Source organism: Lepisma saccharinum, chromosome 22 (genome assembly GCF_977018435.1).
Source record: "Lepisma saccharinum chromosome 22, izLepSacc3.1, whole genome shotgun sequence".
Taxonomy (NCBI): domain Eukaryota; kingdom Metazoa; phylum Arthropoda; class Insecta; order Zygentoma; family Lepismatidae; genus Lepisma; species Lepisma saccharinum.
In genome coordinates this window covers 58,126,739-58,270,917 of record NC_139250.1, presented here as the reverse complement: position 1 = coordinate 58,270,917, position 144,179 = coordinate 58,126,739, and the positions used below count along the sequence as shown (strand labels likewise).

The window sequence follows — 144,179 nt, the reverse complement described above, 5'->3', positions numbered from 1 at the left end:
ATAGTAGGTCGAGGCGTAGCCATTTCCCACTTTAAACTGTGGCCCAATCAAATTAGCCTTTTTGTGGTACTTAAAAAGTGGAATTAAAACAAATTCAACAAGAACCACCACATAATATTGTTTGTTACTGAGACACTTTTAACTGATTGTTGAAAATGTTCCCGTTTTTCTTACTTGATTTGGTTATGCATAGTTCAGGGCACGGTCTCTCATAATGCACCACCTCCAACATTTCGGTAGAAGTTCTTCAACTGAATGAAAAAAGATCCCTAATCGAGTCCTTACCTACACCACTGCAAATCGGTGGCTCGTCTGGTTTGTCATCCATGGCGGTCATTTTCAGTACAGACCCTACTTTCACTCGAGATAGCAGAAGCACCACACGAAAGAACAGAATGACACAGAACGATGGCCACAGTAAAGAAAACACGTGTCCGCAGCAGCCACGCTACGCTACCAAATAGCACCCTCTTCCTCACCCTATTTGCAATGTTACATACGCTCTATATTTCGGAGTTACTGATCACATGCAGGATATGCCCAAGTATTGGTTGGTGAATTTACTTATAATAATATACCATACGGCCATTGATCATTGACTAACTTTATAAGGTAATGTGTTGATTACTGAAAAGTTTCACACACGCGTAATCGTACCGAGTTAGATGGTTCCACGGATGCATGTAAAATGCTGGAATTTAGAACAATTTTGGGCAGCGTAGACGAGTTCTTTCCAACACCCTTGCCAAGGACAAACGCGGGCCTGGAATCGCTTGCTTTCGACTTTTTATTTAGCGTGAAGGGGGACGGACAGTGACCATGTAAGTACTGCATAAAGCATGACGTCCACTGAGACGCGGAGAAACTCAGCAAATGAACACGACAGACCCGTTTCCGGCGTCTCAGTGGGCGATAATCTGTAACATAACCTGCCAAAATTTTCGTGCTTCGGTTTCGCGCGTTTCACTGTAGTGGGCGTTACACCATTTGATTTAAGTAGAAGCAGACAGCAGATCTGTTGCCGGAAATTTCCATGTTTCGCCGCGTCTCAGTGGGCGTCAAGCTTCAGTCTCTTCCTTCTAACGCGATCAGCTAACCCGCGTGGCTGAGCGAGCCGGTTTATGTTTGCAGGCAATACCACTGCAAATAGGAGAACTGAAAGGTCTGCACATGTAAATATGTTGTAGAAATTAATTCCATTCTAAGGTGTTAAATGCATTGAAAGACATGAACTTAAGATACAAAAATGTTAAAAAAAGCAAACGCAAGTGGTGCTTGCTCCGTTTCCTTTACCGCACGCTTCTGAAAAAAAGGGGGGGGATGTTTTCCCACTGCGTCTCGGTCATCAGCTGTGGCTCTTTCTACACAACTCAATCGCCCTTCTGCTAGCTCGCTGCCTGTTGGGGCAAAGAATATATACAAACCATAATAATATTAATAGTGATAATAATAAAATCGTCTTTACTAAAGCGGGCGTTTTTCATCCGTTTCTAGCCCGACCCTATGGCCGAGTGGTTAGCATATCGCGCTGCGACGCCAAGGGTCCCGGGTTCGAATCCCGGTCGGGCTTGGTTGTTTGTGAATGTCCATTCATCAATTTCATCATTTCATCACTCATCCCCATCTTCGCAAATTAGCCAAGAGGCACAAAACGCGAAGTAAAGTAAACTAAATCAACTAAAATCAAATCAAATCAAATCATCCGTTTCTATCATAAATATAACAATGAGTCGAAGTGGTTGGTAGATGAGAGCAAATAAATTCAGACGCGCACAAATATTCTCGTAGGGCCTAACGTTAGTGCCTCTACTCTTCAACCTTACAAGATATAAATGAATGTCACCATTAAAGAGAGTACTTTATGTTGGTTACCGAAGATACCGAAAATGTCGGTTCTCAGTATATCGATATTTAGAGGTCATATTTTCGAGTACAGATAACGGATATCGATGGTTTCAGAAACCGGCCTCCGTGGCGGAGTGGCTAGCACAGCGCGCTACGAAGCCAGGGATCCCTGGTTCGAACCCTGGCCAGAAATTGGCTGTTTGTGCGAGTCTCTTCATCAATTTCATTAGGTTATATGATCACTCGTCTTCAACTCAATTATCCGTAGGTGGCAGAAAGCGAAGTAAAATAAACCAAATCAATCAATAGTTTTAACAGCACTAAATATACCCCGTTATGTGACCATTTCAGGATATTTTCTTTAACTTTGCCTGCTTTACGGTGCACTATATACACCAGCAAGTTAAAAACAAGGAAATGAAGTAATTAGCTCGAAGCGGATTACATAAAAAATAACTCCATCGTAGATTCCAGCCGAGGCCACTCCCTAAATATCGTGCCACAGTAACCATCAGCCATGGAATCACTTCTTGGTGAACAAGGGCAATTACATTAACATATTATTATTAATAATATTAACTAGAATATGATTATACACAGTGGCAGCGATTATGGGGGCGTGGGGGTAGTTGCCTCCCCTCAAATTTTGGCACTTCTCAACTGCGTCCTCTAGCGAAATTTCCTGACACTCCACTCATCTCCACTTCAAAAGCAATGGAAAAAAGAAATAAGTAAGTTAAGAATGGATGACCATAATTAGAGGCAAACCAAAAGAGTGATCAGCTGAGAAGTCGACCCCATCCTTGAAATAATTTGATTTCGATCAGTCAAGTATGAGTTTTTAAACATTTAACAACGTTTTATATGAAAATCTTTATATTACATGAATGCGTGCGTTTCGTTGGTTCTCTTCCTACCGCGCCCATTTGCCATTGCTTTCTCTGCAACGTAAAGGTTGGGGGGACGTTCATTACTAGGGCTAAAAGGGGCTAGAACATCACCCTAGTTGTTGCCATCAATGGCAGAATTGGGATCCAGTCCCATGTCTTCATCTTTGATTATGGGTGCGAGAAATCCCCCCCCCCTTTACTTTCCCTTCTCATTTCAAGTGCTGGAGAGTAAACTTATGCCTTGGAAGAGTCAGTCTCAGAATATTTCGAGTATAGAGTGAGTTTTAGATACCCTGGTTCAATATGTCGAACTACCGGTTACATCAAAGATGCAGAAAGTACCGGAAAATAACGAAGGTACCGTTTCGATATATCGATATTTCGTTGTTGCCAATACCTGAGATTCTGGTATTTTCAAGTAACGGTAAATCAATAACTCCACCATCTTTAAAAAGTATCACGTTTCTTATCATTCATATTTATTTTCTAATCACACATTTATACATATGCACACATGTGGAGGCTGTGTGCCTGTGCAGTGCTTCTTTCGGAAGAAAGTATTCAGGTACCGTTTCTAAATTCGTAAGCAACACAAAAGGAAAATCCGAAGTTAATAAACAACTATTTACACTCGGTTATTTAAAGCGCGTTTAATTTAAAATTGTACCGCAGTCCGCCCATTTACGAATACCTAACGCAATGCATGTCTTTTGTTTGTAATGGTAACACGACGGCTGAATAGTCACGTAGCTTGGTGTGGAACGAAGAGGCAAGGAAATTAATACTTACTCTCATGATGCTTTTCCGGTGGGTTCAATTTTAAATTGAACGCACTGTATACTTTACGTGGCTTTTCTTCCTGTTTTCTTAATCGCGACGATTTTACATTTTGATACTCCTAAGCAATAATTTTGTATATTCACACGTCAACCTGCTATTATCCTTCACATTTATATGTTTTTACTTTATCAGTAACAAACTGGTAATTGCCATATTGCACAGTCGAACATCTAAGGAAAAGAAGGGCGGAAGAAAATATTATCGCATTGCATCTCGGTTCTATTTAGGGGTGAAACAGTTCCACATTACTCAATCGCGTCTGAACTGAATCTCCTACCTGCCCCAAAGGAACGATTGATTGATTATATTGCTTTACTTTACTTCGCTTCTTGTGTCACTCTTGACTAATTTTCGAAGATGAGGATGAGTGATCATATGATGAAATTGATGAATGCACACTCACAAACTTCCGTGCCCAGGTCAGGATTCGAACCCGGGACCCCTGGCGTCGTACCGCGATGTGCTAACCACTCTGCCTTCTGGTGCCGGTCCAGAGGAACGAGTAGAAGTGGATAGTTATCTAATTAACTTACATAAGTTTGTTGGACGAATAAATTGGTCGCTGCAGAAAATATACATTGCTTTGCGTTGATTAAAATGAGTCTCAAAATATTTTATCATATATACTTGCTTCAAATTAGCAATCTCGTTACATAATTTTGTACAAGCTTCATGCTTTTAGCGTCTTTAAATATGTTGGCTAAAGAAGAGTAGTTGGATAGCCTCAGGCTGAATTTTTTTAAAAAGAAAATACGAATTGATCTAAAGTTATAGTATTTTCTGATCATTTTATAAATGTATTTAATAGTTCTGCTGTACACTCAGCGGCGAAAGAAACAGTAGTCGAATTGTCCACCACCATTTTCATTCGGTCTGTATTACACAATGTGATGAAACTGAATTGAAATAATGACGTCAATATGAAGAGGGCAATGCCTGCTTCGAACCAACATAGTGTCATTCCTTAAAACAGCACAGGATATAGAATAAAAAGTAATGAAGATAGCAATAGACAATTTGCCTACCATTACTTTGCTGTTGACTGTACAAAGTAAAAAGAAAACACTCTTTGGTGAGTTCCTTTATTTTCCACAGTGGGCTTTCAGAACGCCACAAGCGATAGCTAATTCTGTGCAACTTGCTTCGTGCCCTCCCTTGCTGGCAGCGTCTGCGGAGTAAAGAATAGCGCCAGGAAGTCTCATCCCCCGGTCGGAAAAGCTACAGACGCAAAATTGCGTTTGCATTAGCTGCTAGTCACTACGTACTTCGTTTTTGCCATCGTTGGTAATATCTGTACATCAAACTTGGTCCATCATCCACTTAAGTATGATATAATTCAAGTCAATACATGCGAACTACAAAGCAAAACGGATGAGTGAAGGGAGGGGGGTTCAATGTTGTTTCATCGTTTAATATAGCGTACGTGTCAAAGCAAAACTTTGGTCAAACCACATTCACCTGTGGTTTAACTTTGTTTTGAGTCCACGTTTTGCATGATAGGCTAATCGGGAAGGACCTACAGTTTAAAGTGGGATTCGAGCCTCTGATCAATCTACCCCAAGCAAACATGAAAGTTCGATCTCGGAATCCTTTGATTACAAAGCGACAGCGTTGGGCATGAAACAATTACGGAGGCCCTTATCTTTGAAACGGTAGGCAGAATATGGGTGTAACATCATCATATTGACTCTTCGTCGTCGCCTTGTAATAAAGGGGTAACGGGTTCGATGCCCGGTGGAGGCACATAGTGGTTTGGATCCGACTTTCAACTATAGGTCCAGTTCCGATTAGGCTTACTGTGCATAAAGTGGACTTAGAACACCAACTCAATCAATCAATACTGACTCTTCTTCTTTTTGCTTCGTGTATATGGTGTGAAATCACTGTTTGAGGGGGGAAAGATCTTAATCTACACGCACGTGCGCGCTAATATGTATACGCAATTAAATACAACATTACTAATTACTAAATCCCTAAATATTTAGAAATAACTTTATTAAATACATTTAAAGAATTATTTTTTACTTTCATAAATATCAGATTTGCATAAAGTAGCAAACTGATTTCTTTACTAAGTGGTTAAAGATGTCAATTAATTTCAAAATTAATGAAATTGTTTTATTATGGTACAGCTGAAAGATTGATTGATTGAATTGGTTTATTTTACTTCGCTTTTCTGCCACTTTTGGCTAATCGTGAAGATGGAAATGCTGGTGTACAATGAAACCGATGAAGGGACACTCACAAATAACCATGCCCAGGCCGGGATTCGAACCCGGGACCTCAGGCGTCGTAGCACGCTATGCTAACCACTCCTCCACGGATGTCGGCGTAACACTTGAAACATTGTGTTTAGTTTTTCTATTAATATAAATCAATTAGGTTTCATTCTTATATTTATTGTCCTTTCTTGTTTCACTTTAATTGTGAATACGTTGCTATTGCTGTAGATCTGTTAATGATCTTTTGAAAGAGAGATTGTTGTGGAAATGCCCCCGTTGCACCTTGCCCTTGGACCTCTTAGCTCCCAATAGTTCTCATGCACTATCATCCGCTGAGAGGAGATCGTTTCGAGGGATATTGAGCAATCCAGTGTTACGGTGAAAAACCTTCCTTCGTTTCACTTCAGGTGACAAGAGAATCGCAAAAAATTAAGTATAAAGAACAGATTGAACTGTTTGTGACATTTTGATCATTTTTGTAAGATGGTACGTGTAAGATGTACATGGTAAGATGTCACTTACCATGTTTTATACCAGAGCCCTTCATTTAATGAATTTATTTTGCCTTAACGTCTCAGCCCGGACCTTGGGGTGCACGAGTTTGGGGTGGCAAAATGCCTTATCTTATTTAAATCTTCTTTTCGTCAACATTCGTGAATTGTAGTGATAGCGAGTTGCATGTTATTGAGTAGGAAAGCAAGCAGAGAACAGCAATTGCAGTAAATCAGGCTGTGATTCCGCCCTTTGGAATTATTTCTCACTTATTGCAGACGATTATTTGACCAGAACCTTAGATAACTTGCAGGAAACATTCCGTTTCTTCCGTTCTGCACGTCCTCTCATATCCGCGTCGTAGTTAACCAGACGGTACAAATTAGTTACCTTCACCTCGTACTAATCCACACAATCCACAATACATTCACAAAAAAAAAATACTTGGAACGGTAGCCATATTATTGGTATTATAACCTGAGCATTGCATTGGTTTGGTTTAGAGTACGAGGTCGTTGTATTAAGAAGTTTATCTAATTTTGTGTGGTGTCGCCAGTGTAACATGTTGGTACGTACAATGCTGAGGATTTCGGTTTTCTCTTTAGTTGACTTATATTCAATGACAGCTTAAGGAAAGCTAAGCACTTGTTTATCGCAGAAGAAAATTGTTATAACAATGTAAAATGTGACAAATCCACAACAAAATTATATGTAAGGTAATTTCGTACTTTGTAAGTCACGCGTATATAACCTATACAGAATTAATGAATAAATACTGCATTTAAATTTCTTTGAATATTGCTAATGTATTAGGGGAGTCTACAGACCCCACCCCCGGTACGCTCTCAGACAAAAAAAAAAGTAGAGTAAAAAGTAAAGTTGTTGCGTGAAAATATGGCCATTCTATTCAATTGCTATTGCCTTCGGTTTGTAGACCTATTGATTATAAAAAAAGGTGTTTTCTAAACTTTTTTTCGAAGAGCTTGCATTTTCTGCAGCTTGCGTTAGCAACGTTGCAACCAGGAGACAGGACAACCTTACTGTCAAGCAGGCGATCTTGTTTCTCTTCTATCGGTATCTAAGGTTGCCAGACACTCATCTTTTTTGATTAACTTCGCTGCTTTTAAATAACGTTATTTTTTCAACATTAAAGCATAAATTTGGTTTACAAAGTTTAAATTGAAAATATTTCTGTTATACGTTTCGTGAAGCAATGCTGAGAGAACACGGGAGTGAGCGTTCTTAGTTCTCTCTCTTCCCACACGGCCTGAATGTGTTTCTGAAGCAGTGGCAACCATGCCCACTAAGCCCCTCGCAGATAAGGGATAGGGGGGAAACAACTCGGTGTTGCTTTTAGATGTTATATGTAGAAGCACTTCCCAGGTTTCTCTCGCTCTTCCTGTGTAACTTGCGATAAATGCAGAATTCCTGTGTTGTGCGCCCAATCGAAGGCAAATGTAATAATAGAGAAATTGCTCATCATTATGATAATTAAGTCTGTGTTCCTCAATGTGATTTTCAAGGATCGGAATCGTCATACAGCTTCTTAAAAAAAGCCCTGTCTGGGAAAGTAAATAATGGAGGAAAATTATTGATATCTTGCCAGCTATAATTTTTGCCGTTGACTGTATACAGCAAAAGGACGTTTTGCTCTGGTCTTGGAAAACGATAGCGTCGCCTTGTAATCAAGGGGTCGCGTCAAAGGTTTGATACCGGTGGGGACACGTGGTACAGTGTTTCGGATTCCACTTTAGACTGTAGGTTCAGTCTCGAATAGCCTTTCTGTGCAAAAAGTAGCAATTGAATTCTTCGAAAAGGAGCACACATTTCAAATCTTGGTCGTCTAATACACGAACGAATGTTTGTGGTTACAGTTGCCATGCATTGCCAATACAACACTAAACTAAGGGTTTCAGTGTATTTCTATTTTACGCCCATTTTCTACCTATCTGGTTAATCGCGACGAAGAGGATAAATGACGAACCGATGAAATGGTGATGGATCACACAATGATACATCCACGCCTGACCAGGTACGTAGGAACCTGAGGCTTCACAGCGTGTTACGCCGTTTACTCCGCAACGGAAATCGACTAAGGGTTTCAGATGTCAAATGACAGAATGTAGATAACATCACCAACGGTTCAAGGTTGAACCCCTTGAGTTTATTTCTGCTTTCTATCTTTCTTTTTTTAGTTTTTGTTTTAATTTTAAGGCCACTTTATTCACATAAAGCATACACCCCTTGTTTGGGAATGACTGTTTTATTTTTGTGTAGTGTATCGTGCAGTGGGTAACACAGTTGCCTTGTAATCAAGGGGTTCTAGGTTCTATTCCCTGCGGAGGCACATTGTGGAGTCCGATCTTTGCAAGAAGTTGACTTAAAACAAATTTTTAAATATTTTTTTGTCATTTCTTGTCTTCATCATTCGTTCTCATCGTCGGAATCAATCAAAATTATCAGAGAGGAGGCGTAAAATTAGGAAAGTTCTAATACGACAAAGACGCTTTTCTGATGTCTTGGCTGATAGTCAACAATTTATTACAAGAATAATTCAATCTAGAGTTTGGTATCCAATGCAAATTACGCTAACCAAAGCACTTAACGAAAAGTTCTTTCAGTAGGGGGAAAAGGAAAGAGAGAATGTATGAAGTTGATGTAATCTTAGACGTTATTGTTTCAGAATGTATACAACCAGTATACAGTACTTACAAAAATGTGTACATTTTTACTATTTTATCGCTTGTCGCCACTGTGTTGCATGTTGCGGGGAAATCTCAAATCATTATTATCTTTTCTGGAAGTCGCACATATTTTTCGCTCGTAAGTCTTATTGACCGAGATAAATAATTTGTAAACACATGTCATAAGTTATCGTGAGAATTTGTTTTTAATCACTTTCTGCATTTCTAAGTAAAAATTCTTTAATCTTGAATTCTGAGAATTCTTGAGATGCTCAAAGTTAATAACTTCTGCATTTGTTTTCTTATATCCCTACAAAACAGCTACTTAAGTTGACCGGACAAGGTTTTCAGTGAACTCCGTCGTGAAACAAACTGGAGGCAGGGGTGTCCGGAGGGAGGGGGTTGTGACACGATGCTTGATGGGAATTATTGGAGGGGAAAACAATAATTGAGCTTTGATAATATAATACCAAAACGTTTAAACATATGTTTATACTATTTCTACGACTTCTACCTGACTTCACACAAATCTATGAATGTGTGGTTGATTTGAATTGTTAATAAAGTGCACTTTATGCACAGATAGGCAAATCGGAACTGGACCTACAGTTTATAGTGTGATCCGAACCACTGTACTGTGTGCCAGGACCTCTTGGCAAAACGACAACGTTGCCACTACGCCATCGGAGAGGCCCCACGTGCTTGTGTGGTGTGTTGGAGCAGAGGATTACTTGCAAAATCAAACTAACAAATAACCAAGAGTACGGTTCGATACGATAAATGAAAGTGCAAAATTTGTTTTCTTTATTTTTATGTTTCAAAACATAAAGTGTCCTTACATTCCCTTCGACGATCTTTTAATTTCAACTTCGACAATGGAGATTTGAAAGATGCGCGGATCCAGAAACTGCCTTTTTTCTTTTCTTCAGCTTTGGTTTCAAGTTTGGTCCTGAAAAATGGTTCACTCAGATTTGCGACCAGCCAATGGGATGGTCTGATTTCTCCGGCCCATTTCTTTCAAGAACTGTTAAGAAATAGTCGGGCTGTTTTTTTGCTTTATATCCAGTGTAAACTCACTTTTCTCGGTGGCCACAAATCTTCGCTTACCTACAAACATTTGAATCATTTATTAAATCTGTTTGTAATTTTAAATTTCCTCTCCTTGCCTTCTTTCGTTTATTTTCGAATTAAACTTCCAATTTAACTTCCAGGTTATTAGTTCTTACTAGTGTTGCGCAACATATCGTCAATAAATTTTAGAACATCTATCGTGTCAGCGATATAACGTCACGATATATGGCGACATATAAGGTGTCAGCGATATATAGTCACGACATTTGGCGATATTTATCATGAAGGCGATATATCGTCGCGGCAGGCCCCCGTGGAGGACTGGTTAGCACATGGCGCTACGACACTAGGGGTACCGGACAAGGTACGGAGAATGCAATACGTATATGTATGTTAATGAGTTTCCTTGTATTATACCCCGCCCAAAACAAAGTTAAAGTACCTACACGTGTGATTGCAAGTACGTTTAGTTCCACGCCTACGCGCATTTGCGTATTATTAATGTAAGAAATGGTCGAACAGTTAACAATGTTTCCCAGTTTTCTTTGTTCAACAAATGTAAAAGAAAAATCATGCTAAAACGCTTTTGCAAGTCAGTTGAAATACAGATGTCTGAAAGATAATGCAATCAAACCATGGCCAGTATTAATGGAAGGACTATTATGCCTACTCATTTTATACAGGCACACTTTGTTCTTGGGGGAAGTGGGTGGTCAGACGAGACATTTCCTACATCTCCCAAATAAATCAAGATTACATTCTGACCTCCCAGCAGCCACTTACGGTTAACAACTTTTTACTTTAGTAGAAATTTTAGACTAAATATTTGGTCAAAATTGCCGGTTTTCCCCTCAATTTTGCAAAATAATATTTCTTGCTTGCTTCGATTGTAATATAAACGTTTCTACACGTCACATTATTTAGAAAGAATTAGCGACCTATTCAATTAAAATGTTCCCTACATAGCTATTTCTATTTTGTTTATTTTTCGCCGCTGGTCTATTTCGTGGATAAATCGAGACAATGAGGTGGAATGACAAAATTATGAAGGTACAAACACGATGTCCATGTTCAGTTAACATGCATTTATTATTATTATTATTAGACGTATAACATATAGCGAATACATTACATTCAGTTAGAGAAGTTGTACAGTGAATATTGTTTAAAATTTGTGCATTCAGAGAGCCGTAGGTTGAGAATTGTGTGCCAAAGAGAACAACACAATTCGACACACCCTTTACGCTTCATTAAACTTTTGCTTCTGTCGAAAGTATTATTTTAGAACATATATACTCTATATGAAGAAAAGCTCTCATTGTGAGCCGAGCGAGGAAATTTTCTTTACTCAATTTAGGGTTAAAATGGACAATTTAGACCGGTTTATTAGTGTAAAAAAATAAGTACGTGAAATTATCCAATATTTGAAGGCATAGAGAACATTTCCAGCTCCCTAGCCTCCCCCTTCCCTGCATTGAGGGAGCTGCTTCTATGCTACTGGTCACCGGTGAAACCTACTTTGTTCTATTTTATGTCTTATATTTGTACAGTTATAAGCCCACGAAATGATCCCCTGTTTAAAAGGGAAGTGGGGGGGGGGGAGGGTGATGGACTGCGAAATTCATTTGTGGAGTTTATGGACAATACGAAGCTTTGTCGTCTTCCAGGCCAGTGTTGTTTAGAAGCCATTTGTATTTCATATTTATTTTATGTCGCTTTTCTTCCACTTTTGACTATTCACGACGATGGATCATGATTATGCTAAATGGATGAAGAGACACTCACAAAACAGCCTCGTCCAGGCTGACGGGACTCGAACTCGGAGTGTACGGTCACTCAACGCACTCGTCCACAGAGTCGAACCTTTAGAAGTGGGGAAATTAATCTTTTCACACCATATTTCTCAGGAAATTACGTTACGACTATGCGTCAATCAATGATTGAAAATATGAATATATTTTAACTGACATTAAAAGTGTTGTTGAAAAGCCGTAATTTATTTCTATAAAAATATGTTTCAAAATATGGATATTGGTGTAAGAATATAATTTAATCGGTAGGTTTTTATAACTACAATTCGTATATAGTTTAAAACTTTGTTGAAGAGTTTCTTTCATTTTCTAAGATTAATCTTTCATATTAATATGATACTTTTGGAGGTTAAGGCTTTAATTTTCAAACCTAAAATTCCCAATCGGTTGTTCGGCGTAAAAAACAGAACACTGAGCGGCGCATAATATGTTGACGTATTACGGTAACGTTGCGCCATTTGGGACGCACTACTGTACTTTCTGGGACGTCACCTGTGCTGTTTGGGTCCGTGACATCGATACAAAGAGATAACAGCCAAAGAAATTCAAGGCGGTAGAAAAACAAAATCACCAAGAAGAGCTTGAAATGTAATGCATGCACATAAAACAGCACATAAAAATTCGGAAGGAAAAATTTAAATACTTTATTTTTGTTTTCAGCCACTGCCAACTGCCATACATAATCCTCTGTGGGGTTTGCGTTATATGTTTCTGATCGTCCCTTCTCCACTTCTAACATTCATTTGCATCCTCGCAATTAGCCAGAAATGGTAGAAATCCGACGCTAAATAAACTAAATGAACTAACAATAAAATGCTCTCAGTGTAGCATAAACTGCATAAAATATATGTGACGCTTCGAAAGGTGGTAGTTTAAATTTAGTAATCCCCCTCCCATGTCTTGCATTGCCTCGAATGCAAGTATTCCTTACGTTGCTCAAGTAACATTTTCCCCTAGGATAGTGAAATGATCAACATTAATGAAGCGACAGTAAAAATTAAACGTATAGCCTATTAATGTTAATCTGAGTCGCTTTTCTTTAGTTAATCGTTAATGACCATTAATGCTGGAATGCAGATATAAATGATAGAAGGAACACAATGGCATACCTTACTCATGATTCTAAATTAGAACTTCTGGCTTCGTAGCCACTCCTTCCTGAATGCAGCAAGTTAAAAAAATGAACAAAATAAAGTGGATTTGATTAGATTATTATTATGTAGCTTCGCTTTTCTTACCCATTTTGGCTAGTCGAAACTATGGGGATGAGTAATGATACGATGAAATTTATGAAAAGCATCCACAAAGGAACACCGAAGTAGCGTCGTAATGCGATGTGCTAACCTTTCCGCCACGAAGGTTAGCTGCAATAGATTGACGGATTGATTTACTTTATTTTACTTCACTTTGTGTGTCACTTTGGCTAATTTTCGACAATGGGAATGATGATGATATGATAAAATTGATGACTGGACACTCACAAACATCTATGCTCAGGCCGAGATTCGAACCCTGAACCCCTGCCGACGTAGCACGATGTGCTAACCACTCAGCCATGGGGGCCGTTAGCAATAGAGTCGAATTTACTGAATGATTGATTGATTGATTTAGTTTATTTTACTTCGCGTTTTGTGCCTCTTGGCTAATTTGCGAAGATGGAGATGAGGGATGAAATGATGAAATTGATGAATGGGCATTTACAAACAACCAAGCCCGAGCGGGATTCGAACCCGGGACCCCTAGACAGCGGAACTAAGGAAGATGGAAGACATACAACTGGATTTTAGTCACCATCCAGGTTTATATTCCCCCCAACTCCCTCCATGTGTTTAGTGCTTCAGTGTGTTCATTGATTAGTGTGTTTAGTGTTGAGTATATTTACTAAGCGCGCTAAGGAAGTTAACGCCTGGAGTGATGAAATTAAAAATATATAGTAACAATAAAATAATAAATAAATAACGACAGGGTAGGTAGTTTCTTGCCATGTGTAGTAGGCAACATTGGTTACAACAAGAAAAAATAAATTTCTGTACGGTACAAAGAGTTATTGAAAAAAATCGTATTGTATCTCAACAAATCTATTCTGGAAGCTGGCCCTCAACGTATTCCGGAAAACGTTTATAAACCGTTGATGTCAGATACCTGGGCCTGGATGTATAAATATTGTATGTTGAAACCTCACCTATAAAGCACAGTTCTATTAATTATATATATATATATATATATATATATATATATATATATATATATATATATATATATATATATATATAATCCACTGTCGGTTTTATTTACTGTTTTGCTTTTGACGTCAGTCCACAAAAAAATTCATCTTCGAATCAATTTTGTATAACGCTACATGTTGCCTTGTACCGGGAGTTCCTTCTGATTATTTTTTGAGATAATACATTTAACTTAAGAAATCTTGTTAATAATAAGTTGAGATAGGATTATTTGTGTGTAAGATATTTGTGTCCTGCGTAAGAAAGTGAAAAAAAGCTGTACAGTTTGATCGGGTGAGCAGGCTCTTTCGTTGCAGCTGTACAGGATTAAGGGATTAGGGAGCTAGCGATAAGTAGGTCAGTGGTGCAAACATGGTTCGAACGTCGATCTCTCAGTCTCAGGACGAAGCAGCCGAAATAGGCTGGAATAAAATACTTGAATGCTGCGTCAAGGAACTTTGTTATGAGGGGGCAATAGAATGTAGTTTTTGTAAAAAGTGGTACCATAAATCTTGCACGGGAATGAGCGAAGAAGAATTTACGAAATTTGAGTTGCATTTAGAAGAATTTTTTCCTTGAAGATATGCTGCGCACTGTCAGAAAAGCAAAATATCAAGGAGGAAAAGTAAAATTACACAGGCTGTTCAAAAATTAACTGACGAAAATGAAGAGAGCGTTAGCCTCACGACACGTTTGTAATTTATGAAGCAGAGTAGAGAAGAGGATAGGCAAGAGCAGTTTAAATTTAGAGAAGAGGATATCTTTGGCTGCAAGTCGTTTCACTCTTCTGGCTTTAACTTTAGAAAGGTCCGACCATTAAATTCAAATCTCGAGACAGCAGGGGAGACATTATTTTCATTATTATAATGGTTGTCTCTACATTCTTAATTTTTTGAGGACGCATTTGGAGGTGTTCATGCTCCACTGGCAACCCACGTGCGCACTCCTATGCCCCCACAAATCAGTTTTAATTTGCTTCATATGTAAAAGATGTTTTTTGAAATTGTTTTAATATCGGGTGTTTTATAGATCAAAAGAAAGTAAATTTATATATCTAGGCTATTTGTGCCTGGAGAAGTTAAAGGACGTCGCGATTGTTAAATGTCGGTCGACTCATTATCTGAACACAATAAATTCTAGGTTCGAATTCCTATGTCAGTTTCATCTGTCTTACGTGGCAAATATATAATTAATTAGAGGCAGAGATATATATATATAAGGAGACAGTAAACATATCATTTTGGGGGCAGGGGTACTGACTGCATTTACGCACAGTATCGGCAGTATTAAAAAAAAGGTCGGTAATTGCTTTGGTAATATATCAAAAGGTAAATAAAAGCAAGGGCTGTTATTCACTTTGTTGATTTCTGGTTAAATATTTTTTTTTACTATTTCGTCATTAATTTTATCGGAAGAAAACTTTCTTACACTCTGCAGAAGAGAAATCGTCTATTAATTTCCGAATAATAATTAATCACCATTTTATATCATATGTATATCATTAACATTCTTCTGTTAAGTCTTGCATGTATCCTGCAACGAAATACGGACACCTGTCAAAATACTTCAACGCAACCAAAGCAGTGGGACGCCACGACTGTATAAATGCATGTTCCAACGAACGTCAGTGGCTCAACCGTTATCTGTTTCACGGCGCCTGGAGTTGTCTCGCTGAGAGCTCGAGTTTCGGTTTCGCTTGTAAGTGAGTGAACACTTATATACACAAGCAACAGTGGCGTCTGCATGGGGGCAACTAGTTGGGAATGCAGTACTCCCAATATGGTTTAAGTTTGCTGTACACCATCAGAGCCTCAGCGGATGTTACCATTGGATGATATTCAGCCAACAACTTCCCCCACAATTGTTTGCGCGAAATCACACCCATTGCAATGATTCCGGCAAACGTTTCGGAGCGTGTTGTAAACACACTTTATAGGCATTACATCTACACTGATTGTGGCAGTGATTGAAGGTGCAAATATAACGATTATATTCTAAATGTAGTCCTGCATTTTGTTTAGTCTCTTAACAATGACCAGACTATCTAACAGAATATATAAAACGATGTGTAGGGCCTCACACACCCTTCAATCACTGATAATTTGTAGGTGATGTGATGTGAACAAGAAAAAGCATTGATTCAATATTAACATATTATTTTGAGGTTTAGATAATAATAAAAAAAGTATTTCAGGTCGGCTCTGTGGCTGAATGGTTGGCGTACCGTGTTACAAAACTCGGGGTCCTAGGTTCGCATTCTGGAAAACCTTGACATGAAATTGTGTTTGTTCCAACAATCTGTTTCATCATTCATACTATCCTTCATGTTATATTATATATTTGCGATAGGAATCTTCAATTTGAGGAAGGCACAGCTATTTTCTGCTGTTATCTACAGATTGATTTAACTAATTTCACTTCTCGCTTCTGATTCATTTGGTCAATCGCTAAGATTAGGATGGAATTGATGTGAGGGCAATGACAAAAATGTTTGGACAGTACGCAACAAACAGACTGAATGTGAGTCTAGACGTCAATGCCCAAATTGTCTGCAAAATGCAGCCAATGCAGAGCGGGATAGTAATAGAATTTGGGCCCCTAGGCTATCTTTTCTTTCGGGCACTGTAGACATTTTTATTAATAATTTTGATATCATGGTACTTTATTTTCACTAACTGCATGCTCTGTACTAATAAAACTTGTAAAGTTTAAAACATTGATACAATATCGGTACATATTGTTTGTATGATCTAGGTGACGTTTGAAAATAGGTCATTGTGTAAGAACTTATTTAAGCGCTAGATAGTCCTTCGTTCACGAAATAAGCAAGTAATAGGATTTGGCATGTTTTAATTTGCCATTATCACAACATTAAGAAATGTTAATAGTCCATGATCTTCACTTCTGTCCCTTCAGTGTCTCATTTTTGTGTGGCCCTAGGTTATAGCCTAGGATAACCTAATGGCAACCTCCCCCCCCCCCCTGAGTCCAGGACGTGGAAGAGAGGTTGACATTTAGGCTCTTGCAGGAAAGCCATTCATTACACCTCGCTCCTGTTATCGTTATGTAAGGAACCCTCTCCATTTGCAGCAGTATTCCCCACGCTTCCAGTGGCGTACTCACAAATGCAGTAAAGGGATTATGAGTTACTTCTTACCACTCCTAGATCATGCCATCTTTTCCTAAATTTGACGTTTTTTTTAGGAAAGTTGAGCAAAAATAAGACTACCTAGCTCTAAAACTCCTTCTAAATACGCCACTGTTCTTAACTTTACAGCTGACATATCATAACACCCATCTATCACCCAGTAACAGAATTCACCTCCGATTAGCGTGAAACACAATAATAGCATGTTTTGTTAATATTTTCTCGACAATCTTATATAAAATTAATCATCTCCATAACAGTTACGATGAAAAAACTCCGTGGCGAAACGGCCTTGAATAACAAAGGCCTGTTAAGTGGCTTTCTTATAAGTTGACACGTGGTCAGCACATCGAATCCCTTTGCCCCTGTAATCTTTATCCTCTACTTCACGTAGCTCCCCAATTGCCTTCAAGAAACCGAAATGTTCGGTAATGGAACCTGTGATCACGCTAAATTGAGTTCTAAGTCTACTTTATGCAAAGATGGGCTAATCGGTGCTGACCTATAATTAAAAGTGGTATGCGAACCACAACGTGCATAAGTCCAACAGTAAGGGAGCGGTCGGAGCGTGAGTGACGCAAGCAGCTCTTTACAATAGAATCCTTTCCTTGCGTTGTCAAAATGTTAAGCATTCTTGAACAGATGGTCGTCGCCTTTATTCAATGCTAAGCATTTGTATCATCATGAACCTTAGACATCGAAAGTAGAGATGTAATATTTATCGCTTTTGAAGCTTTTGACAACGAAGCACTGAAGGAAACTGGCAACACGGCGGTTCTCGGGTAAAAGCAATGCGGAGGAAGAGAGAGGAGAAAACAAATGACTGTCATTGACGGATCTACATATCTTGGGCCCATCTCAAAGCATTATTGAAGTTACCTTCAATGTAAAACACACATACTTGTGATAAGAAATGTCAAAACATTTCCTACTATTCAGTCTCTTCAGTGTATGTATGTTGTTTGTGTGTGTGTGTGTGTGTCTGGAATGATTCGATTTTGTTATTTAGCGTCGCTTTTCTATCACTCTGGCTAATCGCGACGATGAGGATGAGTGATGATAGGAAGAAATTAGGAAGTTGATGCAGGAACACTTACAAAGGACACCCATGTCCAGGGGCAGATGCGAACCGTAACCATTGGCTTCGTAAACTCTCTGCTAAGCACTCCGTGCGGAGATCGGAATATCTCTCGAGTTTTTTAATGTATAGTTTTAAGTTCACTTTTATGCACAGATCGGTTAAATGGGACACGACCTATAGTTTTAAAGTGAGATCCGAACCACTATGTGCCTCCACCGGGAATCGAACATGGTATACCTCTGGAGAAGAAAGTAGAATTGGAGAGGTAGAGTTTTGCAAAATCATGTGGAGATGAAACTTTTGATAAGTCACTTGTGAGAGATGTCTGGGGATACAATTCAGCTGGGAATGATGGACCAATATCTATTGCATAATATTTCTACATTTGCTCGCTTTTACTTTTAATTTGTCGAGATTTGGGTTGGCTATGCAGTGGTTGTTAGGTAACTACATCACGTTTGATGGTTCCCAATGTAAATAGTAATTTCGTTCTATCCACGGGATTTTCGCCCCTTGCTCCGCCTGTCTGTCACAATTATTAATCATTCATTGGACAAACCATTCGTTAAATTAATATTACGCACGTTCTCTCCAAGAACCAAGTACGAAAGTTAACTGTTGCATTTCGAAGTCCCTCCCATCCTTTGTTTCACGCTACGGGTTAAGAATTTCAAATAAGACGTCCTTATGTTTATTTTTTTTTAATTTTCTTTGTAGATACAAGATTTAAATAATAATAATAATAATAATAATAATAAAATAATGAATTTAAATAACTGGGAACAAAATATTGGATCACTGGTCAGTTTCCTGAGTAAACCGTCAAAGAAAAGCAAACGCTGTTATTAATTTCGTTGATTCATAGTTCATTGTTTGCTATCTTGTTGATGTTAATTTTAACGAATAATTAATCTGTAACAATCCCCACTTGAGGTGGGGTGTAAGGGGTGGCCTTCAACGTAGTACACCCAATTGTCAAGTAGTACACCCTACACTACATTTTGCAGACGAACGAGGCTCTGGCGACTGGCACTATGGCTAGTATAATTTTGTGTGTCTTGTCCTGTTTTTTGTCCTTGTGTGTGCTGAGTTCCACTTTGCAGCCTCAGCTTTTAACGAAAGCCAGAAAATTTTTGTAATTTAGTAACAAGACAGTGCAATAATGCTATTTTAGTTACGGTAAGGAGCTGGACCCCGTATATTGTGACGGGTGCAAAATAGCCTAAGTGCTGACGCACCCAAAATTTTTAAATTCAAATTCAATATCACATGAGGTATGATTTTGTTACACCTTGCTTGTAGCCAGCAGCGAAAATTGCATACCAGTCAAAATAATTGAAAGCACTACTCTCGCAGCCTGGCAGGTGGAACACGGGAGTATAGATTACTGAAGCAGATAACATCCACTCCTGCAAGCAGCAGAACAGTTCTGCCGTCGAATTCTGTCGAGCTGAGACATTTGTACATCTTATCATGATGCAAGAAAGGACAAGTGCAAAAACATGCTTTTCTGGGATTCAAACCCTGAAACTTTAACCTTGCGTGCTACACGTAAACAATGACGGACTGCAAATAGAGAAACGCTCGTGTTTTACTTTTTAGTTGATGTTTGTTATGAGGGAAAGGGTATATGCAGCAGATCTTTGGAAACACTCATATAGTCTGCGGGTAATGATAATTCCATGTTAAAGAAAGGATCATATTAGTATTATATTCTGTGAAGTAAGGTAATTTTTTTTTCGGATTAGTGTAGTATTGTTTTTATTTGTCACCAAGTAACTTGGAGTTCTAAATTATTTGACTGGTAAAGTCCGTTCAAGGGAAACGAAACTAGCTGGAAAGTACGATTCCAAACGCGAGAGGGGAAGCAGGTAGAACACTCACCAAACCACCCTGTGCCTTTTGCTTGCTAAGGTTCGCTTGCTGTGTTTATTACTGCTTTCTGTGTTGTGTTTGTGATATCTCTTACAATTCGTAACAAACCGTTTCGAAGTGGAACAAATAAAACTGTGACGCTTTGGTCCCTGTTGCACATTCTACAAAGGCCCTCGATAGAATACAGAATGCCAAAAAACATTCAGTTACTACATTTTCTTTATTGTGAACACTATTACTAGTGAATATTATCCTGATTACTGCTGTGTGCATTTGTGCTGATTATTCGATTTACTAAGGAGACCAATTTAAGTGAATGATCCAAAATAAAGTTCCTGGTTTACAAGCAAGTTTATCTACTAATGTGACGTAATGAATACTTTCCTGATATGTTCCGTTTGCGTATATAGTAGTATATGGATGGTTATTTTTTTTCATTCTGTACCCTTACATAATTCGTAAACATCTCTCCGTATTTTGGTGGTGATGTTACTACGTTTGAAATTTCATTGTTGTTTCCACAGCAGACAATTTTCACGAAACTCACTTCCTGAACATAGTTCCGTCACCCCTATTTTGCCAATGAACACGTCCAGTTGCGACTTGCACACGTCGCGAAAATTGGTTGCTATTGATAAGAACCTTAAATCTGTGATTGTCCCTTCATTAATTTCTGACATTCGTTTGCATCCTCGCAATTAGCCAGAAGTGGTAGAAATGCGACGTCAAATAAATTAAATCAACTAACAATAAGTACTTGTATAAAAACTAGTGCACAAAACATGTATGACGCTTCGAAAGATGGAATTTTGAATTTAGTAATCCTCTCTCAACAGTGGCGTAGCAACATATAGCGACGCCCTGGAAGAGATTAGAATGCGAGGCCCCCATCCAGTGGCGGCAATTAAGGGGAAATGGGGGGCGAGTAGTCTCTCCCCTCTTTTTTTCCACCTTTGCGCCAGCACTATGCTAAACCTTATCTACCAAGGGAAAGTAAACTGTCCTTGTAATTTTTGTTTTATAATCATTGATGCCTGTTTACAAGACATTTAATTTAGTCGAGACAGTCCATTCTTCCAAATCCCTGTCCCAATTTATTTCAAACTTAAGTCGTATTTACGAAAATGTTTCGAGTTTTATTTGTGGGGGTGGGGGGTTAACCCACATTTAGACATGTTCTTCATTTTAATAATGATTGCTAATGTATATCATTTCATTTACAAATGTATTATTTTCTAACCATAGAATTTTCACGGCTGTTCAATGGTGCTGGTACAAGAACATTTCTAAAAAAATAAAATATTGTTAGTTTGCGGAAGACAGAAATATTCGAATACTTCTGAGAATTGAACGTAAACAATAAGCACCAAGCTGTACGCCTTGTGACAACTTTAGTCTGTAAGCGATTGCGTTGCTGAATGCTGATTGTCGGATAGGGGGGAGGGGGTTATCAGTGAGTTGATTTTTCCCGATACTTTGGACCGTAACATTGCAACTCTACAATTCTACAACTAGGAAAGATAATAGTAGGCAATTTGTTCACCACCATTTTCATTCTCTCTTTACTCTACAACTTGCGTTGTTCTACGGTGGTCATTAATTCTTTTCATGCGAAGTTTATGTTGACATCTGCGTTTCTATTTCAACCCATTATCATGACACTGTGGAAAACAGACTGAATGACAATTCAAAGCAGATGGACATATTGCTTTAACCGTTGGGTGTACACTTAGCATTGTATCTACGAGCTAGCACTAGCTCGTACAATAATACTACCATAACATTGGTGGTCACATCCTATACTCCCAACAGCATTTCGCCGACCAGGGTCGACCAACTGGACGGAGTGGTTAGCACAGCGCACTACGAAGCCGTGGGTTACGGGTTCGAATCCAGGTTTGAGCATGGATGTTCTTTGCGAGTGTTCCTTGATCAATTTCATCATATCGTTACTCATCCTCATCATCGCGATCAGCCAAAAGTGTCAGAAAATCGACGTAAAATAGCCTAATTCAACAAATCCAACAGCATTTCGGATGTTCTCTTTTGTTCCACATTTTCGGATTTGTCTCCAACCACTTCAAAAATATCTTGGGTACAGGCCTGTTCTAGGAAGGAATGAAAAAACGCGAGCATTTAAATGCCTCATGCTTGCTTCGTGGCAGTTGGAGGTGTTTGTTGTTAACTTATTAAATTCGGGAGTGAAAGGTAAAGAGAAAGAAGAGAATACAAGACAACGGGCTTTTTATTCAATGAAAGAATAAATGGGTAAAAATGTCTAAGCAAGTTATCGTGAATTTTTGCTAACTGTTTCACGTGAGAAATACGACGATCATTTTTTACTTCTTTCGTGCCCCTTAGGCTTAAGACCTGCCTGCCTGTATGTTATGCTTCTGATTTGACGTATTCATTCAAATTATAACGTTTAATTAGAATTTAAAACCAGATAAATAATAAATAAATGTTTTAATATTATTTCCCGCAAAAATAGCATTTTCCATGTCCCCCCCACTTCTGTTTATAACATTTTTCGTTTCAAGCTCATTCGACGCGAGGCACCTTTACGCGCGAGGAGCCATGCGGTCGGGCACTTCCCTCACCCCTTGCTACACCACTGCCTCTTAATCCCTTGGGTTGCCTCCAAAGCGAATATTCTTCACGTTGCTAAACTAACATTTTCCCCCTAGGACAGAGAAATGATCCACATTAATGAAGCGACAGAAGAATGCGACGTATATTTACGTTAATTTTAAGCGTTTTTCTACGTCGTAGGTTAATCGTTAATAAGAATTAATGGTGGAATTAGAACGAACACGATGATATATACATTCCTCACCCAGAATTCAAAAGTAGGGCTTCTGGCTTCGTAGCTACTTCTTCATGGAGGCCAGAAGGTAACAAATGAATACATTGGATTAGATTATTTTTAGCGTCGGTTTTTTTCATTTTTGGCTAATCCAAACGACGAGGATGAGTAAGAATATGATGAAATTGATGAAGGGCACCGTCAAAGGAACACCCATGAGCAGGCCGGGATTCGAACCTGAAACCACGTATCGTCGTAACGCACTGTGTTAACCTTTCCTTCACGAAGGTGAGCTGCAATAGAGTCGAATCTACTGAATATGTTCGTTTTAAGGAGACTTCCCTTTATAATGCTTCATCAGAGCGTGGTTTTTGATCGATTGATTGATTGGAATTTTAAGTCCACTTTATGCACAGTAAGGCTAATCGGGACTGGGCCTACAGTTTAAAGTGGGATCCGAACCACTGTGCCATGTGCCTCCACCGCGTGTCGAACCCGCCACCCCTAGATTACATCAGAGCGTGGTGTTGATCATTCATGTCTCTTTCACTACGGCAGAGATCGAGAATGTGTGGAGCCATATCATTTGCTCGAATGGTGTCACGGCACGCTGCCATACACAGGGGAGAACACAGGCAGTCGCCACATATATTTTGATGGCATAAAATCTTTGCTGTCCCTTCAAGTACATTTGCTTCTGTAACTTTGTAAATATTGTTATATAAAGACCACACTGAGGGAAGGAATACGCTATCGTTCACTAAACCTGAATACTTTGTGACCATTTACTTAATTTCATTATTAATTATAAAGTGCAATCAAATACACGGCTATAAATTGTCAGGTTTAGAAACGGGAAGAGTATTTATGTCGTATACATTTTATTTTGCCATCTAGAAAGTAATGTTTACTACAGTGGATTTAATATTTTCGTTAAGGTCATAGAAGGCAAATATGTTGTTTCCAGGCATTATATAAAAAATTGAATCGATGTCTTCAACTCGAGCTTTTTCCCTTAAAGTTTTCTGGTGGGGAACATTATCAAATGTACATGTCATTGTTCTCTCGGTTGTTTTATGCATAAGATGGCGCAGTGGTAGCGTCGTTGCCTTGTAATCAAGGGATCCCGGGTTCGATAACCGGTGGAAGCTCATAGTGGTTCGGATCCCACTTTAAACTGTAGGTCCAGTCCCGATTAGCCTTATTGTGCATAAAGTGGACTTAAAACACCAAATCAATCAATCAATTATGTATAAGCAAATGCGTTATACGCATATAATAATGCGAATATCTCTGCGTAAGCATTTGTATGTTATCTTTTTACATTTGAACTATGAAGAAACACACGCAAACCGAAGTGACGAGCAGGACACAGTTCCTACTTTGTGAAAATAACGCAATGGAGAGATCAAGCGTAAGATACCGTGACAACAGAGACAGGGGGAAAATGCGCGGTTAACTTACTACAAGCAAGGAAGCGATTGTTTTGCCCCTGCGACGTTGTCGGGTGAAGACTTTCCCCTCTCGTTTAGTCGCACGTTAAACAGAGCGAGCGAGTACAGAAGACGTCAAATACGTGTAGCATGCAACGTCGCAAAAAGACATCCACAGCTCTCTGTCCACGGTTTCGGCGCGGCTGCAGAGGCGAGAGTGAAAACTTCGCTTCACTTATCAGTGTTGCCAAACACGACTGTTAAAAAAAGAACTGCATTGAAATTAAATGTAGTTAAGGATTGCAATCAAGCCGTTAACTTTGAGAAGTATAAACGTTTGTGTTCGTGTTCTACGAATAGGGATCCTATGTTCGAATACCGTACGAGTCTTGGGATGCTTTCAGACCGAAGCGAGACACGACACGTGTCACTTGGAAACAAACACTCAATAATATATGCTATGCTGCACGGGTAGTGTTACTTCAGTGAGAAACCCCTCGTTGCTCGTCGCTTCGTCCCAATGGAACTTTCGTACCGAAGCGATAAATGGCTTTGGAAACAAAAATTCTTAAATAAATAAAACTTTCTAACAAATGTGATATGACAAACTACACGTGCCACTTGCATGTTTCACGCACTAGGGACGTTATCGTGTTGCTTCGGTCTGGTGGTCATGCCTACGCATTGAATGCTTTCTTGCCGAGATATTTTAAACCGAAACGACAGGCAACAAGTAGCAAACGACGGCTGCAAATGACACTGAAGTTCATACCGAAGTGACAAGCGAAAAGAAAGACAAGCCACTTCAGTCTTCAAGTAAGCATTCACTGTTAAAGCCCGAACACCAGACCTAGGCGACCCAATTCAGGATATTGACAAACGGAAGTAACAGGCGAGACTTGCTTCTTCGTTTCGAAACGTTTCGCTTCTCGGCTTCCGCTTCTGAAAGTCATGGATGTCATGCAGCGTGTCGCCTTGGTCTGTTAGAGCATTTGAGAAAAACGCTTGCTTGTAGACAGAGGTATCGTGTCACTTGTCACTTCGATATGAACCCCCCCCCCCCCCTTTGCCGGATCGCTTGTCGCCTTGGTCAGAAATCTCCATTCTTATCCTCATCATGGCCGAAAGGAGACAAGTAACGAGTTTCTACTGATAACATCTGATAACTCTACTCTTTGTTTCCTGGTAATGGAAGAAAATGAGCTTTACAAATGGATTTCTGTTTACCAGTATTATAGTAAAACCCAACTAATAATTTGTTATAGGCACATATAGAACGGTCACATTTGGAGGAATAAATTCTATTGTAGCATTTTGTTTGATTGCAGGATTAAAGCCGACCCCCGTAGTGGAGTGGTTAACACATCGCGCTACGACACCAGGGTTCCCGAGTTCGAATCCCGGTCTGGGCATGGATGTTGTGGGAGTCGATTCATCAATTTCATGATATCATCACTCATCCCCATCTTGGCAAATTAGCCAACAGCGGTACAAAAAGCGAAGTAAAACAAAACAAATCAATTACAATTACACTTGGAGGGTTAGAAGATAATAGAAAAACAGATCTGGTTCCAAAGTTTTAAGTTGGCAACATTGACAGCTCGGAAGCAACAAGACGGCCAGGCGAGAGGGGAACCCCGTCGGCATTTGCACGTACCTTTCCTCGCCTCTCATCCCCCTGGGATGTTCGGTACCAATACATGCGAAATAGATCCAAGATTTTACACACCCACACTTCACGGTACCAAGGGATGCGATTAAACACCACAGTTTTACACAGCCTTGAAGGTACCAGCTTTCACCAGCAGGTGGCAAAGTGTAACACAGCGACATAAACACTAATCCAACAAATATGAACTTTTTGGTACCTTCGAAATACTTCGCGTACAGGTCGCAAGGGCTCTCAGGAGTCTCGAAATGCCTTTTCCTTATTGGGACCGGCAAAAAGTCCCAACATTTTTTTTGGTCCCATTAAGAAAGGTGTTTAAAGATACGCCGGTCCTAAGAAGAATATATTTGCGTACCCACACATACACACACACATACACCCACAGCCACCCACATATATTTACTTCCGGTCCACTTGTGGCCTATTTCTGCTTTATTTCTGTTGCATTATGTTTTGCAACAAATTATTACCCAATAAATTATTAGACACGTGTTGTTTTCTGATTGGTTGCTTATGACATAATGTGATGACGTGTTAAATTCTGATTGGCCTATTGTTTCAGATGCTTTCAATGCGGTCCGTGCTTAGGGTATATTAAGAGATTTTGCATTGCATATCAGCCAGTATTGAAAAAGTTGTTGAAGAGTACAGATGTGTTGTTGCAGTGCTGCTCATATTTTTTAAACACAAAAAAATTGCAGATTTGTATAAATTGAATTACAAATCTATTTGATTTAATATACAGAATTTTTGACAACCTGTCATAGGTTTATTAAGTATAAAGTTTTGATTTGGACCCCAAGAAATTTTATATAAATACCAAAGCCAAAAATATTAACACACATACACACATACACACACACAAAATATACAAATCACACTGCTGAACCCAACTGATATTTTTTATTAAGCATATAATTTTGATTTGGACCCCAGGAAATTGTATATAATAAACAACAACAAAAATGCCAAATCAAAAATATTTGTAATCAATGCAAAAAGAATATATCCAGCCCCAATTGGGCTAAGCATCAAAGGAATTGTAATCCAGACAAATGCAGAACTCCCACAAAAATTTGCCCTAAATGCCATAAAAAATATAATCTGCAATACTTCACATATACACATAAAAATACTTGCTCTGCACAGTTATCAACATTGCCCCCTCAACCATTTACATCTGGTCTGAAAAGGAAGCATGAAACACCTGTTAATGCTTCACCGGCAAAGCAGCCACGCTATGAACCCATCCATAGCAGTTTTAATGGCCAATTAAGGGATTATCGGTTTGTATCAGAGCCAAGATGTGGTATTAAGAAATTTTTGAACAGTGTAAATCCTGATGTGCAGGCAATTCTAAATGCACAAAATGGCTCTTATAAGCTGTCCCTCAAATTGTTTACACAATATAAGAAGCCAAATGGCACAAAATTTACACAGCCCCACATAACAGAAACTGTACCGGTATATTCAAATGCAAATTCAGACAAAATAATAAGCAGTTTGATAGATCTATTGAATATTAAACACTCTGAATTTGCTGCAAAAGAGTCTGGATGGAGCCTATGCGGATCTCCACACAAGTTATATGTTAATATTTCTGAATTCAACCCATTACAAGGTTCCACTTATGTGCCATTACCTGCCAATATCAAAAACAAAACAGCCGTGGTTAACATAAAAAATAATGATGATAAATGCTTTTTGTGGTGTATTTTAGCTGCTTTGTATCCAGTTTCAAGGAATCCTGAGAGAATAACTTATTATAAACAACATGAAAATGATTTTGATGAGGCAATGGAGGGTTTAGAATATCCAATGTCCGTCCAGAATATTGATAAATTTGAAAAAAAGGCCAGGAATATCAATGGAAAACAATTATCTATTAATGTATTTATTTGTTCCACTGGCCGTGACAATTGCTTGATAGATCCTCTCAGAATCAGTACACTTGATGATGAATCTGCTATTCCGATTGATCTGCTCTTAATTAAAGGGGATGGCACAAATCATTACACTCTGATACATAATCTTGAAGCTTTAGTGAGAACACAACTAGACAAATCCAATACAATATTCAAGTTGTGTAGAAGATGTTTAAGTGTATTTGATGGTCAAAAAATAATAAATGGGGTTCGGGAAGTGAATGCAGAAATTGCTAAAAACAAGTTAATTGAGCATCTGAAATACTGTGGCAATTATAAACCTGTTCATATGCTTATGCCTAATCCAAGCGAAAAAGCAAAATTCAAAAAGTTTGAAGCCTTGTTGGAACACCCAGCATATATTGTCTGTGATTTTGAATCAAACCTCAAACCTCTTGCATTCTGCAATCCAGATCCTGAAGAATCTTCAATTACACCATACCAGCTACATGAACCTTCCAGCTTTTATTATGTGGTTGTACAGGATGGTGTTGTTAGTAAAGAAAATTTATACATGGGAGCAGAAGCCATCAAAGAATTTGCACTTAGAATAGAAAATGAGTGCCATGACATAGCATCTAATATTTTATTAAAATCAAAACCCATGTTGCCTTTAACAGAGAAACAGATTGAAGATTTCAACAATGCAGAAAAATGCCCGGTATGTGATTCTGAATTTTCAGATGCAAATATCAAGTTTCATCACCATTCTCATACAGATGGTAAATTCTTAATAGCCCTGTGTAATAGTTGTAATATTAAGATCAAGAGACCAAAATTTATCCCTATATTTTGCCATGGAGCATCCAATTATGATTTCCATCATTTGATCAGGTACGAGGGGTTTGAGAAGCATAATTTAAATATTTTAGCTGAAAATGATGAAAAATATATTGCCATTAACAAAATAATTAAAGTTAATGGTGTTCCTATTCACATAAGATTTCTTGATTCTTACAGAATTTTAACGGCTAGCCTGGCTACACTGGCTACTCAATTATCTGATGATCAATTCAAAATCACATGTGCTTTGTTTCCAAATCAGGAGCTGAAATTAATTAGGCGGAAGGGTGTATATCCATATGATTATGTTACAGATTTTTCTAAATTTGATGAGTGTTCTCTGCCACCACAACAAGAGTTTTACAGCAAAATCAGAGCATCTGGAATCACTGATGAAGATTATCACCATGCCCAGTTGATGTGGAACAATTTAAAATGCAAGACATTTGGTGATTATCACATGGCATATTTAAAACTTGATGTGACCCTCTTAGCTGATATACTGCAGGCATTCAGAAAATCTTCTATGCAAAATTATGAACTAGATCCAATATATTTTTACAGTGCCCCGGGCCTAGCATGTTCTGCAATCTTTTTAAACACTAAAATGCAATTGGATCTGATCCAAGATCAAGATATGTATCTGTTTATGGAACAATGTATAAGAGGAGGCATGGTGCAATGTTCTCAGAGATATGCCAGAGCAAATAACAAATATATTCCTGATTATGATCCAGCACTGCCATCAAATTATATACTGTATGTAGATGCAAACAGCCTGTATGGTTATGCCATGATGGATAAACTGCCATATTCAGGGCTTGAATGGGTTGAAGATTTTAATATTGAGAATCTTAAGGATTTTGATGACAGTGACTATGGCCTGTTCTTAGAGGTTGATCTGACAATTCCTGATGATTTACACAACACATTTTCTGATCTGCCCCAATTCCCGAGGTTCAGTGCTCACCTGGCTCTAAACAGAAGAAGCTCATGATGACACTGGAGCCAAAACAGGGTTATGTTATATATTACAAAAACCTCCAGTTCCTGATGCATCATGGTGTTCAAGTGACCAAAGTTGGAAAAGTTTTGAGGTTCAGGCACTTAAAATGGTTGAAGCCAAATATTAATACAAATACAGAGCTTCGAACATCTGCAATGAGCCAATTTGATAAGGCCTTGTTTAAATTGATGGTCAATTCTGTATATGGCAAAACTATTGAAAATGTCAGAAAACATACCCATGTTAAAATAATTACTGACCCCAGCCTGAGCAAAAAATTGGTTGCAAAGCCTAATTTCAATTATAGAAGAATTTATGATGAAAATATGGCACTTTTCAACATGAAAAAATCAAAAATTAAGTTTGATAAACCTATTTATGTAGGGGCTGTAATATTGGAATTGGCCAAATTACACATGTTAAAATTGTATTATGATGTGTTGAAACCTTTTTATGGTGATTGTGTAAAATTGTTGTACATGGACACAGATAGTTTTGTTCTTGATATTCAAACAGAAGATGTTTATAAAGATATGGCACAGCCTGCATTGCTTGAATATTTTGATAACAGTGAACATACAGAGATTCAACAACACAACAAAAAGGTGCCTGGCAAGTTAAAAGATGAGACACTTGGTGATGTTATTGTGGCATTTGCTGGGTTAAGAGCCAAGATGTACAGTTTTGAAACATGTAGTGGTGCTGTTGCCAAAAAAGCCAAGGGCATTGGCAGAGTAACTGTTGAAAAAGAGCTCCAATTTGAAGATTATAAAAATTGTCTCAAATCATGTAGCACAATCAAAACATCAGAATCCAGAATTCAGAGTGTGGATCACTTATTGACTAGCAATATTGTAAGAAAAGTGGCTCTGGACCCACATGATGATAAGAGATGCATTTTATCAAGTGGCATACATACTCTACCATGGGGGCATTGTGATTTGAAAAATGGCAATCAATGCCCAAACACAGAGCATGATTTGAAATAAATAAACATGCCTATGAACTTATTTGGGTTCAAAAAACAATTTATTATGGACCTGCCGACACCACAACCCTCTTCTGATATGATATCTAAACTGAGTGGTTTCTTAATTAATCATCTCAACAGCTTACTTACAGATGTTGATGATGAAACAGGCAAAATATTGTACATATTTAACAATAATTTAAATCATTACCAATTACCTGTAGGTGGGCAATTGCAATTTATTACAACCCCTGAGGGCAATGTCAAATAAATAGGGAGAAATATTTATAGAATCAAGCACTCAAACATGATTTCTGGCACTGTTTATACTGTTTCTGCTGGTGACTGCTTTTATATTGAGGTCCCTGGATTTAATGACAAGCTTATACCTTTTTTATAGAATTAAAAATCAGATACTCAATAATAAATAACCACTAAAACAAAAAATGCCTAATGATATATTTGGCCATACAAGGCATGAAGATCACAGTGGTGAGATTCTGATGCTTGATGTCAGAGTCAAGAAATTAAGAAGTGATTTACAAGCTTTACAAACCACACTCAATGCCAATCTTCAATTAGAAATTACAAATTTACAATCACAATGCATGGACCCTCTTCTTAAAATTGATTCTGAACTCAAATTGTTGCTTCAAAAATATACTGATTTGGCCACATTGGATAATTTTCAAAGTTTAGAAGAAGCTGTAGCAGCTCTTCCAGCCAAATTTAAGACCCAGGCCACCAATTCTGAGCAATTGAAGCAACAATTGGAAGAGCAAATAAATAATGTCCAGGCACAGCTCCAAACAATTGTCAAAAGCTTAAAATCACAAGAAGATTTTGATCTAGTGATTTCCACTCTAAAGAACAGATTCAATCACTCCAAATACCTAATCTGGACCCTCTGAATAAAGCCATAGCCGAGGTTAAAGAAAAAATTGAGACACTTGAAAATTTTTTGAACAATTTGCCATCTTCTGATGCTTTGAGTGCAATAACTCGGAGTGTTGCCAACATTAAGCTGCAACTTGAAACATATGAAGATTTTGGAAAAATTCAAAGTACCATAACCTATCTTGAAGGTACAATAGCAGCAGTGCAAAGTGATTTGGCAAATGTACAAGAAACTCTAGAATCTCGCCTGCCCGGTATTGTAGATACTCTTGTTAGTGTCCAGCACCAGATCACAAAGCTTGAAAACCTCAACATTGAATCTGAGCTATCTCATTTTCATCATTTGATTGATGATATTCAAACAAAACTTGAAATTTTACAACAATCCACACCCACTCAGGCAGATATAACCCTGCTCCAAAATGCTATGCAAAATGTGGCTGATGCTTCTGAATTAAACAATGTAAAATTGGCACTTGAATCTTTGCAAAATACAGTATCAAATCTTCCTGCATCACAGGAACCTAAAAATATTAAGAGGGCAGTGAATAGGATATTGAAATCAGAAGATATCAAAAATATCCAAGCAGAGATCAAACATCTCACTCAGACAGTGGCCACTCTACCAACCAATCAACATATTAATGAACTGCATGCCCTGTTTGAGGATATCAGAAGACAGGTCCATGATCTTACTGCTCAAAATTCAAAATTGGCAGTTGTTGAAAATTTGCAACAAATTGTAGCTAATATCAAGCAACAGCTAGGGACCATGGAATCCAATCAAGCAAATGCTTTGTCTGTTTTTGCCACCCAGCTTCAAGAAATTGTGCAACAATACAAGAAACTTATTGTGGACATAAAAATCAAGCCAGGCCATGATGATGTTGTTAGGACCATCAATGAGCACCTTGAATCTGTAACAAGCAGATTGCTTACAGCAGAAAAAGAAATAACAGGCATAATCGAGAATCCAAAACATACAGTAATTCTTGAATTGTACAGCATCCCCAACAAAGAATATGATTCACCACTTACACCAGGTGGCAAAATATATATGCTATCCCCTGCACAATTTTATTATCAATTTTTCGTTGGGGGCACATTGAAACCAATCAAGATCAAATATTGGCTTCAACCACAGGCACACCACTACCCCACTTTATCAATAACAAATGCTGATAACAAAGCAAAAATCACCAGTGTAGAATTGGAGGATTTTACAGATCCCAATACATTAGAAACAGCATATGTTGAAGATGATGGCTCTCTGGAATTTAAAATACAAATAGGAGACAAATTATATTTAGAAAATCCTCCAGTATCAGCTGCTGAACACCCCATGGTTGCAATATTCTTGTTTACATATTATGTCTAGAAAAAATATTGTTGATGAATTACACAGACAGGCCAGACATAATTTTAAGAGACTCCCAGTAGTCACAAAGGGCATAGATGATTTATGGCAGAGCGACTTGATTGAAATGTCAAGTGGACAGTTGAAAAATTTAGACAAAATCAACAAGGGCTACAAGTATCTACTCACTGTAATAGATACCTTTTCAAAATTTGCCTGGGCTGTGCCACTCAAATCCAAGACTGGAAAATGTGTTACAGAAGCCATCAGGACAATCATCAATCAGAGTGGAAGATCACCGCGCTATTTGCAAACAGATAATGGCAAAGAATTTTATAATTCTATGTTTCAACAATTTATTAATGAATAGCCAGTCAATAAAACATTATTCGAGTTACAGTGATCTCAAAGCCTCAATTGTAGAGAGATTCAACAAAACCCTAAAAAATCTTATGTATAAACAATTTACACTTCAAGGTAATTATAAATGGCTTAATATTCTTCCAGAACTTCTACATAAATATAACAACTCGGTCCATTCCACAATCAACATGAAACCCTCTGAAGTAACTTCATCTGATGAGCAAAAATTGATCAGGACTGTTTATTATCCTAGATACCAGCCAACAACAAGAAAGGCCAAATACAAGGTTGGTGATCAAGTAAGAATCAGCAAATATAAGCACTTATTCAAAAGAGGCTTTACAAGAAACTGGAGCACTGAATTATTTACAGTGGTTCAAATTAAACCTGGGACCTTTAACACATATATAATAAAAGATCACCGAGGAGAAATTCTCAAAGGCAGATTCTATGAAGAAGAACTCAACAAAACTAAACAGCCTGACACATATCTCATAGAAAAAATCATCCGCAGAAAAGGCAACAAGTTATTTGTCAAATTGCTAGGACTTCCAGAACACAGCTGGATCGATGCAGACAAAGTGATAATATGAGCACCTGGGATGTTATAAAAAGGCTGCCAGAACCTGAACAACAGAATAAGAGAAATGGCAACTTGCTGCCTGATAATATTAGGTGTCTTATTGTTGGGCCATCTGCTTGTGGTAAAACTACACTAATGGTTGATAATTTTTTATTGGCACCCAAATGGTTAGACTGGAAAAACAGGCACTTGTATGTCTTCTCTAAGAGCTTGGAACAATTAAAATATCAGCAGCTGATGAAGCTATATGATGGATTGGATATAGCCACTTTTGAACCAGATGTTAAGCCACTCCATGAATGTCTCGATAATTCTGTTGTTGTGTTTGATGACATTATACTGGATAATCAAAACAAGGTTAGAAATTTCTTTACACAGGGCCGACACAAAAACATTGATTGTTTCTACCTGGCAAACACTTTTTCAAAAATACCGAAGCAACTGATCCGAGACAACAGCAATTTTATATGTGTGTTTCATCAAGATCATACCAACCTCAAACACATACATGATGAATATGTAGGTGGGGACTTGAGCTACAATAATTTTTCCAAGTTTTGCAGTAGGTGCTGGAACCAGGACAGTTATGGGTTTGTCACAATTGATATGACAAGAAATCCCAATGGTGGCAAATACAGAAATAAAATCAACAATTTTCTAGACATTGAAACATATATAAATAACCATGAAAAGGCCATTCATTGATGATCTTAAATTAAGAGATTATCTTGTAAAAAGATTTAAGGGATGGAAATCAGAGAACCGAGGAATTTATGAACAACACAAACAAACAGAACAGCCTATTATTGATGCTATTAGTGAATTAGGTAAAAATATCAAAACTGTTACAGAGCAAAATCAAAATTTGATCACAGAGCTTGTACCTGTAGCTGCAAGGAACATATTAGATTATCCAATCACCCCACTTTCCAGTATTCATACACCTAGTCCTATTGCTCCTCGAAGAATTGAAGCTACTCAGGATCCTATTGAATTGGGTCTTCTTGCTCAAAAATATTTAAGCACACCTAAAGACAACAAAGATGAGGTTTTTGGCTTATATGCTGACACAGAGCGTGATGGTAGCATCATACATAGAATTGGCAATTTCAGAGTAACATTTATGGGAGATGATATAATTGTTTATTCAGAATCTCATCTTGGACAAAGAGGTGGTTTTGTTAAATATGCCGGCACACCTGGATTGTGGGAACTGATGACTAGGAAGAGGCCTGGCAGCTATACAGATCAAGATTATGAACATTACAAAGAAATATTAATAAAATCAGATGCTCTATACCAGAACAATGATCCCACACAAAAAAGAGTCAAGTCTAGCAGTGGAGCAAAATACAACAATTTAATCAAGCCCATATGGTCACAAATTAAGACTGGCAGTGGAATCAAACAATACAACACCCTGCCTAAAGAATTTGTGTGGGTTGATGATGTCAGGAAACTTGTAGATAGGTTATTGGTGATAGCTGGGGAGGAAAATCCTGGCAACCACTATTTTTACAATGAAAAGGTTGGAATTATGGACATGATAAGCACAAAATTTTCTAATTTTATAGTGAATGACACTAAGGGGATTGGATATCTTATAAAAATTATTAATACCCTACCACCTAAATTTTGGAATATTTCAGAGATTGTCGGGGCCTGGTTAATGACATTATAAACAAGCTGCCATTTGAACTACATATTCCAGGCTATCAGTATTGTGGTCCAGGCACAAAACTGGATCATAGATTAAACAGAGGTGATCCTGGTGTTAATCCTCTAGATGCTGCTTGTAGAGACCATGACATAGCATACAACACACATTCTGATCTTGACAAGAGACATGTTGCAGACAAGAAATTAGAAGATGCTGCATTTGGTAGATTTGTAAGCAAAGATGCTTCTTTAAGTGAAAAAGTAGCAGCATTGGGAACCACCATAGCTATGAGCACCAAACAAAAACTGGGGACGGGGTTGTGAATATGTATATAATAAACCTACAATGAAGGCCAAGGGTGTTATGTATCAAATACCTTATGCAGGTCTCAAATCTCTTGGGCCTATTGATAGCCTTTTGACCAAAAAGCAGCGCAAGAAAAAATATTCTTGTATTGCCAAGGGCCATGGTATGAAATTGTTGCTTAGTACACCCCAATTAAAAAAATTACAACAATCCAGGAAAAAATCACATGTGGGGGGTTTCATATTTACTATCCCGGCCATCTTAGCAGCACTTGGGGCTGTTGGGAGCTTGGCTGGGGGATCAGCTGCCACAGCAAAAACAGTAATAGATGCCAAGAAAAATAAGGCAGAATTAGATGAGCAGAGGCGCCATAACCTGGCCATGGAGAAAAAAGGCAAAGGTGTTAAGAGAGCCATGAATAAGTTTAAAAAAAACAAGAGCCGCTTACAAACCAAGATATTGAAGCTTTAATCAAGCCACTGGGGATCAAAAATTTTAGAGGTGTGTACATGTCTGATTCTTTACCAGAACAACCACTCAACAAAGAGTGTGGCATTGTTAATTTGGATAAGTACAAAAATCAGGGCACTCACTGGATTTGTTATCTTAAATATTTAAAAAATGATGCATTTGTGTTTGATTCATTTGGAGGTGTTCCACCTGAAAATTTAATATAATATTTAAAATCAGCTAATCTTTATTACAATAATGCCCGTGTTCAAAACTTCAAAGATGTTAATTGTGGACATTTGTGTTTATTTGTTCTCAGATATATGTATCAAATAAATAAACCATCAATTGAAAATTTTCAAAAAGCCTTGTGGTATTTAAAACATCATGGGGGTATTCCATCTCACCAGCCAAAATTCAATATTGAAACTCAAATTGCATGATGACATAGTGTATCCCAAAACAATAGTTCTCAGAGCATTTTCTGGCATGTACTTAATCCCTAATATTACACACCACAACAACAAAATTGCAGTAGGGGATCAAAAAATTGTCATCACTCCAGGGCAATATAACCTGTCCACTCTAAATGCTCAATTACCCAGAGGTGTAGTGTTAAGTCAAAATTCTGTCACTCACAGAGTAGAGATTGTATCTGCTACAGAAACAGTGGATCTGGGTACTATAGGAGAGCTGTTAGGCTTTGACAACAACACAAAACTTGAAGCGGCCATTAAACACACTGCTATTAATATACCTAAATTCTTAGCCATAGAGACTCTGAATATTCACTGTAATGTGGCTGAGGGTATGATCACCAAATCAAATGGCATAGGCACTCACAAACAAACTGGCATCATTGCAACATTCAAACCTAATTCTGAATTTATGGAGCCAATCATCTACACTCCATCCCCAACATTATATTTTCCTGTGTGCCATAATAGAATAGATAATATTGAATTGATGGTCACTAATGAAAAAGAAGAATTAGTTGATTTTGCTGGAGCCACAACAACTGCAATCATAGAGATTAATATTTAAATAAAAATACATACAAAAAAATGGAAAATATTGAGAGTTATGAGCTACAATCATTCCCCCCAAACAGGAGGACATTTGCAAATTTAAATCAACCCAACACAGAGATTGAGGTTGATCTTGATGTAGGGGATGGCTTTATACACCCCCACAGAGCAGATCTATACATCAAATTTGATGTTGTAAAGCTCGATGGAACAGATTATCCGGCAAATTCAAATATAAGATTGGTGGATAATTTTGTGCCGCATCTGTTCTCTGAAATTGAGATCAGAAAGCATGGTGTTGTTATAAACAGAGTGGATTATCCCGGCATTACCTCCACAGCTTTGGCCACACTAAAATTATCCAAAACCGAGGCTTCTTACTACAAAATAGGTGGATTTGAGGCTGGTGATAAAATATTATCTAAGAGCCACACAGTGCTGTTCCCTATGCGCCTGTTGCCAGGATTCTTCTCAGATTACAAAGATATTATGTGGAAGGGTGGTTTAAGAATTACATTTAGAAGAGCTGCCAATGATAATAATGCTTTGATGAGGTACAATACATTAAACTCTACAGGGGAAGCTCTGCCCAATACCCTACCTGATGAAGACAAATGCATTATTCAGACTATGGAGCTAAGAATCCCAGTTGTTGAATATGAAGCCAGTTATGCTCTTAAATACAAAGCAGATATAATAAAAAATCAACATATTCCTTTGCAATTTTATACGTATCAATGTGTACTGAAGCCCACAACTGGTACTTATTATGAGTTTGATGCTACAAATTCATTCTCCAGTATACAATACGACATGCCGGATTTTGTGGTGGTATTGTTTCAGAATGGAAGACACAATAATCAGGAAAAAAATTCAAGTAGATTTGATAACTGCAACATCAAGAACATATATCTTAAAAATGGCAGAAATGAGGTATTTCCTAGAGAAAATTATAATTTAGACATTTCCAAGGATGATTTTCTTAAATTATATGAAGCATTTACAGCATACAAAAGGGTCACTACTGGCAATACTGACATGTATTACACACCAGATGAATTCAAAGCACAGAGACCCATGTTTGTCATCAACACTTCAAAAAGGAAACAAGTTGTGGTGAATGACAGGACAAACATCAAAATTATCTGTGAATTCCATGAGGCATTACCTGATGACACTATATGTAGTGTTATTCTCATAGGTGAAAAATCATATGTTTATGATGTAAGAAATGAGAGAGTCACAGAACAATTCTAGAAAAATTATATTATCTTAATACTAGATATACAAGTTGAGCCTGGTGCCCAATTGAATTTAAACCGAAAGTAAATATGTGTGTGTGTGTGTGTGTGTGTGTGTGTGTGTGTGTGTGGGTGGGTGTGGGTGTATGTGTGTGTGTGTGTGTGTGTGTGTGTGTGTGTTAATACGTTTGCGTAGTTTTAGGTGTGGGCAAAATAAATATCAAAAGGGGCATATTTTTGACAGGATTATGGACAAAAATCTCACAGAATTTCCTTTTATAAGTGTAGGCAAATCAATCTGAGGGGGGTCATACTTTCTCAGGAAATTCCCTAGGGCATTTTTACAAAAATCTTGGATTAGACGGGGTTCCACACTTGAGCAAAAAGCTCATATGGGCATGTTGAGCAAGTTTTAAGTGTGGCCAAATCTGCCAGAGGGGGGTTCATACTTTCTGGCACTGGTTATATTGTATTTTACACTACTTCCGTGGGACATATGTTTGCCGGGGCTCACCAGGGATCTCACAGCCACTGCGCTCACCTGGCACAGAACTAGGTTCTTGGGCTGTACACTCTTTTCTCATCTGTACTCCCGGCAGAAGAGTACGAGATACAAAGAGAAAAGGGCAATATATATATATATATGGGGGTTCCACCACTTAACTTCTAAGAGTTAAAAATTTAAAGCAATTGACATTCACCATTTCCACTTCCGTAGAGATTTAACACTATTTCTACAACCATGACTGTTGGAAAGGAACTTGTATGCATTACCTTCTGAAATCAAGATAAATAAAAGAGAAACACAAAGATAAACTTAATAAACATATATTCTTTGGTTAATTATCGATTACAATATGATCGTATACATGTACGCTGAACGCATATTCAAGCGTGTTTGCTGGTACTGTAGTATAGACATTTCTAAATGAATCTTCCTTCTATTCCTTTGAAGGTTAGAGTCTTTCGGTTACATGGGCTCTCTGGCCTACTGTTACATGAAAATATACAAAAACACATACATTACCTTGCAGCTATGCTTCTAGTGAAGTTGGCTTCATAACTCAGGCTTTGGACCGGAGTTCGAACTAAAGACTCTGAATCTCTCTTGAGAACTGAACTGACTGTCTCACTCTCTGCCCACCTCTGACTCTGACTGAATGACTGAATGACTGACTTTTGAGGCAAAACCTAAGCTTTTATACAATTGAAAAGGCTTGGCACTGTGTGGGGTTACCTACTGGCGCCCTCTGGCTGACGTGTTATTCTTTGAACTCTGACTTATGTTAAATCCTAAGAAATAACAAGTTTCTAAAGAATTGGGAAAATTCCTATTACCATATATTAAAGGTTAATGTTTTTGGCTTGGAAGGTTGGATAAGGAAATCATGGTAATTGATCATTCACTCGGGCATATGAGTGGCGTGATCTTATCAACTCTACAAGCAAAAAGGAAGCTCATTATTCCTTTCTGCGGCTTGGCTGGGATAACCCTTGACAAAGCGTGCTTCCCTTCGGAAGACAAACAATGCAGATTACCAAACCAAAGCGGGCAGACCTCTGACATATGCAATAAACTGTATCCTCTTGTGGCTTCTTGCCAAGTTGATAAACAAGTATTTTCCTTGTCGAAAGAGCTCTTGTAAGCCTCTTAAAAACTTACCATTGCTGAGCAATGAATAACATAAAGGAAAGTTATGGTCAAAGGAATATGGTAGTCGGAATAAAGTTACTGAGTTCGATTCTGGTGGGTGACTAAAATTCTAGGTGTGACAATACCCTCCACCTGAGATTGAAATATCTCCCGATGTTTCATTTTCTCTGGTGCTTCCGTGTTAACTTTTGGTGAAATAAAATCTGTCTCGTTGACATTCACAAGGCTTTATGCTGCGCTAGCTTCTATATTTGTTCCTGGAGTTTCTTTCAGACTTTATCACAAACAAATGGGTAATTAATATCATTACTTATGCAGATTGTATTGGAGTAAATTGTCGAAGATACACTATGTGCTGGTGTTTCTTTGATTCAAAACTAATCAGCTATTGGTTCAACACGTGAGAAGCTAACTTCACTTGAGCTTACAAATAGAGTGCTGCATAAAAAGTATTGACAGTTATATGTATATAAAAAAAACAAAGGAAAAATAAAATAAAATTATATAGTCAGTCCAACTTATAGGTTGGAATGATGATTACATATATATATGGAATTTTTTTTCCCTTTTTTTTGTAATAATACTTAAACCTAATATATGTAACTAATGATACTAATGAAAAAAATGAAATTGATTAAAATGCTAGACATTGTAATTAATCATATTCAGGAATATAACCTGACCAAAAAGCTAAGTGATACTAATTCCATAGCATCATACATATTTTTCCGTGAATGAAACGGATCAAAGGGATCTAATGAGATCCTTACACTATTGTCAGTAAGAAGAGCTCTAAGCAGACTGGGCTTAGACTCTATTTCTGATACATGAGAATAGGCTATCAATGTAGGGAAGGGTTTTTCTTCCGTACATAACAAAGTAAAGGTGGTAAACACACTAGATTCTTTTGGTACAATAATTTCATGGTACTCTTCTATTACTCTGAATATACATTTGAGAACATGTTGGTGTAACAAATTCCGTCGCTCGTGTCCTTTTACATTTACTTAAGGCAAAACACATAAACTCTTTTAAGTTTGTCTTAAAAGGTTGACAAATTGGTTCGATTTCTCCATATCGATAGAAAATATTTGCTCTATCGTAGGCATATCGAATAAATTTGTCCAATACTAAGATTGGATTTTGCATTATATATGCTGTGAACAATTTGTGTTCTCTTCGATTCTTAGCATTTCTTACTTGTTTATTTATATGCCACTGGACATATGGATCATTTTCAGCTAACATGAGCTTTATGAGAGCTTAGGAATCTATGCCTGGAATACTCATGATTTCGTTATTTCTTTTTCTCTTGACGAGAAATAACTATCATCTCACAACCTTACCAATTGCATAATTGCACAAAAAAAAATTACTTAAAAGTATATGACAACATAACATACTGTTTGTTAGCAATAGAAAGATAACATATATATAATATGATATAACTAGTTGAGTAGTATGTAGTTAAATGATTATACTGGTTATATTGGATGACATGAATGTGTAAGTATGTATATATATATCTTTTTTTTTTGTTAATTTGCTTGATATAATAAGTAAGATATTTGTATCATTAGTTTCATATCAGGTAAGTTCATAGGTAAAAAATAATGTTTACACTATTTTCTGTCTTTATAACACAGGTGAGATTTCACTATATTTTCACTGTAAGTTTGCTTATGTCTGTAGTTAACACTTTGAGAAATTGTTTGTGTTATAACGATTAAATCGTAGCACTACACTGCGTAACATAAACTGTGCAGAGTCCTTGTGAGATTTCACTAGTTAATTAATATAGTGACATGTCCCATTCCTATACAAAGGAATATACACACAATATATTAGTATATAACTATACTTTATAACATGTTGTTGTACTGTTACACAATTGACAACCTAATGTCCTTAAGATTTACACGTTATGTAGCCTATTGGCTTGTTCAATAGTTATATACTCTGATTCGTTTAGATCTATTTGATTTACTACATGAATTGGTTCTTCGTAATTTCTGTTAGATTCATAGCGAATGACAGGAGGGGAAGGTAATGGTCTGGAAATATTCATATTTCTTACTCTTAACCTTCTATTATGATACCGTGGTCTCTTACACTCACATGTGTTTATATACACTTTCCATATTATATAAAATATGAGTAGATACGTTTGTAAAGTTAGTATTGTTAACCATAAAATAATAGATATCTCATATCTGGTATCTTTTAAGTTTATGTGACATTCTTCTTTATGACATAAGTAGGGTATGGTTAAATTCTTGTTATTTATATCTATCCATGTTAATGGAATTAAACGACTTATACTAGCGGTAGTATCTGTAGGTAATATACAAGGAAAAGTACTTCTAATATGAAGTCTTTCGTCATACTTAATATAACATGAGCAACCTAAATGTATTAAAGTAACACCATATTGAAATTCTACTTGAAAATTGATTTCGATATCTTTGCATACAATGCGTAAAGTACGATTATATTCTTTGTTTCCAACAAAAGCTTGGGTAGAAACGTTAAATTTGTAGAACTCTAAATCGTTGTTATTCGAAGTGCAGGTCATATTACAGTAATTATACATCCCATGCACATTCTTTGTTATAGTAGCTATAGTACATCTCTCGAAGTTACTCAAAAATCCATGTTTCGAGTGAACGAAACATAAAGTATCTTTAACAATATCACATTCAGTTGTTAATAAATTCTTAGATTTTTCATCGTAAGCTATGTTTATATCTTCATTGTACACACTACAAATTTCTGTTTGTTTCCTGAAGTAGATTTGTTTTATAGAAAAACTACGTAAACGTTTCTGGTTTGAAATAATTGGAACTTTTATAGCAAACAATACTTTGCTTTTTGATATTACACATTCAACTAAAGGTACATTGTAGAATTGTTCTAAATTCGTAACGTCTATACTGATAGAATGATTAGTCTTCACAAACTTTTGTTGTACATCTAACAAATCTTGCTTAAGCTTAGCAAATGGTATTAACTTTGGATTAATGACTTTTTGTTGACAAGAATTTATTAATAACATCAAATTTTCATTCGTACATACTGATAATGTTTTAAAGTTTAACCATGATAAAGCTGGTGAATCATAAATTTTACTTCTTATAATGTCATAACCTTTTCTATCTACAAAAAGTGTTTTAACATGCACCTTTTCAATTCTAAAATACTGCCAACCATATGTAAGAGGATCAGCGTTAAAGGTATGATTACCAACGCGTGAAATTATATTTTCCCAATCAATTACATGTGGTTGTGGTACGGAAATGGTTATTTCATATATAATAGGCAAAGATGTTTCATAATATATAGGAGAGCTTAACTCTTCTATTTGCAATCCTGAATTTATATAATTAGGTATTTGAAAAGCTGACAATAATGAAAAATTTATAAGAAGTACAAATGTAAATAGTCAGTATGAAGGTGTTCTATTTAATGTAGCATATTGTGGTTCCATCGTAGAATTAGCACCAGTTTCAAATGATACACAACTAGGTCTTCCTTGAAAATTTGGACTATGAAATCTTATTTTTGTTTCATCGAGACTTGATCTTACATTTGCTCTTCGTAATGTGCTATCCCTGAATTCTCTAATCTCTTTACAAGTTGTCATCCATATCAAATAAACTGTAACTACGATGACTAAAAATGCTATCACAACACATATGTAAACAGCGATTTCTTCGATAGTGGTTAATTCACAAGCATGAGCTTCTACTTGACTTACTGGTATAGCACTCATAGGTATAGCAACATTTTGTACTAATCGATTAGTGCGATTTAATTTAAAAATACACGATAATAATAAAATGCTAATTATTCCATTCCAAAGATAAAATACTAAATTATCTGTGGTATCTGAAGGTATTAATTCACTTCCTATATCTGTGACCATATTTTCAATTTCATCTAACAATTCTTTTCTATCGTTAACAGATTGATTTTCAGTTGTGGGTTTAATATAGATATGAGGTAGTTTCTGTGTCCAATTACTATCTAAACAATCTTGAAATGATTTAAACTCTAACATTTCTTGTTTCGTCATCATATCTGTGACTTTTAATGTAGGTATGTGAGACCAACTGGCGGGGATAACTCTAGATATCTGAAAGTTCGTTTCAGCATTGTCTGAACATGGAAAAGTTTGAGGGATGAATACATCATCACTAGTCTTAGCAGAACATGTACAAAGCAAATTTAACTCACTAGCTCCTTGCTGATTGCCATGAGTAGGAAATTTACGCTTGTTTCCATTACATGCTACTTCAATTTCATCTAGAGCGTTGGTTATTACATACTTGTCTGGTGATATTTCAGTGATAACTATAGGATTTCCTTGAGTACATTGAAATGTACAAACTTTGGCTAACTCTTCTATAGTAGCTCCTTCTCTTATCTTCTGTGGGCAACCGGTGCCTATTACAGCATCGTGTCCATAGCGTGGTAAGTAACATAACTTATCTGTGTGAGGATTACATGTTGAAAGAAAGGTTCCTGACAACATTCTAACACTCGTACTTGTAGTGGCTGCATAACTTGTGGAATGTAATAATATACATGTCGAATTATGCCATCTAAATGGTACTGTCTGAAATCGTTCTAGTAACACTCTTTCTCCTATCCTGATTATAGGGATTTTAACATGAAAAACTACGTTTATATCTGAGAAAATACACTGCGTTATTGGTAAACTATAATATTGAGTTAGTTTATTAAGTGGAATGGCTAATGTAAAACCTTTCTCAGAAATTTTCTCTATTATATTCATCAAATCGTCTCTTAAAGTTGGCGGTCTAATAGAAGTCATGGGTAAAGTATTATGAAAACATGCATTCTGGATTTCTTTATATTCCTATTCTATTACCTGATTTAACACTATCTTATGAAATAACATGATTCGCATTTGTTCCAATAATCCTTTATACTGTAAATTCTGGGACATATTCTTTAATTCAGCGAAATGAAAGTTCTCTAATGATCGAATTTGTTCAAATTTTCCTTCTACTGCATCAAGTGATTTGTTTATCTGTTTAGCCATATCTTTTAATCCATATCTAATGGTGACTATATCTCTATCAAAATGTTTTAAGCTTCTGGTGATCTTTAAAATTGCTTGTTTCAATTTACGATTTTCTACTTTAGAACTTTGAACTTCTTTATCTATTGCTACTGAGCAACACCATCCAAGGAAGTCTCCTAAAAATGGTAGAAGTCCTCTTTTCTTTATAGTTGGTTCATACTCAAAATATTCCTCTGTAGGAAATTCTAATGATGATTTATTCAAATGTGCAAGAAAAGCTTCTTGTAACTGTCCTATGGCTTCATCTATAAAACAAAATAGTGAATTAGTTTCCTCAAGTTCATTACATAAATGACTTCTTTCTGAATTTGAAATTTGCCATAAACTAGGTTCTATAACTGGTGGTTTGACTAAAACATTTTCATATATTAATGGGATTGTGGCTTCATACATTGTTAATCCACTAATGATATTCCAGTATCCTCTGGATACTAAACGTATGGGTGTTAATGGGTTTCCATAAACCTGAAAAGAGATAGTTACCAGTATACCGAAGTAGATTTCCAGAAATAGTTGGCGAGTCATCTTCTGGCTCGGTTTCCTCTGGATCTATCCGGTTGATTGGTACCTTTTGGAAATAGGTTTGGAACTTATACCAATTTGTTCACTGAGATTTCTGAAACTGGTTAGAAAACTAAAAATACAATTTATTAGTTATTACAAGGTTAGAAATTTAGTACATCATGTATGAAATTCAGTTACTCTTAAGAATCAACGAATACCTTGACTAGAGTGTGGTTCTACAGGCAGGCTAACAAGTCTTAGCCTAGCTATGGTTGGATCAAAGTGGCAACTAAATTTCCACTGATCACCGTACATCCATATGCTACGTTGTACATAGGCGTCTAGTTGATAGGCATTTTGCTTAAGCCATATCTCTCTATCTACCTTATTTGGTCTCAAACTTAAACCAAAACGAATATAATTCGTATAATGTCTTTCAATTGTAGATTTTCCTTGAATCGGATTAGGTGCTACTAAAGGTAAAACATTGGTTCCACACGGAATATGTTTATTTTCTTTAGCTATGAAACACTTCTTAAAAGGACCTTTCATAAACTTATGTGCAAGGCTAGCTATTTCTAGCATATCCTTTATCTTTATGGTTTGGGTTGTTGATAAATTTGGGTTTTCTACTACTTTTGAAGTATTGTTATCTTTACTTGTACTTGCTCCTTCATTTACCTTGTTAACATTCTCCTGGACTACATGGATTTCGTCCTCATGTCGTAAATTTCGCAATTCATAAACATACAGATTTTTATGTGGATTTTCCCCATACTCTTGTATGACCTTCGTTGCTCTAATTAGAGGTTCATAGGGGAAAGTGAAATGTCTCCTCGAAGTATAAATTATTGTTTGATGATCTGGTGGGTAACAAAAATATGGCAGAGAAAATCTACCTACGTGGGCTATTAAAGTACTGCATTTATTCGTCCAATATCGAGGAGGTACTATGTTCCTCATAACTTCAATCATATTGCTGGGTACAGAGTTATTCATTTTTCAAAACCACAAGGTCTTTCTTCATAAAACCTTAGGCAAGTTGTATGTTGCTGGACACTTTTATGACAAAATTCTTTACAAAATCTGCAAAAATAGCTTCTAGGTAGTCTTAATGTGTATGGTGCTTTAAACAAGTACTCCTTTTCTTGTCTTAAGACATAATATCTATAATATCGACAAAGCATATTGATGCAATACAGCCTATTATATCCAAAATCGTGGAATTCGGCTAATTCTTGTCTCTCACAATGAGGACAATATATCTTACTTCTATCGTGTACAATAGCTAGAGGTTGAAGACTCGTTGTTTAATTTTCTTTTCTTAAATGGTTTAGACAAAATATCTAACTGGTTTGGTTCTGTTCCCTGTACTGTCTGTATAGATACTAACGGTGGTGGGCCGTATGGCGTACACAATTCAAACAATCTTCTTATTAGTACATAATATACATCTGCGAAGTTTATTACGGTAACCTTGGCAAGTATATCGTTTAACACATACTCGAATCTAGCAATGCTCTGGTTTTCTAAGACTTGATCTACTGTATACCGTTTTGTATCAAAGAAATAGGGTAAGAATTCTTTATACTTAATCTTCCTATCTTCCAATTCCAATGGAATATGAGGATATTTCTTTGTGTAATGCAATGACATTGACTTTCAATGGCCTGAGCTTTTCTTAACGGGATGTGGTATTCGTGCAAGTTTTATATGTCCTGTTGAATCGGTGGTAACCTTTAATTTCCAATTCAATCCGTATTTATTTCTCCACTCGGATAAAGCTGTTACTGTATTTCTCTTAATGTTAAACAATAATATACTCCACTCTAAATATGGAATTTCCTGAACTCCTCCACAAATCTCGGGGTTTACTTGATAGTTAGCAAATGGTACATAATATGAGCAAAGGCTCTGTGCGAAAAAGACAAGAGCACTTGGTCCTATACTCTTCTTAACTTCAATTAAAGAACAACCAATGAACGTTTCGATTAGAATTTCGTCTATCGTCTCTTGCACTCGTTTTCGGACTGCGTCTGGTATTAATAACACTTCAAAAATATCTAATTTGCTTAACTCTCCTTCAGATTTAGACATTTAATCACAAAACACTTAATTGGTGACACAACTCATAAGGTTTCTTAACTCACCTAACTTCTTATTGCTCTTCGTGAGAAGAAACAGGATGTAGATCCTAAATTGTCTCAGATGAAATATCAGCTGGGTCAATCTTTAAGTAGAACCTGTTAAAGATAAATCCTGATATAGACGAAGATATACGTATGATTTGCAATAAATAGCAAATATATATTTTCGTTGTTATATTAGTCGACAAAGTAAATAAATGAAAAAGATGATAATGGAATGATTGTCTTTAAATGAATGGCCAGTTCATTCAATTGACGAAAGTGAGAGGATGAAAATGAGGTACACAATGAAAGATGTACATACAATTCTTCCATTTATGTATCGTATCGTATTAGACCTTTTCGGATTATCTTCCATTTCAATGCTAGTTTGCACTTCGTTTAAAAAAGGTGCAAATGTATGCGTGTTAAGGATGAGTACCTTCCATTTTTGAGTCGTTGTGATTTTAGTCTTTACTGATTTATATTTCAAAAACAAAAATGTAATTACCATTGATTCGGCGAATAATATCTCTTCAAACGTCTAACATTGACGTTCATTTCCTTTTGTCCTACTAACTTTCTTACATGGAATACATTATTTCCCAAATATCTTATGATTTCCCATGGTCCATTCCATTTTCGTCTTAGCTTTTCTGTTAATCCAATTTTGTGTGCAGGTTGGTATACCAACACCAAATCTCCTGCGACAAATTGTACGTCTTTCACTTTTTCATCATGTCTTTTCTTATCATATACCTGTCTCTGTTCATGTCTTTTTCTTGCTATTTGGCGTATGTCTTCCAAATGTTGATATAGATGTGTCGTATGCGTGTTGGGATCTTGTGTCTTAAGTGATTCTATTCCCATTGTCTCCAAAGGGAATACCGGTTTTCTACCGTACACTAGTTCAAAAGGCGAGAAACCAATCTGATCTACCTTTGAACAGTTGTACGCAAAAACACACAATCTCAAATAATCACACCAATCCTTTTGATGATGTTCTACGTATTTGCTTAGCATTTGTGCTAACGTAGCGTTGAATCTCTCCACCTTACCATTCGTCTGAGGGTGGTAAGCGGTCGTACATACATGTTTCACTTTCATGAGTTCCAGTAATTCTTCTGTTACCTTTGCCATATATACAGATCCTCTGTCGGAAAGTATCTCTCGAGGACATCCGTGTCTACATATTACATCTTCTAGAAGAAATTTAGCTACTGTTTTTGCGGTTGTTGTTCTTAGACATCTTGCTTCTATCCAATTTGTAAGATAGCATGTTGCAGTAATGACATACTGAAAACCTTTGGAATTTGGCAACGGTCCTAATATATCCGTGGATACACGAGCGAATGGTTCTCCAATAGGTATCGGGTGTAATAAACCTTGAGGTTTACCAACATTACGGTTTCTTTGCTGGCAAGTCGGGCATCCTTGGACATATGAAATAATTTCGTTTTTCATATTAGGCCAATAATAACGTTCCGTGATTTTTCCACGAGTTTTACTTATTCCTAAGTGTGCTCCGGTGAGAGGAGAATCGTGAGCTTCTCTCAAAATTTCTCCTTTCAATTCTTCGGGTACGACTAACACGTATTGGTCTCCAAACTTTCTATACAATATGCCATCTTTAATTTCAAAGTATCGTACATTTAGTTGATCGGGGTCGGTTTCTTTATCTGTTATTAATTGTGTTACCACTGGATCTTCTCTCTGCAATTTTCCGATATCCTTTCTTTTCTCAGAGTCATCTGCCTCCTTGCTAACCTGGGCGACTGCGACAAAGGCTCCTTCTTCTATGATTTCTCTTTCTTGAGCTGATAATGAAGTAGATGGAATACGGCTAAGACAATCTGGTGCGCAATGCAATTTTCCTGATTTGTGAACAATATCGTAGCTGTATTCTTGCAATCTTATCGCCCATCGAGCTAATCTTCCTACAAGATCTTTACATCGTTTTATCCAACATAAGGCATGACTGTCAGTCACTACTGTGAACTTTTGATCTTATAAGTACGTTCGGAAGTGTGTGATTCCACACACTACAGCTAATGCTTCTTTTTCCGCAATGGAATAATTTTTCTCTGACCCATTCATGGTCCTACTAGCATAAGCTATCGGATTTACAATCTTCTTCTTTGATAACGGATCCTTTGGATTCGGTCTACTCTGGCATAATACTACACCTATACCGAACTCTGAGGCGTCGGTGTGCAGTTCTATAGGGATACCTGGTTCAAAATGTCGTAATACAGGAGCATTCATCAAACATTCTTTTAACTTTTCAAAAGATTTTCTTTGCTCTTCTCGAAAAATAAATTCTTGGTCTTTTCTGGTTAGCTTTGTAAGCGGTTGTGCAAGCTGACTGAAATCTTTGACGAATCGTCGGTAATATCCGCACATTCCTAAAAATCTGCGAATCTCTGTGACATTCCGAGTTTCCGGAATTTCTCTGATTGCTTGTACTTTCTTGGGGTCGGTTTTAACTCCGTCTCTCCCTATTATGAATCCTAATACTTCTGTTTCAAAGTATCCAAAATGGCATTTAGTTGGCGATAATCTTAAATTAGCACTTCTTAGTCGTTTTAAAACTTCTGACAAGCGACATACCATTGTGTCCCAGTCTTCTGCGAAGACTATTAAATCATCTAGATAAACTGCAAGGCTGTTCCATTTCATAGAAGCGAAAATTTGGTCCATGCATCGCTGATACGCTGCTGGAGCTCTGTGTAAACCAAACGGCATTATTTTCCAATGATACAAACCATCTCCCGTGATAAACGCGGTTTTGGGTCGATCTTCTTCCTTAATTGGAATTGACCAATATCCTGATCGACAATCTAAAGATGTTATATATTTGATATTTCCCAAAAAATGTATGATATCATCTATGCGTGGTAAAGGATAACAATCTTCTTCTGCGATAGCATTCAGTTTTCGGAAATCCACGCAGAAGCGTATCTCGTTATTCTTCTTCGGTACTAACACTACAGGTGAAGCGTAAGGTGATTTACTAGGTTCTATGACTCCTATGTCAAGCATCTGTTGAACTTCTTGTTTTATAAACTCACGCTGCTTCGGACTCGTCCTATAAGGCGGTTGACTTACAGGAGTTTCCGTCTTCAATGGCAGGGTAAATTCATAAACGTCTGTTTCTCCTAGCTGATCGGCAGTCCATGCTAAACAGTCTTTATAACTTGTCACTAAATCAAGAACTTCGTTCCTTTGTGCTGGTGTTAATCTGGGATTGATTCAGGGAATAGGATTAAATCTCTTTTGCTAGGTCATGTTCATCTTGTTTCCCTGGAGTGGTTCCACTGTGTAACACTTCTAGATCCAATGCGTAACAACATTTCACTCGGGGTTGCCTTAGAAGTGAAAGACATTCCAATTTTCCTATCACTGTTCCGGATGGGATATTAATACTGGTATAACCTATATTAATTATCGGCACAGCTTTTAGATCGGAAGGTGTCACTAGCATTCGTGGCACTAAACATCTAAACTGATTGTATAGACCATCAGAAGGTTCCAGTAAATATTCACGATCACTTTCCTTTAACGTTGTACACGGATAAGTTACGGCGATTTGCGTATGCTGACGAGATGGAAGAAACGTATTGACCATCACTTTAAACACTTTCTTTTCCTTTCTCCTCTTTCTTTTCTCTTTTCTGGCTTCTAAACTGGTTTCAAAATTATCATCAAAACCTGAACATTTCAAAGAAGTTATATTTACCTGATCATCTGGTAAAGAAGTTGGATGATTCAAAATCTCTGTAGCTGGTGGCTTTCCAATAGGTGCTGGATCACGATCACAACGTGAAGACTCACTAAGTTCAGACTCACTGTTGATTTGTGTTGATTTACTCGAAACTTTATGTTCGGTGCTATCTTGCGTTACTGTTTGCGTACGCACTTGGGTGCGGTCGGCGTTCCTTGAGATAGCCTCTGGTTGGCTGACTCGATCATGTGTTCCCTCTTGGCGACATGATGGCGTCATATGCGCGCGCAACTGGGTGCGGTCGCAAGACTCGACGGTGTTCCCTGAGTGGTTAAGTCCTGATTGCTGATGTGGCGTCACTGCGTTGCTACCGGACGTTATCACGTGTTTGCTGCCTAGTGGCGTGATATTTTGGCGTCGCTTCGACATCACGTGGGCATCAAAAGTTGGCGTTAGGACGCTTTGATTGATACGGAAAGCGTTGGCTTGCTTCAGCTTCTTGATAATATTAATGAGCTTAGTTAAGATTATCTTACTGGGCGTCTCTTTATTTTGAAAGTCACTATCAATCCTCATTAGGGATCCGCGCTCTTTATCTACGCACGGTGATTCTTGCTTAGAACTTGTTTCTTGTCTTTCTTTTACTTGTGAATGAAAACTGACAACTTTTATAAGACTAGAGTATGAAGGAAATTTGCCATTACTGTCCATTTTTACCAACGGAATTATTCTTTCCATTTGCTGGAATTCTCCTGGGCGTTTTAAGCATATTTCCTTTGGACTGATCCATTTCACATACTTATTAAATAAATCACTACCAAGTAATACAGGGGAGAACTTTTCTCCTCTTTTTGGTTCCATAAAAACAAAGTTTATCCACATTTTTAAGCCGTTTGCTCTAAAATATACTCCATGGACTGGATACAAATCTGAATCTGTGTCAAGCAAGGTTCGAATACTCACTAAACCTATCTTTTTACTGTTGCTGACGAATTTCTCTGGCAATAATGCTGGATTAATTATACTAATTTCCGATCCTGTTTCTAATAAATCTAATTCCTTTTTCCCAAATAAATGTACATATAGGTGTGGTCTCGGATAACGGTGAGACTCATATATCACAGACTTTAACGGTTCCTCTAATGGTTTTAGGGGTTTTACATAGTTCGCCTCATTTACGAAGCGATCCCCATCTCGCTCCGTCCTTACTCGTTTGGGGTTCGAACGGCATGGGCAGGTACGTCATTACCCTCCGTCAAACGCGTTTTTCCAAGCAGTTCTGACACCAGCATCTCGGCTAACATTTCGTTGAATTGATGTTCTACTGGTTTCTGACCTAACCCTTGTACACCTTTTTGATTTCTGAAGGAAGCTTGATTACCTGCTGGTGTTCGGTTATCGAAGTCGGACCTTCTTCTTTGTGGGCATTCTCTTGCATAATGACCGAAATTTCGACAAGAGAAGCACTGAATGTTACTCTTATCGTTGTTTCTAAAATTCTGATTTGAATTTATACCCCTTTCATTACGACTATACTGATTAGAAGTACCTCGGTAATTGTTACCTCTATAAGTATTCCCTCTAAAATCATTGCCTCTATACTCGTTTCTAGGTGGCGTGGCTACTTCTGCTGTGAAAGTACGCTTGGGAAAATCATTTCTAGCTGGATTCCTAAATGTCCTACCTGTTCCTCTCTGATACTGATTTTCTTGTCTTTCTGGCCGTGGGCCTAAGATTATACCTGGTTTGAAAGAATTTATTCTGTGATACCTGTTGGTTCTGGGGTCGATGCAATATTTGGTTTTGTGGTCGATTCTGTGTTTGATTAGACCCTTGATTTGCCTTAGTAAAAGAAGTATTGTGTCCTTTATTTTCAAAAGATGAAAGAACGTCTTTCTCTTTTTGTTCAGTTACCTTTTTCTTTGATAATGCACTATTAGTTAACGAAGCCTGTTTTTAGCTCTTTCCATTAATCGAAGGTTGTTGAGCAAATCACTTAACGATTCTGGTCTCATAGGGACTAGTTTCTCAACTTGGTCCTCACTGAGTCCTCTATAAATATAGTTCATTTTACTTTCAGTATTCATATGTGGGTCAGCTCTCTGACACAATTTCAACATAGAGTAGTAATACTGCTCTATTGTTTCATCATCACCCTTCTTTCGTGCACTAAGTTCGATTAAGGCGTCGCCCTCTGGATAGACAGGTGAAAAGGCTTCTTCTAGTTTTGCTTTTAGTTCAGAAAACAAATTTAATGCCTCTAAGGTAATCTTACGCAATTCCCAAAAATCAGATGCGCTGTTCTTTAAATATGCGGGAAGGTACTTTATTTTATCCCTTTCAGACCATCCCAAAATAGTTGCTACCCTCTCATAGGTTTGAATAAACTGTCGGACGTTTTCACCTTTATTTCCTGAAAACGTGTCGGGCTGCACGGACGGTACTCGCCCGTGACATGGAACTGATGTTGTCGTTGTACTAGTGCTTTCTGAGTCGGTCGGCATTGTGACAATTTGTGGTTTTCTTTCCGCTATAGGCTGGTTACATTCACTAAGGATACACGGAATTTCTATTTGTCTACGTGATGCAATTCTTTCACTACGTCTTGTCTCTTTTATTTCTTGATCAGACATCCAAGTATTTCCAAAGTCATAGTTTCAACAAAGTCAACAAAGTTAACAAAGTGGCTTCTCACTTTTCCTACTACTTTTGGTGAGATGCCCCGCACCTCCACCATTTAATATGTCACGAACCCTGACTCGAACCATAGACTTCCAAGTCTACCACTGGGCTACCCTCATAGTCCGTGGGACATATGTTTGCCGGGGCTCACTAGGGATCTCACAGCCACTGCGCTCACCTGACACAGAACTAGGTTCTTGGGCTGTACACTCTTTTCTCATCTGTACTCCCGGCAGAAGAGTACGAGATACAAAGAGAAAAGGGCAATATATATATATATATATGGGGGTTCCACCACTTAACTTCTAAGAGTTAAGAATTTAAAGCAATTGACATTCACCATTTCCACTTCCGTAGAGATTTAACACTATTTCTACAACCATGACTGTTGGAAAGGAACTTGTATGCATTACCTTCTGAAATCAAGATAAATAAAAGAGAAACACAAAGATAAACTTAATAAACATATATTCTTTGGTTAATTATCGATTACAATATGATCGTATACATGTACGCTGAACGCATATTCAAGCGTGTTTGCTGGTACTGTAGTATAGACATTTCTAAATGAATCTTCCTTCTATTCCTTTGAAGGTTAGAGTCTTTCGGTTACATGGGCTCTCTGGCCTACTGTTACATGAAAATATACAAAAACACATACATTACCTTGCAGCTATGCTTCTAGTGAAGTTGGCTTCATAACTCAGGCTTTGGGCCGGAGTTCGAACTAAAGACTCTGAATCTCTCTTGAGAACTGAACTGACTGTCTCACTCTCTGCCCACCTCTGACTCTGACTGAATGACTGAATGACTGACTTTTGAGGCAAAACCTAAGCTTTTATACAATTGAAAAGGCTTGGCACTGTGTGGGGTTACCTACTGGCGCCCTCTGGCTGACGTGTTATTCTTTGAACTCTGACTTATGTTAAATCCTAAGAAATAACAAGTTTCTAAAGAATTGGGAAAATTCCTATTACCATATATTAAAGGTTAATGTTTTTGGCTTGGAAGGTTGGATAAGGAAATCATGGTAATTGATCATTCACTCGGGCATATGAGTGGCGTGATTTTATCAACTCTACAAGCAAAAAGGAAGCTCATTATTCCTTTCTGCGGCTTGGCTGGGATAACCCTTGACAAAGCGTGCTTCCCTTCGGAAGACAAACAATGCAGATTACCAAACCAAAGCGGGCAGACCTCTGACATATGCAATAAACTGTATCCTCTTGTGGCTTCTTGCCAAGTTGGTAAACAAGTATTTTCCTTGTCGAAAGAGCTCTTGTAAGCCTCTTAAAAACTTACCATTGCTGAGCAATGAATAACATAAAGGAAAGTTATGGTCAAAGGAATATGGTAGTCGGAATAAAGTTACTGAGTTCGATTCTGGTGGGTGACTAAAATTCTAGGTGTGACACATGCTGCCAGAGCTATTGATAATAACTCCCAACTTGATATTATATATTTATACATTTCGAAAGCCTTTGACAAAATTAATCATAAATTTCTTTTTCATAAATTATCATCCAGATTTAACTTCCATGGCAAATTTCTCTCTTTACTCCAGGACTGCCTCCATGAGCGTGAACAACGTGTAGTTATTTCAGGTACCTCTTCTAACTTTCTTCCCGTTTTGTCTGGAGTTCACCAGGGGAGTGTCTTAGGGCCGCTCCTTTTCCTTCTGTACATTGATGACCTCCCTGAAAAACTGTCCTCCCTCCCTATCAATATACTTTTGTTTGCGGATGATTGTAAACTCTTTAAGAAGATCTCATCGCATCATGACATGATGATTCTTCAAAATGTTCTCACAGAACTTGTTAAGTGGTGTCGTCAGTGGAATTTAGAACTAAACCCTCAGAAATGCTCTTTCCTTACTTATTCCCTAAAAAAGAACAAAGTGGTGTCTACTTATACTATTGAAAACAATCCAATCCAAAATGTTTCCACCCAAAAGGACCTAGGTATTATCATGGATGAAAAACTCACTTTTAATTTTCATATTATTGCTACCACTAAAAAAGCCATGCGCCTTCTCGGTCTTCTATACAGATTTAGCGAAATTCAAAACCTATCATCTCTTGCTTTATTCTTTAAATCTTTCATCTCGCCCATCCTCGAATACTGTTCCCCAATTTGGGCGATGGCCTCAAAAACCAATCTCACCAGAATAGATTCTGTTCTCAGTTTCTTTCTTGCAATTGTTCGCTATAGAAAACCTTCCTTTCGACATGTATCCAAATCAGACACCATGGCTGCTCTGAATATTCACACTCCATCCTTTCGTCGTGATCTAGCTGACATGAAATTTTTATACAAGATAATAAATTGCAAAATCAGAACAGATCTCCTAATCAGTGAATTCACACTTAGGGTACCCCAAAAGCTAACGCGCAACCTGCAACTCTTCCACAACCCAACCACTAGGCTATCCCTTCTACAACGCTCCTTGTTTTACAGGCTCCCAGAAATCTACAACAAACTTCCCCTGAATGTAGATATTTTCCTTCCAGAACGAAATTTTTGTATATTACTGACGAAGAACATGTAAATCTATCCCATCTTGTTATTGTTTTTATCTTTTGTTATTTTTTGTTTCTACTTTATGATGTTTCCGTGTAAAATGGCCAAATAAGACTGTATCTGAAACTCTGAGTAAAAAAATAAATAAATAAACAACGTCCAAAGTTTCCCGCTGTTAGGTTGCAGGTGTGATCATTATCAGAATAGGTGGGGGGTCCTACATAGGGTTGGGTCCGATTTTGGTCACTTTCATCTATAATACTTATTTTCATGAATACAATGTCAAGAGCATTTACTTCTAGCACAGGTCGCTTGTTGTTGATATATTGCAATTTACAGGCTAATAAGAGCTTATGCGAAAGCACCAGAAAAGTACACGAGCGCATCACTTTCGCGTTTGCCTAATGATGTTTTCCGTTAAGGTTGCAAAAAAAGCATCACTTTCTGTTGGTGAACTCCCTTTTTATCCCTACTAAAGCCATATCTCGGCCATAAATTACAAATGTCCACTTGGAATTCCTTAACATAATAGGGGACTCTATGTCTACCCTTTTGAACGCCGTTTGCTACTCACATTGCAAAAGCAAAACAATAGACTTTTACATTAAATGAATTTGTAGAAAAAACATATACTCGACCGGTCACCTATTATAACTGTTTCAAAATTACATCAAATATAAACCTAAATAAGAGAGACCATAAAACTTCCTCAACTTTCCGGATACTCAGACTTTAAAACGGACATGAAGACTATATAAGCTATCAGATTTAAAAGACACCCCCTGACCAGAGGTATCCTCTCGGATTAAAGTAAAAAGAAATAACTTTTAATTAAATGAACCTCCTGACCAGGAGAATTCAGAATGATTTAGAATAAAATTTAACTTGACGAGAAGGATGTATATCTTTCATGAGCCTAATTTATTTAACTTGAATTTACATCGGAGCCACACTGACCAGTGCCAACTTCGACAGAATTTAAGATTTATGAACGATTTCAAAGTTTAAATTATTAAGATTAAATATTTTTATATGAATTCATTATTTATAAGCCTACCAAAATCCCCTTTAAGGATCATGCTGACCAGCACTAATCCTGAAAAGTGACTTACGGAAAACCTCTGACATTGTGGAAGGGAGAGCTGACCAGCCACTCCCCACACAACGCCCGTATTCTCCCAGCCCTGGACCTCGACAAGCGATTTAATCACCTAACAATTCCTGAATATACTGATCAACTGAATATTTTGCCAGCGAAACGGCTGGTATTTATACTTGCGGGATTACGCAATCCTATTCCCTGAACAAAAGATTTAGACATATGTAAAGTTATTTTTAGCTTTCAACAATTACCCCTTCGTAAAAGGCATATCGAGAAACACAATGCAGCAAAACTTACAAAACCGCGCAGCGCCGAACGAAAAATAACCCATTGATGTTAAGAAAGAAAAAGAATTCAAGCTTCAACTTGCTTTGCGTTCTTTTTTGCTTGGCAGAAACTGCGTTACAAATTTTAACGAGGATAAAAAATACATTAAAAAAAATAGACTACAAAAGAATTTATACGAGGGCTATCGAAAAGTAATTTGAATAATAAAGAAATTTACCAAAATTTATCAATCGTTACATATTACTTACTCAGTTTATTATTAAGAAATTAGACAATACGCTTTTGAATATTTGTACCTTATTAGAGCCCATACACACATAAAGTAACTCTCGAAATTTTTCGAATTAGCGAACTTATACACTTGTTGCCCTTCATCCAATACAACATGCAGACATTTTACCCCATCTATAATATGATTACGCCCACAACGTGGCCGAAGGTCACGCATGCGAGCGTACAAGACGTGGCCTTTGGCCACGTCGAAGGTACGTGAGTCCAATATATATATATATCCAATATATATATAGCCCCAATCCCACCACTCACTCACTGACTCACTGACATAAATGTTCTCCATGAAGGAAGCCCCGGAGGCGAAAAACTCCCGATTACGACCCCCATGAAATCGTCCCGATAGGCCGAGAAAATTCAAAAATCTCTCAATCGGCCCTTCCTTAAGGGTGAAAATGCCCTTTTCTCACGTCCTTAGCAACCGTTGCCACGGGCATTTCTTTTGCACACATTGTTTCCTTCAATTCTTAATTGTCCAGCTACATTATATTTCTCACAGATAAGTAACACACAGATGAATCAACTCCTGGTTTTGAAAAGGTGCCTGAAACAAGGGTGACATCTACATAATAAGGAGTTTCAGCCCAGATACAATTACGTATATATTGTTATACTCAATGCGCAAATATCTGCATTGTGCTTGTTTCAACTAAATGTTTAGGGGGTATAATGACATGCAATTCCTTAGAGCTTGCCTTGCTTGTTGTTCACCATGGAAATGGACGTTGCTAGGGAACTTAAAGAAAGTTTATTTTCACCCCGAATGCTACTGTAAGGGAATTATGCTAGAGTTTTCGATTGATTGATTGATTGATTGATTTGGTGTTTTAAGTCCACTTTGTGCACAGTATTAGAGTTTTCGAATTTTAAAATGTGAGCATCAGAATTCATTGCAGAGGAGAGATAGGCATTTGCGAAGAATGAAGGAAAACATTTGTTTATTTCAATTATGTTTAAAAATGTAAAACTGACTACAGAAGTAAAATGTTACTTTTCCAATTTAGTGTCGCTATTGAATTCGTTTACATAAAACATCTAACTAACTATTCTGAAACTGGTATTACTTACCCAGCTTATTATTAAGAAAGAAACCAATAATATTTTGATTATTTAATCATATTATAGCGCATACACACATAAATTTACGTTCAAAACTTTCCAAATAAGCGAACCACGTCGGCGAGCGCACGAGATGTGGCCACAGGCCACGTCGAAAGTGCGCGAGTCCAATATATATATATATATATATATATATATATATATAGACCCAATCCCATCACTCACTGACATAAATGTTCTCCATGAAGGAAGTCCCTAATGCAAAAAGTTCCCGATTACGGCCCCATATAAAATTGTCCCAAAAAGCCGAGAAAATTAAAAAATCGCTCATTTGGCCCTTTCTTAAGGGTGAAAATTCTCTTTTTTCACGTCCTTAGCAACCGTTTTCATGGCATTTCTTTTTTGCTCACATTGTTTCCTTTAATTCTTAACATTATATTTCTCACAGATCACACACAGATGAATGAACTCCTGGTTTTGAAAAGGTACCTCAAACAAGGATGCCATCTACCTAAGAATTAGATTCAGTCCAGATACAATTACGTATATGTATATTGGTATACTCAATGCGAGAATATCTACATCGTACTCGTTTCAACTAAATGTTTAGAGGTATAATGACAAGCAATTCTTTAGAGCTTGCCGTGCTTGTTGTTGACCATGGAAACGGACGTTGCTAGCGAACTTAATGAAAGTTTATTTTAACCTCGAAAACTTGTGTAAGTGAATTATGAGAGACTTTTCGAATTTCAAAATATGAGCTTCAGAATTTATTACTAAGGAGAGGTAGGAATTCGATTACGTTTAAATATGCGAAAATGACAAGAGACGTAAAATATTGCTATTCCGATTTAGTGTCGCTATTGAATTCGTTTATACAAAACATCCAACTAACTAAGCTTGAAACGGTTATTACTTACTTAGTTTATTATTAAGAAAATATACAATATGTGTACCATATTAGAGCCCAAACACACATAAGATTACGTTGAAAACGTTTCAAATAAGCGATCCACGTCGGCGAGAGGACGAGACACTCACTTATCCTTTTCAAAGGGTGCAAATGCCAGTTTCATTCTCCCTAGCAACGTCTGTTTTTCGTCCAGGAGCTACAAATCCGCTAATTTTCCCTCATGGCTTTAACAACTTCTACATCCAATAATTAAATTTGAAATTCACATAGGCTACCTTCTTTAAATATTTTTCTAATTGCAAACTAAATTTGCAAATAGTTAATCTTGATATCTAAAATGACAACAAATCTCCTGCATATGTTTCGATTTTTTATGAATCGCACTGGTTAATGCCAACGCAGATGTTGCAATGCTAGATTAAAAATGTACACGGTCATATTCGACTGAGGCGACACGTGGTGCCCAAGAAAATAATAACAATTAAAATGACTTGCACTTTGTATCTTTCGGTGGTTAGTTGAGAGTTTTTAGTGCTAAGATCATAGGTTGATCAGAAGGAACCAGAAATACTGTGTGAGTCACACCGAGATTATAATAAATAATACATTTTGACAACGAGATATCATATTTCAAATAATAAAATAATAATAATGATACTTTAATTATAACAATAATTTTATAATTTGGCCTAACTGGTTTTTCAGGAGGGGAGGAGGTCAACTGACCTCCTTGGGATGTCCCGTTTTGGGGTCAAAATATTATGGTCACAATACTACTAGGGCGCCAGAATATCTAGCTCCTGGGTTCTCATTCCATTGTAATTATCATACTCTTACCATGAAAGGTCTCCCGCGTATTATCTGCGGTCCAGGGTTCGAACTTAGATGAGAGCTCCAAAATTTGGTTGATGACGCAACACAATAAATATAATTCAAAGACTTAATAAAGTTCTCCAGACGGGGGAGAACCTGGAATTTTTCTACCTGTTCAAGCAGCTCCGGAGTCCACTCAGCGTCGTATAAAGTGGGTACCTGGAGGAAACTCTGGGGAGTAAAGGCGGCAAGGGGCGTGGTGCTGATCACTTCACCCCCACCTTCGGCCGTGATCAAGAAAGTGTGAGGTTCTAATCCCACACCCCCAATACGCCTTCATGGAGTGGTGCATTGCACAGGAGAACACTTTCCCTTCAACGTTTTTTTTAAAAATAAGGACGATCTGGCACCTATTGAGAAAGTGATAACAGCGTCGATGGGACTCAATGCGCTCAACGAAGAACCCATTTGATAGGCTCTGGTCTTCAAAAGGCTGTTGGACTATAGAGTGTACCTTTCCATGGCTATGCAGAGCAGCTGCGTTACATTAAAAAACTGAAAACTTCCACTACGTGAAGTCAAATTAACATATTTTTTTAATAGCATCTACACCCGGTGCCAATCGAAGACCAGTTCTGCCTTTCCTAATCCATTGTTACTTGATTCCACACAAGCTTTATCTTTTTCATGCTTATTAGAATTTGTTTGAAATTTGAGTTCCCGTTAGCACACAGTATGCGCAGGAACAGAGAAGAAGGGAAGATGTAGAATGTTGATTGCAATACTGAAACCTGAATCATTACAACACTAACTTGAAAACAAGGTCAAGAGCGTCCGCAGAAATGTATCCACGTTGGGCCAAAGTCACTGTCAGACATTATGTGTCTATTTGTTTGAATTTCTAGAGAAAGTAAGGCATATACTATAGATATAAACATTTCTCAGTTAAGTGCATCGTTATTAGTAGTATTAGTATTACATAACAATTTCGTTGTTTGACGATGAAATTACTTTACTTTTGTTTTAATACTTACACAGTAATGAAACATGAATCATAATTGGATAATTTATGGTCGGGTAGAGAATAAAATATGACGTCATTTGTATCTCATATTAGGAAATTTTTATTAATAACTAAGAAATATTTTTTAAAGAAGGAGAAGTGTGCATGAGCGTCATAAAGCAACATGTATTTCGAGCAAAGCAAAACAAAATTCTAAAATGGACATTTGGAGAGGAGTGAGCAAATGAGCAGGATTTTTTGGAAACTGGCAAAATCCATTTAAGTCGCCTGTTCTTTCTAAATAAGAATGAGATAGATGTGACTATTAAGAACGGTTCGCAGTGCGTGTCGGAGTGAGCAAGAAATGTTTGGTAAATATATTTCTTGGAAAACTGAGTACCATTTTTAAAGTAATAAGCATAACCTTGAGTTTCGGGTCATAGAAACAAATGTTTAGAGTGCGGAGCGAGCAAATCCAGTGCTACTAAATACATGCTAAAAAACAGAAAATTTGATCCAAATATGAACAACGTATATCTTGTTCCAATCCTCCATCCCCGGTCACGTCCCTGGTCTTGTATATATATAAGTGTCAGTTAATTAGAAACCGAATTCGTTGCCTGTGTACTCACTGAGGGTCTGCTTGAGACGAATCCAGACACTTTGGCGCCACCGGTCAGCTGGGTCTCTCGGAACTTGCTTTTGGCGCAGGCACGATTCGAATGGAAACAGACAACTCTGCAAGTGATTGTTGCAGTCTAATTCTCGAATGAATATTTCACTTGTTCTCGTCGCCTTCAGGAATTCTATTTAAAGCAGTCCAATATTCAAAGAACGAAATAGCTATATTGGGAACCTTTCAACAACTTCCATATTCGCAAAAAAAGTACATATTGTGGTTGGTTAAGTCCACTTTATGCACAGTAAGGCTAATCGGGACTGGACCTACAGTTTAAAGTGGGATCCGAGCCACTTGTGCCTCAACCGGGTATCGAACCCTGGACCCCTTGATTCCAAGGCGACGACGCTACCACTGCGCCATCGGGGAGGCCCAGTACATATTGTGCCAGAATATTTTAAATAGCAGGTGTTAAATGTATTTTTGACTGTAAACACGAGGATCTACTAAAAATGTTCATACATTTTTCATCACGTTTTAATGAAATCAAAATACAATGTTCAAACTTTCTTGTAATACTTCTCTAGATATCCAAGTTACAAGATGTTGTAATTTCTCAATGATAACTTTGTTGAAACATTAATATACGTCTGTCATTGTAATCAACATTTATCAGCTACTCTACAGGAAATGTTCATGCAACTTCCCACTCTTTAACCCATTAGTGCATAAAGTTTACTAATAATGTTTTTTGTATTTTTTCATAATTTTGGTAGTCATGGGGTGCATATATGAAACAAATACCATAATTTCAGTTCTATTGTTGGTAACAATGGAACTACGGGGTGTGCAATATATTGCACGCTATGCAGAGTTAACATGTGTATTGTTTATTCACATCACAATTAAGAACTTGGTTTCAGCTCAGAACATTTTTTCACTGAAGCCTATGACTTTACTTAATACTACAAATTGTTACAAGCTTTAACCATTTGCACACTTTAACATTTTTTGAATTATAACAATAATTATAATCATATATTATAACTGGTTATCAGTTTTCACGTGGTATTGTAGGAAACACTCAGGATGGAGTCCCACGTTACATTTGTTACATACGTATTTAGCTCTCTCTGAACACTTTTCATTTGCACATCTCCTGACTTTAGGTATTTTCACTCGCCAGTGATTCATCCTGTCATACCGCTCATCGACTAATGGAGTTGCTTGTTGCTTTCCCTGGTCTGTAGCTGTTCTAAACATTTTTAACAAAGCAAGAGCTATGTATCTTCGAAAAGAGAGAAGGGATTCTGTACTGTTTCTTGAATTCACCTTTTTTACCAAAATCCAAACGTTGGAAACAGAGACATCCAAAAAATATGCAAATATGGGCCACCACCACTTTTTCTGCTAATTCGTGTGCGGTAGGCAGCAACATTTTGGTCCATTTGGTCCACTCCTCCCATCCCTTTATTGTAGCGAGATATAAGAATCGGTTGCGTGACTGTAATTTTTGCTCTTTTTGCCTTAGACCAACAATCGGCTTGGCCAATTGAGAGTTCCTCAAAGTTTGTAGCTAGGGTAACGACGCTATTGTCGTTCCACCGTACAAGAAGTACATCATCACACGAACAATAATCATGCTCTCCTCTTTCCTTTTTCTCATGTCCTTCTTTTCCACTAGAGGGCATTTCATTGTTCTTCCATCCTGTATTGTCCCTGTAGCGCACATGACATATGCAGATACCTCTTTCATAAGAGCTACAGAGGTGAAATAATTATATATAAAAAAAATTATGCCCTGCATTTGGAGGAATATCAGCTGATTTTATAGAAGATAAAACAATATGTATAGGCCGCAGACTTCAGAAATCCCCAGAGGAAATAGTCCGGCGGAGTGAGATCGGGAAACCTGCGTGGCCATAGTGGATTCGTAATGATGCGCCCAGGTAACACAGATTCAAACAAATGTTACATGGGTTGCGTAACTTTTTGATCCCTCGGTAGAATTTCGTGCACATTCAACTTGAAAAATGGGAAAAAATTATTGAGAAAAAATAACATATGCACGTATTGATAAATTAGTGTTTGAATTAGAAAACGAGAACAGTATATGCCCTGTTTATGAATAAATTTCATTATTTTCCAACAAAAAACAATAACAAGCTACATACATTGTTGTATAACAAGGCTCAACAATTACATAAAGAAATCATGAAGGAAAAGCTAGTGCAACATTTCAAGCAGAATGCAAGCCACAATCATGAAACAATGGCTTTCGAAAAGGTTGCTATGCATAGCGTACAAAATATTGTACACCTAACTTTTATTGTTTCCAGATATCTATCTATCTTTGTGCAAATATTGACTGTACACAAACATGCAATACACAGCTTCCTGGTAAACAAAAAAATAGTTACATGAAATGTAAAATAAAATTTATAATTTGAAATTTGCTTACCCAGGGCGTGTTACTTGAAAATCTCTTTGAGCCATTTTTTAAACTACTATTTCTTCTTCACCTTCAACAACCACAATTGCCAGGACGTTATTAAAAATGTGATTCTTGATGTTCCGAAAAACGTCTTATACAAGTAGAGAATCATTTTAAGAATTTGATAGAAGAATAGAAGAATATTAATGAATGTACAATATATTGCATACTATGCTTAAAGTTATGCACTTTTTGCGTGAAGCCCGCCATCAAAAATTAGGAGGGAGGAAAATAAACGAATGACACGCTCACTCAACAAGAGGGCTTGCATCAGTGGTGCTTTGAAATCTGGGCCGAATAACAATTACAAAAGTCAGAACGAGTTTACGCCATAGATTGAGCTGATGCACTCGTATCCGGACTGAGATTTTCTGTGTCTTCTACAGATGACTGCAGGCATGGCAGCTTCGTCGTCGGTCAATATTAGTAATATCAGATACGTTCAAATCCATACTTGGTACGAGGCCTATTATTTTTATTAATTTAAGCACAATGGTAAACCTATTTTTATGATGTTTTTGTCGATTTTATACTATTGCAAATCTGTGATTTTTCACCTCGTACTTGGTAGGAGTGTCGGGATCTATTGTTTTTTTATTAATTTAACCACAGTGGTAAACGTATTTTGATGATGTTGTTGTTGATTTTATACTATTGCAAAACTGTGATTTTTTCACCTAGTACTTGATACGAGTGTCATAATTTCTTACGAGTTAAATTACGTAACATTACATAATATTGTGATGCTCTTATATTAATCTTACCTTTATTGTATTTTTATAAGGCTAAACTATTGCATCATGCTTATGCAAACAGGTTATTACATAACATTACGCAACATTACAATGGTACAGAAGTTAACTTGTTGCATCATGTTTATGCAAACAGGGTATTACGTAATGTTATGATGACTTGTATCTGACGTGGTGTCTTCTAATTACTTTTTGTCTTAGATGTTTTTAGGCTACTTAAAAAGTTTTTTTTGCATTACATTATTTGAATTTATGCAACCTATTTAAATACCACACCAAAATACTCTGCGACAGTTGTAGAGTCTGACATTTTCTTGACATTTTATAATATATACCAACATGAAAAATAACACTAAAGACCAAACATACTGAGGAATAGTCTTACAAAAAAACTGAAACTTAATAAAATACTAACCTGTCATGATAAGATGTGATGTGACAGATTAGTCAATTTTGCGACATCAGTTGGAGAGTACGGACATGTTGTTGCAGTGCTCCTCATTTTTTTGTTAAATTTAAGTACTTAATTTATTTTAAAGTTACATACTATTTATTATTTTAAGTTTAAAAAAGTGTTTTAAGTGTTTTTTTTTATAGTAATTTCGATCAGATTAAGTTTTGGTGTGATCAGATGTTACTTCTTGTCTCCGGAAATTCTGTATAAATAACATAGCTGAAAATTTTATCGTAATACCTACAATTATTTTATTTTGAAGGTGGTTCAAGTCGTTTTTCATACAGATTGAATTTTCACTTGATTGTGCGTTTTGTATTTTCCCCTGAGAAAATGTATATATAAATACCGAGAAACTTCTATTTAAATAACACCTTGTAAAAATGACAACTTGTATAACCGATTTAGAACTCGAACTGCTGCACCATACTAACTGCGGACGGGAAAATGGACTCTGAAATTAATCACAGAATTCAGAAAGCAAATAATCTGTACTATAATATTAGTAACAGCATTATAGGTATAAAGGAGATTAGTAAAGACACAAAAATGAAAATATATAAAACAGTCTATCTCCCCACGCTATTATATGGATCAGAAAGTTGGATAATGCAAACTAAATTCGAGAGCAGACTTACTGCTACTGAAATGAAATTCTTAAGAAAAACTGTAGGAAAGACAAGGAGAAATATGATACGAAACACAACAATAAGACGAGAATGCCTTAATCAGGAACTACTGATTGAAATCATCGAGAAGAGGGAATTAGGCTGGCTGGGACATCTTATTAGGATGGAGAAAGAGCGTAAACCGAAACAAATATTTGAGGCCCGACCAGAAGGAAAGAGAGCAAGGGGACGACCCAGGTTGAACTGGAATCAGTACATTTATGGACTGGCACAGAAGAGAGGGAAGACACCGGACGAAGTGAAAGGACTGGCACAGGATAGAACTTCTTTTAAGAAGTGGCTGAAAGGACCCGACGCCTAATTGGGCATAAGGGAGAAGAAGAAGAAGAAGAACTGCTGCACAAGATTTTTGCGTACACATTCGACGGAGGTGAGGATGTCGCGAGGCTCGTCGACTTAAGCAAAATATTGGCTGAATTTCGTCCACCGTGCGAGATGATTTTTATGGACAATCTCCGCAAAATAAGCTGTATGAAAAACTTGCAGAATCCTGAGTCTCTTTTTCGGGCTGCAGGAAAAAAGTTGGCCGATAGGATGGACGAGCTTCATGAGGCGAGGGAAGGAAGGAGACGATATACGGACGATTGGTATGAGTCAAATGCAGAAACAGACAGCATCATCACACAACTCATCGCATTGACTGAGGCGCGAACTTTCTTCCTAACCTCGCATGATATATAAATAAAAAAACATCACTATGAAACCCAAAGGTGTCGTCTATCAGGTACCATAGGCGGATTATAGACGGACCCTGTTAAGAATGTCACATCAATAATACTAACTTGGGAATGTCATGGCCTTCTTTTTTTCTATAAAAAAGAGAGAGAGGGTCATGTAATATGTGGTTCGCTTGGCTAAGGGGAATTTCCTGATGATGTTTTTCATTCTAAATATTCCTGTGTGAGTGTATGTGTGTAGAGATTGATGCGCTTATGTATGTTTGTAAACATTAAGGCATTGACCTGTTATGAATGTTACATCGATAATACTGTCTTGGGAATGTTATGCTCTTCCCTTTTCTCTATAAAAAAGAGACAGAGAGGGTCATATGATTTGAGCTGAATGGTTGGCTAAGGGTAGTTTTCCAATTATTTGTTTTGTTACAAGAATTCTTTGCATTCCAAACATTCTTAAGTGTGTGCGTAGAGATTGATGCATTTACAGCTATGTGTGGATATTAACTTCTTAAGAATATTACATCACTAATACTGGCTCGGGAATGTCATGACCCCTCCCCCCTGTGACGAAGTTACGTGAATTGGTGTCTGCATGTGTAGTACTACGTTCTGGAGCGGTGTAGTGTGTGGTGTATGGTTACAAGGTACGTGCTAACCAATCAAATAGGAAAATAGTTTGACCAAAAAGAGATGAGTGGAGAAGGTTACATAATTTAGAACTACATAATTACATCAAGATGACTTAGGTGGACAGACTATGTGGCACGAATGGGAGTGGAAAGAGGAGTTTACAGGATTCTTGTTGGGAAACCTGATGGTAAGAGACTTTTAGGAAGGCCAAGACGATGGAAGGACAACATTGAGATGGACCTAAAGGAAATCGGTAGGGATAGAAAAAGAGTATATAGATCTTTCTCAAGATAGGGACAGATGGGAGGCCTGTATTGCTGTAGCTACGAATCCTTGGGTTTATGAAGGCTAGAGAGTTAGTTAGTTAGTTATGAATGCACATGCCACTATAAAAAAATACAATTCCTGGCATAGAATGAACTTTTTAAAAATGAAATTTATTTCCACATAATGAACCTCAACCTATACAATTGGACATTTTTTAATCTGCAGTACTTTAATTGAACAGACTTAAATAAGAATTGGGAGTACGTACATAGTAGAATAGAATCAACAGTTAAATAATGTATAAACCAAGAAAAAAGTAAGCAATGGTCCGCATAATCTAATAGAAATAGACTTAGGTGGTTAAAGAAAAGCATGTTCAGATGTAACAAAAAAAAGAGATTACTTGAAAAGTAAAATTAACGCAATGGAAATAAAAGTATCAGAGGTGCAAATGAATTTAGAAACGGGCTGCAACCTAAAGTAAACTTGATGAAAAATGGCTGACTATTTTAAATAGATGGAAGAATTGCTTTAATGACTTTTTAAAGGTTCATGTAGGAGATAAATCAGAAATAAATTAAGCAGAACCTATAGTCTCAGAAACTAACTTGATTGAAGTTAAAGATGCTAAAAAGATAAATTATTTGAATTTGGAATACCTAAGAACATTGTTAATATGTCTGACAAATGTACAACTCATGAAAGGTTATAAAACAAAGATGCATCATATTTATTGCTTTTTAATTTTGCCGTAGAATATGCTGTTAGGAAGGTAAAAAAACTAACGAAGTAATGTGACTCAACTGTTAGCATATGCAGATGATATAAATACAATTAAGAATAATGTTAAAATATTTTTTAAAGCAAGTAAGAAAGTTAGTAAAGAGAAAAGTACAGGCCGAAACTAACTTGTTTGATCCAGTTTCCAAATTTAAGTAATACTTACAAATGAAAAATGATATTAAAGAGGAAATGAAAAAAGAAGGCTTAATGTATGTTATTTTTCTCTGTCCTTTCGTTTAATATCTAGGAAACTAAAAGTTAAAATATACAATAACAGTAATTTTGCCTGTGGATGCGAGAACTTGATCCCTTGCATTGACATTAAGAGTATTTGAAAATAAGATCCTTAGGAAAATATTTTAGCCTTAAAGGGATGAAAAAAACAAGTGAATGGAGAAGGTTACATAATTTAGAAGTACATAATTTATGTTAATTTCCAAGTATTATTAGATTGATGATTAAATCACGAATACTTAGATGGGCACGAATGAGAAAGGAATAAAGGAGATTTTACGGAATGTTGTTGGGAAACCTGATGGTAAATGACCAAAACGAAGATGGAGATGGACCTAAATGATATCTGTAAAGATGGAATAGAATATATATAAATTTTGCTCAGGATAAAAACAAATTGAATTGTAACCATGAATTTTCGAGTTCAAGAAGGCTTAAGAATTAACTAATTAATATTTAATGTCATATGGTTTCCCACATTTTTTAAAAAAAACAAAGGTAGTAACATGGTATTTATATTGACGAGAGAATTTCTACAAAACTTATTTTCCTCGTAAGTTTACTAATAGCAGTTACATTCTTGTGACGTGTTTGACTAATCGCGAAGATGAGGATGACAGTACGTTCCATCGTTCCGCCTATAAACAGGCGGCATTCAGTCCTGTGCAGAAGCCATTTGTGCTACTATGAGTGTGAAGATGACGGAGGGTGATTCATATGGCTTGGGTAATGGCACGGGTGGAATGATTCACGACACACACACTTTTTAGTTTCAGAAGTGATTTTATGATATTCCTCACAGAACTGTATTTTGAGGGGACCTTTGCTGAACGTCGAACTGTCACCAAGAAGGAACCTTTTCAATCCATCATTCTTGACCAGTCGCATCGAGCCAGATATAGAAATTGTATTTTTGGAATGTAGCATATGCCAAAAGAACAAAAAAAAATATTGACCTTGAATAAGTCACTTAATTTTAGATTTAAATCTTGAAAAGAAAACATGGTGCTGGCATTTGTAAATATTAAAGGACTTCTTATTCACTGCTAATGAGCTATTTTTCTAAAGATTCGAATTTATTAAAATAAACTCGAAAATTACTGCAGATTTGATGGATCAACTAAAGTCAGTGTTTGCAACAACTAGTATACCGCATACTAATATTTGTAAAAACAGGATATTTGATTAAGATAAATGTAAAATCTTTGCAAACAAAAATAATTTTACTCTCATGTCTAGCAGTTCCAGGTGTCCTTTGTTTAAATAGATTAGTTGCAAACACCGTAGTGTTTTTGTGCAAAGTGTCATGAAGAATATACAATTTTCTTGTTACCCCTCTTCTAGTATTTCGAAATCTTGCGCTGATGTGTTTGTCAAACTGTAGTTATTAGTGTTCTTATTTGTTTTTTTTTATTCTATACTGACAACAATATCCATGTCCTGATCGGGACTTGAACACAGAGTCCGACATATCCATCGAGCAACCACGGCTCGTGTATTGGTTCACTGTAAACAGATTTTTACATATTAATTACCTGCTATATTTACTCAAAATACATGAACGACGTAAAAGGGAAGAGAGTACGTGATACGGAACCATCCATGCTGTACCAGTATTCCACTTGGATATAATTATGATAAGTAGACAGTCCTAAAATTATCTCTTAGCAGGAAACGCTTCACGTTGAAGGAGTAAAAAGGCTATGAAATAGACAATGTAGTTTGAAAACTTTGGGAATTACGGAATCACGTTCTCTTTTATCAAGATTAGAATCCGGTAAAGTTTTCATTTTCCACTGCAAGCATTTTATGAAATAACTTGAATCCAGTGATGACGGCCACCTGGATAATTATTGTGACGTCTTGTTCCAATTCGTTCTTGTTCTTGGCAATCCGTCACAACCCATTTTTTATTATTTTAGAAGTACGTGAATCCCCTTGAATATCTCCCTGTAATAGAAATATAATAACACCCCCCCAAAAAATACATATGTGCAAATATATATATCTTCAGTTGTTCTCTCACGGGTGGTTCGCCTGCTGTTAGGAAGAAAACCAAGGATCAGACAAATCAAAATGGGCAAAGGTCAAACTACGAAATCCCAGTTTTTCGAGGTATTAAATAGTGCGTCGCTCCAATTCCTTCTCGCATATACCGCCAACTGGTCCGGGCTCGTCAAGTCCCACTCCCTACCAACTAACGTGCATATGACTCAGAAAACATACAACTGCTTTTTTGGCCCTTCAAAAAAAAATACCTGCTACCCAAGAAATTATACAGGGAAAGGTGAACTTATCCTAAACGGCGCCCAGCGCCCTCCTTTATTACCTGAACATGTAAGATTGTGTACTTTCTCAATATACATTTTATTTCTTTAACAAGTGCAGTTTTTGATTCCTTACAATAACAAAACGTAACAAAGTGTTCTCTATAAATATGTCCCTTCAAACAAGACTCTGTTAACAATTACCCCCCTTGACAAATTTTCACAAAAACATTTACTATGACGATCAACGCCGACTATTCCTTTTATTTATATTTTGTTTTTGGTTCCACTATCTCTTACAAACACTTATCCTTACAAAAGCTATGTCCATATTCATGCCTTCTCTTAACTACTCTCATATTTTGCAGGAATTAGCCCCCGGCGATAGTAAATTTGCAACTTAACTCGCAATATTTTCTAGACTTTTAAATAAAAAAGGAGAAAGGGAGGTGAGAGATTCAAGAATTATCAATTAAAGTAATACGGTAAATTAAACCCTTTAGGTAAAATACTTAACTCCATCTCTCGTAAACTTCCACGTTCTTGTCCAACGTCCCAGATGTACGGGAACTTAAAGGCTGAAAGTAATAACCGTTTCAAGACTATTAATTAGCTGGATGTCTTGCATAAACGAATTCATTAGCGACACTAAATTGGAAACATTTTCTCTCTTTCTAATTCATTTATCAATTTTATCAAATTTAGCAACAACTCGGATCCTATCTTAAATCTTCGGTGCTAAATAAATGTCCCAGAAATTTCCACGCTTGTATAACGAAGTTACATTTGTCCAATTTCAGTGTGAAACCGTCTTTCCTCAATCTAGAGAAGACTAGCTTTACGTGTTGTAAGTGGGTTCAAAATCTTGGCTTTCTATGATAATGTCCTATACATAAATCACCACAAAATCTGAGTAAGGACAAATACTCTATGCATGACATGAACGAAAACCTCTGGTCCATTCACCGGTCCGAATGCCACCATACGGAATTGACACAAAATGCCTTCAAATGAAAGTGCCGTATATTTCCGGCTACCCGGACGTACGAAAACCTGCCAGTAAGCGTTACGGAGTTCTAGGGATGACAAGAATTTACAATTTTGAAAGGAGGACAGGAATTCCTCAAACTTTAATGGAGTTAATTGTTTTAATTTCACAGCTGGTCCATTTTTTTAGATCGACACCAATCTTATGTCACCATTCGGTTTTGGAACTACCAGAAGCGGAGAGTGATAAACGGAATCAGACAATTCAATAATATATATGCTTGACATGATCCCTGACCTATCCTGATAAGGGAGAGGAATGGGATAATTCTTTGTCACGACTGGTTGGTCGGTGTCTAACTCCATTTTGTGCTCGTAATACTCAGGCCTAGTTTATCCAAAAATACGGAGTTGAAAGATTTCAACAAGTCCACAAAAAGAAAACGTTGTTCCTCATTCAAACACAGACAGCGAACATTTTTAGACTCAAAATCTGCAACTTCTCCCTTAGAGGATAGCTCCAATTCTCTGTCCAGGTGACGAACCCAATACAGAGGAATGACGCGTTTTAAGATTCTTCTATTGAGTGTATTATAGATATAAGCATTATTATCAAAGTTCAATTCTCCCTGTATACCATAAATCACATCTAAACCCAAAATTATATCCACATTGAATTATCTCACTATTAATAACTGTACATGTAGGTTACATCCCCCTAGATTAATCATCATTTGCGCAAGACCACTTATTCACTTCGATTTGGAACCTGAGTAGTCGACTATTTTAGTTTTTAATTGCGGATTCCAACCTAGGCCTAGAAGTTAAAAACGGTAATTTCTTCCAAACCTCAAATGACATAACACTGACCTCAGCGCCACTGTCACACGAAACTGTAAATTTATGATCGAGTATGTTTATATTAACCATGGCAGAAACTTTTTTACAAAAAATATATATATATATTGGTGCTGGAACATCATTAGAATCTACATCATCGCTTTCGAAAAAATCATCATACATTTTACAAAAAACACAGCAGGGCTGTTCAAATCACTCTCACTCCCTGCTTGTTGGTGAGAGTTCCCGAGTAGTTTCCCGAACGGTCGCGTTTCCCAACTACGTTCGAGCTATCAACTCTTGATCCGACTTTACTACCATACCTTGATTGAGAATTATAATTCGCTTCATCCTGTCTTTCTGATTTAAATACATTTTTTGTCTTAAATGAGTTAACACCTTGCTGCTACGCCAACGGTCTCGGGTTCAAATCCTCCTCGGGCTTCGTTGTTTGTGAATGTCCATTTATCAATTTCATCATTTCACCACTCATCCCCATCTTCGCAAATTATCCGAGAGGCTCAAAACGCGAAGTAAAATAAACTAAATCAATCAATGAATCAAATGAGTTAACACCTAGATCATGTCTATTTTCTGGTTGGAAGGATTACCCAGTAATCCTTCAAATAAGTCTACCCTGATATTCACCTTTTCTTCAAAGAACACATATGAAATATCATGACCTTTCACTGTCTTTCCATTATGAAAAGAAAGCATATGTTCATTTATGTGCTCCCTTCTCATTCTACCATACGACATCTTATACACAATGGTTCGTGTTATTGCACGTAGCGTGACCCAGTGGACTACTTTGGTTTTAGCGTACAGCAAATTAATATCTCAGAGAGATCACGTTTAATCTTGTCAACCGACATAAAAATCATTACATTATTAGTACCTATCAGTACCACGACAGCGTCAGCTATTATTGAACACGATCGATGACTCTGGTTGAAGTGCTCGCTTGTTTATCCACTCACCGACATGCCAATTCTCCTTGCACTACATTCATAATTTGCAGAGTACCCCCCCCCCAAACTTTTCGGCCACGTGATAATTATACTATCTCCAATTAACTGCTTATCATCTAGAAGTGGTTGAATTTGACTAACACTATTTGCACACTCATCATGTCCGTTTCTACTGTAAACTGAAACACTATTTACAGGAGGATTACTACGGAGACAACCCACACCACAATAAATCTTTGGTAGGTGAATCGAGAATCGTACCTGCACCGGAAGGCTAATCTGAAAGCACGAAAAGAAAAAAAACTAGGTCGTTCATTGACCAAGGTTATAATTAATTTTAAGAATAAAATATCTATTAAGACATCAGTGCCTTATTTATAATAAAAACTTGATTAAGGTGTGATTTAATTTATTTATGACCTAATATAATTGCACGAAAATGTGAAAAAAATCACATGTACTGAGAAAGGAGGAGTGGTATATATAATTATACCCTCTGGAGTGCACTCAGAGCTGTTAAATTACAGATGAAAATTGCCGTTATTGTTATTATGATAAAAGTATTCCTCGCAACTTCTTAGTTGACGGCCTAGAAAAATCAAATTCCGGAAATCGTAAACTTAGCAACATTGCACATCGACGCCAGTTGAGAGTTGGTCCCTCTACTAGACGGAAAACGCTGCGGAAAGATGATTTCAATTTTCTACATTCCATGAACTTAGAAATTATATATCGCTATTGTAACACACAATCAAACAGAAATAATAAGTTCGATAAATATATTTGAGGAATTTTTACGAATCTGCTTTCTCGACTTGAAATCAGGGGGTTAGAGAAACTGAATAGAGTTCTTCTCCACCTGGAAGAAATTGCCGTGAAGCTTGTGCAGCAAGAATCACATTTATGAGGAATTTATGGAACATTTTATTAACAATACCTTGCATAGGATCGAACAGTTCTGAAAGAAAAAAAAATCAATAGTTGTCGAGAAATTGTGCTTGGAACACAGGAAAGTGGATGTTTTCATAAACGTCAGTGCGTTTTCATGGGCACTATTTCAGCAAGTTAACGTAGAGCAGTTGGTTAGAAGGTGGTATGCTTATTTTTCATCATACCTACAAGAATGGTTGCGGGTTCAAAACCCATCTTCTCCTTTTTTTGTTTCTCTGAATAGATACGTCGATATTTTTACTCTAAAATATGTAGCCGATGGACAGTTTGAGGGCGTCCCTATTTCTCATTTTCCCCCTTAGATCCTGTTTATACCAGGTCTTAAAATTTGAGATTTTTTCCTTTAGCTATTCTTCATAAGTTGTGTTAACACTTACATTATATTAATTCACATGTGACATATATGCATTCAGGATGCAAAATTTAATCTTATTTAATTTAAGTCTAGTTTAAATTCTTCACTGACACCTAAAACATTGATCATTTCGATATACTAACACACATACATACAATTATGTTAAGCAGTGATGTAGTGCATTACTGTAACAAAGGAGAGAGTCAATGAGTTCACATTTACAAGATTATTAATTGTATGTCCGTTCCTTGGTTATTAATGTTGTTAATCCACTCACCTCTATTTTACGGTGCTACTAAAACTAAGAGTAAATCGCCAATTAACAAAAGTAAATGGCTATTGCGACGAAGGCAGATGTGATAACAAACTAATAATAACTATTTATATAGTGAGTGACAAAAAATCAAAACCTGAGATTGATCGTTAGTTGTCTACTGCCTTGTATCCAAAATATTTGTATTGTTTCAACATAAAGTACGAATATCAGATCTTACAAACTTTCCACCAAATTTGCAATTTTTAAAACATCCACCTAAATTTACTCTACGTAACTGCATTCTGCGGACTCCAAGTAGCATGTGATTTCCTTTCATCGAAATAACTTCCTCTTACTGTTGCTTTCAACTCTTGAAATACAGAGACCAATTAGAACTTCCTAGCACGGTGGATAAACTTCACACCCAAAGATATACTCCAGACATTATTTTGCCTAGATGGAGAATCGAACATCCTTCGTGGAGATCAAGAACGCTACCTCTTCTCCAGGCAGCTCACGTTAAAAATGGATACCTGTTGAAAGAAACCAATTCACGTACAATGTCATATCTATAATTTCCCCCATGGCAATTTTTAAGTGGAAACGAATGCAGCAAAAATCGAGACACTCTGAAAGGGAAGAATGATGAACGTTTCTATTGGTGTCTTGTCACATTTTGTAAATTGTGTGTAAATGAAGTTTTGGTCAAGTTATAATTTAGTAACGAAGTTTTTATCTTGTTTTTTGAAGGAGAAACAGAATGGGGAAAATGAGTCATTTGAATCAGACCCCAGTTGATAAAAAAGTCAGCCATTTTCCAAAGACTGTAAGAAGAAAGAGAGAGAGAAGAGGGACATTGAACTTATGAAGTATGAAATATGTGTGAAATTAAAACAATGCATCCAATGCATTCAAGTGCATCCTAAAGAACCTCAAACTATTTAAAAACCTTTTTTGTGGTGATAAACTGCAAGTCATTGTCGAATATGAGCCTGATTTTTTTTCTATTATAAAGTGGAGGTATGGGACGATACGATCCCGACGTCCTGTCTTGCCAAAAGTCCTGCCAATGACTGAAAAAACACTAAGATGAGCAAAAATATTCCTGGAGGTATGCATCGCATACATTTTTACAGTGATTTAATATAATATTATTCATATATAACATTATTACAACACTTAGTACTCGGTAAAATAACAATAAAAGGAAAATAATCAGGAGAGGGTGGGATTGGAACGAACCATGTTTCGATCTTGACGAGAAAGTATAACAACACGACCGTCTAACCAATTGCTCCGGGAGAAAACTCATGTGAAACTCTGTAAAACAAGTTTATCTTCGTTGAAAATATAAACATTGTGTCGGAGTTTTCAACTATTTTTCGGTACAGATCAAGTAAAAGACGCACGTTGGAGAATCGTCCGGTGTTCTGCAACATATATTTACTGTCATTTCGCCTAAAACGTGAAAAATTTCCTTCATTGCATTCAAATGTGATGGTAATTCTCTCCAGGTGGAGGAGAACCAGTTCCGTGTTTCAATTTCCAATTTCAGGACGAGAAATCGTAATAAAATTCAACATTCCTATTTCCAATTTACAATATTTGTTCAATTATGTATTGTATTACTGGTTTAGTGTTTCTAACTTCATGGAATTTGAAAGAATGGAAAGAAAATTACAAGTGCTTTTTCATTTAGAAAGAAAAACTATTTCTAAGTTGGATACTATTTGTTGGCTCTTAAGTGTACATACGCCTTTCGGGGCTGAACTCCTACCAGATCATGGGCCCATAAGAGGTCCTTAAACTCCGTCTAACAGTAACTCAATTAGCAGTAATCAAAATTCAACAACACTTTTCATGCTAATTATGGTTTGGTTTGAGTTGGTGTTTTAAGTCCACTTTATGCACAGTAAGGCTAATCGGGACTGGACCTACAGTTTAAAGTGGGATCCGAACCACTTGTGCCTCCACCGAGTATCGAACCCGGGACCCCTTGATTACAAGGCAATGATGCTACCACTGCTCCATTGGAGAGGCCCCATGCTAATTATGCATTCATTCAAACCAATAAGTGGCTTAGTTACATATTTTGAGTTTAACACTTACTTAAGAATACATATTCAGTGGGAGAGCTTGCATGAGAGATAAAGAAGTTCCTTTCTTGAAAATGGTAATATTGAAATACAACTAAATTAATCTATTTTTTTGGATAGGTTTACAAATAAATTAACAACTTAGCAACAGTTATGAACACACCAAAAAAATATCAAACAATAATTTCGATATTTAACTGAAAACTAGACTGAGGATTGAAGATCCTTCTCCCATGGCTGCCGATAGACGAGGGTAGTTATTTTCTTACACGTGCTCCTTAACTCGTCTTCTCATTAACGTTCTTCAATTACGTCACTATGGACGTACATTCACTAATGCCAAGTTTATTCTTTACAATCGCACGTTTCCACAAATCAAAAAATAAGATTAGATCGAGGAGTTATAAGTCCCATGTTGTCAAATGTACGAATTTAGGAATTTGAATTTTATGAGGGCGGAAAAATATAAGTTTAAATAGAGAGAAAACGAGATAATTATATAAAAGCGCTAAAAATATTTTTAAAAAATCTTCAGATCCGGCAGGCACGACAGAGTTGGAGGAATTAACCTTCTATTATCGATGGAAAGGGAAATTGTTAAGTCGCACAGACTTTAGTCATATATTATTTTAAAGGAGTGCCAAGCACCCAAATAAATGGAAAGTGGGTATTAGAAATTTCCTCAAAAAATGCTAAGCTAGTGAGAATATATGCCGTAAAAGGATCACATTTTTTTCTTGAATGTAATTTTTTTAGAAGGTTGCAATTGACGGTATATTCTTATTTTTCTGTTGACTATACGAACAATTCAAAATTTTGGCAGTCAAATCAATAAATAGTTATTGAATTATAAAAACTTCAGTAAAAGTAAGAGACACTAACATAACTAGGTTAAAGGGAGTAAATAACGTTAACAGTAAGAACGAAAAGGAAAAGATAGAGCATTTACGTACAAGAATAATATTTAAATAAAAATAATAGTTCATCGTCATAATGAAATGAATATACAAAACCACCTAAGTAACATACCAGTAGAAAATGAATAATAATAATAACAATAAAGTATGGTTAATTGATGGTAAGAAAGGACGTCCTGATATTAATAATAAAAATTGTGTAGATTTCAAATCGAGAAATCATTATTTGAGTGAAATGATTAAGGAATTGTTTGAGTTCGCATATAGTTAAAATGGACCATCTAAATAATAACCCTAGGTTGATTAGTTTAAGTTTAGCAGTAATAATTAGTTGCTGTAAGAAGCGTGATAGAAGAACTGACAATAAATATCATAACAGCCTTGAAAAATACATAGAGCTAAGCGATTATAATAGTGAAGCAAATCAATAAACGAACATCAAAATGATAAATTTGGGTTATAATAAAGGTGCAAATAGTCACATAGGTCAGTAACGCTATAGTGTGAATAAACGTTGAAGAATGCAAGAGAAAGGGGTACTTATAAAGTTTTGTACAAAAGGAAAATATAAGCGATCAAGGTAGTTTGGATGCAAAAAAGTTACTTTTGACACCAAAGCAGGTCCGTAAGGAACAACATGGAGTACAAGTAGCATTTATAAGTTATAATTACTACAAAGATCATAAAAAATCCATTAGCTATGGTATGAACGGTCAATCTTGGCATATGAATATGACTAGTAATACAAAGGAGGCAGAAAGGAACGGATTCGAATGAGAGTGTTGCGCAAACATCCCAGATGAAAAGGGAAAAGTCACAGCACAGGAGCGATCAAAGGTCAGTTGCGCGGCCGTACATACATATCTTGCGCGCAGGAATCTGCGGGTGAACAAAGAACTTCGGCTATGGGAGACATATAGTGCCGCAACAGGAAGCCACTGAAAGAGAAAAAATGATGACGAATAAAAGTCCTTGATGAGCAACAGGTTGCAAGATTCCAAGTGGTTTCCAAGCTAGCGGTAACAATTCTTGGAAAGCGAGACAATTCGGTCCCTCAAATACACCAACGAGGAAGCGATTTTAAAGGTAGAGTTCGACGTAAATTGGGAACATACAGAAATACAAACATAAAGCAAACATAATAATAAAGGAGGCGTCATCAATGTGTAAAACATCGATCGATAATAGCAATGGACATAGTTAACCGCCCGAAATGGGTTTATTTATAACTTTAGTTATCATTTTTAGATACGAAACATTAGAGATTGAATGGTAATTATGACATTTGGAATGATTTATACACAGCAGAACGCACTTCTACGTAAGTTCTGGATGGAGAAGTGATTGAAATTAACACAAGTCGTCAGAAATTGTACTCAGACTAATTGAGACGACGGGGAAAATAATGAAGGTTATCAACTGTAACGATTTCCATAAATGAGACGACAAAATGAAATTGTTTTTTAGATGAAATCTATTTACGAAATTTACAATCTTAAATTGTTGAGGTTATGGAATCTAGGTTTGATACTTTATAATTTTTAACATCGTTAAACAATCATCGACGATTGACAGGAAATGAGGATCAGGAAGATTAAATATTTTATCAGTATAACAAATCGCAGAGATATGGAAATTAATATCAGACAATTTAGTAATCATTGTCACAATTTCTAAATTACTAAATATTATTTACGACAACAATATTTTTTAACAATTATTTGGGAGAAAATGAATTAAGTGCGTTTGTTTTGTACATTAATATTTTTCTTCATGAATATGAACGCTGAGTTCGTGCAGCTTCAAGAGACTATGAATCGCTTCCAAATGCTAACACAAAACTTTCTCGGTCGGAGATTCTTGTGTCTGGTATACCGTATAATAAATGTCACATTTTCTTTCAATAAGACCTCGCCACCAGAATTCCGTCTAATTGCCAAATGTATCTGTTGAAGTAGCCATTCATTGAGTTCTGTCCAAAAACCACTTTTTCTTCTGTGACAACGCACATTTGTAGTGATTGTTATCTTGTTTAACCTCACTGTGAAAATGCTGAATGTGGAACTTTCGTAAGACAGCTCTTTAAAATCATAACTTCCGAAACATTAACATTTACGAATTGCGAGTTACACATTAACTTGAGCCCTATTCGTACATCGAAGAACCATGTCACGTAGATGAACCTATTTATTTTATTGCAAAATTAAGAGACCGTTACTTACATCAAGGAACTGAAGTTTGAGTCATAGTAAGAGCGGCTAAGAAAATATAAGGCTTACTTACTACCCTATATTGTATGTCGTATTGCAAACTGGTAATTGTACTTACCTCTATTGAGAAAAATCACAAATGTTATTGTCATTATTACTAATCCCTATCAGATTCATCTTCGTTCCATACATCAACCTTTGGCTTCACTTGTCTAACTACAAAATTCCAAATAGATATCTAGTATTCTCTTTCCCTCTCCCACACGTTATATGTGGCATACCCATTAAAGCATTTCTTTATTAAATTACAAGTCATACTACACGGAGATGGGTATACATGTGTGTAAATTAATATCTTCAAATCTTCTAAATTAACCTACACTTTTACATTATTTATTTCATAACATTCAAGCTTTTTGTGGTATTATACAACCATGTGATACTACGAGAAACATACTAAATAAGAATATTTAACGTTAAAGCTTATGTATTAAATTCAATACCAAATTGTATAATACAGTAAAAAGGTATCGGTAAGTAATATTGCTGGTAAGAAAAACATATTACCATATTTTAGCCTTTTGTTTTTTGGGACAACATTGAAATTGAGACATTTTTTTATTAATTATGTGTTTTATTGATATTGGTGGAAAACATTTTCTTCACTTAGAGTAACGAAGATATTTATTGTGAAGAGATCCAGTCTAGTCCATTCTCAATGATGATCAACCTCGTTGCAACTTAACCCACCACGCAACACACCTGGCCTTCCGGGCATGGCCCTATCTTAATCCAGGAATGGCACTCATTTTTAATCAAGCATCTACCGCCATTGTCTTCGCAGCGTTGATCACGATCCACTAAAAGAGAGTTAAAAATTATTTTCAGAATTCAAAGGCACAATAACTTTCATCGATAAGACAGAAATGGGTACACAGTAACAGAAAGAAATAGGATGAATTTTAAATACTTTTGTGTGTAGTGCAAAGTGGTTTCTACTGCAGGAGGGGACAGACGAAAATGGAGGGAGCCGATCGAGCAACACAATATGAAAAGATAAAATGCCGCGTCAATATGTGATAGTATTGGAGATCTATTAAATTAATATTAATTTCAATTTGCGAAGAAGTAACTATAAATAAATTTCTATGAACGGCATATCAATTCTACAGCTACTATACAAATACAAACTTGTACAATACAAACAAATTGGATCGTTGACATAAGAGGGCAAAACTACAGATTTATAAATAAACCTATGTGCAAGTTAATCATGAAAATATGTACTGCAATTGGGTTGAGAAACAAAAATATTTTCGTGTTGTTCAATATCAGTTACAGCCTAGAACTAGGTTGCTGCGCTCCATTTCATTTTAGCAAATGCCAATTATTTTTTTGGAAATATGTTCTCCTAGAATATTTACTGTAATGAAAATTATATTTTTGTTCCAGTATTTATACTCAATACAATGTATCATTGCGCAAATCCCAGTTCATTTTTAATCTGGATGGATTACGGAGTCACTTTGTGTCTCCACGAGAATATTAAAATGCATTGTTAAGTTTGCATTACAGATTTGAATCAAGCCTGTTTCATTACTTACTTTCAAAGTGTACTAACACTGCAGCACCTTGAAATTTTCATGAGATGGACAAGTGAGCAAAGAACTCCACACATCAGTGGTGGGTCGTAAAAATACAGTCATATAGTACCTATGGGCCCATTTTGGGAGTGACGCTTTGTTTCTCGCGATGGGTCCCCTTAACGTTACAACGTGTACTCGCACTTTCGAATCGCACATTATCTAACTCTATATTTCAATATTTATTTCACTTTTTCTCTATTTTTTCGTCATTTTTAAATGTCTTCGATTTAATTTACACTGTTAAATATTTGACATTGAGGACCTTACATATCGTTAGTGCTAGTCACTTGCGCGTTAAAACTCCTGAACAATTACACCTTGATCATTTTACATACCAGTTATCGTTCCGAAAACACTAAGAGGAAGTGCTTAGTATGCACACAAAAGATTTTTTAAAACAGATTTCCCCTTTTTTCTTTTTTTACAGGCAAGGGTCTGAGATGTCTGTCACATATTATACCAATCTGACCTTGACAGCAATTGTTGCAATTCTGATCACTTTATTCATTCTCTACTTTATAATCAAATCATGTTCCTGTAATCCACCCCCAGCCAAACCTACAGCCACGAAAGCTTCAACCAAACCAACTATTAGTTCTCTCCTTCAATCACAGTCTATTTCTTGTACCACTAAGACAACTTCCCATAGGCCCTTTCCACCATCCCTTGTCAGCCTCATCGATGAGCGCTACCCTTGCCCTTCAGCCGCCACCTGTTTCATCAAATAGCCTTGATAATGATTACTGTAGACGTAAAACGCCCCCTTCACATCGCTCCGAGGGACACTTTTCTGTATATTACATCAGTCACAATCACTTATTATAACCGAGTTATTCCCCCCCTTCTCTCCACTCTGGATGCACCGTCTTCTCAGCCATCATGACGCAGGATTTCCAGTCGACGAGATGCAAACTACGTTGATCTTCTGCCCTCCGGATGAATCCTTGGACCTGACGGGTGTGTCACCGATACCTCACGGCCTTTAATTGATGCTTCAATGCCGAACTTTTTCAGTGACCGGAATTTTCGCCGATTTCCTCCCTCTCTCACTGGCCATCTTCGTCAGGATGCGTCACAATGCGTCACACTGCATCACAATGCGTTGAAGTGCATCACAATGCGTCAGAGTGAGTCACATTACTTCATCGTGCATCCTACTGCGTTATTGTACGTCGCAGTGAGTTTCGTTTGTGTTTGGGGATTCATCTCTTCTCGTCAGTATGTGTTCTCCCTTCTGACACTCAAGCACTTGTGCGTCGGGATAGGTGACGATGAATTACGCATGTCTTCAGTGTAAGAACGTGTCTGAAGGGTTATATTTTGTTTACCATCTTCAGTGAGTCTACGACTGTAGTGCTTTACGGTCGTTCTCTAATGTGTCAGTAGACGTCTAGTTGTGTTTTTCGTGTCTACATGTTGTGTTTTTCGTGTCTACATGTGCTTCTCAGTGCGACACACTCTGTCATTAGACTCGTCGATGAGCAATGTCGTGCTCCAGCCTCGTTTATTCATGAGACACGGCTCACCGTCTCTCTTATTTCATGTACTTTTCATATCTCTTGGACTTCATTTGCAAATTATTTTTATGTTTCTACATTTCGAAGATATTTTTTTTTACTCACACTTATGGAACTTGGCTTCTGCATGATATTTGTTTCTGTATTATTTATTACACATGCAAGTAAGCAAATTTATTTTTGAATGACAAACGAAGTCTTACTTACTTTCATCAGATGCATGTAATCCATATTTTATTTCTGGTGTTGTATTTGTGTGTGTGTGTGTGTGTGTGTTGTTTGTGAAGACGTGTATTTGTATCTATTTGCGTGACATAATAATATTAGGCATATATGAGAGAGGTAATATGGATTCTTTGTATAACAAATTAGACTAAGTGAATATAATATAATACATAATTTACAAGATACGTACTACACTTAAACTCGCAATAATGCCTTTCGGAATAGGCATCAGGACGAGAACATGCGGGTGAATATTCGGGAAAGTCGTAGCATTGATGTTCCTCAATAAAGCAAACAGAACAATCAGACCCTGTAATAAACAAAGTTGCATTGAGTGTTGATAATTTTATAAAACTGAAAAGAAACAGCTGATCTTGGAAACACCAGATCAAAATATTTATTTAATATAATCCTTCAACTAGTAGAATTATGAATAGACGTAGACATTTTGGATAACAGAAGGGGCTTGTTTGGGTTCATTTCGAAAGTTACCTGGATTGCTTTGTTCTGCGTGAACATGTATCACTCCTGCAGGATGACGAATTGACCATATATGATGTTTTACCTACTCTTGGAGCCATAGCAATAAAGGAGTCAGGCCAAATGACTACTTGGGGAAGAAATTACGCAAACCACAAAATGCGACAAAACAGCACAGGAGAATATACATACAGGATAGTATGTCTTCAATCCAATATGTATTATTTTTATGTTAAAGCGTAGTATACATTACAAGCACTCACACATAACACAATACACTATGTAATATTATTCAGAGAACATAAATAACACAGGTAAAATAAAGATCGAATTGGCGGAATATCTAAAGATTTTTCACCGAATACACATATTAATCGAAGGTGAATCGAAGAAAATAATTTGAAAGATAAAATTAGTAAGTAACATACCAAATACGAAGATTTCTTTCTATGTAAGCCTGTGCACAATGATATATTTAAGGTTCTTAGTAAGTTAATTAAAGCTGTACATCCTTCTCGTATTTCAACTTATTTGTTCTTCTTGATTGCTTACTACGGCATCCATGTTCCTTGTCTAAGGATATCGTTTGACTATGTCTTCCGCCATAATATCAACACAAGATATTGAATTGAACGTTGTGAGTCTCAATTATTTTAGATAATTTAATTAATGTCAAAATATTGATCTATCACTATTTATAAAATATCGGTTATGAAAAATATTTGTTTAAGTCGAAAAAATAACATGATGCCGAGAAACGAATGTGTACTTAAAATTATGAACATGTGAAGAAGGGAAGTAGTATCGATACCCTACTTGCAATGACCCATACAATTGCAGAAATAGATTCTGCGAGTTTCGTCACGTTATCTACAAGACGTGTGATGCTCCAGAACCTGTAACATCTCATGATATGATGATCCCAAAATTTGAGAGAACTCAGTTGTGTTAAATCAATGCACATAAACAGTTGTAATAATCGTTCATTTAACATAGCAGAAGTTGTGTAGCTTGGACCTCCTATACAGTTGTCTGTGAAACTTTTACGCCAGCTACTTTTGAATGAAATGTTAAAAACAAATCGAAACTGCACGAATCATTCCTTCCACATATCGTCTAAGGACTATACCAGTTACTCTGAAGTTAAATTCATTCACTAATATACCGGGAAACGAATTTAAAGGTTTGTAGACATGAATACACCGTACTTCTTCAAATTCCAGAAAGTAAATTTGATAGACCCTGGATTTGAACTATATATTATAATTTAGAAACCAATAACAATATCCTTATAATTCCTTGATGACTGGATTTGGAGCACAGATATACCAGTTAAACTTCGGCATTAAAATAGCCGATTATATCAAAGAAGGAAGACTAAAGAATAAAGTGAAGAGCAAAACAGAGTAGCCTAATTTAATTTTCATTCGAACTTTCAAACAACATTTTGGAAATTGAAAGCAGAGGATAAGCAGCTTGGCAAGAGAAAGGCAATGTTGCATGAACCAATGGTTAATATCTAAAAAGTGTCAAATTTCAAGCATTCCTAACAGATTGAGTGTTTCGTATAACAATATAAATATAAGAAATTATAGGCGTTTGTACATTCTACGGAGTTCAGGCAACTTAGTATTCTTTCTTAACGATATAATCATTTCTTCACTCTTTCTATCGCCTTGCTGTTGTGTAGGTGGTTGGTTATAATTAAAAGTACACTAGTGACTTACTCAGATAGTGTAAAATCACAACGCAATTAGCGCATGAGTCAACCAGACTTATTGATCTTCAGAAAACTTACATATTTGTTAATACAGTTTGTGTTGTTAAGATAAGGGTCAAATCACAACGGAAGCACTAAGATAAATTAGGAGATTTATTTGTCCTCAAGTAGATGAAAAAGAATTATCCCATGGCTGCTTGAAGCTATTTGGAATGCAGAGTACTTGGTCAGCTACGGTAGCGGCGTCTGCCTATTCGAACATTCACACGTGCAAACCCAAATGAATTTGTATTGAAAACATTTTAATTATATTTATTCACTAAACACTATCTCCTTCAAAATATAAAATGTTCCCGCAGCCCATCACCAGCCATATCTCCCTTGTTTTACGAGCGGACTGAGGTGCGTTCGCTTCGCACGTTTGGCAGTGTGCTCGTTTGAGCTCCGGTTCTTTGTAACTCGATATGTTTGTACGATCAAAACCTCATTTGCTAAATTTTGTACTTTTTTGTAGAGTGTGAGGTTTCTGTCTGCTCAATTTTTAAATAAAATCTCTAGGACGAGTACTTTCCAATAAGCCCCTCTATTATTGTTGTACCCTTAAGGAAAACTCAAGAATTATTCTCAAATTTCGATTTTTTCACTTCGATGTACAAATTCCTTCGAACCTATGGACCAAATGGTATTATATTCATCAGGTTTAGAGCTCGTTAATACTTCAAACTAACGATATGGACTCGCAATTTGTTTCAGGTTCCTTTTTTATTTTTGTACCGTCACTGAAAAACAGGAAAATATATTTTTGATTCTTACATCTTCGCTAAGTCACGAAGTCCATAAGAAACTATAAACCAAACTTTATCGAATGTTGGAGGTCAGTAACAAAGTATTCTGTAAATAAAATATTCTATGTGATTTCTTCCTATTAAGTCCGTTTTAATTTTTGTACGGTCAATAAGAACCCAGGAAATGTTTTGAAATTTTAACTTCATCGCTGAGACACGAAGTTTAAGATAAACTAGAGACCAAATATTGTGAAGTTTGTATCTAAGTAATCTTTATATGAAGTCATCTATACATTTACTTTCAATTAAGCCAGATTTTTATATTTGTACTCACGGAATACTCGGGAAATATTTTTTTCAATTCTTACTTATTCTCTGAGACACGAAATTCACGAGAAATTATAGACCAGATATTATCGAAAATGTGAGTATTTTATTCAAGTAATCTTTATATAAATTAATCTTTATAATTACTGTCAATTAAGCCCGTTTTTTATGTGTGCACTCTCACAAAAAACATGGAAAATATTTTTGAATTCTTACTTATTGGCAGTGACATGAAATTCACATGAAACTGTTGACCAAATATTAACAAGTGTGTGAGGTTTGCATCTAAGTAATCTTTATGTAAAATTTTCTATATGATTAGTTTTTTGTGAAGCATTTTTTATTTTTGTACAGTCAATAAAATTACGGAAAATATTTTGGAATACTTACTTCTTCGCTGAGACACGAAATTAAAAAGAAAGTTTGGAGCAAATATTATGGAGTGCGTGAGGTTTCAATCTAAGTAATCTTTATATAAATGTTTATATATGTTTAATTTGTAATAAGCCAGTTTTTTTATTTTTGTACCGTTACTAAAAAACAGGAAAATATTTTTTAATTCTTACTTTTTCGCTGAGACACGAAATTCACAAGAAACTCTCGACCAAATATTATCAAGTGTGATTTATCTTTTTATTTATTTTTGAACCGACACAGAAAACCCGGGAAATATTTTTGAATTTTTACTTCCTCGCTGAGGCAGGAAGTTCACAAGAAACTATAGACCACATATTATGGAATGTGTGAGTTTCGTATCTAAGTAATATTTAAATAACGTGATCTATACAATTACTTTCTGTTAAGACCTCTTTTGATTTTTGTACCGTCACTAAAAATCCGGGAAATATTTTTTTATTCTTAACTTTTTGTTAGGACACGAAGTTCACAATAAACTATAAACCAAATTTTATCGAATCTGTAAGGTCAGTATCTACGTATTCCGTGAATAAATTCTTCTATGTAATTACTTTCTAATACACCCGTTTTTTTATATTTGTACTGTCATGGAAAACCAGGGAAATATTTTTGAATTCTCAATTCTTTACTAAGACACGAAGTTCACAAGAAAATATAGCCCAAATATTATCAAATGTGTGAATTTTGTATATAAGAAATCCTTAAATAAGATAATCTATATAATTACTTTCTATTAAGACCTTTTTTGATTTTTGTACCGTCACGAAAAATCCGGGACATATATTCTTCTTTTCTTACTACTTCGCTAAGACACGAAATTCACAAGAATCTAAGTAGTTGTATTGACTGTACTATAAACCCGAGAAAGTATGAACTCTCCTCAAGCAGGTTTGGCTATACTTAAAACTAGCTCAACATGGCCATATGAGTTTTTTGCTCTAGTGTGAAACCCCGTATAATCCAAGATTTTTGTAAAAAAGCCCTCATGGATTCCATGAGAAAGTATGACCCCCTCAGATTGATGAGGCTATACTTATAAAAGGCACTTCTGAGAGATTGTTGTCCATAATTTTGTTAAAAATATGCCCCTCTTGTGGCCATACTTAAAACTAGGCCACCCATACATACATACACACATATTTATTTCTGGTTTAAGTTCTATTGGATACCAGCTTCAATTTGTTTATCTAATATTAAAACAATGTAATTCTTCTAGAATTGCTCTGTGACCCGCTCATTTCTTACAACATAAACATATGATTTTTCACCTATGAGAATGACACTACATATGGTGTCTAATACATATCAGTATTGCCAATTGTAGAAAACAGTAAACAAAATTTGCCTGTTTTAGAGATATTCCAAAAAAATAAGCAACAACAACAGGGGCCATCTATGTGCAAATGTCTGAACTCGGTGAACACTTGGGAACAAGTCAATTATTTTAATATGTCAATATTTTTAACTCTTTTTGCCAACAACAGAGCCATCTATGTGCAAATGCCTGAACTCGGTGAACACTTGGGAACAAGTCAATTTTTTTCATTATGTCAATATTTTTAACTTCTTTGCCAGTAATAGGGAAATGGTATCAAGCATTAAACAAAGTACTTTGGAGCTGAATATTCCTTTCTTAAGACGTCGTATATTACTAAAATATCTTTAATTCACATATTTCTCATACCGCTGTATCTTGTTCTATTAGGTTTTTTCAATAAAATTGTCTCTTCAAGAAAATTGCTCAACAGCAAAAGAGGTACCAATAGGACAAGCATACAATGATATGGGGATATGTGAATTGTTGGTTTCTTCAATCCAGATAAATGGATTGAATTGAAACTGGGATATTTTGCATTTGTTACATTCAGTTTCTTTGTTGTAATCTGTTCATATATAAAATCAAGCACCGAGAGAGTATAAGATCAATACTTGAACAATATGTGCGCATGACGGCCCCAAAGCGGTAGGATCGATACTTTCCGCACGGTGCATAGTTCTATTGCACGGTGCACAGTCCTATTTGCCTGCATTGAGTCTTATTAGAGCTCCGGCAGTTTTATTCTGATCGATTAGTTCCAGACAATTCCGCTTCCCCGGCGCTGAGGCATGGCGCTGCGGTATGGATTGCATGTACGCTCAGCAGAAAAACGGGATACACTCAGAAGAAAGTACTTCGGCAAAAATGTTAGAGAATAGCTCATGTTTCTGAATGCTCCCCCAACACACCCCCATAGCCACCTACCCACATCCATACATATTTACTTCCCGGTCCACTTCTATTGCATTAATTGATTAAATGGTTATGACATAATGTGATGATGTGGTGTTTTCTGATTGGTTTAAATAAGCAGTGTTTCTATTGGCTCTGTAAATCTATAAAAGCCAGGGCACAGTGCAGATTCTTCACCATTGCTGGATCGGCAGTGGAACCCACAAGTGGGGGGGCAGAACCTGAACAGGCTCCACCAAAGTATAGGAGACTTGAAGCATATAATTTGGCGGAATAACCCAAGTAAGGTCATATATACATACACATACAAAGCACAGTGCTGAACCCAACTGATCCAGCATAGAGTTTTGATTTGAACCCCAAGAAATTGTATATAAATACCCAAGCCAAAAATATTAAGTGTATACACACATATATACATACACACACAAAGTACAGTGCTGAAGCCCAACTGATATTTTTATCCAGCATAGAATTTTGATTTGAAACCCAGGAAATTGTATATAATAAACAACAGCAAAAATGCCGAATCAAAAATATTGTAATCAGTGCAATAAAAATATATCCAGCCCCAATTGGGCCAAGCACCAAAAGATTTGTAACCCAGACAAATACAGAACTCCCACAAAAATTTGCCCCAAATGCAATAGAAAATATAACATGGAATATTTCACATATAAACATAAAAATACTTGCTCTGCACAGTCATCAATATTGCCCCCTCAACCATCCACATCTGGTCTGAAAAGAAGGCACGAAGCACCTCTTAATGCCAGAGCAGCAAAGCAGCCACGCTATGAACCCATCCGTAGCAGTTTTAACGGCCAATTAAGGGATCACCGGTTTGTATCAGAGCCAAGATGTGGCATTGAGAATTTCTTGAACAGTGTAAATCCTAAAGTGCAGGCAATTCTAAATGCACAAAATGGCTCTTATAAGCTGTCCCTCAAATTGTTTGTACAATATAAGAAACCAAATGGCACAAAATTTACACATCCCCACATAACAGAAACTGTACCGGTATATTCAAATGCAAATTTAGACACAATAATAAGCAGATTGATGGATCAATTGAATATTAAACACTCTGAATTTGCGGCAAAAGAGTCCGGATGGAGCCTATGCGGTTCATCACACAAGTTATATGTTAATATTTCTGAATTCAGCCCATTACAAGGTTCCACTTATGTGCCATTACCTGCTAATATTAAAAACAGAAGAGCCGTGGTTAATATAGAAAATACCGACCAGAAATGTTTTCTGTGGTGTATATTAGCTGCGTTGTTTCTAGTTTCAAGGCATCCTGAGAGAATAAGTTATTACAAACAGCACGAACATATTTTTGACGATGCAATGGAGGGTTTGGAATATCCAATGCCTGTTCAGAATATTGATAAATTTGAAAAAAAGGCCAGGCACATCAATGGCAAACAATTATCTATTAATGTTTTTATTTGTTCTACTGGACGTGGCAATTCTTTGATAGAACCTCTCAGAATCAGTACACTTGATGATGAATCTGCAATTCCGATTGATCTGCTCTTAATTGAAGGGGATGATACACACCATTATACTCTGATACATAATCTTCAAGCTTTAGTGAGAACACAACTAGACAAAACTCATACAATATTCAAGTTGTGCAGAAGATGTTTAACTGTATTTTATGGTCAAAAAATGGTGAATGGGGTTCGGGAAGAGAATGCAGAAATTGCTAAAAACAAGTTAATTGAGCATCTGAAATACTGTGGCAACCATAAACCTGTTCATATGGTGATGCCCAATCCAAGTGAAAAAGCAAAATTCAAAAAGTATGAAGCCTTGTTGGAACACCCTGTATATATTGTCTGTGATTTTGAATCGAACGTCAAACCTTTTGAATTCTGCAATCCAGATCCCGAGGAATCTTCAAGTACACCATACCAGCTACATGAACCTTCCAGCTTTTGTTATGTGGTTGTACAGGATGGTGTTGTTACTAAAAAAGATTCATACATGGGACCAAATGCCATCAAAATATTTGCACATAGAATAGAAAATGTGTGCCGTGACATAGCATCTAACATCTTATTAAAATCAAAGCCTATGTTGCCTTTAACAGAGGATCAGATTGAAGATTTCAACAATGCAGAAAAATGCCCGGTATGTGATTGTGAATTTTCAGATGCAAATATCAAGGTGAAACACCATTCTCATGCAGATGGTAAATTCTTAATGGCCCTGTGTAATAGCTGTAATATTAAGATCAAGAGACCAAGATTTGTCCCCATATTTTGCCATGGAGCATCCAATTATGATTTCCATCATCTGATCAGATACGAGGGGTTTGAGAAGCAGAATTTAAACATTTTAGCTGAAAATGATGAGAAATATATATCTATTAGCAAGATAATTAAAGTTGATGGTGTTCCTATTCACATAAGATTTCTTGATTCTTACAGATTTTTATCTGCTAGCCTGGCTACACTGGCAAATCAATTACCTGTTGATCAATTCAAAATCACACGTGCATTGTTTCCAAATCAGGACCTGAAATTAATTAGGCGGAAGGGTGTATATCCATATGACTATGTTACAGATTTTTCTAAATTTGATGAGTGTTCTCTGCCACCACAAGAAGAGTTTTAAAGCAGAATCAGAGGATCTGGAATCACTGATGAAGATTATCACCATGCCCAGTTGATGTGGAATAATTTAAAATGCCAGACATTTGGTGATTATCACATCGCATATTTGAAACTTGATGTCACTCTCTTAGCTGATATATTGCAGGCATTCAGAAAATCTTCCATGAAAAATTATAAACTGGACCCAATATATTTTTACAGTGCCCCGGGCCTAGCATGGGCTGCAACGTTTTTGAACACTAAAATGCAATTGGATCTGATCCACGATCAAGATAAGTATCTGTTTATGGAGAAATGTATAAGAGGAGGGATGGTGCAATGTTCTCAGAGATATGCCAGAGCAAATAACAAGCATATTATGCTGCCTGATTATGATCCAGCACGGCCATCAAATTATATACTGTATGTGGATGCAAACAGCCTCTATGGTCATGCCATGATGCAAAAACTGCCATATGCAGGGCTTGAATGGGTTGAAGATTTCAATATTGAAGATCTTCAGAATTTTGATGACAGTGAATATGGCCTATTCTTAGAGGTTGATCTGACAATTCCTGATGATTTGCACAATAAATTTTCTGATCTGCCCCCAATTCCCGAGGTTCAGTGCTCACCTGGCTCTAAACAGAAGAAGCTCATGATGACTCTGGAGCCGAAACAGGGATATGTCACATATTACAAAAACCTCCAGTTCCTGATGAAACATGGTGTTCAAGTGACCAAAGTTGGCAAAGTTTTGAGGTTCAGGCACTCAGAATGGTTGAAACCATACATTGATACAAATACAAAGCTTCGAACATCTGCAAAGAGCCAATTTGATAAGGGCTTGTTTAAATTGATGGGGAATTCAGTGTATGGCAAAACAATTGAAAATGTCAGAAAACATACCGATGTTAAAATAATTACTGACCCCAGCCTGAGCAAAAAATTGGTTGCAAAGCCCAACTTCAATTATAGAAGAATTTATGATGAGCACATGGCACTTTTCAACATGATGAAAACAAAGATTAAGTTTGATAAACCTATTTATGTAGGGGCTGTGATATTGGAATTGTCCAAATTACATATGTTAATATTGTATTATGATGTGCTGAAACCTTTTTATGGTGATCGTGTAAAATTATTGTACATGGACACGGATAGTTTTATTCTTGATATTCAAACAGAAGATGTTTATCAAGATATGTCACAGCCTGAATTGTTTAAATATTTTGATACCAGTGAACATACAATAATTCAACCCCACAACAAAAAGGTGCCTGGCAAGTTAAAAGATGAGACACTTGGTGATGCTATTGTGGAATTTGCTGGGTTAAGTGCCAAGATGTATACTTTTAAAACATGTAGTGGCGCTGTTGCCAAAAAGGCCAAGGGTATTGGCAAAGTGACTGTGGAAAAAGATCTTGAATTTGAAGATTATAAAAATTGCCTCAAATCCCAGAATTCAATCAGAACATCAGAAAATAGAATTCAGAGTGAGGATCACTTGCTGACTTCAAATGTTGTAAGAAAAGTGGCCCTGGACCCACATGATGATAAGAGATGCATTTTATCATGTGACATACATACTTTACCATGGGGGCATTGTGATTTGAAAAATGGGAATCAATGCCCAATTACAGAGCATGATTTGAAATAAATAAACATGCCTATGAACTTATTTGGGTTCAAAAAACAGGCTATTATGGAGCTGCCAACACCACAACCCTCTTCTGATATGCTGTCTAAACTGAGTGGCTTGTTAATTATTCATCTGAACAGCATACTTACAGATGTTGATGATGAAACAGGCAAAATATTGTACATATTTAACAATAATTTAAATCATTACCAATTACCTGTAGGTGGGCAATTGCAATTTATTACAACCCCTGAGGGTGATGTTAAAATTTCAGTAGGGAGAAATATTTATAGAATTAAGCACTCAAACATGATTTCTGGCACTGTTTATACTGTTTCTGCTGGTGACTGCTTATATATTGAAGTCCCTGGATCCTATGACAAGCTTATACCCTTTTTTATAGAATTAAGAATCAGATACTCTATAATAAATAACCACTAAAACAAAAATGCCTAATGATATATTTGGCCATACAAGACATGAAGATCACAGTGATGAGATTTTGATGCTTGATGTCAGAGTCAAGAAATTAAGAAGTGATTTACAAGCTTTACAAACCACACTCAATGCCAGTCTTCAATTAGAAATTACAAATTTACAATCACAATGCATGGACCCTCTTCTTAAAATTGATTCTGAACTCAAAGTGCTGCTTCAGAAATATACTGATCTGGCAACATTAGATAATTTTAAAAGTTTAGAAGAAGCTGTTGCAGCTCTTCAAGCCAAATTTAAGACCCAGGCCACCAACTCTGAGCAATTGAAACAGCAATTGGAAGAGCAGATAAATAATGTCCAGGCACAGCACCAAATCACAAAGCTTGAAAACCTCAACACTGAATCTGAACTATCTCATTTTCATCACTTGATCGATGATATCCAAACAAAACTTGAAATTTTACAACAATCAACACCCTCTCAGGCAGATATAGCCCTGCTCCAAAATGCTATGCAAAATGTGGCTGATTCTTCTGAATTAAACAATGTGAAATTGGCACTTGAATTTTTGCAAAATACAGTATCAAATCTGCCCACATCACAGGAACTTAAAAATATTAAGAGGGCAGTGAATCGCATATTGAAATCAGAAGATATCAAGAATATCCAGACAGAGATCAAACAACTCACTCAGACAGTGGGCACTCTACCAACAAATCAACATATTAATGAACTGCATGCCCTGTTTGAGGATATCAGAAGACAGGTCCATGATCTTACTGCTCAAAATTCAAAATTGGCAGTTGTTGAAAATTTGCAACAAATTGTAGCTAATATCAAGCAACAGCTAGGGACCATGGAATCCAACCAAGCAAATGCTTTGTCTGTTTTTGCCACCCAGCTTCAAGAAATTGTGCAACAATACAAGAAACTTGTTGTGGACATAAAGATCAAGCCAGGCCATGATGATGTTGTTAGGACCATCAATGAGCACCTTGAATCTGTAACAAGCAGATTGCTCACACCAGAAAAAGAAATAACAGGCATAATCGAGAATCCAAAACATACAGTAATTCTTGAATTGTACAGCATCCCCAACAAAGAATATGATTCACCATTTACACCAGGTGGCAAAATATATATGCTATCCCCTGCACAATTTTATTACCAGTTTTTTGTTGGGGGCACATTGAGACCAATCAAGATCAAATATTGGCTTCAACCACAGGCACACCACTACCCCACCTTATCAATAACAAATGCTGATAACAAAGTAAAAATCACCAGTGTAGAGTTAGAGGATTTTACAGACCCCAATACATTAGAAACAGCCTATACTGAAGATGATGGCACTTTGGAATTTAAAATACAAATAGGGGACAAATTATATTTAGAAAATCCTGCAGTCTCAGCTGCTGAACACCCTATAGTTGCAATATTCTTGTTTACATATTATGTCTAGACAAATTATTGTTGATGAATTACACAGACAAGCCAGACATAATTTTAAGAGACTCCCAGTAGTCACAAAGGGCATAGATGATTTATGGCAGAGCGACTTGATTGAGTGTTCAAGTGGACAGTTGAAAAACTTAGACAAAATCAACAAGGGCTACAAGTATCTACTTACTGCAATAGACACATTTTCAAAATTTGCCTGGGCTGTGCCACTCAAATCCAAGACTGGAAAATGTGTTACAGAAGCCCTCAGGACAATCATCAATCAGAGTGGAAGATCACCGCGCTATTTGCAAACAGATAATGGCAAAGAATTTTATAATTCTGTATTCCAACAATTTATTAAAAGCCAGGCAATAAAACATTACTCGAGTTACAGTGACCTCAAAGCCTCAATTGTAGAGAGATTCAACAGAACCCTAAAAAATCTTATGTATAAACAATTTACCCTCCAAGGTAATTATAAATGGATTAATATTCTTCCAGAACTTCTACATAAATATAACAACTCGATCCATTCCACAATCAACATGAAACCCTCTGAAGTAACTTCATCTGATGAGCAAAAATTGATCAGGACTGTTTATTATCCTAGATACCAGCCAACAACAAGAAAGGCCAAATACAGGGTGGGTGATCAAGTAAGAATCAGCAAATATAAGCACTTATTCAAAAGAGGCTTTACAAGAAACTGGAGCACTGAATTATTTACAGTGGTTCAAGTTAAACCCGGGACCCTTAACACATATATAATAAAAGATCACCGAGGAGAAATTCTCAAAGGCAGATTCTATGAACAAGAGCTCAGCAAAACTAAACAGCCTGACACATATCTCATAGAAAAAATCATCCGCAGAAAAAGCAACAAGTTATTTGTCAAATGGCTGGGTCATCCGGAAAACAGCTGGATCGATGCAAACAAAGTGATAATATGAACACCTGGGATGTTATAAAAAGGCTCCCAGAACCTGAACAACAAAATAAGAGAAATGGCAACTTGCTGCCTGAAAATATTAGGTGTCTTATTGTTGGGCCATCTGCTTGTGGTAAAACTACACTAATGGTTGATAATTTTTTATTGGCACCCAACTGGTTAGACTGGAAAAACAGGCACTTGTATATCTTCTCTAAGAGCTTGGAACAATTAAAATATCAGCAGCTGATGAAGCTATATGATGGATTGGATATAGCCACATTTGAACCAGATGTTAAGCCACTTCATGAATGTCTCGATAATTCTGTTGTTGTGTTTGATGACATTATACTGGATAATCAAAACAAGGTTAGAAATTTCTTTACACAGGGCCGGCACAAAAAAATTGATTGCTTCTACCTGGCACAGACTTTTTCTAAAATACCGAAGCAACTGATCCGAGACAACAGCAATTTTATATGTGTGTTTCATCAAGACCATACCAACCTCAAACACATACATGATGAATATGTAGTTGGGGACTTGAGCTACAATGATTTTTCCAAGTTTTGCAGCAAGTGCTGGAACCAGGACAGTTATGGGTTTGTCACAATTGATATGACAAGAACACCCAATAGTGGCAAATACAGAAATAAAATCAACGATTTTCTAGACGTTGAGACATAAATAAATAACCATGAAAAGGCCAATCATCGATGATCTTAAGTTAAGAGATTATCTTGTAAAAAGATTTAAGGGATGGAAATCAGAGAACCGTGGAATTTATGAAAAACACAAACAAACAGAACAGCCTGTAATTGATGCTATTAATAATTTAGGTAAGAATATCAAAACTGTTACAGAGCAGAATCAAAATTTGATCACAGAGCTTGTACCTGTAGCTGCTAGGAACATATTAGATTATCCATTCACCCCACTTTCCAGTATTCATACACCTAGTCCTGTTGCTCCTAGAAGAATTGAAGCTACTCAGGATCCTATTGAATTGGGTCTTCTTGCTCAAAAATATTTAACCACACCTAAAGACAATAAAGATGAAGTCTTTGGCTTATATGCTGACACAGAGCTTGATGGCAGTATCATACATAGAATTGGCAATTTCAGAGTAACTTTTATGGGAGATGATCTTATTGTATATTCAGAATCTCGTCTCGGAGAAAAAGGTGCTTTTGTTAAGTACCCCGGCACAAATGGGTTGTGGGAACTGATGACTAGGAAGAGGCCTGGCAGCTATACAGATCAAGATTATGAACATTACAAAGAAATATTAATAAAATCAGATGCTCTATACCAGAACAATGATCCCACACAAAAAAGAGTCAAGTCTAGCAGTGGGGCAAAATACAATAATTTAATCAAGCCCATATGGTCACAGATCAAGACTGGCAGTGGAATCAAACAATACAACACCCTGCCTAAAGAATTTGTGTGGGTTGATGATGTCAGGAAACTTGTAGATAGGTTATTGGTGATAGCTGGGGAGGAAAATGCTGGCAACCACAATTTTTACAATGAAAAGGTTGGAATTATGGACATGATAAGCACCAAATTGTCTAATTTTATAGTGAATGACACTAAGGGGATTGGATATCTTATAAAAATTATTAATACTCTACCACCTAAATTTTTGAATATTTCTGAGGGTCGGGGACTGGTTAATGACATTATAAACAAGCTTCCATTTGAACTACACATTCCAGGCTATCAGTATTGTGGTCCAGGCACAAAATTGGACCATAGATTAAACAGAGGGGATCCTGGTGTAAATCCCCTAGATGCTGCTTGCAGAGACCATGACATAGCATACAACACACATTCTGATCTAGACAAGAGACATGTTGCAGACAAGAAATTAGAAGAGGCTGCATTTGGCAGATTTGTAAGCAAAGATGCTTCTTTGAGTGAAAAAATAGCAGCATTGGGGACCACCATAGCTATGAGCACCAAACAAAAACTGGGGTGGGGGCTGTGAATATGTATATAATAAACCTAGAATGAAGGCCAAGGGTGTTATGTATCAAATACCTTATGCAGGTCTTAAATCTCTTAAAACTATTGACAGTCTTTTGACCAAAAAGCAGCGGAAGAAAAAAAGCTCTTGTCTTGCAAAGGGCCATGGTATGAAATTGTTGCTTAGCACCCCCCAATTAAAAAAATTACAGCAATCAAGAAAAAAATCACATGTGGGGGGTTTCATATTTACTATCCCTGCCATCTTAGCTGCTCTCGGGGCTGTTGGGAGCTTGGCTGGGGGATCAGCTGCCATAGCAAAAACAGTAATAGATGCCAAGAAGAATAAGGCAGAATTAGATGAGCAGAAGCGCCATAACCTGGCCATGGAGAAAAAAGGCAAAGGTGTTAAGAGAGCCATGAATAAGTTTAAAAAAAACAAGAGCCGCTTACAAACCAAGATATTGAAGCTTTAATCAAGCCACTGGGCATCAAAAATTTTAGAGGTGTGTACATGTCTGATTCTTTACCGGAACAACCACTCAACAAAGAGTGTGGCATTGTTAATTTGGATGACTACAAAAATCAGGGCACTCACTGGATCTGTTATCTTAAATATTTAAACAATGAGGCATTTGTGTTTGATTCATTTGGAGGTGTTCCTCCTGAAAATTTAATAAAATATCTAAAATCAGCTAATCTTTATTACAATAATGCCCGTGTTCAAAACTTCAAAGATGTTAATTGCGGACATTTGTGTTTATCTGTTCTCAGATATATGTCTCAAATAAATAAACCATCAATTGAAAATTTTCAAAAGGCCTTGTGGTATCTGAAACATCATGGGGGTATTCCATCTCACCAGCCAAAATTCAATATTGAAACTCAAATTACATGATGACATAGTGTATCCCAAAACAATAGCTCTCAGAGCATTTTACGGCATGTACTTGATACCTAATATTACGCACCACAACAACACAATTGCAGTAGGGGATCAAAAAATTGTCATCACTCCAGGGCAGTATAATCTGTCCACTCTAAATGCTCAATTACCCAGAGGTATAGTGTTAAGTCAAAATTCTGTCACTCACAGAGTAGAAATTGTATCTGCTACGGAAACAGTGGATCTGGGTACTATAGGAGAACTGTTAGGATTTGAGAACAACACAAAACTTGAACCAGCAATCAAACACACTGCTATGAATATACCCAAATTCTTAGCCATAGAGACTCTGAATATTCACTGTAATGTGGCCGAGGGTATGATCACCAAATCAAATGGCATAGGCACTCACAAACAAACTGGCATCATTGCAACATTTAAACCTAATTCTGAATTTATGGAGCCCATCATCTACACTCCATCCCCAACATTATATTTTCCTGTGTGCCATAATAGAATAGATAACATTGAATTGATGGTCACTAATGAAAAAGAAGAATTAGTTGATTTTGCTGGAGCCACAACAACTGCAATCATAGAGATTAATATTTAAATAAAAATACATACAAAAAAAATGGAAAATATTGAGAGTTATGAGCTACAATCTTTCCCCCCAAACAGGAGGACATTTGCAAATTTAAATCAACCCAACACAGAGATTGAGGTTGATCTTGATGTAGGGGATGGCTTTATACACCCCCCCAGAGCAGATCTATACATCAAATTTGATGTTGTAAAGCTCGATGGAACAGATTATCCAGCAAATTCAAATATAAGATTGGTGGATAATTTTGTGCCGCATCTGTTCTCTGAAATTGAGATCAGAAAGCATGGCGTTGTTATAAACAGAATAGATTATCCCGGCATTACCTCCACGGCTTTGGCCACATTAAAATTATCCAAAACCGAAGCATCATACTGCCAAATAGGGGGATTTGAGGCTGGTGAGAAAATATTATCTAAAAATCACACAGTGCTGTTCCCCATGCGCCTGTTGCCAGGATTCTTCTCGGATTACAAAGAAATTATGTGGAAAGGCGGGTTAAGAATTACATTTAGAAGAGCTGCCAATGATAACAATGCTTTGATGAGGTACAGCACATTAAACTCTACAGGGGAAGCTCTGCCTAATACCTTACCAGATGCAGGCAAATGCATTATTCAGACTATGGAGCTAAGAATCCCGGTTGTTGAATATGAGGCCAGTTATGCACTTAAACACAAAGCAGATATAATAAAAAATCCACAGATTCCTCTGCAATTTTACACATATCAATGCGTACAGAAGCCTGCATCTGGCACATATTATGAGTTTGATGCCACAAATTCATTCTCCAGTATACAATATGACATGCCGGATTTTGTGGTGGTATTGTTTCAGACTGGAAGACACAATAATCAGGAAAAAAATTCGAGTAAATTTGATAACTGCAACATCAAGAACATATATCTTAAAAATGGCAGAAATGAGGTATTTCCCAGAGAAAATTATTATTTAGACATGTCCAAGGATGATTTTCTCAAATTATATGAGGCATTTTCTTCCTTCAAGCGTGTCACTACAGGCAATACTGACATGTATTATGCACCAGATGAATTCAAAGCACGGAGACCCAAGTTTGTAATCAACACTTCAAAAAGGAAACAAGTTGTGGTTAATGACAGGACAAACATTAAAATTATCTGTGAATTCCACGAGGCTTTACCAGATGACACCATATGTAGTGTCATTCTCATAGGTGAAAAATCATATGTTTATGATGTAAGAAATGAGCGGGTCACAGAGCAATTCTAGAAGAATTACATTGTTTTAATATTAGATAAACAAATTGAAGCTGGTATCCAATTGAACTTAAACCAGAAATAAATATGTGTGTATGTATGTATGGGTGGCCTAGTTTTAAGTATGGCCACAAGAGGGGCATATTTTTAACAAAATTATGGACAACAATCTCTCAGAAGTGCCTTTTATAAGTATAGCCTCATCAATCTGAGGGGGTCATACTTTCTCATGGAATCCATGAGGGCTTTTTTACAAAAATCTTGGATTATACGGGGTTTCACACTAGAGCAAAAAACTCATATGGCCATGTTGAGCTAGTTTTAAGTATAGCCAAACCTGCTTGAGGAGAGTTCATACTTTCTCGGGTTTATAGTACAGTCAATACAACTTCTAATCTATAAACCATTTTTTTTCAAATGTATGAGGTCAGTCAGTATATATGTATTCTGTGAATAACATTTTCTATGTGATTACTTACTATTAAGCCCGTTTCTTATTTTTGTACCGTTACGGAAAATTCGGGAATATTTGAGAAATCTTACTTCTTCCATCAGACATGAAGTTCACACAAAACTATTGACGAAATATTATCTAATGTGTAAAGTATGTCTCTAAAATATATTTAAATCAATTCATATACACAATTATTTTCAATTAAGCACTTTTATTTTTATTTTTGTAGACTTACTAAAAATCCGGTAAATACTTTGAATTCTTACTTCTTCGCTGAGACACGAAATTCACAAGAAACTGTTGACAAAAAATTTATCCAGTGTGTGATGTTCGTATCTAAGCAATCGATACATAAAATTTTCTATATTATTACTTTTTATTAAGCCGGTTCTTGTTATTGTACCGTCAAGGAAAAGCCGGGAAATATTTTTGAATTCTTAGTTCTTCGCTGAGACACGATGTTCACAAGAAACAGTTGACAAAATTTTGTTTATAGTTTCTTGTTAACTTCGTGTCTTAGAGAAGAATTAAGTATAAAAAATCCGGGTTTTTCGTGACGGTACAAAAATAAGAAATGTGCTTAATAAAAAGTATTCATATATAATATTTATATATAGAGATTTCTTAGATACAAACCTCACACACTCGATAATATTAGGTCCACGTGTCTCAGGGAAGAAGTAAGAATTCAAAAAACAACAAATTCCGGGTTTCCCGTGAAGATACAAAAATCGAAAACGGGCTTCATAGAAAGTTAATCGTATAGAAGATATTATATAAAGATTGCTTAGATATTTGGTGCATAGATTCTTGTGAATTTCATGTCTCAGTGAAAAAGTAAGAATTGAAAAATATTTCCTTGTTTTTTTAGTGACGGTACAAAAATGAAAACGAGCCTAATACGAAGCGCATCCAGAAAGTAAGTTTCCCTATTTTTTCCCCGTGAAAGTAAACATAATGAGCCGTGTAAATTGTGCATGCGCAGCAGAGCTAAGACGTATCAATCATATGCCAGGCGGACAGATCCCGCCCGGCGCCAGTAGCGAGGCAGCAGTGGTCCGAAGTGGAAGTTCGTATTCCTTTTCCCGCCGCATGCGAGGTTCGGTCGGTGATAAAGTTCCTAAATGCACAAAGCATTGAGCCAATTGACATTCATCATCAGCTCTGTGAGGTCTATGGGCCGAGCATCATGAGTAAGCAGATGGTGCGTCGCTGGTGTCGACAGTTTTCGGAAGGTCGTCAAGTGACCATGATGAAGAGCGCACGGGGCGTCTGTCCCTCATCACTGATGATCTGGTTGAGCTGGTGCGGCAGCGCATCGTAGAGAACCGTCGCTTCACGATTACGGAGTTGAGTAGCCTTTTTCCGCAGATATCGCGATCCGTGTTGCATGAGATTGTCACGCAGCGCCTGCTGTTCAAAAAATTGTGTGCCAGGTGGGTGCCGAAAAACCTAACACCCGAACACAAAATGAAACGTTCAGGAGCAGCACTGACATTCCTGCAACGGTACCATGACGACGGCTATGATTTCCTCGACAGGATCGTCACGGGCGATGAGACGTGGATTTCGCACTTCACCCCGGAAACAAAGCAGCAGTCAATGCATTGGCGGCATAGTGGATCTCCGGTCAAGAAGAAATTCAAACAGACGCTGTCGGTACAGAAAGTGATGTGCACCGTGTTTTGGGACAGGAAGGGCATTTTGCTCATTGACTTCCTATCCAGAGGTGAAACGGTGAACGCTGACCATTACTGTGAAACAGTAAGAAAATTGCGACGTGTCATTCAAAACAAGAGCCGTGGCAGGCTTACTGCAGGTGTTGTGCTCCTCCATGACAATGCTCGTCCACATACGGCTCGGCGCACAGCAGCTGTTTTGACGGAATTTGGCTGGGAGTTGTTTGATCATCCACCTTACAGTCCAGATCTGGCTCCCATCAATTTTCATGTTTTCTTGCACCTCAAGAAATTCCTGTCCTCAAGTGAGCGTTTTGGCAACGACGAAGAGCAGAAGACGTCTGTCACACGCTGGTTCCATTCACTGGCGGCAGAGTTCTACGACAGTGGGACCCAAAAGTTGATACCACGATACGACAAGTGTCTCAATTCTGGTGGTTGCTATGTTGATAAATAGCTGAACCTTTGCTGTACCTGTTGCCAATAAATGGTTTCCTGAAACTGTGTTGTTGTTGTTTTTTTTAAAAAAATAGGGAAACTTACTTTCTGGATGCTCCTCGTACAATGTAATCATATAGAATATTTTACATAAAGATTACTTAGGTTCAAACCTCACACACTCGATATTATTTACTCCACACTTTCTTTTAAATTTCGTGTCTCAGCGAAGAAGTAAGTATTCAAGAATATTTCTCGGGATTTTCTTGATTGTTCTAAAATTAAATAGGGCTTAATAAAGGTATAAAGAATTTTACATAAAAATTACTTATACAAACCTCACACACTTGATAAAAGTTGGTTCACAGTTTCATGTGAATTTCGTGTTACAGAGAAGAAGTAAGAATTAAAAAAATATTTTCTGTGTTTTCCGTGACGGTACAAAAATAAAAAATGGGCTTAGTAGAAAGTAATCACATAGAAGATTTTATTTAATGATTACTTAGATACAATCCTCACACACTCGATAATACATCGTCTATAGTTTCTTGTGAATTTCGTGTCTCAGTGAAGAAGTAAGACTTAAAAAACTTTCCAGGATTGTCCGTAACGGTACAAAAATGAAAGACGGCCTCAATACAAATTATTCATATAGAAGATTTTATTTAAAGATTACTTAGATACAATCCTTACACACTCGATAATATTTGGTCTATAGTTTCTTGTGAACTTCGTGTCTCAGCGAAGAAGTAAGAATTCAAAAATATTTCCCAGATTGTTCGTAACGGTACAAAAATCAAAGACTGTCTTCATACAAAGTAATCATATAGAAGATTGTATTTAAAGATTGCTTAGATACAATCCTTACACACTCGATAATATTTGGTCTGTAGTATCTTGTGGATTTCGTGTCTCAGCGTAGAAGTAAGAATTATAAAAATAGTTCCAGGGTTTTCCGTGACGGTACAAAAATGAAAAACCTGCATAATTGAAAGTAAATATATAGATGACTTTATATAAATATTACTTAGATACAAACCTCACGCACTCGATAATATTTGGTCTATAGTTTGTTGTTAAATTCGTGTCTCAGCGAAGAAGTAAGAATTCTAAAATATTTCCCTGGTTTTAAGTGATGGTACAAAGATGAAAAAACGGGCTTAATAGGAAGTAATCAGATAGGGATTTTATTTACAGAATACTTATATACTGACCTAGAACATTCTAAAAAATTTGGTTTATAGTTTCTTATGAAGTTCGTGTCTTAGCGAAGAAGTAAGAATAAAGAAAATGTTTCCTGGGTTTTCAGTGACGGTACAAAAATAAAAATGTGACTTCATAAAAATTACGAGTCCATTTCGTTATATTGAACAATTAAAGAGCTCTAAACCTCACTAATAAAGAGTGTCCGAAAAGTTACGCAACCCGGTGTTTACGACCGTATAACGGAATAACGAAACGGAATGAGAAGAAACGCTTTCTGCCAAGTGAATTTCCTGTATATTGAAAAAAATTAAGGAGACAAACACATGTAAAAGCATCCATGTTTTAATAACAAATAAGCAAAGTGCTGCGAAAGGCGTTTTTTTAATCTTCTGTATTGATGGACAGAACTCACTGAGGTAAATTATTGCAATATTTCAAAATACGAATTAACAATTTGGATGGCCATCTATTGAATTTGACAGAAAAGTAACTTTGACGAAGTTTCAAATATATTGCACAAAGGGAATAAATGGGCTGTTCCAAAAATCGATGTTTTCACAATATTTTTAGGAACACTGGTAACACTGTTGCTGTCACGTATCACTAAGGTACGTGTTTCACCTCCGGCTATCACACTAAGGCACTTTTAACGACAAAGGAGAAAGTTGGTTATTCTCGAACATATGCAATAAATTACATACACCTTGCAACCCTGAAATGTGGGTACAGAAGAACGTGTATCATTTGTATTGTTTTATGTGCCTTTGGTGGTTGCTGTTTGCCACGAATGGCATTCCAGATTGTGTCTACTTATGTTGATATCGTGTGTGTGTTTTCAAAATGCCATATTCTACACAGGAAAGAGTTTTTATTTGTGAAGATTATATCCGAACATCGTCATATTCTGGCGTAAGATAAGCATTTAGTCCCAAATTTCCCACTACTCCCTCTCCAGATAAGTCGTCAATTTTTCGTCTTGTGCAAAGGTTTCGCCAAACTGAGACATTATATGACAGGCAACGTTCAGGGCGCCGTTGTGTGTTAGGAGATGATGTTCTGCAGCGTGTTGAACAAAGAATGGTGACGACGCAACAAATACCTGTTCGGAAACTCGTTTCAGAATTGGACTTACGCAAGTCAACAGCTCACAAGACTACACGGAAATTGAAATTTTACCTGTATAGAGTTCGTGTTGTTCATGAATTGAAAGCGGTGGACGTCCCGGCACGGTTGCGTTACTGTCATTGGTTTCAATCATTCAATGGTGTCAATGTACTGAATTTTTTTCTTTTACCGACGAAGCCTGGTTTCAATTAATGGGTATGTCAACAGCCAAAATTCCAGGCATTGGGCGACAGAAAACCCACATCGGTTGCATGAACTCCCCTTGCACTCTTCAAAAATCGGTGTATGGTGTGGAATATCGCGACGTCGTATTGTAGGACCGTTATTCTTTGGGACAACAGTGGATACCGCTGTGTATGGGGATCTCATAATGTAATTCTTTGCTCTCCTGGAAGAAGACGAACGTTATGCTTGGCTACAACAAGATGGAGCAATTTGATATACATGTATTGAATCTCTTCGTATGCTGAGGGATTTGTTTGGTGATCGTCTAATATTCAAGGATTTATGGCCCAGTCGCTCGCCCGATTTAACCTCTAAACATTTTTTTTCTGGGGGGTTACTTATATGGGAAAGTATACCAAACGAGACCAAGAACATTGGAGGAGCTGAAACGAAACATTACATTCGAACTTGATAATACCGGTGCTGCAACCCTCAGGAAGGTATAAGAGAACATGATCAAGCGAACCAACTTATGTATCCAAGAAAATGGTGCACACTTCGAACATTTGCTTTAATCTGTAGGGATACCCACTGTCGGTGAGCGAGCCCCGTTCCGATTTATAACCAAACACTTTCCGTGGTTGGGTAGGTCAGTTACCTTATGTAAACTACATGTTTATAAAGACAAGTGTTGCCAGCACCAGTAGTGTAATTGATACTACAACCAGCACCACTTACAAGTGTACAAATGATGAGCTCATTTGATTAAACATCCCGATTTGCCCACACTTAAAATTATGCCAAGATGCCCTTATTCCCCAATTCTTCAAGTGTGATATGCTCTTATTTATAAGAATTTTGAATCCTAGTGTACAAATGATGAGCCCCCTCAGATTGATTTGCCTACACTTATAAAAGGCACTTCTGTGAGATTGTTGTCCATCAATTTGTTAAAAATATGCCCCTCTTGATATTTTTTTCGCCCACACCTAAAACTAGGCCAAACGTATTAACACACACTCACACCCACCCACCCACCCACCCACATACACCCACCCACACACCCCCCTCACACACACACACACACACACACACACATATTTACTTCCTGTTTAAGTTCAATTGGGCACCAGGCTCAACTTGTATATCTAGTACTAAAACAATGTAATTCTTCTAGAATTGCTCTGTGACTCTCTCATTTCTTACATCATAAACATATGATTTTTCACCTATGAGAATAACACTACATATAGTGTCATCAGGGAGTGTATCGTGAAATTCACAGATAATTTTAATAAAAACTCTCGCGAAATTCCCGTGAAAAATTATGACCCCTCGGGAATTTCCCGTTTTTTTTTCTTCTCGGACCGGCTTAGGGTATATAAAGAGATTTTGCATTACTCCTCAGCCAGTATTGTGAGAGTGGCTGAGGAGAACAGATGTGTTGTTACTGTGCTTCTCATACTTACAGGCCTGTTTGGTTTAATATATAATTCATATTAAATATATTTCTGGTATATTGAACAAAAAGGGCTTATATTTTTTATAAAAAATCTGATATTTGTTGCATCCAGCTTGTTTGTTGTAATCCACTCATATTTATAGTCAGGCTTATATCTGTCCCAGCCTGGTATACAAAAATCAATACATAACACAGTGCTAGGTCATTGCCCTTCTAGGACATGCATGTCTGTGCAGGCATTTGCGGAAGGTCAGTGTAGATCAATATTTATTCTCTTTTTCCACTTGTAGGCTATTAGCTTTACAACCTGTCATAATAAGCATAGAGTTTTGGTTTAAAACCCAAAAAATTTTATATAATAAACTGAGAATAAAAATTAATAATATTAACATATTAAATATACACAAGAAATAAACAAAGCACACAGCTGAACAATATATATATATATATTAAGTACAAAATTTTGAATTGAAACCCAGGAAATCTTATATAATAAAGCAACAACAAAAATGCCAAATCAAAAATATTGCAATCAGTGTAATAAGAATATATCCAGCCCCAATTGGGCCAGACACCAAAAGAATTGTAACCCAGGTAAATATAGAACTCCCACTAAAATATGTCCTAAATGCCATAAAATATTTAGCAAGGCATATTTCAATAGACATGTGGGTTCTTGTTCTGTACAGTCATCAACATTGCCCCCACAACTATCTACATCTGGTCTGAAAAGGAAGCATGAAACACCTGTTAATGCTGGACCTGCAAAGCAGCCACGCTATGAACCCATCCATAGCAGTTTTAATGGCCAATTAAGGGATCACCGTTTTGTATCAGAGCCAAGATGTGACATTAAGAATTTTTTGAACAGTAAAAATCCAGATGTGCAGGCAATTCTAAATGCACAAAATGGCTCTTATAAGCTGTCCCTCAAATTGTTTACACAATATAAGAAGCCAAATGGCACAAAATTTACACAGCCCCACATAACAGAAACTGTACCGGTATATTCAAATGCAAATTCACACAAAATAATAAGCAGTTTGATAGATCAATTGAATATTAAACACTCTGAATTTGCAGCAAAAGAGTCTGGATGGAGCCTATGCGGTTCTCCACACAAGCTCTATGTTAATATTTCTGAATTCAGCCCATTACAAGGATCTACATATCTGCCATTACCTGCCAATATCAAAAACAAAACAGCCGTGGTTAATATAAAAAATAATGACCAGAAATGCTTTTTGTGGTGTATTTTAGCTGCTTTGTATCCAGTTTTAAGGAATCCTCAGAGAATAAGTTATTATAAACAGCATGAACATATTTTTAATGAAGCAATGGAGGGTTTAGAATATCCAATGCCTGTTCAGAATATTGATAAATTTGAAAAAAAGGCCAGGCACATCAATGGCAAACAATTATCTATTAATGTATTTACTTGTTCTACTGACCGTGGCAATTGCTTGATAGATCCTCTCAGAATCAGTACACTTGATGATGAATCTGCTATTCCGAGTGATCTGCTCTTAATTGAAAAGGATGGCACAAATCATTACACTCTGATACATAATCTTGAAGCTTTAGTCAGAAAACAACTATACAAATCCAATACAATATTCAAGTTGTGTAGAAGATGTTTAAGTGTATTTGATGGTTAAAAAATGGTAAATGGGGTTCGGGAAAAAAATGCAGAAATTGCTAAAAACAAGTTACTTGAGCATCTGAAATACTGTGGCAACCACAAACCTGTTCATATGGTGATGCCAATGCCAAGTGAAAATGCAAAATTCAAAAAGTTTGAAGCCTTGTTGAAACACCCAGCATATATAGTCTGTGATTTTGAATCAAACCTCAAATCCCTTGCATTCTGCAGCCCAGACCCTGAGGAATCTTCAATTACATCATATCAATTACATGAACCTTCCAGCTTTTATTATGTGGTTGTACAGGGTGGTGTGGTTAGTAAAGAATATTTATACATGGGAGCAGATGCCATCAAAGAATTTGCACATAGAATAGAAAATGAGTGCCATGACATAGAATCTAATGTCCTATTAAAATCAAAACCTATGTTGCCTTTAACAGAGAAACAGATTGAAGATTTCAACAATGCAGAAAAATGCCCGGTATGTGATTCTGAATTTTCAGATGCAAATATCAAGGTACATCACCATTCTCATACAGATGGTAAATTCTTAATGGCCCTGTGTAATAGCTGTAATATTAAGATCCAGAGACCAAAATTTGTCCCTATATTTTGCCATGGAGCATCCAATTATGATTTTCATCATTTGATCAGGTACGAGGGGTTTGACAAGCAGAATTTAAATATTTTAGCTGAAAATAATGAGAAATATATTGCCATTAGCAAAATAATTAAAGTTAATGGTGTTCCTATTCACTTAATATTTCTTGATTCTTACAGAATTCTATCGGCTAGCCTGGCTACACTGGCCACTCAATTATCTGATGATCAATTCAAAATCACATGTGCTTTGTTTCCAAATCAGGAGCTGAAATTAATTAGGCGGAAGGGTGTATATCCATATGATTATGTTACAGATTTTTCTAAATTTGATGAGTGTTCTCTGCCACCACAAAGAGAGTTTTACAGCAAAATTAGACGATCTGGAATCACTGATGATGATTATCACCATGCCCAGTTGATGTGGAACAATTTAAAATGCCAGACATTTGGTGATTATCACAAGGCATATTTAAATCTTGATGTGACCTTCTTAGCTGATATACTGCAGGCATTCATAAAATCTTCCATGCAAAATTATAAGCTGGATCCAATGTATTTTTACAGTGCTCCGGGCCTAGCATGGTCTGCAATGTTTTTGAACACTAAAATGCAATTGGATCTGATCCAGGATCAAGATATGTATCTGTTTATGGAACAATGTATAAGAGGAGGCATGTGCAATGTTCTCAGAGATATGCCAGAGCAAATAACAAATATATTCCTGATTATCATCCAGCACTGCCATCAAATTATATACTGTATGTAGATGCCAACAGCCTCTATGGTTATGCTATGATGAAAAAACTGCCATATGCAGGGCTTGAGTGGGTTGAAGATTTTAATATTGAAGATCTTAAAGATTTTGATGACAGTAACTATGGCCTGTTCTTAGAGGTTTATCTGATAATTCCAGATAATTTTCACAACACATTTTCTGATCTGCCCCCAATTTTTGAGGTTAAGTGTTCACCTGGCTCTAAACAGAAGAAATTGATGATGACTCTAGAGCCGAAACAGGATTATGTTATATATTACAAAAACCTCCAGTTCCTGATGAATCATGGTGTTCAAGTGACCAAAGTTGGAAAAGTTTTGAGGTTCAGGCACTCAAGATGGTTGAAACCATATGTTGATACAAACACAGAGCTTCGAACATCTGCAATGAGCCAATTTGATAAGACCTTGTTTAAATTGATGGTCAATTCAGTGTATGGCAAAACAATTGAAAATGTCAGAAAACATATTGATGTTAAAATAATTACTGACCCCAGCCGGAGCAAAAAATTGATTGCAAAGCCCAATTTCAATTACAGAAGAATTTATGATCAGAATATGGCACTTTTCAACATGAAAAAAACAAATATTAAGTTTGATAAGCCTATTTATGTAGGGGCTGTGATATTGGAATTGGCCAAATTACACATGTTAAAATTGTATTATAATGTGTTGAAACCTTTTTATGGTGATTGTGTAAAATTAATGTACATGGATACAGATAGTTTTGTTCTTGATATTCAAACAGAAGATGTTTATCAAGATATAGCACAGCCTGAATTGTTTAAATATTTTGATACCACTGAACATTCAAAAATTCAACACCGCAACAAAAAGGTGCCTGGCAAGTGAAAAGATGAGACACTTGGTGATGTTATTGTGGCATTTGCTGGGTTAAGGGCCAAGATGTACAGTTTTGAAACATATAGTGGCGCTGTTGCCAAAAAGGCCAAGGGCATTGGCAGAGTAATTGTTGACAAAGAACTTGAAATTTGAGGATTACAAAAATTGTCTCAAATCATGTAGCACAATCAGAACATCAGAAAATAGAATTCAGAGTGTGGATCACTTATTGACTAGCAATATTGTAAGAAAAGTGGCTCTGGACCCACATGATGATAAGAGATGCATTTTGTCATGTGGCATACATACTCTACCATGGGGGCATTGTGATTTGAAAAGTGGCAATCAATGCCCAATTACAGAGCATGATTTGAAATAAATAAACATGCCTATGAACTTATTTGGGTTCAAAAAACAGGCTATTATGGACCTTCCAACACCACAACCCTCTTCTAATATAATATCTAAACTGAGTGCTTTGTTAATTATTCATCTGAATTGCATACTTACAGATGTTGATGATAAAACAGGTCAAACATTGTACATATTTAACAATAATTTAAATCATTACCAATTACCTGTAGGTGGTCAATTACAATTTATTACAATCTCTGAGGGTAATGTCAAGATTTCAGTAGGGAGAAATATTTATAGAATTAAGCACTCAAACATGATTGCTGGCATTGTATATACTGTTTCTGCTGGTGACTGCTTATATATTGAGGTCCCTGGATCATATGACAAGCTTATACCTTTTTTTATAGAATTAAGAATCAGATATTCAATAAAAAATAACCACTAAAACAAAATGCCTAATGATATATTTGGCCATCCAAGGCATGAAGATCACAGTGATGAGATTCTGATGCTTGATGTCAGAGTCAAGAAATTAAGAAGTGATTTACAAGCTTTACAAACCACACTCAATGCCAGTCTTAAACTAGAAATTACAAATTTACAAACACAATGCATGGACCCTCTTCTTAAAATTGATTCTGAACTCAAATTATTGCTTCAGAAATATACTGATTTGGCCACATTGGATATTTTTCAAAGTTTAGAAGAAGCTGTAGCAGCTCTTCAAGCCAAATTTAAGAGCCAGGCCACCAACTCTGAGCAATTGAAACAGCAATTGGAAGAGCAGATAAATAATGTCCAGGCACAGCTCCAAACAATTGTCAAAAGCATAAAATCACAAGAAGATTTTGATCTAGTGATTTCCACTCTAAAAGAACAGATTCAATCACTCCAAATACCTAATCTGGACCCCTTGAACAATGCCATAGCGGAGGTTAAAGAAAAAATTGAGACACTTGAAAATTTTATTAACAACTTGCCATCTTCTGATGCTTTGAGTGCAATAACTCGGAGTGTTGCCAACATTAAGCTGCAACTTGAAACATATGAAGATTTTGGAAAAATTCAAAGTACCATAACCCATCTTGAGGGTACAACAGCAGCAGTGCAAAGTGATTTGACAAATGTACAAGAACCCGCCTGCCTGGTATTGTAGATACCCTTGTCAGTGTCCAGCAACAGATCACAAAGCTTGAAAACCTCAACACTGAATCTGAGCTTTCACATTTTCATCACTTGATCGATGATATCCAAACAAAACTTGAAATTTTACAACAATCAACACCCACTCAGGCAGATATAGCTCTGCTAAAAAATGCTATGCAAAATGTGGCTGATGCTTCTGAATTAAACAATGTAAAATTGGCACTTGAATCTTTGCAGAATACTGTATCAAATCTGCCTACATCACAGGAACTTAAAAATATTAAGAGAGCTGTGAATAGGATATTGAAATCAGAAGATATCAAGAATATCCAGACAGAGATCAAACAACTTACTCAGACAGTGGCCTATCTACCAACTAATCAACATATTAATGAACTGCATGCCCTGTTTGAGGATATCAGAAGACAGGTCCATGATCTTACTGCTCAAAATTCAAAATTGGCAGTTGTTGAAAATTTGCAACAAATTGTAGCTAATATCAAGAAACAGCTAGGGACCATGGAATCCAATCAAGCAAATGCTCTGTCTGTTTTTGCCACCCAGCTTCAAGAGATTGTGCAACAATACAAGAAACTTGTTGTGGACATAAAAATCAAGACAAGCCATGATGATGTTGTTAGGACTATCAATGAGCACCTTGAATCTGTAACAAGCAGATGGCTTACAGCAGAAAAAGAAATAACCGGCATAATTGAGAATCCAAAACATACAGTAATTCTTGAATTGTACAGCATCCCCAACAAAGAATATGATTCACCATTTACACCAGGTGGCAAAATATATATGCTGTCCCGTGCTCAATTTTATTACCAGTTTTTTGTTGGGGGCACACTGAGACCAATCAAGATCAAATATTGGCTACAACCACAGGCACACCACTACCCCACCTTATCAATAACAAATGCTGACAGCAAAGCAAAAATCACCCGTGTAGAGTTAGAGGATTTTACAGATCCCAATACATTAGAAACATCTTTTGCTGAAGATGATGGATCTCTGGAATTTCATATACAAATAGGAGACAAATTATATTTAGAAAATCCTGCAGTATCAGCTGCTGAACACCCCATAGTTGCAATATTCTTGTTTTCACATTATGTCTAGACCAATTATTGTTGATGAATTACACAGACAAGCCAGACATAATTATAAGAGACTGCCAGTAGTCACAAAAGGCATAGATGATTTATGGCAGAGCGACTTGATTGAAATGGCAAGTGGACAGCTGAAAAACTTAGACAAAATCAACAAGGGCTACAAGTATCTACTCACTGTAATAGACACATTTTCAAAATTTGCCTGGGCTGTGCCACTCAAATCCAAGACTGGAAAATGTGTTACAGAAGCCTTCAGGACAATCATCAATCAGAGTGGAAGATCACCGCGCTATTTGCAAACAGATAATGGCAAAGAATTTTATAATTCTGTGTTCCAACAATTTATTAAAAGCCAGTCAATACAACATTATTCGAGTTACAGTGATCTCAAAGCCTCAATTGTAGAGAGATTCAACAAAACCCTAAAAAATCTTATGTATAAACAATTTACACTTCAAGGTAATTATAAATGGATTAATATTCTTCCAGAACTTCTACATAAATATAACAACTCGGTCCATTCCACAATCAACATGAAACCCTCTGAAGTAACTTCATCTGATGAGCAAAAATTGATCAGGACTGTTTATTATCCTAGATACCAGCCAACAACAAGAAAGGCCAAATACAGGGTGGGTGATCAAGTAAGAATCAGCAAATATAAGCACTTATTCAAAAGAGGCTTTACAAGAAACTGGAGCACTGAATTATTTACAGTGGTTCAAATTAAACCTGGGACCCTTAACACATATACAATAAAAGACCACCGAGGAGAAATCCTCAAAGGCCGGTTCTATGAAGAAGAACTTAACAAAACTAAACAGCCTGACACATATCTCATAGAAAAAATCATCCGCAGAAAAGGCAACAAGTTATTTGTCAAATGGCTAGGACTTCCAGAACACAGCTGGATCGATGCAGACAAAGTGATAATATGAGCACCTGGGATGTTATAAAAAGGCTGCCAGAACCTGAACAGCAGATTAAGAGAAATTCAAAGTTGCTGCCTGAAAATATTAGATGTCTTATTGTTGGGCCATCACCTTGTGGTAAAACTGCACTAATGATTGATAATTTTTTATTGGCACCCAACTGGTTAGACTGGAAAAACAGGCACTTGTATGTTTTCTCTAAGAGTTTGGAACAATTAAAATATCAGCAGCTGATGAAGCTATATGATGGATTGGATATTGCCACTTTTGAATCAGATGTTAAGCCACTTCATGAATGTCTCGATAATTCTGTTGTTGTGTTTGATGACATTATACTGGATGATCAAAACAAGGTTAGAAATTTCTTTACACAGGGCCGACACAAAGTAGTGTAATTGACTGTATTATAAAGTCAGGAAAGTATGAAACCCCGTCTGGCAGATTTGTCTACACTTAAAACTTGCTCAACATGCCCATATGAGCTTTTTGCTCAAGTGTGGAACCCCGTCTAATCCAATATTTTTGTAAAAATGCCCTCGGGAATTTCCTGAGAAAGTATGACCCCCTTCAGATTGATTTGTCCACACTTACAAAAGGCACTTCTGTGAGATTGTTGTCCATAAACCTGTCAAAAATATGCCCCTCTTGATATTTTTTTTGGCCACACCTGAAACTACGCCGAGATACACACACACACACACCTACACACCCACACACACACACACACACACACACACACACACACACACACACACACACACACACATATTCACACACATATTTACTTCCGGTTTAAGTTCAATTGGATACCAGGTTCAATTTGTTTATCTATTATTAAAACGATATATTGTGCAGAGCTTTTCTAGAATTGTTCTGTGACTCTCTCATTTCTTACATCATAAACATATGATTTTTCCCCTATGAGAATAACACTACATATGGTGTCATCAGGTAATGCCTCATGGAATTCACAGATAATTTTAATATTTGTCCTATCATTAACCACAACTTGTTTTCTTTTTGAAGTGTTGATTACGAACATGGGTCTCTGTGCTTTGAATTCATCTGGTGTGTAATACATGTCAGTATTACCAGTAGTGACCCTTTTGTATGCTGTAAATGCTTCATATAATTTAAGAAAATCATCCTTGGAAATGTCTAAAATATAATTTTCTCTAGGAAATACCTCATTTCTGCAATTTTTAAGATATATGTTCTTGATGTTGCAGTTATCAAATCTACTTGAATTTTTTTCCTGATTATTGTGTCTTCCAGTCTGAAACAGAACCACCACAAAATCCGGCATGTCATATTGTATACTGGAGAATGAATTTGTAGCATCAAACTCATAATAGGTACCAGTTGCGGGCTTCTGTACACATTGATATGTATAAAATTGTAAAGGAATCTGTGGATTTTCTATTATATCTGCTTTGTATTTAAGAGCATAACTGGCTTCATATTCAACAACTGGAATTCTTAGTTCCATAGTCTGAATAATGCATTTGCCTTCATCAGGTAGGGTATTGGGCAGAGTTTCCCCTGTAGAATTTAATGTATTGTACCTCATCAAAGCATTATTATCATTGGCAGCTCTTCTAAATGTGATTCTTAAACCACCCTTCCACATAATATCTTTGTAATCTGAAAAGAATCCTGGCAACAGGCGCATAGGGACCAGCACTGTGTGGCTCTTGCTTAAAATTTTATCACCAGCCTCAAATCCACCTATTTTGTAGTAAGAAACCTCGGTTTTGGATAATTTTAGTGTGGCCAAAGCTGTGGAGGTAATGCCGGTATAATCCACTCTGTTTATAACAACACCATGCTTTCTGATCTCAATTTCAGAGAACAGATGCGGCACAAAATTGTCTACCAATCTTATATTTGAATTTGCCGGATAATCTGTTCCATCGAGCTTTACAACATCAAATTTGATGTATAGATCTGCTCTGGGGGGGTGTATAAAGCCATCCCCTACATCAAGATCAACCTCAATCTCTGTGTTGGGTTGATTTAAATTTGCAAATGTCCTCCTGTTTGGGGGGAAAGATTGTAGCTCATAACTCTCAATATTTTCCATTTTTTTTGTATGTATTTTTATTTAAATATTAATCTCTATGATTGCAGTTGTTGTGGCTCCAGCAAAATCAACTAATTCTTCTTTTACATTAGTGACCATCAATTCAATGTTATCTATTCTATTATGGCACACAGGAAAATATAATGTTGGGGATGGAGTGTAGAGGATGGGCTCCATAAATTCAGAATTAGGTTTAAATGTTGCAATGATGCCAGTTTGTTTGTGAGTGCCTATGCCATTTGATTTTGTGATCATACCCTCAGCCACATTACAGTGAATATTCAGAGTCTCTATGGCTAAGAATTTAGGTATATTAATAGCAGTGTGTTTGATGGCGGCTTCAAGTTTTGTGTTGTTCTCAAAGCCTAACAGCTCTCCTATAGTACCCAGATCCACTGTTTCTGTAGCAGATACAATCTCTACTCTGTGAGTGACAGAATTTTGACTTAACACTATACCTCTGGGTAATTGAGCATTTAGAGTGGACAGATTATACTGCCCTGGAGTGATGACAATTTTTTGATCCCCTACTGCAATTTTGTTGTTGTGGTGTGTAATATTAGGGATCAAGTACATGCCATAAAATGCTCTGAGAGCTATTGTTTTGGGATACACTATGTCATCATGCAATTTGAGTTTCAATATTGAATTTTGGCTGGTGAGATGGAATACCCCCATGATGTTTTAAATACCGCAAGGCTTTTTGAAAATTTTCAATTGATGGTTTATTTATTTGAGACATATATCTGAGAACAGATAAACACAAATGTCCACAATTAACATCTTTGAAATTTTGAACACGGGCATTATTGTAATAAAGATTAGCTGATTTTAGATATTTTATTAAATTTTCAGGTGGAACACCTCCAAATGAATCAAACACAAATGCCTCATCTTTTAAATATTTAAGATAACAGATCCAGTGAGTGCCCTGATTTTTGTACTTATCCAAATTAACAATGCCACACTCTTTGTTGAGTGGTTGTTCTGGTAAAGAATCAGACATGTACACACCTCTAAAATTTTTCATGCCCAGTGGCTTGATTAAAGCTTCAATATCTTGGTTTGTAAGCGGCTCTTGTTTTTTTTTAAACTTATTCATGGCTCTCTTAACACCTTTGCCTTGTTTCTCCATGGCCAGGTTATGGCGCTTCTGCTCATCTAATTCTGCCCTATTCTTCTTGGCATCTATTACTGTTCTTGCTATGGCAGCTGATCCCCCAGCCAAGCTCCCAACAGCCCCAAGTGCTGCTAAGATGACCGGGATAGTAAATATGAAACCCCCCACATGTGATTTTTTTCTAGATTGTTGTAATTTTTTTAATTGGGGGGTACTAAGCAACCATTTCATGCCATGGCCCTTGGCAATACAAGAGCTTTTTTTCTTCCGCTGCTTTTTGGTTAAAAGGCTATCAATAGTTTTAAGAGATTTAAGACCTGCATAAGGTATTTGATACATAACACCCTTCGCCTTCATTGTAGGTTTATTATATACATATTCACAGCCCCCACCCCAGTTTTTGTTTGGTGTTCATAGCTATGGTTGTTCTCAATGCTGCTATTTTTTCACTCAAAGAAGCATCTTTGCTTACAAATCTACCAAATGCAACCTCTTCTAATTTTTTGTCTGCAACATGTCTCTTGTCAAGATCAGAATGTGTGTTGTATGCTATGTCATGGTCTCTACAAGCAGCATCAAGGGGATTAACACCAGGATCACCCCTGTTTAATCTATGGTCCAATTTTGTACCTGGACCACAATACTGATAGCCTGGAATGTGTAATTCAAATGGCAGCTTGTTTATAATGTCATTAACCAACCCTGGCCCTCAGAAATATTCCAAAATTTAGGTGGTAGAGTATTAATAATTTTTATAAGATATCCAATCCCCTTAGTGTCATTCACTATAAAATTAGACAATTTTGTGTTTATCATGTCCATAATTCCAACCTTTTCATTGTAAAAATTGTGGTTGCCAGCATTTTCCTCCCCAGCTATCACCAAAAACCTATCTACAAGTTTCCTGACATCATCAACCCACACAAATTCTTTAGGCAGGGTGTTGTATTGTTTGATTCCACTGCCTGTCTTAATTTGTGACCATATGGGCTTGATTAAATTGTTGTATTTTGCTCCATTGCTAGACTTGACTCTTTTTTGTGTGGGATCATTGTTCTGGTATAGAGCATCTGATTTTATTAATATTTCTTTGTAATGTTCATAATCTTGATCTGTATAGCTGCCAGGCCTTTTCCTAGTCATCAGTTCCCACAATCCAGGTGTGCCGGGATACTTAACAAAACCACCTCTTTGTCCAAGATGCGATTCTGAATATACAATGATATCATCTCCCATAAATGTTACTCTGAAATTGCCAATTCTATATATGATCCTACCATCACGCTCTGTGTCAGCATATAAGCCAAAGACCTCATCTTTGTTGTCTTTAGGTGTGCTTAAATATTTTTGAGCAGGAGGACCCAATTCGATAGGATCCTGAGTAGCTTCAATTCTTCGAGGAGCAATAGGACTAGGTGTATGAATACTGGAAAGTGGGGTGATTGGATAATCTAATATGTTCCTTGCAGCTACAGGTACAAGCTCTGTGATCAAATTTTGATTTTGCTCTGTAACAGTAACCTAATTCACTAATAGCATCAATTATAGGCTGTTCTGTTTGTGTGTGTTGTTCATAAATTCCTCGGTTCTGTGATTTCCATCCCTTAATTTTTTTACAAGATAATCTCTTAATTTAAGATCATCAATGATTGGCCTTTTCATGGTTATTTATATATGTTTCAATGTCTAGAAAATTGTTGATTTTATTTCTATATTTGCCACTATTGGGTTTTCTTGTCATATCAATTGTGACAAACCCATAACTGTCCTGGTTCCAGCACCTACTGCAAAACTTGGAAAAATCATTGTAGCTCAAGTCCCCACCTACATATTCATCATGTATGTGTTTGAGGTTGGTATGATCTTGATGAAACACACATATAAAATTGCTGTTGTCTCGGATCAGCTGCTTGGGTATTTTTGAAAAAGTCTGTGCCAGGTAGAAACAATCAATGTTTTTGTGCCGGCCCTGTGTAAAGAAATTTCTAACCTTGTTTTGATTATCCAGTATAATGTCATCAAACACAATAACAGAATTATCGAGACATTCATGAAGTGGCTTAACATCTGATTCAAAAGTGTCTATATCCAATCCATCATATAGTTTCATCAGCTGTTGATATTTTAATTGTTCCAAGCTCTTAGAAAATACATACAAGTGGCTGTTTTTCCAGACTAACCAGTTGGGTGCCAATAAAAAATTATCAATCATTAGTGTAGTTTTACCACAAGCTGATGGCCCAACAATAAGACATCTAATATTATCAGGCAGCAACTTGCCATTTCTCTTAATCTGCTGTTCAGGTTCTGGCAGCCTTTTTATAACATCCCAGGTGCTCATATTATCACTTTGTCTGCATCGATCCAGCTGTGTTCTGGGAGTCCTAGCCATTTGACAAGTAACTTGTTGCCTTTTCTGCGGATGATTTTTCTATGATATATGTGTCAGGCTGTTTAGTTTTGTTGAGTTCTTCTTCATAGAACCGGCCTTTGATAATTTCTCCTCGGTGGTCTTTTATTATATATGTGTTAAGGGTCCTAGGTTTAATTTGAACCACTGTAAATAATTCAGTGCTCCAGTTTCTTGTAAAGCCTCTTTTGAATAAGTGATAATATTTGCTGATTCTTACTTGATCACCCACCTTGTATTTGGCTTTTTATGTTGTTGGCTGGTATCTAGTATAATAACCAATTCGATTGGACAGAGCAGTTAATATCCCAGCAGAATAGGAACGATCAATTTTTGCTCATCAGATGAAGTTACTTCAGAGGGTTTCATGTTGATTGTGGAATGGACCGAGTTGTTATATTTATGTAGAAGTTCTGGAAGAATATTAAGCCATTTATAATTACCTTGAAGTGTAAATTGTTTATACATAAGATTTTTTAGGGTTTTGTTGAATCCCTCTACAATTGAGGCTTTGAGATCACTGTAACTCGAGTAATGTTTTATTGACTGGCTTTTAATAAATTGTTTGAACACAGAATTATAAAATTCTTTGCCATTATCTGTTTGCAAATAGCGCGGTGATCTTCCACTCTGATTGATGATTGTCCTGAAGGCTTCTGTAACACATTTTCCAGTCTTGGATTTGAGTGGCACAGCCCAGGCAAATTTTGAAAATGTGTCTATTACAGTGAGTAGATACTTGTAGCCCTTGTTGATTTTGTCTAAGTTTTTCAGCTGTCCACTTGCCATCTCAATCAAGTCGCTCTGCCATAAATCATCTATGCCTTTTGTGACTACTGGCAGTCTCTTATAATTATGTCTGGCTTGTCTGTGTAATTCATCAACAATAATTGGTCTAGACATAATATGAAAACAAGAATATTGCAACTATGGGGTGTTCAGCAGCTGATACAACAGGATTTTCTAAATATAATTTGTCTCCTATTTGTATATGAAATTCCAGAGAGCCATAATCTTCAGCATAAGATGTTTCTAATGTATTGGGATCTGTAAAATCCTCTAACTCTACACTGGTGATTTTTGGTTTGTTGTCAGCATTTGTTATTGATAAGGTGGGGTAGTGGTGTGCCTGTGGTTGAAGCCAATATTTGATCTTGATTGGTCTCAGTGTGCCCCCAACAAAAAACTGGTAATAAAATTTTGCAGGGGACAGCATATATATTTTGCCACCTGGTGTAAATGATGAATCATATTCTTTGTTGGGGATGCTGTACAATTCAAGAATTACTGTATGTTTTGGATTCTCGATTATGCCGGTTATTTCTTTTTCTGCTGTAAGCAATCTGCTTGTTACAGATTCAAGGTGCTCATTGATGGTCCTAACAACATCATCATGGCCTGGCTTGATTTTTATGTCCACAACAAGTTTCTTGTATTGTTGCACAATTTCTTGTAGCTGGGTGGCAAAAACAGACAGAGCATTTGCTTGATTGGATTCCATGGTCCCTAGCTGTTGCTTGATATTAGCTACAATTTATTGCAAATTTTCAATAACTGCCAATTTTGAATTTTGAGCAGTAAGATCATGGACCTGTCTTCTGATATCCTCAAACAGGGCATGCAATTCATTAATATGTTGATTAGTTGGTAGAGTGGCCACTGTCTGAGTGAGTTGTTTGATCTCTGTCTGGATATTCTTGATATCTTCTGATTTCAATATCCTATTCACAGCTCTCTTAATATTTTTAAGTTCCTGTGATGTAGGCAGATTTGACACAGTATTTTGCAAAGATTCAAGTGCCAATTTCACATTATTTAATTCCGAAGCATCAGCCACATTTTGCATAGCATTTTGGAGCAGGGCTATATCTGCCTGAGTGGGTGTTGATTGTTGTAAAATTTCAAGTTTTGTTTGGATATCATCAATCAAGAGATGAAAATGAGATAGTTCAGATTCAGTGTTGAGGTTTTCAAGCTTTGTGATTTGTTGCTGGACACTGGCAAGGGTGTCTACATTACCAGGCAAGCGGGATTCCAGAGATTCTTGAACATTTATCAAATCACTTTGCACTGCTGCTATTGTACCCTCAAGATGGGTTATGGTACTTTGAATTTTTCCAAAATCTTCATATGTTTCAAGTTGCAGCTTGATGTTGGCAACACTCCGAGTTATTGCACTCAAAGCATCAGAAGATGGCAAGTTGTTCATAAAATTTTCAAGTGTCTCAATTTTTTCTTTAACATCGGCTATGGCATTGTTCAGAGGGTCCAGATTAGGTATTTGGAGTGATTGAATCTGTTCTTTTAGAGTGGAAATCACTATATCAAAATCTTCTTGTGATTTTATGCTTTTGACAATTGTTTGGAGCTGTGCCTGGACATTATTTATCTGCTCTTCCAATTGCTGATTCAATTGCTCAGAGTTGGTGGCCTGGCTCTTAAATTTGGCTAGAAGAGCTGCTACAGCTTCTTCTAAATTTTTAAAATTATCTAATGTGGCCAGGTCAGTATATTTCTGAAGCAGCAATTTGAGTTCAGAATCAATTTTAAGAAGAGGGTCCATGCATTGTGATTGTAAATTTGTAATTTCTAATTGAAGACTGGCATTGAGTGTGGTTTGAAAAGCTTGTAAATCACTTCTTAATTTCTTGACTCTGACATCAAGCATCAGAATCTCATCACTGTGATCTTCATGTTTTGTATGGCCAAATATAACATTAGGCATTTTTGTTTTAGTGGTTATTTATTATTGAATATCTGATTCTTAATTCTATAAAAAAAGGTATAAGCTTGTCATATGATCCAGGGACCTCAATATATAAGCAGTCAACAGCAGAAACAGTATATACAGTGTCAGAAACCATGTTTGAGTGCTTAATTCTATAAATATTTCTCCCCACTGAAATATTGACATCACCATCAGGGGTTGTAATAAATTGCAATTGACCACCTACAGGTAATTGGTAATGATTTAAATTATTGTTAAATATGTACAATGTTTTACCTGTTTCATCATCAACATCTGTAAATATGCTGTTCAGAAGAATAATTAACAAATCACTCACTTTAGATATCATATCAGAAGAGGGTTGTGGTGTTGGCAGCTCCATAATAGCCTGTTTTTTGAACCCAAATAAGTTCATAGGCATGTTTATTTATTTCAAATCATGCTCTGTAATTGGGCATTGATTGCCACTTTTCAAATCACAATGCCCCCATTGTAGGGTATGTATGCCACATGATAAAATACATCTCTTATCATCATGTGGGTCCAGAGCCACTTTTCTTACAATATTGCTAGTCAACAAGTGATCCACACTCTGAATTCTATTTTCTGATGTTCTGATTGTGCTACATGATTTGAGACAATTTTTGTAATCCTCAAATTCAAGCTCTTTGTCAACAGTTACTCTGCCAATGCCCTTGGCCTTTTTGGCAACAACACCTCTACATGTTTCAAAACTGTACATCTTGGCTCTTAACCCAGCAAATGCCACAATAACATCACCAAGTGTCTCATCTTTTAACTTGCCAGGCACCTTTTTGTTGTGGTGTTGAATTTTTGAATGTTCAGTGGTATCAAAATATTTAAACAATTCAGGCTGTGCAATATCTTGATAAACATCTTCTGTTTGAATATCAAGAACAAAACTATCTGTATCCATGTACATCAATTTTACACAATCACCATAAAAAGGTTTCAACACATCATAATACAATTTTAACATGTGTAATTTGGCCAATTCCAATATCACAGCCCCAACATAAATAGGCTTATCAAACTTAATATTGTTTTTTTCATGTTGAAAAGTGCCATATTCTCATCATAAATTCTTCTGTAATTAAAGTTTGGCTTTGCAATTAATTTTTTGCTCCGGCTGGGGTCAGTAATTATTTTAACATCAATATGTTTTCTGACATTTTCAATTGTTTTGCCATACACTGAATTGACCATCAATTTAAACAAAGTTTTATCAAATTGGCTCAATGCAGATGTTCGAAGCTCTGTGTTTGTATCAATATAAGGCTTCAACCATCTTGAGTGCCTGAACCTCAAAACTTTGCCAACTTTGCTCACTTGGACACCATGATGCATCAGGAACTGGAGGTTTTTGTAATATATGACATAACCCTGTTTCGCCTCTAGAGTCATCATCAATTTCTTCTGTTTAGAGCCAGGTGAGCACTTAACCTCTGGAATTGGGGGCAGATCAGAAAATGTGTTGTGTAAATCATCAGGAATTGTCAGATCAACCTCTAAGATGAGGATATAGTTAGTGTCATCAAAATCCTCAAGATTCTCAATATTGAAATCTTCAACCCACTCAAGCCTTGCATATGGCAATTTTTTCATCATGGCATAACCATACAGGCTGTTGGCATCCACATACAATATATAATTTGATGGCCGTGCAGGATCATAATCAGGAATATATTTGTTATTTGCTCTGTCATATCTCTGAGAGCATTGCACCATGCCTCCTCTTATACATTGTTCCATAAACAGATACATATCTTGATCTTGGATCAGATCCAATTGCATTTTAGTATTTAAAAACATTGCAGACCATGCTAGGCCCGGGGCACTGTAAAAATACATTGGATCCAGTTCATAATTTTTCATGGAAGATTTTCTAAATGCCTGAAGTATGTCAGCTAAGAGGGTCACATCAAGTTTTAAATATGCCTTGTGATAATCACCAAATGTCTGGCATTTTAAATTGTTCCACATCAATTGGGCATGGTGATAATCATCATCAGTGATTCCAGATCCTCTGATTTTGCTGTAAAACTGTTGTTTTGTTGGCAGAGCACACTCATCAAATTTAGAAAAATCTGTAACATAATCATATGGATATACCCCCTTCCGCCTAATTAATTTCAGGTCCTGATTTGGAAACAAAGCACATGTGATTTTGAATTGATCATCAGATAATTGAGTGGCCAGTGTAGTCAGGCTAGCCGATAAAATTCTGTAGGAATCAAGAAATCTTATGTGAATAGGAACACCATTAACTTTAATTATTTTGCTAATAGCAATATATTTCTCATCATTTTCAGCTAAAATAATTAAATTCTGCTTGTCAAACCCCTCATATCTGATCAGATGATGAAAATCATAATTAGATGCTCCATGGTAAAATATAGGGATAAATTTTGGTCTGTGGATCTGAATATTGCAGCTATTACACAGGGCCATTTTGAATTTACCATCTGTATGAGAATGGTGATGAACCTTGATTTTTGTATCTGAAAATTCAGAATCACATACTGGGCATTTTTCTGCATTGTTGAAATCTTCAATCTGTTTCTCTGTTAAAGGCAACATGGGTTTTGATTTTAATAAGACATTAGATGCTATGTCACGGCACTAATTTTCTATTCTATGTGCAAATTCTTTGATGGCATCTGCTCCCATGTATGAATCTTTTTTACTAACTACACCATCCTGTACAATCACATAATAAAAGCTGGAAGTTTCATGTAGCTGGTATGGTGTAATTGAAGATTCTTTAGGATCTGGGCTACAGAATGCAAAAGGTTTGAGATTTGATTCAAAATCAGAGACTATATATGCTGGGTGTTCCAACAAGGCTTCAAACTTATTGAATTTTGCATTTTCACTTGGCATTGGCATCACCATATGAACAGGTTTATAGTTGCCACAGTATTTCAGATGCTCAATTAACTTGTTTTTGGCAATTTCTGCATTCTCTTCCCGAACCCCTTTCAACATTTTTTGACCATAAAATACAGTTAAGCATCTTCGGCACAACTTGAATATTGTATTGGATTTGTCTAGTTGTGTTCTGACTAAAGCTTCAAGATTATGTATCAGAGTGTAATGATTTGTGCCATCCCCTTTAATTAAGAGCAGATCAATCGGAACAGCAGATTCATCATCAAGTGTACTGATTCTGAGAGGATCTATCAAGCAATTGTCACGGGTAGAACAAGTAAATACATTAATAGATAATTGTCTGCCATTGATGTGCCTGGCCTTTTTTCAAATTTATCAATATTCTGAACAGACATTGGATATTCTAAACCCTCCATTGCCTCATTAAAAATATGTTCATGCTGTTTATAATAACTTATTCTCTCAGGATGCCTTAAAACTGGATACAAAGCAGCTAAAATACACCACAAAAAGCATTTCTGGTCGGTTTTTTCAATATTGACCACGGCTCTTTTGTTTTTAATATTGGCTGGTAATAACAAATATGTAGATCCTTGTAATGGGTTGAATTCAGAAATATTAACATATAACTTGTGTGGAGATCCGCATAGGCTCCATCCTGACTCTTTTCCCGCAAATTCAGAGTGTTTAATATTCAATTGATCTATTAAACTGCTTATTATTTTGTCTGAATTTGCATTTGAATATACCGGTACAGTTTCTGTTATGTGGGGCTGTGTAAATGTTGTGCCATTTGGCTTCTTATATTGTGTAAACAATTTGAGGGACAGCTTATAAGAGCCATTTTGTGCATTTAGAATTGCCTGCACATCAGGATTTATACTGTTCAAAAAAGTCTTAATTCCACATTTTGGCTCTGATACAAACCGGTAATCCCTTAATTGGCCATTAAAACTGCTATGGATGGGTTCATAGCGTGGCTGCTTTGCTGGTCCAGCATTAACAGGTGTTTCATGCTTCCTTTTGATTACAATATTTTTGATTTTGCATTTTTGTTGTTGTTTATTATATACAATTTCTTGGGATTCAAATCAAAATTCTATGCTTAATAAAAAATATCAGTTGGGTTCAGCAGTGTGATTTGTATGTGTGTATGTGTGTGAATATTTTTGGCTTTGGTATTTATATAAAATTTCTTGGGGTTCAAATCAAAACTCTATACTTAATAAAAAATATCAGTTGGGTTCTACAATGTGCTTTGTGTGTGTGTGTGTGTGTGTGTGTGTGTGTGTGTGTGTGTGTGTGTGTGTGTGGGTGGGTGGGTGTGGGTGTGTTAATACGTTTGGCGTAGTTTTAGGTGTGGCCAAAAAAAATATCAAGAGGGGCATATTTTTGACAGGTTTATGGACAACAATCTCACAGAAGTGCCTTTTGTAAGTGTGGACAAATCAATCTGAGGGGGGTCATACTTTCTCAGGAAATTCCCGAGCGCATTTTTACAAAAATCTTGGATTAGACGGGGTTCCACACTTGAGCAAAAAGCTCATATGGGCATGTTGAGCAAGTTTTAAGTGTAGACAAATCAATCTGAGGGGGGTTCATACTTTCCTGAGTTTATAATACAGTCAATTACACTACTAAAAAACATTGATTTTTTCTACCTGGCAAAGAATTTTTCTAAAATTCCGAAGCAGCTGATCCGAGACAACAGCAATTTTATATGTGTGTTTCATCAAGATCATACCAACCTCAAACACATACATGATGAATATGTAGGTGGGGACTTGAGCTACAATAATTTTTCCAAGTTTTGCAGTAGGTGCTGGAATCAAAACAGTTATGGGTTTGTCACAATTGATATGACAAGAAAACCCAATAGTGGCAAATACAGAAATAAAATCAACAATTTTCTAGACATTGAAACATATATAAATAAGCATGAAAAGGCCAATCGTTGATGATCTTAAATTAAGAGATTATCTTGTAAGAAGATTTAAGGGATGGAAATCAGAGAACCGAGGAATTTATGAACAACACAAACAAACAGAGCAACCTATTATTGATGATATTAGTGAATTAGGTAAAAATATCAAAACAGTTACAGAGCAAAATCAAAATTTGATCATTGAGCTTGTACCTGTAGCTGCAAGGAACATATTATATTATCCAATCACCCCACTTTCCAGTATTCATACACCTAGTCCTGTTGCTCCTCGAAGAATTGAAGCTACTCAGGATCCTATTAAATTGGGTCTTCTTGCTCAAAAATATTTAAGCACACCTAAAGACAACAAAGATGAGGTCTTTGGCTTATATGCTGACACAGAGCGTGATGGTAGCATCATACATAGAATTGGCAATTTCAGAGTAACATTTATGGGAGATGATATCATTGTATATTCAGAATCTCATCTTGGAGAAAAAGGTGGTTTTGTTAAATATCCCAACACACCTGGATTGTGGGAACTGTTGACTAGGAAAAGGCCTGGCAGCTATACAGATCAAGATTATGAGCATTACAAAGAAATATTAATAAAATCAGATGCTCTATACCAGAACATTGATCCCACACAAAAAAGAGTCAAGTCTAGCAGTGGAGCAAAATACAACAATTTAATCAAGCCCATATGGTCACAAATTAAGACTGGCAGTGGAATCACACAATACAACACCCTGCCTAAAGAATTTGTCTGTGTTGATGATGTCAGGAAACTTGTAGATAGGTTATTGGTGATAGCTGGGGAGGAAAATGCTAGCAACCACAATTTTTACAATGAAAAGGTTGGAATTATGGACATGATAAGCACAAAATTGTCTAATTTTATAGTGAATGACACTAAGGGGATTGGATATCTTATAAAAATTATTAATACTCTACCACCTAAATTTTGGAATATTTCTGAGGGTCGGGGGTTGGTGAATGACATTATAAACAAGCTGCCATTTGAACTACATATTCCAGGCTATCAGTATTGTGGTCCAGGCACAAAATTGGACCATAGATTAAACAGGGGTGATCCTGGTGCTAATCCCCTAGATGCTGCTTGTAGAGACCATGACATAGCATACAACACACATTCTGATCTTGACAAGAGACATGTTGCAGACAAGAAATTAGAAGAGGCTGCATTTGGTAGATTTGTAAGCAAAGATGCTTCTTTGAGTGAAAAAATATCAGCATTGGGGACCACCATAGCTATGAACACCAAACAAAAACTGGGGTGGGGGCTGTGAATATGTATATAATAAACCTACAATGAAGGCCAAGGGTGTTATGTATCAAATACCTTATGCAGGTCTTAAATCTCTTAAAACTATTGATAGCCTTTTAACCAAAAAGCAGCGCAAGAAAAAAAGCTCTTGTCTTGCCAAGGGCCATGGTATGAAATTGTTGCTTAGTACCCCCCAATTAAAAAAATTACAACAATCTAGAAAAAAATCACATGTGGGGGGTTTCATATTTACTATCCCGGCCATCTTAGCAGCACTTGGGGCTGTTGGGAGCTTGGCTGGGGGATCAGCTGCCATAGCAAAAACAGTAATAGATGCCAAGAAAAATAAGGCAGAATTAGATGAAATAAAGCGCCATAACCTGGCCATGGAGAAACAAGGCAAAGGTGTTAAGAGAGCCATGAATAAGTTTAAAAAAAACAAGAGCCGCTTACAAACCAAGATATTGAAGCTTTAATCAAGCCACTGGGCATAAAAGATTTTAGAGGTGTGTACATGTCTGATTCTTTACCAGAACAACCATTCAACAAAGAGTGTGGCATTGTTAATTTGGATAAGTACAAAAATCAGGGCACTCACTGGATTTGTTATCTTAAATATTTAAACAATGAGGCATTTGTGCTTGATTCATTTGGAGGTGTTCCACCTGAAAATTTAGTAAAATATCTAAAATCAACTAATCTTTATTACAATAATGCCCGTGTTCAAAACGTCAAAGATGTTAATTGTGGACATTTGTGTTTATCTGTTCTTAGATATATGTCTCAAATAAATAAACCATCAATTGAAAATTTTCAAAAAGCCCTGTGGTATTTTAAACATCATGGGGGTATTCCATCTCACCAGCCAAAATTCAATATTGAAACTCAAATTACATGATGATATAGTGTAACCCAAAACAATAGCTCTCAGAGCATTTTATGGCATGTACTTGATCCCTAATATTACACACCACAACAACAAAATTGCAGTAGGGGATCAAAAAATTGTCATCACTCCAGGGCAATATAATCTGTCCACTCTAAATGCTCAATTACCCAGAGGTATAGTATTAAGTCAAAATTCTGTCACTCACAGAGTAGAGATTGTATCAGCTACAGAAACAGTGGATCTGGGTACTATAGGAGAGCTGTTAGGCTTTGAGAACAACACAAAACTTGAACCAGCCATCAAACACACTGCTATTAATATACCTAAATTCTTAGCCATAGAGACTCTGAATATTCACTGTAATGTGGCCGAGGGTATGATCACCAAATCAAATGGCATAGGCACTCACAAACAAACTGGCATCATTGCAACATTCAAACCTAATTCTGAATTTATGGAGCCAATCATCTACACTCCATCCCCAACATTATATTTTCCTGTGTGCCATAATAGAATAGATTATATTGAATTGATGGTCACTAATGAAAAAGAAGAAATAATTAATTTTGCTGGAGCCACAACAACTGCAATCATAGATATTAATATTTAAATAAAAATACATACAAAAAAAATGGAAAATATTGAGAGTAATGAGCTACAATCATTCCCCCCAAACAGGAGTACATTTGCAAATTTAAATCAACCCAACACAGAAATTGAGGTTGATCTTGATGTAGGGGATGGCTTTATACACCCCCACAGAGCAGATCTATACATCAAATTTGATGTTGTAAAGCTCGATGGTACAGATTATCCGGCAAATTCAAATATAAAATTGGTGGATAATTTTGTTCCGCATCTGTTCTCTGAAATTGAGATCAGAAAACATGGTGTTGTTATAAACAGAGTGGATTATCCCGGCATTACCTCCACAGCTTTGGCCACACTAAAATTATCCAAAACCGAGGCATTATACTACAAAATAGGTGGATTTGAGGCTGGTGATAAAAATATATATCTAAGAGCCACACAGTGCTGTTCCCTATGCGCCTGTTGCCAGGATTCTTCTCAGATTACAAAGATATTATGTTGAAGGGTGGTTTAAGAATTACATTTAGAAGAGCTGCCAATGATAATAATGCTTTGATGAGGTACAGCACATTAAACTCTACAGGGGAAGCTCTGCCCAATACCCTACCTGATGAGGGCAAGTGCATTATTCAGACTATGGAGATAAGAATCCCAGTTGTTGAATATGAAGCCAGTTATGCTCTTAAATACAAAGCAGATATAATAAAAAATCCACAGATTCCTTTACAATTTTATACATATCAATGTGTACAAAAACCTGCAACTGGTACTTATTATGAGTTTGATGCTACAAATTCATTCCCCAGTATACAATATGACATGCCGGATTTTGTGGTGGTTCTGTTTCAGACTGGAAGGCACAATAATCAGGAAAAAATTTCAAGTAGATTTGATAACTGCAACATCAAGAACATATATCTTAAAAATGGTAAAAATGAGGTATTTCCTAGAGAAAATTATAATTTAGACATTTCCAAGGATGATTTCCTTAAATTATATGAAGCATTTACAGCATACAAAAGGGTCACTACTGGCAATACTGACATGTATTACACACCAGATGAATTCAAAACACAGAGACCCATGTTTGTCATCAACACTTCAAAAAGGAAACAAGTTGTGGTTAATGACAGGACAAACATTAAAATTATCTGTGAATTTCACCATACACTCCCTGATGACACTATATGTAGTGTTATTCTCATAGGTGAAAAATCATATGTTTATGATGTAAGAAATGAGAGAGTCACAGAGCAATTCTAGAAGAATTACATTGTTTTAGTACTAGATATACAAGTTGAGCCTGGTGCCCAATTGAACCTAAACCGGAAGTAAATATGTGTGTGTGTGTGTGTGTGTGTGTGTGTGTGTGAGGGGTGTGTGTGGGTGGGTGTATGTGGGTGGGTGGGTGGGTGGGTGTGAGTGTGTGTTAATACGTTTGGCCTAGTTTTAGGTGTGGGCAAAAAAAATATCAAGAGGGGCATATTTTTAACAAATTGATGGACAACAATCTCACAGAAGTGCCTTTTATAAGTGTAGGCAAATCAATCTGAGGGGGCTCATCATTTGTACACTAGGATTCAAAATTCTTATAATTAAGAGCATATCACACTTGAAGAATTGGGGAATAAGGGCATCTTGGCATAATTTTAAGTGTGGGAAAATCGGGCTGTTTAATCAAATGAGCTCATCATTTGTACACTTGTAAGTGGTGCTGGTTGTAGTATCAATTACACTACTAACACCTACTTGGCAAATATAAATAAAAATGTCTTGGCCGCCATGTTGGATCGAAGTACAGGGTGCGGCAGCGTTCATAGTAGGATATTAATAGCACACCATGAGGAAGTAAATGCATTTTATTTATTAGTTATTATGTAAATTAATAGTTAAAAGTATGCCATTTGATAAAGTGTAAGTCATTGTCCAATTGGGTGGATTAATGTTTGAATATAACCCCTCTCAAATGATGCCCCCTCTGCACAATACATTCATCCAGGCGACATTGGAAGCTTTCCATAACTCGTCGTAACATATTCCCTGGGATATTGCCGACGGCAGTTCTTATGCGGTCCTTCAACTCAGGAATGGTGTCACAACGTGTTCGGGAAACTTCTTGCTTCAGGTACTCCCAAAGGGAAAAGTCGGCACATGACAGATCGGGTGACCGTGGCGGTCAGGAGATGTCACCGAAACGGGAAATTACTCTTCCTGGGAATGTCTGTCGCAAAAAAGCCATGCAATTTCTGGCTGTATGCGAGGTTGCACCTTCTTGTTGAAATCATAATTGTTCCATATCCACATTCAACATCCCTAGTTGAGGAAGAACGAAGTCTTGCAGCATAATTAGGTAGCGTTCACTCGTGACAGTTACAGCCTGACCGATGTTTATTCTCGAAAAAAATAAGGGCCAATAATCCCAAAGGAAGGAATTCCTCACCACACTGTGACACGAGAACTATGCAATGGCTTGATGTGCAGTTCATGTGGGCTTACATCACTCCAATAACGCAAATTCTGTTTATTCACTGTACCACATAACTCGAAATGAGCTTCATCTGACATCATGATGGTGTCCAACATTTCGGAATTTTGGCGAAGGAGATCACGCATCGTTAAGCAGAATGTTTCTCGTGAAACCCAATCGCTAGGCTTAATTTCCTGCACAATCTGCAGCTTATGTGGGTGAAAATGGAGATCTTCATGCAATATTCTCCTGAATGACATTTGCAAATTTTGCGAATGTTGGCGGGCAGATTTTTTTGGGCTACGCAATATTGCAGCACGAACATTTTCCACGGCTTCTGGTGTCCGCACAGTTCTTTCACTTCTTCCTGGTTTACGATTATACGCAGCGGCCGTTAATCGAAATGCACTAACCCACCTCAGAATGGTCCGTCTATCTGGAACTTTCCCATGACGGCCCATGTTGAAATTTTACCTAAATAGACGCTGGCTAGTAATTACAGAGTCATTATTCTTGAAATAACTTTCCACAACAAAGGCACGATGCTGTACACTCCACTGATCCATCTCACTCTAACAATCGAAATGGCACCTCATTAGTACACGAATGCCTGTTCCTTCATATGTTTGTCTCTCTAAATTTTCCCAATATACAGGGCATTCTCTTGGCAGAAAGCGTTTCGTCTTATTCCCTTTTCGCTATTCCGTTATACGGTCGTATTCACCGGGTTGCGTGACTTTTCGGACACTCTGTATAATACCATTTTGTCCATGGGTAAATTTTTGACATGGTTTATGGCACCGTGCACATAGATATATATATCTAATAGAAATCAATGCCCGTGCTAAATATTTGAACAGTCTCATTAAAGCAAACGATAAATATACGTAATGTAACTATATTCCTTGGTTGCAAAAAACCTGCATCAGATTGTGGGCTAGTTGTTATTCGTTTCCTTCTTTATCGTTATGTATTACGTCACAAGTCATGTGGACGAAGGAAGGGAAGTCTCTCGCGTTGTATGCAGGATTCTCGCTTTTGCTCTGGCAGACGTTGGGTTCACATTTTACTTTGGTTTTGTGTAATCGGTGATGTCTGAAGTGATCGTCTCTGTCCTAGTAGTATTGATAATATAATTAAGTTTAATTTAATTTAATATTAGTATTATACAGGGTTAGTCAAAAGTATCGCAACAGGCAAGTTATAACGAGAACCGTGGACGGAGGAAAATCACATCTTGCAAGTGAGAATTTTTGCGGAAACTGCATAGAATGGGGGTGTGGCCAGCATGGCAGTCATCTTGCATTCAGCCATATTGGATATCACACAATATTTTCAAATGGAATAGCGTATGTATGACACATCAATTTAGTCTAGAATCGTTCCACAAATGACAATCCAAACTCATTTTGGACCTATCGCCATTCGTGGAAGAGATAGGGTGTACTACGTTAGACTGCAAAAAATGAGATTTGTCTGAAAGAATTGTTTACTGTATTCTTGTGGGTAACTGTGCACTGCAACTAAACAGAGAGCATGCACAGGAAAACATGATATTGACTTGCAGAATGCCTCAAAGCAAGTGCTCACACTGCTTCCCTTCGACTGTCTGACAATGCTATGTCAACCGACCGTAAAAACTGCAAGGTGCACGTTGTAGCGTATCCCGAGACAGTCCTCTTGTTTCGTCCGCAATGCGACTCTGTAGATCATTCAGGTAGTGTGGTTTGGTGCAATACACTTTGTCCTTTATGTGCCTCCATAAAGTAATCCTGGCAACGCTGGTTGCCAATATATGCGGATTTTCCACAGAAGATTGTAACACATCCAAAGAAACTGCCTGGTCGCTACACGATTTCGGCCTTCCTGATCGCACACGGTCCCTAACACTTCCACTTGCTGCAAAACGTCGAATGCTTCTTTCGACGGTTGACTTCGAAATTGGGTTACGTTCATGGAACGTAGCATTAAATAACTGTCTCACCTCGGTATACGATCGCTTGCGATCTCCATAGCCACGCATCATTAATAACGTAATACGTTCTCGTTCACTGAGCTCCATTTTGACCACTGATACGGACACAAATCTTCTTCCTTTGGCACAACACTCACCAACATGAGCGACATGCAGAACTTTCGCAAGGACGATAACAAATGCAACTGATCTTCGAGGAAGATGACTGCAATTTACAAGGGATGTGTACAGGTAGAGTCCATATCCAAACGAATACTGTTATTGCTGTCCGTAGAAGGGAAAGTAATGATGCTCTTAATTCGTCAAATAGGATTGTTAGCTACAAAAGAGTATATTACTCTGTTGTAAGGAAGAATTGTTTAGACTGGCATTCTTTAATTCGCTAATTTGCGATATTATGTTATTTTCAACAAACTATCAAAGCAACCCGGGGAAAGGACTAAAGGCAGGAAAGGAAGAAACGGAGATAAGTAGAAGTAACAGCCTCGAAGTAAGGTACCATCCCGGCGTCCGCCTGGGGAAACTGAGGAAAACCGATTTCCCGATATATCACCCCAACATGCTGGACATTTCCCAGAGTTCAGTGCAACGAATTTGAGTGTGTAGTAAGTTTAAACCCTACAAAGTGAGTTTAGGCACGAAGTGACGAGAGATGACTGTGATCGCCGTATTAAAGTTTGCGAAGTAATGATGCGAAATATCGATAACGATAGTATTCATCTCAATGACATTGTATTCTCTGATGAAGTGATATTTATGTTAAACAGACATGTGAACCGACATAACTGTAACTATTGGAGCGATGAAAACCCGCATTGGATGATGGTACATCATACCCAGTATCAACAGAAACTAAATGTTTGGGTAGGAATGATAACAGGCATTATTCTTGGCCCTTTCGTCATTGACGGCAATCTGACAGATGAGAAGTATTTGACAATGCTTCGTGAGCAGTTTTTCCCTGCCATGCACGGGACTTTAATCGTGTTTAGTTCCAACAGGACGGAGCGCTATGAACGGGGTGTTCGACAATACTTACATGAAACCTTTCCACAACGATGGATTATAAGACGACGTATGATCGACGATAGATCTCACGATATATCGCCCCTTTATTACTTCCTATGGGGGCACATGAAGGACAAAGTGTATCGCATCACACCACACTACCTGAATGATCTACAGAATCGCATTGTGGACAAAACAAGAGGACTGTCTCGGGATACGCTACAACGTGCACCTTGCAGTTTTTACGGTCGGTTGACATAGCATTGTCAGACAGTCGAAGGGAAGCAGTGTGAGCACTTGCTTTGAGGCATTCTGCAAGTCAATATCATGTTTTCCTGTGCATGCTCTCTGTTTAGTTGCAGTGCACAGTTACCCACAAGAATACAGTAAACAATCCTTTCACAAATCACATTTTTTGCAGTCTAACGTAGTACACCCTATCTCTTCCACGAATGGCGATAGGTCCAAAATGAGTTCGGATTGTCATTTGTGGAACGATTCTAGACTAAATTGATGTGTCATACATACGCTATTCCATTTGAAAATATTGTGTGATATCCAATATGGTTGAATCCAAGATGGCTGCCATGATATCCACACCCTCATTCATTGTAGTTTCCGCACCAATACCCACTTGCAGCATGTGATTTTTCTCCGTCCACGGGTCTCTTTATTACTAACATGTCCGATTCTTTTGACTAACCCTGTATGTCTTAGTTAATTGTTTTTCTTGTGAGCACTATTTCTTCATTTTGTGATTAATACTATCATTACACAGACCGATATTTCAGATTTAACCGATATCTACTAATCATGTCCCGTCGCGTTCAATTCCATTTAGAATTTCCCTCATGCGAATTGCTGATTCATGGATACTATTTTTAACGTAAAAGTAAGAATTAAAACTTTGAACCAACCCTAAAACAATAAAAGAACTACAATCTGATTGTGGAATACGTGTTGTTGGCCTGGATAAGTATATTTGTATTTGTATTTACAGTTATTAATGTTAATCAGACTTATATTTCAAATATCATACAATTTACTGATTGAATTGTTGTTTGAAATATCTTTTTTATATAAGATAAAATGTGATATACAATCAAAAGTTCTGTGTGAGTTTCATCATTATACTATTGAAAATAACATTTATTTTTCTTACGCCCCATAAAACACTTCTGACTATGCTAAGATATAATGTTAAGGTACTTAAATTGTCAACCCTTAGCACTTACAATTGTGGAGGAATCTTTTTAACAGGTATCTAAATGATATGTGATAGTACTGAGGGTGGTGATAGCAAGCATAAATTTTTCAGTTTCTGTTTCTGATACTGTAATTACTATGGCAACATTTGTGTAGTTTGTTAATGAAACTAATAAAAATATGTTACATTTTTTTCCAGTGAAACGAAATCATTCTGAATTAAAGCATTCCACCGAATATGGCTGTATGGCACATTTCGGTGATTGCGAAAACAACGGATAAAACCTGTAATATGTTACTGTACTACAATAAAAAAACCTTATGCAAGCACAGTATCAATCCTTAAGCAACATCTGACCTTATAACTGGCCAGTTTGTAGCCCGTAGTCGCAGGGCCGCAGCATGATTCCACTCGTAACTCAGCACATTCCTAAAAGTGCCATACAACGTCATTCGGTGGAATGCTTCAATTGTAACTTAAAATAGGAACTTAAACATTTTTATAGTATTTTTACCTGAATTGTGGTGATTTTCTAATGATATTTCCAAAAATATCAGCTGGCATGTTGACTTACAGATTAATGATATTGACAGTATTTATGATTTAACATATTTATTGATACATTTTTCTACACAATATGTTTGCTACGTTTGCCATACGTTTGCCGACTGTATCGCCGTTTCTTCATTTCGTAGTGTGATTATGTCAACGAGCACAGACTATTACTGATTGTGGATGATATTGCAAATTCCAGCTATATTCAGTGCACAAAGAATTATTTGTACAAATGACGTTACTTGATTATATTTTGCAATGTAATCATGTAAGAAAAATCAGAATTACAAGCATTTCATGATTTTACTATGGTGTTACGTTATTAGAAATATGAAATACATAAAATGCAAATCTATATTCGTCCATACCAATTTCCGTCCAAGTTTTCTGAATTGGTGCTGACTCTATGTTGCTACGAATGAAAGTGGAGTTAGTGGAGTTAAATTATTTACAATTCACAACTCTTTCACACTCGTCCCCCGTGGAGGAGTGGTTAGCACATTGCGCTACAAGTCCTGAGATCCAGGAGATCCCGACCTGGTTATGGATGTGTGTAAGTGTCTATTCATCAATTTCATCAATTTCATCCCCATCCTCGCAATTTAGCAGAAAGTGGAACAAGAAGCGAAGTAAAATAAAGCAAATCAATCAATCAATCAATCTTCAAGTTCCATCAAGTTACGTACATCAAATCACAAGAGAAAGAAGTGATGCAATTTACCTAGTATTTTAACTTACAACAGTACGATCAACTTGTCCTGATAACACACATACGAAGACTCTTTCTAATGTTGAAGGAGAACCAGGAGGCTCAAGGCAGAATCCACATACCGATAATAATGGAAAACTGTCCTGCTCAATGGGACGTATTTCGATTAGTTAATGTGTGCTTCACCTGAAATTATAACAAACCTTTCAATTGTGTTCTTCTCCTTCTTCTAGCTCCTTACAAAGGCAAAAAGAAAGTTCATCAAACAAAGCAAACGAAGATGAAGTGTGAACGAGCTTCTCTATTGTTCGTAAACTATTTTACTTGGTGGAATGATTTTTATTACAGCAGTTCAGTAAATTTTTAAAAACCGGTCACCAAGCGTTAACTAAAATCGTTATATATTATCAAGTAAGCGCGACGGTAGGATAATGGCATTAGAATGTTGTCATAATCCTTGTTTCCGATATTCAACTTTGACGTGACCTTGAATTACGATTCGCTAGTTACAAGTTAATATTTAATATTTTCTTCCCTTGTTACGTACGTATGGAACATATAATCGTGCAGTTTCTGAATGTTTATTTTAAACAAATAACTTGTCTCTAGTAATATCAATGGAACATTCTACTTTGCCACTGTCTTCTATCAGACCCAGAACAAGAAATATCGCTTCAAATTATTGTTTAGCCTAGTTGTATCAGATAACGTTTTATTTAAAGTCGAAATTAGATATTTGTGTTCTGAAGTTGGTGAATATATTTTCAATATTGCGTGACGTCACGTTTACCGCTATGTTTTTTAGGAAAGCAAATACGAAAGGAAATAGGAAAAGCGAACATAGAAATTGTATTAGAAAGCAAAATAAATCGGATGGGAATAATTTGAATAATGGAGGAAATAAGTACAGAGGGAGAGATGAAAAGAATGCAAGAGAAAATACATATTTTTCCGTACCTAGAGTATCTTTAAGAAGGATATATCCTATCGTTTCATCTTATGGAATATTATTGCGAAAAGCTTATAAAATAATTGTAAGCACTTGTTGTGTCTATTAGTCCGTTCTTATATTTTTATCTGTCAGCAAATCCCGGATCTTTTTTACTCCCAAGATTCACCTTAAAAACCCACGAAAGACTTATTACCGAATGGTCCTAGCCGTATTAAAACGTTCTCAACGCGCTGATAGCTAATGCTTCACTAAACATGAAGCAGACTTTTAAACTTTTAATGTTCTCTCAAGTGATTTTATAGGCCACTTAACTAATTGCACGGTAGAAGCGTTTTGCTTTGGTTCCTTGCTATTATCATAACTTGACAGGAGATATGCAACATTTTGATTGGTCGTGGCGTGGCTAATGCACAATCGACTGTGCCTTCTGAAACTTTCTTGCAAGACTTTGTTTTGGTTTGCGTTTCGTACGAGATCCCAGAAACACCAATAAAAACAAAGCAACGTCGTCTAAAATATAAATGTATAAATAAATAAATGTTACTTGAATATACTCAAAATATTATGTATAAACAGGCAACAAATAAGACAGATATAATTTTAGCAGTATCCTTACCTTCCATACATATGTAGAAGGGACTATTTCTGAATGGATGTGTATTTATTTTAAATATGTTTTTAAGGAATAATATGTTATATTATGTTTGATCTTGTATTTGATTTACCATAACTATTCAAAAGAAAATATTAAAAATATACTGTTATCATCTAGCCTTTGTACTTGCACGTATGCACAAGGAGTAATATCTAAATGGATGCGAATGTGTATTATGAACAAGTAATTACACTCTGACAATATCTATGGATGCAACCGCATACCTGAAACTGTTTAGAACCTAAATATATGTTTTCCTTAAACAAACATGCATGTGGACTACGTTAATTTACATTATCTTTGGCTACATATTTTGTAATGAGATGTAGTTATTCATAAAATGTACCTTGTAATTGAGACTGTTGACTGATGTTTTCTTTTTCACTTGTAATAGGCTCTTCCACTTTGATCTGAATTCGATTTAATTTCCATTTGAACCGTTATTGGTAATTGTTTATTGTTATTATTATTAAAACTCGCGGTATGATAAATAACACGTTTCATTGTGTTTTACAAACACAAACTAAATAATTAGGTTGGGGAGGTTTTTCTTTATCTCTGCTACTAAATCATACCGGAGTAGTTTAAGTAGGTATGGCAAATCAGGTTTGGTGTTTTTAGCTAATATCTACAGCTCCCGCTAGCCGCTAGTGGTTGCACACACTGTGACTCAGAATATTGAGTGAACAACGTTTGTGTCTAACATTCTCTTCAGCGCAGAATTAGTATTATTTTCTCCCATTATGTTAACCCATTAGTGTCTAGCGGCATTAATGGTACGCGGAAGCGGTTTCAAATTTGAGTGAGTGAGTATTAGAAATAAACATTTTTTTTTTTACTAGTTAAGCACCTTCATCTCTTGTAAGAAAGCCTAGCATTCAGATTTAGTGCAATATTTGAATAATCAGTTGCTAAGTAACACGATTAGATACTTTTTTAGAAGAAATATATTCCTCGCAAAATGTTTGGAATGTTTTTATATGATATAATAGGTGATAGACACGGCCTTGGAATTCAACAAGACATGGTTTCTCTCTGGTTTCTTTCTTTCGTCTTTTCATCTACATATGCCACAGTGCTTATCACATATTGCCAAGCAAAACTATTCCAAACTTGTTTCGCCTAATATAACAATATTCCATACTGTTGTGAGGAGTGTATATTGACGCTCATTGTTCGGTGCTTCATGAGTGAAGAGAAAGTATAACTCTAACAATAATGGATGAGACAAGCCCTATACGCCTTCATGGCGTGGTGCTAAGCACAGGGGAGTACTTTACCTTTTTTCTAAGACACATAGGCTGTAGTTGTATGCAGAGTGAAGAAACAATGACTGTTCCCTTTGTTTTATATACTGACCATTGTTAGCAGGCAGTTGACTTGTGTACAAACCGTAGCGTATCATTTATGGAAAGTGTCAAACGTCAAATCATTGACCAAGAATACGCCCTGGATAAACTCCATCAATACAGCCGCAGAAATTGCCTGTTACTCCATGGAGCCCCTGATACCCCGCAGGAAAATCCAAGCAAAGTCGCCCTCAGATATGTTCCAACAAACTTGATGTCAAAGTCCCGGAAGATTTCGTGAGTCGCTGCCACCGTCTTGGAGCTCCTCGAACTAAGAGACCGGCGGAAGACGTCGTCAAGCAGGGACGCAGGCCATTAATCGTCAAGTTCGTGTCCTACGAGCACCGGGACGCTGTGTGGCGACCTAAGAGGAATCTTAAGGGAAGCCAATATCTAATCGCAGAATCTCT

General features: G+C 36.7%; 1 long non-coding RNA gene across 2 annotated transcripts; it reads right to left on the bottom strand.

Moving 5' to 3' along the window:
- Nucleotides 1–82,509: 82,509 nt before the first annotated feature.
- Nucleotides 82,510–141,037, bottom strand: LOC146004783 (uncharacterized). Of its 2 annotated transcripts, none has more exons than XR_014443965.1 (3): nucleotides 141,017–141,037; nucleotides 85,475–85,594; nucleotides 82,510–82,756 (listed from the first exon to the last, which is right to left on the bottom strand). It is a non-coding gene; the product is annotated as an uncharacterized LOC146004783 (long non-coding RNA). The 2 variants fall into 2 exon arrangements; XR_014443964.1 differs by lacking the exon at nucleotides 141,017–141,037 and adding an exon at nucleotides 140,843–140,969.
- Nucleotides 141,038–144,179: the final 3,142 nt, after the last annotated feature.